At 40.6% G+C, this 121,896-nt stretch overlaps 2 protein-coding genes across 2 annotated transcripts; one reads left to right on the top strand and one right to left on the bottom strand.

The window, feature by feature from the left end:
• Positions 1-700: 700 nt before the first annotated feature.
• arid1ab (AT-rich interactive domain 1Ab) lies at positions 701-74,037 on the bottom strand. The gene is made up of 20 exons (XM_083899744.1): positions 73,032-74,037; positions 49,149-49,367; positions 43,036-43,779; positions 38,966-39,082; positions 29,217-29,457; positions 23,903-23,992; positions 23,352-23,522; positions 19,523-19,823; positions 15,098-15,243; positions 14,891-14,970; positions 14,597-14,806; positions 14,298-14,502; positions 8,382-8,514; positions 6,931-7,103; positions 6,712-6,841; positions 6,437-6,544; positions 5,219-5,315; positions 4,169-4,982; positions 3,940-4,070; positions 701-3,842 (listed from the first exon to the last, which is right to left on the bottom strand). The coding sequence occupies exons 1-20, from the start codon at positions 73,923-73,925 to the stop codon at positions 1,932-1,934; spliced, it is 6,915 nt and encodes a 2,304-aa protein (XP_083755870.1). The 5' UTR covers positions 73,926-74,037; the 3' UTR covers positions 701-1,931.
• Positions 74,038-110,295: 36,258 nt separating this feature from the next.
• tbxta (T-box transcription factor Ta) lies at positions 110,296-112,408 on the top strand (the record flags this gene model as incomplete). The annotated part of the gene is made up of 8 exons (XM_083899362.1): positions 110,296-110,480; positions 110,650-110,914; positions 111,086-111,220; positions 111,313-111,374; positions 111,463-111,524; positions 111,628-111,801; positions 111,889-112,012; positions 112,150-112,408. 8 exons carry the CDS (start codon positions 110,296-110,298, stop codon positions 112,406-112,408), a joined length of 1,266 nt encoding a protein of 421 aa, XP_083755488.1.
• Between the last annotated feature and the right edge of the window lie 9,488 nt (positions 112,409-121,896).

The following is a 121,896-nucleotide window of genomic DNA, read 5'->3' as shown; positions in this document are numbered from 1 at the left end:
CACTATCGCATTTTTCACCAACCAGACCTCCATGCCAAATTTCAAGAGTCAACATTGAGCCCAACGTGGGAGAAAAAAAAAAAAACTCAATAGGAACGATAGGTTCCCATTGCGCATTGAGCATTTCAAATCTTTCTTTTTTTAATGATTTGATTGCAGCTTTTATGAAAAAAGAAATTTAGAGAAATGGTGTGGTGTGGCAAGAAAACTGGATCTCCCCTGTTATTAATTTGAATGAGGCATTTGTTCACATTTCACCTGTAATATACAGTACATAGTGCATATAAACATCAGCAGTGGTCGAGGAACAAGGACAGCAATGCAACACTGGAATGAAATGTCATTCCATGCCATATGATGAAAACATATTTGTGCATTTGATATAAGCAGTATACAGAACAGAGCCATATATGTATGCAGCTTTATGCATGTCAATGTGTCTTTGTGAGCCAGATGAAAAATGTAGCACTGTATTTGCTGCAGCATTAAAAATGTATGATGGGAGTAATAAATCCACAGCAAATGTCTTACAAAGATTTAATGTACATTTATTTTTAACACGTGGACCATATAAAGATTTTATACTGAATAAATGATATTCATTAAGCCAAAACAAAAAAGGAAAATAAAAGGATGAATTTACATCAAGTTTTAGCTACATCTGAAATACAAATATGCAAAATTTGCATCACTGGGAAAACAAAATGTAACAAAATAAACAAAAAATAAGATGGTTTCTTCATCAAGTTCTAGTTTGTCATTTATAAAGAGCTCTGATGGAAACACAGACATGATTCAAGTTATATTCTCTACACCCCAACTGCAGGCAGAAACTTGAAGTTCTGTATGTTGGAGGGTGGAATTGGACAGCAGCTAAACAACCCTCCTCCTGGGGTGTGATAAAAGCAGAGGTACCAAAGGAATGGAGAGGGTGGGCGTCAAGTTATCACATGGTGCACTTGATGCAGGGAAACTTCTCAAAGATAAAACATGGTGAAGAGCAACATAAAATTTAAAAAGAGAAAGAAGTGTAATATACAACATCATATACACACTGCAGCTTTGAGAGTATCTAGAGTTGAGGACCAGTCCTAAAGAGGTGACTTTTTGATACAAGGGTCAAGTCATACAATCAAGGAACAAATAGAAGAGGTCGGGGTGTTGTCGGTTCACCATACTTTGGAGGGAAAGCTATTTTGTTTCTCGACATTAACTAAAACTGTTTTTAAAAACTACAGTTTGCTGCCAAGCCAGCACATCTCAGTGTGAAACAGTATTATTACAGTATGTTTACAATTTTCAAGGTGTACAGTACAGAAAAAAGTCCTACAATCTACTACCTAGGCCTCCCATGATAGATGTCTGTTCAAAGCCATTATTGTGGATCCTGTGGGGCTGAGTATGTACTGCATCCAAAGTTACATCAATTATACCACACCACAGCCTGATAGCCAATAGCCTCCAAACAAAAAACATTTTTTTTATGTTGTCTGTGGCCTCCTCTCCCTACATACCCCCAGAGGGAGAAAGAGACATACGAGTTCTCCTAAACTCACTGTAAATAGACAGCAGCTTTGGTTGCAGTGTATTCTTTTATCTGGAGATTTTTCTTGTCATTAAAAACAAGTCCTTTCCACACTGCAGCACACCCCTATCCCATTGCCTGGTTCCCAATCGTCTCTTCTTTGCCAATAGCTTTCCTTTTCAGGCATTTCAAATCCACAGCTACTTCATGATATTCCTTCTTGAAAGAAGCAGGAGGAGAAATACAGTGAAATCCTAGGTGATTTTGCATAAATTAAAAAAAGGACAGTCAGTTTTGGTCTTTTCGATCACACAATATATGTACATACACACATACTGTATGCACACTCACATAAGAAAGGGTGAAAAGAATCGAATGAAGCAGACCTGAAAGTTCCCCACAGCTGTCATGACTGGCCAATCATAAACAGTACATCACAGATCACTTGGGACACCAATGAGTTAATTAGTGGAGATACTGAGATGTCCAGTAGCCTTGACTCATACAATGTGAACTCTGAGTGGTTTTCCTCTACCTTTGCCAGTGCATGCAGGGCCCTGGCCGCCCGCCTCATCATGTCCACACTGGTGGGCTCAAATGGGGGTGTGCCTTGCAACTGTAGTAGGGAGCTCTGGCTTTGGTGATACTGTGTGGCAGCTAGGCTGTCCTCAAGAAAACCCAGTAGGTTACCTACGCTGCCTTTCTGCACTGCAATAGCTCGTGCTGCCAGGCTGTCACCCTGGGCAAGATTAGCCAACAAGACTACTGCCATTTCCCGACAGACAGTCACTTTGCGCTCACCGACCAGGCGCACTAACGAGCCATAGAGTTTCTCTAAACGACTGAATGGTGGCGTAGCAAGAATGAGATCAACATTGTTGTCCTGGATGCTGAGCTTGCTGAGGGTCTCAAGAACCAGCCTCTGGGGTGAAAGTGAGCCATGGGGCCCCAACGTAGGGAAGGGGTCCAAGGCCTCTGCTGAGGGGCAGACAGCCCAGTGCAGGAGGCCATCCAGCAGTGGCAGACATATGCTCTCTGGGTAGAGCGAAAGGTCCAGCTGGCCTGAAATATTTGCCAGAGTGACCAAACAGTTCTCCCTTAATACTTCAAGGCAGTCCCACCACCACTCTTCTCTCTCACAGCTCACACCTTCATCTACCTCCTCCTCCTTTTCGTAGGTGACAGGCGCTTGTTTGCGTTCAGGGTGTCTGTGGTGGAGGAGCACCAGGCGACCTAACAGCAACAGGAGGCCTGGGTGTTTTGACATCTCCAGGTCATTACCTGGGACAAAGGAAAGGCTGCGTACTATGTTAGAAATGCAGATGCTGCGTCCAGCTAACGAGTCCTGCCAGTCTGACAAAGTGCTTAGAGGCGTTTCATCCTTGCTGTGAGGTTCATCCTCTAGGATCTTGATATTGCAGCGGTTCTGGAGGTCGGGGTTGATACTCAACAGGTACTTGCCATTTTCCTTCTGCTCCTCTGCACCTCCGTGAACGACTTCCTCTGTGACAAATCCTGGGCGGGCAGATACATAATCAATAGTGGCAGTAACTGGTGCCCCAATGGGAAGTAGCAGAGTGGGTATTTCTACTGGAGTCGTCTGAGGTTCAGAAGTTGGGGTTGGCTGTGGCAGAAGTTTATCCTCCTCAATGAATTTGACTTTCTCAGGGATGTCTGTTGCCACTTGAACCACCTGGACCTTATTGCAGCTGTCAGTGGCAGTTGCTGATTCTTTGCACTTATTAAGAAGCTTCATCTGAGTCTTAAAGTGGGTTTGAATATGTTCGGTAGTGTCTCCCCCGCCAATACTCCAGTGTATCAAGCCACTGTCAAAGCTCTGCCGCTGTCTAAGATGAGCTGAGTACTTCACCAGGCAGAGATTCTTCTTCCAAATGACCTTGATGGGGAGTTTATCAAACTTGCTTGCCTGCTTGAGCTTTTCTGAGTGGAAGTTGGGGTTCGGGAAGGACCCTGAGGTAGAAGTAACTGGTTCCTTAACTGAAGACTTTCTGTCCTTCTCCTCTTTCTTGTATTCTAAAGTTTTGTCTTTCTGGAAGCTCTCCTCTTGTTTCATTATGAACAGTGAGGGGGTGTCAGGGCTGGCCTTTGAATCCTCTAGCTCCTCATCATCCTTGTTCTCTTCGTCTGTATCCTCACCATCTAGTATGGGAATTTCATCATCAGAGTCCTCCACAGCATTGGGGTTTATGAGTTTGAGCTGGCCAGTGTCCCCTACTTCATACTCTTTTAAGATGCCAAAGATCTCTATGTGACATCTTCTAAAGTACTCAACCACCAGCTCCAAGAATCCAGGCAACTGTCAAACCAAAAAGACCAGTTATCAAAATATAACTATGAACTAAATACACAATACATAACAGCAAACTTAACAGATGCAACATTGCTTTACTCACCTGGCATAAGTTAAAAGTAGAAATGCTGCTGTCATCATACAATAGGATGTTGATGGTATCCAAAGCCCATGTGCTTTCAGCTAGTAAGCCTGACTTAAGCGACATCATCACTTTCCAAGCCTCGGGAGTGCCTGTGAAAAGAAGCGAACAGGAGGCTTGTAAGCCAATATGATTTGGCATTCCTTGCCTTAGTGTACATTTTGATAAACGTTTTATAAATGTTTTGTACCAATGTCCTTCATGGCAAGCCGTCTTCGTGGCTTAAGATGAGGTTGAGAGGCCTCGATAGAGCCTGGAGGGAAGGTGACATCTCGCCTGATCATTGGTAGCTGCACATGAGCCTGTCCAATGTGAGAGGTATGTACTGAAGAACCACCTTTGGGCACCTTAATGCCTGGATGCATATAGGGTGACTTGCTGGGTGACGTTCTGTTTTCCATGGGACGGGGCATGGGTGCTGGACTCGACACCTGAGTAATGTGGTTCTGGGTAGTCTGGTAAGTGGATGGCAGGGGCCTGGTTATTGGAGGCCCAGCACCACTGGGACCAAATGGTGGCTGCCGGTTTGCAGGGCCAGGCCACTGGCCCTCATGGTTCATGCGTTGATCTGATGGCATCAACTCTTCTGAGCGGTTCATACAATGGTAACTGGGTCCCTGGCTTGGAACAGGAGGAACTTGTCGGTTAAAGTTAGGGTAGCTGATTTCATTGCGGCCCTGCCACATTGACCCTTGGGCACCTTCAGGACCAGAAGGCATGGGACTTGCCATCATCTGGGGAGGCAAAGGAGACTGGGAGTTGGGGCCTGCAGAAGATGTTCCTCTATCCCGATCAAAGGGGAAGGTAAACTGGTTATGTGGTCCTGGTGGTCTGCGGTCACCTCCAGGGTATGCATTATACTGGTTATACATATTCTGTTGGCCCTGGGGTCCTGAGGAGTGTGTTTCTGCTTGCTGCTGACCACTGTAGGGGACACTGTACACTTCCCCCTCATGGCGCTTGGGAGGTGGTCCATATGCTCCATCTACAGGTCGCTTGTAATTCTGTTCGCAGAAAACATTTAGCATTATACTTAGCAATGTATCATGGCCATACAATCACTTTTTGGGAAAAAATAATGCCTTCACTTTTTCATGTCATGAAATATGTATGTTTCAACAAAATGCCAGCATATACAGTATTTTGTTTTTTTGTTTTTTTTACATGTAAAAAAAAAATATAAACTGTGAAAATCAAGTTGATTTCTTCAATTAACAAACAATTAACAAAACATTCCGACCTGCTGTTGCTGTGGATACATTCCTTGCTGTTGATTTGAGTATGGACCACCAGGGGGACTTCCTTGGCCAGGGTACTGATTGATATAGGATTCATGCCTGAGAACAGTGACGAGAAAGTTCACACAACTCCCCTTCTTTGAAGGAAGTGCACAAACAGCTTTCCCATGAAATAGTGGTTTGTTGACGATGATCAGTGTAAATATCCTTGTAATTGGCACACAATTATTATACAAAGCTTGCCGTCTTGTTGAAACTAACAGCCACAAACTGAGCAGGAAAAAAGAGATGCTGGATGTCCTCTATTGTCCGTTGGGTTGTTGTATTGTTTAAAGGTACTGTTCTCAGTCTAAACGCAAGCCTGACCTGGACTTTACTGTTCCAAACCATACTGTAAATCACTTTCAACTTGGCCTGGTTGTTGATGCCAGCAGACTGGTCTCAATACTTCAGAAACTGCTGATCGACTAGGATTTCCATGCACAACCATCAATAGTAGTTACAGAGAATGACCAAAAATAAGTGAGCAGCAGTTCTCTGAGTATTAACGCCTTGTTGACACCAGTGGTCAGAGGAGAATTGCCAGACTGGTTCAAAAAGACAGAAAAACTGCAAAAACTCTCTACGCTAAGCATGTGTTACAAGCTATGTAGCTCATACAAGCTTGTGTGAGCTACATAGCTTGGCTACATGGCTATTAAGTTGGTTAAAGAAGCAGTGTCGGCTAATCTCATTGCGCCAGTCAACTAACAACCCAGTCTAACTTTCTGCTCTCTATGGTGCTAATTTCCCACTGTTTCTCTCTCTCATCCCTCTGCCGTTCGTGCTATCACTCTCCAGATCCACTTATAAAAATGAATATTATATGAAAACAATAAATGCTCAGAATTCCAGTGTGTTTCTTCAGTAGCTGTAGGTCCCAGTAACAATCATTTAAAAAACTTTATTGTCCATCACATAGTGAAAGAGCCCCCAAAGACATAAACAAATATTGAATGAATGAATGACTTTGTCTCATTGGTTTTTTTTTTCAAGATTAAATTTGAAATATTATTGATATGCCTTTGAAAGTTCTTATGGACGTTACCAACCTGTTATGTTCGTATACAGAAAATATTCAGTGGTCTCAAAAGGAACTTAAGAGATACATCAGGCTTGAAAATGTACACACCCCTGAGGGTCAGAGACCCTAACCCACCACAGTCTCCTAAAATGCTGACCTATGCTGTGGTGAAGGGCGGCTCGGTGAGTACATTGCTGTATCGGCTCCAGAAGGCTGCGGAGCTCCTGGTCCCATGCTGCTGTCAGTGCCCATTTCTGTCTCCTGTCTGTGAACCCAACAAACAGCTTATTTGTCCAAACTGTACAGACCTGATGGCAATAATATCAAGGACCTTGTAAGAAATAGTAATGTTTTATAGCTGATGGTAAGTGATGGTAAAATTATTATAATAATATTATTGCAACCCTTTCACAAATGATGGAGAGTATTTACCCTCTGTCATATCCATATGGGTACTGTTGCCTCTGTCCCATCTGCATATTGCCCAAGGGGCCTGTAGGGCCTTTGCTATACTGTTCTCCAACTCCACTGCTGGGACCTTGTGATACGAATTGCTCTCCAGCTTGAATAAAAAACAACAACAGAATATTGTTACTTTCAGCACCAACAGAAGTCAAAAGTACATAATCACTTGCTAGTGTGGGCACTTGCCTTTCCTTATGCCACCAAATGGGTCCTTGTTGGCCTCATAGGGACCCATCCTTCCCATCATCTCCGGCCCACCCATCCCAGACTGGTAGCCTTGAATGTTGGGAGCGACCGTGTTCCTTCTGGAAAATGCTGGGTCTCCATCAGCAAAAGGATCCTGCAAACTTACACTGCTCCTACGAGAGGAAAAGGGACTTGTTATTAAAAATATTATGTGGATGTTTTGTTCCTGTTTTGTACCAATTTTTGCTGAAGAAATCTTGTTAATATCTTGTTGTGTTTTAGGGTGAATTCCAATTCCTTGCTTAACCCTCAATCTTAACCCTCAATCTCAAAAATGTTCTCCCTCTAGTCCAAGTTCTGTCCCGATTCTCAGAAAAATTAAGTTGAGGCCAAGTTTAAGGGCTGTATCGCCCTCAATATTGAGATTTTCCGACACCACCCTTGGGAGCAAGGGCTACCCAGAATGCATTGCGTGTTTTCACATAAGAAAGATGGCGTCGAAAGCAGCGAAGCGAGTGCGATACAAATGAAGTATTTTCTTTGTTAATAGAGATATAAAAATGATCTTAGTTTAGGCCCATATTATGGATTACTGACGTCATTGTTGCGTAACATTTATTTTTATTTTACCATCTTTTGTCAATAGTCGGCCGGTGTGGTTTACTTTTCAATAAGTCGTGGTGTGTGGTAACTGTCAGCTGAATATTTGTATGAGTATCATCTTATAACTAACTGACAACTTAATAACTTGACTGAAATAAAATAATAAATAAATAATCATGACGTTAATGTGTTCTTCTTCTTCTTTTTTGGAGTTGACAGACTGGACGCAGCTTTCGCGTTATTCTGCCCCCTACAGTCTGAAGACGTATCTGCATTTAAGGGGTGTCCCATTTCTAAGTGACAAAATAACCCTCAACACTTGGTTTTGAGGGCCAGATAAGATAAGGGTTGAGATAGGAATTGGAATTGGCCCTTAGTTTTCGTCTTGCGTCACTTGAAACTGTAGTGCATAACATTTTAAATACAAACAATTGTCTGTTACAGCCAAACCATTGTCAAATTAGTTCAAGCAATGCTGAGTCTGGGTCATTACAACTCGGTGTATTTCAGGATAGCGATGTGACTGCACACTGGAAAATATTAGTTTTATTTCATGACATACAGAGACACACTGCACAAGTAATGCAAACAGCTGTTAACAGATTAGGGTATGACTAAAACAACAAAGCAGTGAATTCTACTGCTCATAAATCCTGGCTGATCTGTAGTCTGGGATGCACTGCTGCTATATACACACAAACACTACTCTCAGTCAGGTCTGATAGTGCTGCTTGACAGAGCCTGTTTATTGATGAATGATTATTTGCATTTAAAAATCTTTCATAGACAATTGCACTTCATATTTTGCATAGTTTTCAAATCCTTGTCCTGTTGTCTCTATTCCATACCTGACACCAGGCATTGGAGGCATTTGTGAGTGTGGTGTGGATGCTGGCGTGGGGGGCTTCAGGTCCCCCCCCTCTGCCATTGAACTACTGGTGGACTGAGGAGTTTGGGGCCCTTGCAGAGATCCAGAACCAGCTGCAAAACAACGATAAACACAGTGAGCTCCCACAAATAAATATAAAGTCTCCTGGTTTGTAAACTTAAATCATTAAAAGAGCACTCCCCTCCTTCACTCTAAAATTTCATAGCCATTGCTCTCACAAAATATGTATCCAATATTTTACTTATTCTCAAAAAGGATAAACCCTTAGAACAGTTCCTTGTAAAAAGAGGATTATAAGGTGCTGTCAAAGCTCCAGGCAAGGAGATCATGGCACTTTTCCACTACACAGTTCCAGCATGAACATCAACTCTACTGTTTTTGTTTGCCTTTACATTAGGAATAGTACCTGGTACTTTTTTTTAACAAATCCTGAAAATGTGCGTTAATCTCCAACGTCAAGGGCATTTCTAAAATCTCAGTATTTAACAGAAGAGTCTGGTGTACTTAACAACTGCACAGACAGCAATCACTAGCCGTATCACAGCACTTTCAGACGGAGTCTGTGCTCCGCTCATGCAGGAAGTACAGTATATATAATACAGAATTTGTTCAGTTAGATTTGTGTCAATATTTTCTTTTCATGGATCAAACAAAACTTATATTTTCAAACACCACTTTTCGCGAGGCAAGCAACACTTTTCAGAAGCAAAACAAATATTGATTTCATCATTCAAAAAAATATTATTTTATTGTTGGAAAACACATTTGTTCTTTGTGCTGCCTGAAGTGTTCTTTGCTCCTTTGCAGGCCTTAGGAAGCTGTCTGCTGATTGGCTACTGAGTTTTTGTCAGGCCGGGACTCGAAGCAGGACTCAGACGCAGAGAAGGTTCAGTTGATAAGAATCTTTCATTAATAACCAAAGTTCCTCTGATCAGAGTAACAAAGCAAAGCACTATGAAAATTAACTAAAAGTAAAAGCAACAACAACTCACTCCAAATGGAGAAATATAACGTGCGATCAGAGGCTATGAAAAGGTTGAATCAAAAATCACTCCTAGGGGAGGCAAATAAAACGGCTATGAAAAGATGAACAAAAAACGCTCCGACTGGAGGAAAACCTGGTAAAGTAGATAAACTACACAAAAAATCAAAACAGAAACAAAATGGCTGTGAACTTTAACTACAGCTAAGGCAAGAAACTAAGGTATCAAAAACTAAAAAACTAAAAATCACTCGACTCGAGGAACAAGGCTTACGTTGGGAAAAAGAACACTGAGGCTGTGACAGGACGTGGACGCAGGCTCGAGGAATCAGGTCAACAGGTGAAAACACTCTGGCACAGGACAAAGGAAACACAGACTATTTAAGCATGCAGGTAATTAGGAACAGTTGGTAATCAAGGCACCGGTGACACATGAAGGAAGGGCAAGTGCTCTGAAAGGAGAGGAGAGTGAGTCTTTCAAAATAAAACAGGAAATGACAGAACAAAAAAATCCCAAAACGAGACAACCCTCACCACGGTGTGACAGTTTTGAGTGACGGCTCAATTTACCACACGCTCAGAGTCGCAGATTTACGAGATTAAAAGTGTCAAATATAATATAAGAAAATAAAGTCGCAGATTTATGAGATAAGACATTTCAATTTTATTAATTAAATATATTGACTCACACGTGCGATTGCTCCCACTGTTTATGTGTTTTAAACATATGAACCGTATCTATATCAGTTCAGTCAGTGTGTGTCACTTGCTCCTGTATGCCTCACTCTCTGCGCTGGGCGAAGAAATAAAGTCAATGAAACAGTTAAACACTGTTGATTTCTTCCCATGGAGCTGACATTAAAACTACTTTGGTTTAGTAAATGACTGTCAGTCAGCTGGTGAAGGCAGGTTCTCCAGTCGCTGTCACGGCAAAGACCGTCTCTCACCCAGCGCAGCTAGTGAGGTAGCCATCAGCAGGTGACACACTACTGTATACATAAATATAGATACAGTTCATATGTTTAAAACACATCAACAGCGGTGTGAGTCCATATATTTAATAAAATGGGAATGACCTTTTAATCTCATAAATCGACTCCGAGCCTGTGACGACTTCCGGTCCATTGAGTTGTCACTCAAAACTCAATAGCCAATCAGCAGACAGCTTCCTAAAGCAAAGAACACTTCAGGGAGCGCAAAGAACAAATGTATTAAACAATAAAAGAATATATTTTTGAATGATTAAATCAATTTTTTTTGCTTCTGAAAAAGTGTTGTTTGATTCATGAAATATTGACACAAATCTAATTCTATATAAAATATTATAGATAAATGACTTCGTTTGAGACAGAAGGAATAAAAATAAGAAGAGCAAGATTTGAAGAAGATGATTGTCACCCAGTTTCTGACCCTGCCATCACCTAAGTGGACAGAGCGCCACCTGCTGTTGCTCCTCTCCTGCAAACACCGCACATCAGAACCCATCCTACGCCAACAAGGTAACGGTGGTCTTATCAAAGTTAATGTTACCCTGTTGAGTCGTTTTGTGTTGAATTTACATTGTATTCATGGTTTTTGCAAAAACAATTTTGCAACATTAGCATACTCCCATTTGCTACTGAGTGGACAATATCTTATTATGCTTTCTGTTATTGAATTGTAGGCACTTCTTTGGAATCAACCCTGAGACAGAACAAAGGTGATGTCCAATAAGCACGTGCAGTTTGAGAGCTTGTTCATGCTGAGGAATGTTGTGATGTTGTTGTTGGGTGTTTTTACGGTTAGTATTTTAGAAAACGTTGATGCATTTGTCAGTTCCTATTTGCTTCATACTGCAGCTGCATTGGCTTAAATAAAAGCTTAATGTTATAAGGCCGTCTCTTGTGAGTTGCTTCTATGCCATTTTCAGGGGTTTTAATTTTGTAAAATGTTTAAATTATTAGCTTCTAGCTATAATCACATTTAACAGTTGCTTATGGTTGCTTATGATTACAGTAGGAACACTAAAATAACAGTATTATACTGCAACGCTTACATTCTATACAGCACAGTAGTGTAATTGTTTGGTAATGCAACTGTTGCAGATTACAGTAGATACACTGTAGAATTACAGTAAACTACAGGTAAATGTAGCTGCCAGTAGTTTTTTGAGCAGCAGCAGCAGACACTCGCCACGAGGATACTGTATACGACCCACACATATTAACCGAAGCTAAGCGCTCTTATAGCCACCGGCCGACCCACATTTGGAACACATTTTCCCCACCCAGCGACACACCCGCTGAGGAAACGACTTTAGTTTTCGGTGACTCTAATTTACGGAATGTGAAGTTTTCGACTCCGGCGACCATAGTTTGTTGCATTCCTGGGGCCAGAGTGGGCGACATTGAATCTCATTTGAAGCTGCTGGCTAAAGCTAATCGTAGCTATCGTTATTCACGTCGGCAGCAACGACATCTGGCTTCGCCAGTCGGAGGTCACTAAAATGAATGTTGAGTCGGTGTGTACATATGCCAAGACGATGTGGGAGTTGACCTCACTGGTCTCCTCCTCTAAACTAACTACATGTCAGCTGGACCCTATACCAGCTAGACTCCTTAACCCATTGATGCCGGGAAAGCATTGCCGCATTTCTACCATTGACGCCGGGAGAACGGCTGTGTGTTTTATTCTACCATAGACGCCGGTAAAGCGGATCCGTCAATTTTCGGGGGTATAAGGGTTCCTCGCGACATTGTTTTGAAATTACTTTGGCGAACGTGGAGGACTTTGACAGTGGAGAGATTTCTGAAGGCAGTGATTTTGAGGAGTTTCTCGTCTTCGATGACGTCATCACTGATAACTTGATAACACACTGAACAAATCGACTGTGATTTATGGTTAAGACATAATTATGTTTGAAGACGACGAGGTCGGCGATAATGACGATAAATACCACTGTCATCGACGGAGTGTTTACAACCGCACACTGGGGGGCCACAGTGGATTTACCTGCAGATGCCACAGAGATGTAAGCATCATCACCGTCACATGTGAAGCAGACTGTTACAGACTCAAACCTCCCTTTTATTTCAAAGATTTTAGAAAAAGCTGTAGCCACCCAGTTGCACGATCACCTGTGTAGCAATAATTTATTTGAAAAGTTCCAGTCTGGGTTTAGAACCCACCATAGCAGACAGATTTCAGTTTGTTAGTGTAAACGAGGAATCCTCCATACTCACTAAGTTTAACTACGGAGTCCCTCAGGGTTCTGTGCTCGGACCTATTCTTTTTACCCTGTACATGCTGCAATTAGGCAACATTATCAGGAAACACAACATAGATTTTCATTGTTATGCAGACGACACCCAGCTATATGTATCTGTACGACCGGACGACCCAAACCCATCTATTAAACTCCAGGATTGTCTCATAGACATACAGACGTGGATGACTCGTAATTTTCTGATGCTTAACACAGAAAAAACTGAGGTCATGGTCCTCGGGCCAAAAGATATAAGAGCAGCACTTTCAAGTGGAGCTCTAAACCTAGGCAGTAACACTTTAGTCCCTTGCACTACAGTCAGGAACCTAGGAGTCCTGTTTGACCAGGATTTATCACTGGATGAACACATTAAGCATATATGTAGAACAGCCTTCTTCCACCTTCGCAACATCAAGACAATTAGAAATATTATATCAAGACAAGACTCTGAGAAACTAATCCACGCCTTTATAACCTCTAGGCTGGATTACTGTAACTCCTTACTGTCTGGATGTCCTAGTAAGTCCTTGAGAAGCCTTCAACTTGTCCAGAACGCAGCAGCACGGATACTGACTGGAACCAGACGACGTGATCATATAACTCCTGTCTTGGCTTCTCTTCACTGTCTCCCAGTGAAAAGTAGAATAGAATAGAATAGAACTCAGGTCTACTGGTTATTGCTAAAATAACTAGAAGTAGAATCAGTGGTAGAACATTTAGTTACCAGGCTCCTCTCCTGTGGAACCAACTTCCTCTTTCAGTCAGACAGTCTGACTCTGTCTCTGCCTTTAAGGTGAGACTGAAAACCTACCTCTTAAACATAGACTATAGTCGAAGCTAGATCAGGTATGTCCTGATTAGAATAGTCTATCTTATGCTGCCATAGGCTTAGACTGCTGGGGGAATTTCCCATCATGCACTTAGAATGAGCACACAGACTTTGCACGAGCCACACTTTCTCTACCCCGTCCTCGATTTTTCATCCCTCACCACTTACCCGATGTTCCCCCATGAGATGTAGCACATAAATCCACATGTAGCTCATCTCTAACTGATTTTAATCTCTTACAGTTCTGCTGACACCAGTGAACGACATGAGGTCAGGACAGGAAAGAAGACTCCGTCATCCTCAAGTCTCTGACCACAACAGTCTTCACTACAGGCTGTGATAAACCCAGTGATCCAGATGATTCTGGCATTTAAAGACTTTTTCACTTTTTATTCTTGTCATTGTGTATTGTATGTTTTGGGTAACATCTACTGCACGTCTGTCCGTCCAGGGAGTGGATCCCTCACCTGTGGTTCTCCCTAAGGTTTCTACCCTTTTTCCCTGTTATAAGGGTTTTTTCCCTGGTAGTTTTTCCTTACCCTGGTCGAAGGTCTAAGGACAGAGGATGTTACCAACCCTGTGAAGTCCTGTGAGACAAACTGTGTTTCGTAAACTGTGGGCTATACAAATAAAGATTGATTGATTGATTGATACTAATTTTTCTTACAGTGATACTGTACCATACCATTACTCTGGTACCCCAAGGGAAGGGTACCAACACACCATAAAAAACATATTAATGTAATGTAATTTGCTTGAGGTGTTTCTGAAATCAATAAATAAAAAAAGGGAAAGGTGGAGGAATGACACTGATGCTCACCTGGGCTGGGAGGCTGAACTTTTGTCTGGTTCTTTTTGCTGTCTGTGTTGAAAAACTCAGGGGGCGGGTCCTCACCTCGTTCAACCTTGCACTCAAAAGCATACAAACACTGAATGTATTGTTTCTTGAGTGAACTGGCCGCACTGCTTGATGTGCCTACATTCAGGTTGGTGGCCAGCTCCCTCCACTTCTTATTCTTATTAACCTGGTGGAATACAGACGAGGGAGGAGGCTCAGAAAGTCTTTTGAGAAAGCAAAAAGTGGCCTGTTCTGGAATATTCACTTGAGATCTATCATACCTGGGTGAGGCCACCAATCTCTTTCACAGACACATAGAGCCTAAAGAGATCGAGAGGCTTCCGTCCCACAGCGGGAAGGTTGGTCAAACCCATGGCCTTCTCTTCAGTGAAGGCCAAGTAGCGGTCCACCCACATCTTCCTCTCTGGCTCTGGGCCAAGCTCGTAGAGACGAGTTATCTTTTCGTTGGTGGTGGTGGAAGAGCTTGACTTCTGCACATCAGATGATGGAAAGAACTTCTGGATTGAAGGGGAACTCATTTTAAATGCAACAACATGTGAAGTGAAATCTTTTACCTTTTTAGATTCAGGCTTTGGAATCCCATCCAATTTGTTGTTCGTCTTCGGGGAAGGGTTTATTTTGTCCATTCCAAACTCTGAAATGGGAAAGTAATAAGAAGAGGGCATAGAAATTAAACATTACAGTTTATAGAACCATTTAATGGACAAACTACACAGGGAAGTGTAAAAATTATCAATGCTTTAAGTATAGCTTTTACTGACCAGTGGTGTTGTTGGCCATGTTGGCTCCCACTGGGTGCATCCCTGTGCCTCCCTGGTTCATCATACTGTGCACGCTATTCATGCCAGAGCCGTATGGAGAACCAGATCCCATAATACCCTGAGACATGTTCTGGTAACCAGGGGGCCTGGAGAAGATAGAATAATGTTTTTTTAGAGAATTTTTTTTACAGGGAACATTTTGAATAGGAGATACAAAGACATTTTGTTTTCTGAATCCATCATTTAATTTTATTCTCTTACAGTGAACTGTGCCTGACTTTTTGCCCAGCTATTATGTGTGATTTCGGATGAGTTGTTTACTTTCTAGCCGCCATGGTGGATCTCAAAATCTCAAAAATGTCAGTACAATTCACAAAATTTAGAAAAAAACGCCAACTTGTATCATAGGTTAAACGGTATTTATAAGTAAATGGGGTAAGATGAGCAACCTCACATAATGCTTACAAATACAACACTATAAAAGTGAGGCAAAGCTATTGATTTTGTTTGTGCTAACAGAGCAGCAGTGTCCTCAGTGTAGCCTCTTGTCTCCAATGCTGACATTCACATTGACACAGGGTAACACTCTGTAACACTATGGTTACATTAGCTATAGCTAATGGCTACTTAGCCTAAATTCTGTTGACATCAATTTAAATAACTTATTATTTTAGTGAAAAATTCCACAAAAATAGTCAAAGAAGCCAACCAATGGCTTCCCCCCATTACTGCTAAATCACAGGGCTGTTATTGACTTTACTGTATGACAACAGAGGAGTTCATTGGTAAACATAAATCCATGGCTTCTGATGGTGATGTAAGTAGTACACACTTCCTCGCAGCTCTTCACCATACACATTGAAACATTGTTCAGTCATATCTTTTAGTATGGTCACAAAATAATAAATTTTTATTATTAAAGCGGACCTAGACCTTTTATTGGTGTGTATCTTTATATGAGATACCCTGGAGGTTCTAAACAAACAGTTCAGCCACTGCTGAGAACACTGTTTTATTGTAATCTCAGGCTCAGTGAGATCTCTGAAAAAACCCGGACCAGTTACGTTAACATCGGTTCTCCTGAACAGCAGATCCTCCTGCTCTGGGCACAAGTCCTGGCACATCCGGTTGTGTACATTGAACCACAGAAGAAGAAGAACATCGGAGATTTCAGTCTGAAACAACGCGGCTGACGAGAGCTTCAGTGAGGAGAGATTTCTATTGGCTCGTTTGCGGCAACTAGGAGGTTTTTGACCATAAAACAAGTTAATGTATGTAAGTAGACCTCCATAACTAACATATATGTGCAACAGGACCACTCTAGGTCCGCTTTAAATGAATTTATCCACATCAATACAGTCCTAACTTTACCCATCCCTACAACAGACATGTTGATCAATTCATGATCAGACAACCAACATTCATACACACACTTCTGGTACAGCAGTCTTATGGCGCATTTCCACCAGTTGCCTTTCCACTAGCATAGTACCTGGTACTAATTTTAGTACCTGGTCTGGCAAGTTTCCAAGTGCTCTGAGTAGGTACTATGCAAGTGTGATGTCTAATGTCTTTTCAGGCTGACTTTAGTTACTTTTCACTGACAGTGGTTGGTAGTTCAGAACTGCCAAACAATCTCCAACCACAAGACAGTGAATGTCAGCGCAAGACAGAGATGGGACTAATGACATCATCGTCTTCCTAAATGTTCTGGGTGGCAGACTATTCAGCTCTTAAACTTCTGTCCTGTGGAACCAGCTCCTAAAACTTAAACTTAAAGCTTTCCTAAAGTTTATAGTTTGGGCAGGTTCAAGTGAACTCCAGGCCACAGGCCTACCTGCTGGGGGAGCAGCCATTATGCAGTGAAAAATCTCTCTCTCTCTCTTACCTCCTCTCTGTTTATCTGCCCATCTTTCTCTTCTCTATCTCTCTCCTTCTACCTCCCTCTCTCTCCTCTTCTCAGCACTCATGTCAATAACTTTGTTTTCTCTCCCTTGCCCTAGTTTGTGCTCTTCCTTTCTTTTTCTCCCTTTTCACTTAACCCCACGTTGCTCCTGAAGGCTGTGCCGTGTGTTTGAAAGATAGAAGTGATAGAAAATGTGCTGCACATAGATGTGCTGTATGAAGTGTGAGTGAATACAGCAGCTTTGAGTGGTCATCAAGACTAGAAAAGCGCCATTTACATAGCTACTCATTATGGCTAACATTAATATTATCCTCATCCACCCTTCATTTACGGCTTGTCCTTTTCCGAGGGTCACATGACACAGGTGGCATTGGGACAAGTCGCATGTCACACCCTGGACTCTCTTTGTAAAAGTTATATTTTGTTTGTAATCTGCTAAACTTGTTTTTGTACGTATCGCACCTAGAGCACGTCTGTCCATCCTGGAAGAGGGATCCTTACTCTGTGGCTCTTCCTGAGGTTTCTCCCATTGTTTCCCTGTGTTTTTCTTGAATGTAAGGGTCTACGGGAAAACACTGTACTGTGCCTGACGGCCTCAATAGCGAGATGCACAGCTGTCAAACCTACAATTAATGTTAATTATGCAATTAAATATAGGGCCTGCCATAAATGATACATCTTTACAAATTTCAATTACGATTATGGCCCCAAATAATTACAAAAACATAATAATTGAAGCAAATCGATAATTACAAAATGAGGGCTTTTATTCTGAAAATGACCTGTCTGGCTTGCATTCCAGCAAACAGTGTTGCCAACTTAGTGACATTTTCCACTATATTTAGAGAGTATTCAGACCCCTAGCAATCTTTTTCAAAAGCGCGACTACCCTCAAATCTAGTGACCTTTGCACACTGAACGAAAGTACAAATCATTCGGATGTGAATTATAATGGTCTATGACCAGTGTGAACATTGGTGAAAACTATTTTTAAGCTTGATTTACACACACCATCACACTGAAGCTTCATTACAACCCCCCTCCACAGGGTTTTCTAATTGATTTTTTTAGTTGTTAAATGTTTTGACTATACGTCACCAACACACCTTCTGATTGTTGTATGTATCTGACCCAAACTGGAGCCTGATTCTCGTTTTCCCAGATCACTGACATGTGCACTATGAATTTAAAAATACTGTCCATTGATTGACATTGATGAGTCTTCATCCTTCCTGTTGGTGTCTTGGACTTCAACACTGGGGATTTGAAACTCAACTTTGACTTTGACGAAAACAATACCTCGCTTAGGTCAAGGTTCCAGTTTACTAATAAGCAGATGCAGTCCATATCTGGACGAAGATGCCATCCTATCAGGACCATGGCCGTTCATTTTAATTGCCACAGCTTTTCTAACATACACACAAATCATATCAGTGAATCAGGCCACACTGGATGCATGAGCAGAGCATTTGCATTGCTATACTTCTCACCTTGATTTTGGGATAGCCACACTTCCCATCTGAGAAATGTTTTTCAAGTTCATCTTAATCGAGTGAGTGAGCCTTGCTGTTTTTTGTTCTTGAGAACAGAGCTGTATGTTTCAGACCAAAAATAGACAAAAGAGAAAATGATCTTTCACCATGCCATCTATATCTGTGTCATGTGCTACAAACAAAACACCTTCTTGTATAAGTAAAAAAAACTCTGCCATTTCAGTTCCCTGAATCCATTATTGCCTTTTGTCGAGGCTTTTATTGTGAAATATTTGCAGGACCAACAGATGGACAGTTTCATACTTGAAGAATTCTCACAGTTAGTTGATTACAAAGGAGTTTTAACCACATATTACGGTATAATAAAAACCTAACAGACATGCATGTGAGACACACACTCAACTTTTGTATTATTTTGATTTGATTTAAAATGTTTATATACGCATCTAAGTGTTTTTTTATATAAATTTTTACTTTGTAGGCTTCACATGAGAAAGTAAATTTATATATTGCATGTTTTTTTTTATTCAGAGATAAAATTAACAAAAAAATATTATTTATTTGTACTTAATTTTATGAATTTTTTGAAAATCAGTTTTTGATGAAACACCAACTGAGAAGTGTTAACCAACACTTGTTGGACATTATGAAATTGTGGACTTTGCTGGATGGGATTTTTTTTGTCAGTCCATATCAGGATTGGGATGGGATCTTTTTTTTTATCAGGATTTAAATTGACTACCCTTGGCATAGGTCATACTTTCTGTGTCTGCAGAGGTATGAATCAGTCTGCTCTGGAGCAGACTGTGGCTGCCAATGTGCGCCAAACAGCCACCGACCACCACCATCATTCATGCACTCATTGCATGTTTTTTTGAACTGTGAGGAAGCCGGAGAACATGCAACATGCAAACTCCTTACTCGTTTTAGTATGAATTTGTCTTCGTGGACACAGAATGTGGAAAGTATGACCCAGGCCTTAGGTCTCAATTAGACTAATGCAGACACAAGCTGGAAAACACCCACCTGTTGTGTATGGAATTAGTAGATCCATGGTGCATTGAGGAACCGCCATCCTTCCTGTTCAAACCTGGCGGGGGACACATCCCAGACCCCACATGAGGAGGCATGCTGCCCATGTTAGGGCCCACACCAGGGCCATAGGGTCGTGCACCCATCTGGCCTTGGCCTACTCTACTAGGTGGCATGTTTCCATAAGAAGCCCCAGTGCCCTGACCAGGCATTGGGTTCATGGTGCCACCCATATTGGGTCCATTGGGGTAGTTGGCATTGGGCATCCCGGTGAAACCAGGCTGCCTGGGATAACCTTGTAGGATCAGAAATGGACAGAAATTTAGACTTCGGTCTGCAGCCGACACTCTTCTTACAATATTTCATGTTGTATGTTTTTTTCTTCTTTGGTTTATTTGTTTGGATTGTATTTCACTCGAAACTTCTTCAAGACCACTGTCTACTCTATATAACCATAACAATGGATGGATGATAGCTTTTTACGGTTGTGGAAAATAGGAGCCAAGACAGAATGGACCTAGTTGGCTCTCCCCTCTGTATTACTATTCTGGTCATCAGTGATGCCATCCACATTAGAGCTAAACAATTTAGGGAAAATATGTAATGGATTTTTCTGGCAGAAATTCTGCCATGATTTGAATATCTTTTAAAATGAAGCTTCATTTCAAAACTTAAAAGGTGACGGAGCATTACCACATGAATTAATAAAAATAGACATTTGACACTTTTGCACAGCACTGTTTAAATTGACAAAAAATTATTTATATGTATATAAAAAAAAAAAATGTATTAGGGTTGTAACAGAACGCAATAATCTTCGGTACGGTAAGAAATGTCAAAAAACATTAAATATTTTTTGATTTATTAACAAGTTTAGAACTTGACAGACTCAACTGTAAACATAACTGGCTATTTACCCAAACGTTCCTGAGCAAAGTATATGTTTTTTCTTAAAAAAACAACAACAAAAAAACAGGTATATATTGCTGCACCTACTACAAACAAAACTTAAAGGTCAATGTGAAGGTTCTCAGATAAATAAAAAGTAAGTATAATATAAAAAATAAAGTGCTTTTAAGAGCTTTTGAAGATTTGAGGTAATAATGGGGCATTCTGAGGCTTTTTGAAGGACCATTAGGACTCATGGCAAGTAACTCAAAATGGGCAAGTTACTACAGATGCCCCACATTACAAAACTCTGTATTTCAGAAAACATGTACTTTAGGAAGCAGCTGGGGGAGAACACGAACAAAAAACGTATTTGTTGACAAGAGCAAAATAACTAGGGATGCACTAAAATGAAAATTGTTGGCTGAAACAGAAAATCAGAAAACACTTGGCCGAAACCGAAACTTCATGAAATTATGAATGATTATGCCAATTCTGTACCATTGTGTTTTTAATCTAATTTTGTTGTTATGGCTGGAACTGTGTGTGCTTACCTCACTTAGAAATGCGCTATAGAAATGTAATGACTAATAATAATAAAGTCAAGACATTGCAATTATAGTATTTTATATTATAGAGTGTGCCTCTCATCTGGTGCAGACAGAAGGGCTTTTTTTTCTGCACACTGCCCCTGGGCTGTTCACCGGTCCTGAGCGGTGTGCGCCTCAATCTCCAAGCGGGCTCTCCTTATCCAACGCAGCCTGGATCATTTCTCTATACGCAGTTTTACCAAATAATAATCTTTATGATGAGGATCGAGTTCAGTCACGATGAAGTGCAGGGGATCCGAGTAGATCTTCGTAAAGACTCTTAAGAGCAGAGCGCACTTTTCATTGTTTTCACTCCATGTTCTCAGTCTTTGTGTAGAAGACGCTTTAGTGCAGCAGTTAAGGGAATAACAGATGCAGATTTTTAGTTAACTGCTCAAAGGGGCTGAGAATAGAGAGAATGTTCTGGAGTGGGGAGTTAATAAACTGGCCGGCCAGTTTATTAACTCCCCACTCCAGAACATCTATCACTTGTTTCGGTGATAAACGTTTTTCGGCCGCCAACTTTTCGGTGCATCCCTAAATATAGCATCTTATTGGCAAGAACAATATAACCATAATAATGACGTGGGTTTCGGGGCAGTGTTTAGCTCAGTTGGTAGAGCACCTGACCTGCCCCATATGCTGAGGCTAAAGTCCTCGCTGCAGGCGACCCTGGTTCGAATCCTGCACCATTTCCTGCATGTCATTCCCCACCTCTCTGCCTCCCGTTTCCTGTCTCTCTCCACTATAATATCGATTAAAGGCAAAAAGGCCCAAAATATATATAAAAATTAAAAAGTTAAAATAATGACATGGGTTTCAATTGGCACCTGGACAAGGGAGCAATCGCCGATTACATGGGGGCGCAGCGCCCTTGTTCCCCGGTTTAGAAAGAACACTGCAGCCAATTTTTGTTCACATTCAGCGAAGTTACAGGGGAAAAACGGGGGAGGAAAAAATAGGCCGTCTTTAATATTTAAAGTAGTGCCTAAAAGTAGGGCGTCTAATTTCTTATTATTGTCAGTACAGGACGCCAGAACGCCCGGACGCCCTGCTGGCTAAAAGCCTGGTGCCGCATGTAGAAAATACTGTAAAGGTTTTCAACTTTACATTCAGTTAGTTTCGCAGTCCCAGCTTGTACTCATTCTGATTTTCTGTTTTTAAAGCACATCTTTGTCTCTAAGACAGCAAATGTGTCGCAAATATGTACTGTGTTTTATTTACATTTCACGATTAAATATGCGCTAGAACATGATTGGAACATGCCACTAGTTTGTTCAGAATCAGCAGTTTATCATAGATTACGGAACGAGATTTTCGCATTCTCATTGCAGCCTCCGCATTAAAACCACTTGAAGCTCTACTTCAACGGCACAGAATAGTCTTTAAACTGCGGTGAGCTCAACGGTGATTGGACAAATGCGACAAATGTCCTGTGTGGATTCCACTGAATGCTCCAGCTGTGCTGCACACGGATGGAGCTGTGAACAGAGCCCATCGGTGTTGGTGGATCAAGCGCACGCAGCAACAGTGGAACGGAGTCGTGCAGTGGAATCCCTTTTCGTCAGCTCTGATCGACAGTAGCATGGTTACCGCTCAACATTTCGAAAATATATGCGCTTGTTCTGAATTCGGCCTAAATGTTCTGTAATGAATGGTTCGACAAATACACATACGGTTTCACCCACGTATACTCAACATAAATATAAACACACAAACTTGAAATGGTGAACAAAAATAGAATTTCATGACATTTGCTCAGATTCTTGATGCATTTGTTGCCTTTATATTTTTGTTGAGTGTATATATGGTTATATATACACACATATATATCTATATACATATATAGATATATTTTTATATTTTTAATATATATATATATATACATCGAACTGTCCAGGGTGTACCCCGCCTATCGCCCAATGATATCTATAGATATAGATATACAGTATGTAAGATAGATATAGGTAGGATAGATAGGTATATTTAAATATATGGGTCTAGACAGAAAAGGGGGCCCGTAAAAACGTAACACAATGATCCATCATCTGATCATCGGTTCATCTACTGATTGGTCTAACTTGACTATGAGGTGTGAACTAAAAGCTTTGTATACACTTGTTACTAGTATATGTATGTATGTATAATTAAAGCTGACCAGTGTAACTTAATGGTCATGTGATGCATGTTTTCAGGTGTGGTAGAGGAGATGCAGATAAATTGTGTTACAGATCTGAGATGCTTATCTGGATGCATATCATCTTTGCTTGCAAACTGTTACTTCAAATGAAACCCTACTAGAATGGATGTAAAGCCTTTAAAAGCCTATGCCCCCAGGGCCTCACCTTGTGGGCCATACTGGCCGCCCTGAGGCCCAAAGTTTCCACTGGAGGTGTTTTGGGGATAGGGTCCCATCCCACCATGCATCTGGCCTCCAGAAGACTGACGTGGAGATAAAGCAGAACCAGGGTGGCCAGGGGACCCGTATGAAGGCATCTGAGGGTTACGCACGTACACTGTGGATTGTGAAAAACACCATTATCTGAATACATTAATAAAAATAAATAAAAAACTGCATCTGCTTCAAAAGAAGACTATATAACACTTTGTCCCTGTCTTGAAACCCTAGCTCTTTAGTTTCTCAATAACACACAGCAGTGCAGTGCAGTGTCAACTGTTACCCTCATCTGATCTGGCAAGTCAACTACAAACACATTCTAAATGTCAAGATTAGGAACAGAGGAAGTGTTTACAGGGAGGAAGAATGCATACACATTCAAACAATCACACCTAATTGCAGTTGCAGACGTGGCACTCAGTCTCTTACACAAAGGGCCACTGAGCACATGCACTGATTTGAATACTTGAACCTCTCAAGGCATTTCCTCACGCTCACCCCTGTCCTGGCCCAAAGCTGACTGGTTGATGGAAGAGAGCATGATGCTGTCCGACTGGGCACTGGGTGGCCGTGATGGAATCTGATTGCCTGCAGGATATAAGAAAAGAGGGAAATTGACTGCCAAGGTTTTCTATAGTCTTGGTTTAAAGACCATGTGAAGCACATTCAGCATTTATTGTTTTAGTGGCTGAGAACATTTTAACCAAATTAATTGTGTAAAGAATTATGGATTTAAGAAATAGTTTCTCTCCGGTCGTCTTCTCCAATGTTTTCATGTGTGTCTAAAAATATGGCGTCATGACGGACAGGAGCCATAGTTAGCTCAACTTCTCCACAAATACAGTGTCAACATAAAAACAGCGCCTTTAACTGTGGTCTTCCATTCACTTGTGAGTCACTGCATCTGCTCCGACACTACAGCCTTTGTTGTGCGAGCTAGCTGAGATATCTTTGTCCTGGAAAATGTAACGCTTTTTGTCTGCATACAGGCCTTTGACAAAGAACAATGGATTACAGCCACATGGCTTAGGTCCCAACAGCAACAAAACTCAAAAGTCACAGACCAATTTGTCTGCGCTCTCCGAGTGCTTCTCTTGTTTACTAATGTTTTTTACTTAGATTTTCACTTCATATCTGGATAATTACCTGAATTAGTGACAGTCGAAGCAGGAGTATGAGACTCCAGTCGGCGTTTCTTTTTTTTTTGCGAACAGGGAGAATCTGAATCGCTGTCAGAGCTGACGTCAGACGATCAGACTCAGCCTCATTCATGCTCTGAAGTAGCGCTAATGCCTCTCGGACATTCATTTTTCTTCTTGTAGTCATTATTAGTTGTTTTATTTATGCTAGTTTACAACCAAGCTAGCAGTAGTCGTGGTGACGTTTACAGTTGAACAGGATACTTGTTAAAAATGTACTAGTGTGTTCATCTGTTTGTGTGTTTACAGATATGTGTCTTTTCACATTTTCAAAAAGCGTAAAAACCACTGCCTACTACAAACGAAACACGCTTTCAACTTTCAAAATTGTAATTTTGTGATAACGCAATGAGTAACGGTTGTTGTGGTTGTTGTTTGTTTGCCTATACACACACTAATACTATACTAATACTGACCCTGGCTGTAAAGTCCAGCTGCTGGCTCTGCACTCCACTATCACAAGGATAGGACCCCCACACGCACGCAAGCAGCATTGTCATTCCTTTTCAGTTCACAAAATAATTTTGTGTTTAAACAGATTTATTTCTTTGCATAAGCAAAATGCTTCTTGCTAATGAGGAGTATCTCTCTCTCTCTTACCGCTGTCCATGGTGCTGAACCAAAGAAGCCCTTGAAGCACTTGAAAATGTTCGAGCTGTCAAATGGACTGCCAGCCGCTCAATTTTTTAAGAAAAAATTTGACGGGAAAAAAATAAATGTCATAGTTTTTTGGAAACTCGAGATCTCGACTTTGAAACATGAGAATTCAAAAATAACTGTACTTTTTTTAAATATATACTTTTTTGGGAATTCAAGATCTCGACTTTGAAGATCGAGATTTCACGTTAAAGTTTTTCAGTTGTTTTTTTGCATCTTTTTTTCGTCATATTTTTTTCTCCTGTCACTTCGGGGGCTCCGCTCTGTACAAATGAATTTTCAATCAATAAAATAATATACTTCTGAATGATTAAATCACTATTTTTTTTGCTTCTGGCAAAGTGTTGTTTGAGTCGTGAAATGTATTGTTTGAAAATATAAGTCTTGTTTGATTCCTGAAAAGTGATGTTTGAAAATATTGACAGAAATATAATTCCAAAGAGACAGATACCCTGGGAAGTACTTTGAGGCAAAACTCTGAACCTGAAAATATCTGAAGAAATGATGCTTTGGTAAATCATGGTCTTCACATAAAAATGTTAATGATGCAAAGCCATCATCGTTGAAGAGATCTTGAAAGTTGCAAATGCCTGGTCTGTTTGAGATGGTGCAAAAAGATGATTCGACATTATTGGAGAGAAGTTACATACATTACACATATTTGTCGTCTTAAAATGTTTTCTGAACTGGCACCAGCGCTTAATCAAATTATATAATCGCAGCACAGAAGACTTTTAGGCCTGTTAGAACTGTACAGGATCATTTTGACTTTTTATCTCATAATTATGGCTTTTTATCTCATAGTTTTTAACTTTTTAACTCATGATTATGACTTTTTATCTGATAACTATGACTTTTTATCTTCAGCGTTTCCCACAGGAATTGAGTAGACTGTGATGGGAGGGTCTCTGCACCACGGGGGTGGAGGTGTGTGTACATTTTCAAGCCCGATGTATCTCTTTAGTTCATCTTGAGACCACTGAATGTAATGTAACTTGCTGTATAAGAGCATAACATCCATAAGAACTTTCAAATGCATATCAGGAATATTTCACACTTAATCTTGAAAAAAAAAAAAACAATGACACAAAGTTATTCATTGATTCATTCAATGTCTTTTATGTCTGTGAGCTCTGTGATGGACAACAAAGTTTTTTGAATCTTGAATCATTAGATTAGGTGGTGGGGAAATTGTCAAACATTGGCAAAAAATGCTTAAGAATACTTTTGTTGATACTCTGTAAATAAAAAAGTAAAAAAGTGCATACAGTAAATAACCAAGTTATTTAAATAGCAGGGTTTTAATAATGATCTTTATGACGAGGATGGAGTACAGTCACGATGAAGTGCAGGTGATCCGAGTAGATCTGAGTAAAACGCCGGTGACAGACATCGTTTTCACTCCGTGGTCTTAATCTTTGTGAAAGAAGACACTTTAACGCTGTAATTAAGGAAATAACAGATGTATCAGATGAGCTGATCTCTTTAGTTAACTGCTCAAAGAGAGAGAGAAGATAGTTCTGTCGCAGGGAGTTCATAATCTGTGCTGTTTGCAGCCAAGTTTCACTTTTGCACAAAGAGACTTTCCAGCATTTAATAGGTGCTGTTCCACCGTGTCCTCACATCTTGTTGGAATCGTTTTATTGGTGTTCCAAAGTGATCTTGGACAGACTCTAAGTGGGTATAGACAGGACAGAAAATCTCAATATTTAACAGAGGAGTTTGAGATGTCTTTAGCAACTACTCAAAGTAGATCTACTGTCTACTGATCGCCATGTGCTTCACAAACCCTGCCGCTGTATTTCAGAGTTAGACGGAGTCTGTGCTCCGGTCATGGAGGAAGTACTGAACACATTTTTTTTTATTAACGGATTCTAGTTATTTGTATAATTTCTACTTTTTAATCTCATAATTATGACTTTTTATCTCATATTTTTTTTCATTTTGCAGAAATGGGCTTCCAAAGGTCGCAGACAGACATGATGTGATTTTTCCCCCTTGTCCTGCATGGGAGGGTGCATCAATAGCATGCAAATTATTCACAAGTTCCGTCCAGTGCGCAAAGACCCTTCAAAAGAGAGGGGTTTGAATACTCGCTAAATATACAAATTTGGCAACACTGTTGTACAGCCCTATTTCCAATTACTCTTAAACTTTTGGATGACGACCCAATCATGCCTCATCTGGTCCATTATTTCAGAGAATTTATTTAACAATAAAATAAAATAAAAAATAGAAAATAAATAGCAATATTTGTGAGCAGTTATACAGTAAGATATGCAGTACAAAAGTCTCAGGGCACAACCAGCTTTGTTGTTTTTTTGTTCATGTATGTCAAATTCTGTGATAATTGGCAATCGTATTGGAATGAGGTGACTGAAAGTTGCATTTATATATTAGCAAATTGTCTATAAGTCTAACTCATACAACATGTGTATGTAATGCTGAAACATGGAGTCATAGACCTTTTTTCAAAGCTGATATTTGTCGATGTGAAATAGTAGGACAAACCAAAGTTTAACTAACAGTAATTAGGATTCCACTCCAGGTTTAAGAGAGCCAGGGTTGTGCTATTGTTCAAGTATATGGGTAGGTCACGCTAAATACATGACACTTTGACCTGTAGAAGCTGGAGAAGAAAAAAAAATGTTGTTATTTTAAACGGCATACATGTTTCCTGTATTTTCCAGTGTTCAAATAAAGTGACTGAGAAATAATTACACTGTAGGTTTTAGTTTTTTTTTATAATTAAAATAAGCTTTCTGATTTTTCAGCTTATTAAATGTGAACATTTTCTGGTTTCTCTGCTCCAAGAAATCAAAACTGAAGGATTTTGGACTTTTGAGAACATCATCATTTCAATGTTTCATTCTATGAAGCAAACAAATAGTTGATTAATAGAGAAAATAATCGACCCTAACCCAGATTAATCGGTTATGAAACTAATTGTTAGTTACAGCGCTAACTTTCATTATAGCATTGCTCAAACAACAAATATAATTGCCTAAGACCTTTGCACAGTACTGTATTTTGAAACAAATTCACAGTGACATTCTTACTCAACACGTAAATCAGCAGAGCTTCATCCTTCTAAGTTTCTCACTTGCAGAGGTCGTAAATTGTGATGTACTATACTGTTTCTTTTTCTTTTTCTCATATAAGTTTATTATACTATGAACAAACAAGAATTATTTCTATAAGTGGAGGCGTCAAGCAAATCTTCCGAGTTTGTTCAACTCTCCCTGCACCCTCAGTCATCTTCACCTTTATCGCCCTCCGCTATTTACATTAGCGGAGGGCGATATATCAATTATACTTGATTTATTGCGGCATGGGCCACGTGAGATATATCATTTGTTAATATTGTGACCAATACGTACAACCTGTCACATGAACATAATTATTAAGCTGTTTGCATGCAGTTCTCTTTCTCACAGTGCTCTCATCATGCACACTGCTTGCTCCCCTGCCTAACTAGAAAACTCTTGGATGTGCATTCGTATTTGATTTACAGGAGGAGGGAGGAGAGTGTGGACAGAGCGGAAAAAAGTTAAGAGCTGAAAAAATAATTAATAGTCCGGAATTAGCAAACAGTTATGACTTTACCATTATGGTATTGAGAGCTACTGCACATTAGGAAGGTCTACCACGTCTTTATTTATTTAAATTTTTTTGAGAATATGGGTTAGGCTGTCTGGTTCAAAATAAATAGCTTTGCTCGATTTAATTTGATTGTGATTTTCCCATTTTTGCATGCAAATATTGAAAACAACCTAATTGTGTTGTGCATCCAAACTTTCTATTTAACATTTATACAGTGATGCAGAGGAGATTTCCAAATCTTGAGATATATAATTTGTATCGTGATACATCATAAAACTAAACTAAACACAAACAGGATATTTAACATTCTAATACAAGGTATAAAACTGTCAGTAGTTTAATTACTGCTTTACCTGACACAGCAATAGGAGACAGAGGGCCAGTGCGGGATGGGGTGACACTAGCAGGGGAGCCCACTGGTGATGGTGAGGGCCCACGTATGCCTGGTATGTGGGGTGAAGTGTGTGGCGAGAAAGGTGACTGTGCGGGGTTGCTTTGGTCGCCCTGACTACTGGACACCCCTGAAGTGCTGGCGCCTGGGCTTAGAGCCCCATCTGTACCGGTGGGCAGGTCATCAATAGAGCCTGATAGATCCTGAAAAAGAAAAATGTTTTTTTAACACAAACACAGTGAAGCGTGTGCACGCACACACACGCACACCCACACACAGAGGTTTGTACTAGAGATGCAGCATAAATTCGGCCACTGAAAAATTTTGTTTGAAATCAATGAATAATCATTGATTAATCGTGTTTTCAATTATTTAATTTATTAGTTCCACTATTCCCATTTTCTCAACTGCTCCTCTGAGTGTGTCTGTGCTGGCTCCGAGTCATCTGCTCTCCTAATGTTATGAGGAGAGCAGATGACTCCCCCCCCCCCATTGGTTATGAGAAACAGATAGTGGGAGGGGTGACCCAGCACACAGTGGCCCTGAGATAATGAAACATATGTGGCCCAACAGCGCAAACTGAGTAAACAAATGTTTTTTTCTTTTTTTTTTTTTAATGTTTTAATTAGGGATTTTCTGTTTTTTTATGCTTCGAATCACAGGACCATACCATAAACTTTGTATTTGAATTAGGGTTGTTTGGCCACTGTGAATCATTCCTAGTTAGGGTGTGGTGATATCACGTTCCAGTGCTTTTGTTGTTTTTTCGGCCAATCAGCTGCTCGACGGTCACGGAGAAAACACATGGCTACTTAATAAGTAGCCGAGGCAGTGAATGTTCCCCACTGTTGCTGTGGAGCTGTGTGTGTTCTTCGTTGAATGAGGATGGACAAGGAAAATCGCAGAAGAACTGAATTGTGGCTGTACTTCTTAACAAAGACAGAGGCTGACACAGATCTCATTTCTTCTATGTGAGTGGACTCATTGGTGTTAGCATTTAAGCTAACAAACTTTATGCTAACAAATGCTAGGACGCAATACCATCGTCGCAAAAACAACAAACAGATGAATTATTTAGCGGCCGAAAGAGAGCAGGACATGAGAATAACTGTAAACAGGCCCAAACATTTATGGGGCCTGAAGCTGAATTTGGTTTGTACCTCCATAAATTGCAAATATATTATAGCTGTCTTATTTACTCCAAACCAGTGTTGTTTTTCTTGCATTACGGGGGAGTAAAATCACATGGCCTATTTTTATTATTTGCACTTTCCTATTCAAGGTGAAACACTGTGGGTGGTGACACTGGACTTGAATTGAAAAAATATACAGTATATGATTAACACTATTCAAATATATGAATGTATCTATGATGATACAATATAAAAAAAGATAAAATATTTGTCCTCCCACACCCGATCACCGGGGGCCCCCCAAGCAGCTGCTTAGTTTGCTTGTGCCTCGGGCCGGTTCTGGCTCGCTAAGTGTTGTTTTAAAAAGCTGATGTGCTTGAATAATGTGTGAATGATACAGCTTTTTCCTCTTGACAATGCCATAGATTCTCTATGGGATTCTGGTCTGGTGAGTTTGCTGGCCAGTCAAGCACACCAACACCATGGTCATTTAACCAACTTTTGGTGCTTCTTGCAGTGTGGGCAGGTGCCAAATCCTGCTGGAAAATGAAATCAGCATCTTCAAAAAACTCATCAGCAGAAGGAAGCACGAAATTCTCTAAAATGTCTAAAAGGTCACTGCTGCATTCAACAGTGATGGCGTTGACAAGACAAATTTTTAATATTTCATTTAACCATTCATGTTATTTCACAAGTCATCATATATTAAAGCTCGACCTCAAAACAACAAACAACAAGCACATAGCTTTCCTTCAGCCAGACCTCAGCTTGTCACTGACCTAATTTTAAATTAATGTGGCTGGAGTAGCTGCAGCCATGTCATGTTAGGGTGATGCACACAGTGTAAGACAAGCAGATAGGCACATGTGATAATGTTTTCATGACCATAGCCATGCACACCAACAAGACAAAAGTAAGAGGGATTCAAAAGAGAAAATGATGACAGAGAATCCTAACAAAACCTTGATCTACAGTGTTACCGAAGAAGACTGAGAAGAAGACACCTGAAGCAGTACCATCCCCTGGAGAACACACAATGCAAGAACTTCACAGTCAAAGACCATGGATGTATTATATGAACTAGAGTAGAGTAGAGCGTAGAGAGTCTAGAGACAAGATAAGCATTTGGCTCCGTTCATTCCTATGAAGCTGCTCACCCAGCGCATATGCCAAAACAGTTTTTGACTTCTGCGTTTATTTCCAGGTTATGGGGCCCATAGAGCATCTGCAGTAGTGTCACTACCATAATGCCTCTCTGCTATGTGAACGAGCCGTCTGCGTTATCGACTTGCTCGGCACGTACATGAACAGTGAAAGGCATGATGGGAGTACGCTAATGAAGTGGTTTATGGTTTATTTAATTCACCGTGGCTATTGCATGTGTTGTTACAGGAATCATGTTGTCATCACACGGTCACAGCTCCACAGTCCACACCGTCATCAGTGTCACAATGACATCATCACACGGTCACAGCTCCACAGTCCACACCGTCATCACTGTCACGATGACATCGTCACACGGTCACAACTCCACATTCCACACTGTCATCAGTGTCACGATGACATCGTCACACGGTCACAGCTCCACAGTCCATACCGTCATCAGTGTCACAATGACATCATCATCACACGGTCACAGCTCCACAGTCCACACCGTCATCAGTGTCACAATGACATCATCATCACACGGTCACAGCTCCACAGTCCACACCGTCATCAGTGTCACAATGACATCATCATCACACGGTCACAGCTCCACAGTCCACACCGTCATCAGTGTCACAATGACATCATCATCACACGGTCACCACTCCACAGTCCACACCGTCATCCATGTCACAATGACATCATCACACGGTCACAGCTCCACAGTCCACACCGTCATCCATGTCACAATGACATCATCATCACACGGTCTCAGCTCCACAGTCCACACCGTCATCAGTGTCACAATGACATCATCACACGGTCACAGCTCCACATTCCACACCGTCATCAGTGTCACGATGACATCATCATCACACGGTCACAACTCCACAGTCCACACCGTCATCCATGTCACAATGACATCATCACACGGTCACAGCTCCACAGTCCACACCGTCATCAGTGTCACAATGACATCATCATCACACGGTCACAGCTCCACAGTCCACACCGTCATCAGTGTCACGATGACATCATCACACAGTCACAGCTCCACAGTCCACACCATCATCAGTGTCTCGATGTGCGGGACTGAACACAGTGATAAAGTGCAGCATGTCAGTCTCCTCTCCTCAATGAATCCACCCAACAGCTCATTAATACATCAATAATCAGTTTGAATGCTAATGAGTGATGAATAAATTACTAAAACCTGCTTTGTCATAATATTTTAATAAATGTAAACATAAATGTAAATTTGTCATAAAGTTTTCATGTCGTACCGTTCCCAGACAGTAGCGCCATTCCCATTAATAACATCTGTTCAATTTACTGATAGATTGTGGACATAAGGCTTCGTCCTTTTCCATTCATTATATATATTTGCATTAGCAAATGGCGTAAAAAGCCAGAAACTACACCGCTAGCATCCCTGGAGCCTGGCAGCAGCAGCAGGAGAACCAAAGAAGCCAAGGAGCATGCATTGCAGCTCTTTTCTTATACTATGGTTCACGTCATCGCCCCCCACTCAGTTTTCAGCTGCCCCCCCCCCCCCCCCCCCATTCTGTCCTGAGCTGGTGCCGGGACTGCCGCTCAGAAACCTTCAGAAACATTATGTGCTGTCTGTCAGTTTCAAATAGCCTACTCTGATTGACCCTCTTTGAAGATCGTTAGATTCTAATAGGAAGAATAGAAATTCCCCCCCTACAAATCTCACCGTATATATATATATGTATATACATACTTTTAAGCATTTTTTAAAATTGCAGTAATATCGAAAATTGCATTAGTTTGATCAAGATAAAAATAAATGAAGATGAAATATTCATATCTTCCCATGCCTATACCTGATCCTATATTCTCTATAATGCATAATGTGTGCATCTTTCACAACACCCTATGTGCACCTTTTTTTCCATTTTCAGTAAAAAGTCTAAAACTTTAGCTGAAACACATTCATATTCATACAGGACACATTTTGCGATATGGTTCGGTCAATATTGACTCAGGCTTGGACAGTTTACATGATAAAAATTCTACAATGATCACTAATGTTACACAAGTCTCAATTAAACCAATAACAAAACATTTATTAACAAATCAGTTAGAACAAACAATGTTGAATATTTAAATATATAACAATGGAAATGATGAATTTCAGATGTTGCACCGATCCTTGCCTGGTGTTGGCTCAGTAAAGTGCTGAGCCATACAGGATTGCCCTTATTTTCAGCCATTTCTTTAAAAAAAAAGAAACAAAAACAAATTCAGTATATTTGTATCTAGTGCTTACATCGTCAGTTTAATTTACAAATTAAACAGTTTATTTTCTTCTACATGAAAAACTTTTTTTTTAAGGCTGAATGTAAAAATCAGAAACACAAATAAAACAATAAAATTAATTGAAAAAATTATTCATGCTTCAAAGAATACATCGATTAAGAATCTATGAAAATATTTAGGAGGATCTCATCGAACAGATAATCAGACAACAGACAATGAGGGTGTGTGACCCTCATCTAGTGCAGACAGACGGGTCTTTTCTGCACACCGCCCCTGCGATGTTCTCTTCTCCTGCTCTGTGCACCGCTCCTTCGCTGGGCGCATCTCTGTCTCCAAGCGGGCTCTCTGTATCCAACGCACACTGGATCATTTCTCTACATGTAGTATTTACAGTATCTTTACAATAATGATCTTTATGACAAGGATCGAGTATGGTCTCGATGAAGTGCAGGGGATCTTAGTAAAACGTGGTGACAGACTGAAGAGCAGAGCGCACTTTTCATTGTTTAAACTCCGTGGTCTCAATCTTTGTGTCGAAGACGCTTAAGCGCTGTAATTAAGGGAATAACAGATGCATCAGATGAGCTGATGTCTTTAGTTAACTGCTCAAAGAGAGAGAATGTTCTCTGCTGTGAAGTGAATGCCGCAGGGAGTTCATAATCTGCTCTGTATGTTTGGGAAGAGAGGAGGACAAAAAAATACTGACCACCGCTGCAGTGACTATATTTTATGTAAAATTAGATGCTGTATAAATGTAGCGATATAGGTAATTGTTTTCATGTGCATACTGATACATGTGCCGTGCAGACGTGCAGTGGTGCCATCTCGGCAGCTGGAGATTTTTTTTTTTTCCAGTGGAAAACGATGATAGAGATGACGATGGAAAGCGGCTCGACCAGAGTTATATAAACCAAGATCGACGTGCTAATGGCAGAGGTAGTAGCAGATAGAAAGAGAATGAAACACACAGCTGATGGCTGCTCTCTTCCTCAATTGGGGGACACCGAGACAGACAGACTTTAAAGTGTAAGGCAATAATACAGCTAAGTTACAGTTACAAATACATTGAAAGTTGAAAACTTACTGTTCTCTCATGGAGAGTAGTTGTTGGCAGGCTGCTCTCTGCCAGGGAGGGAGGGGCAACGTATGCACTTCACATGCTCTCCAGCAGAAAAAAAAATGCACCCAGGAATCAGCCGATGCCGACACCACGGAGTGGTGGGGTGAAGTATTGTTTTTGGCAGTTCTGTATGTTCGTTTGTTTGTTTGCATTTGCCAGTATGATCAGCAGAGGGCGCCAGAGGGAGGCTTGTTGTGTGAATGGGGTAAAGTCTGTCATTTTTGATTGCCTTGTTTTAAAAGGTTTAAAATAATTGAACCTGCCTAAGTGGGGCCTAAGAAAAAAAAAATAGACTCCCCCCCCCCTCCTCTCAGAACTTTTTAAGAGGATAAGTTAAATCCTGCCCGGTTATGCCTGCTGGTGTCAGCTCGCCACATACACATCCAGATTGGGGGTGGGGGGTGGGAGCATGGACTTACTAGGGGTAAGCCAAGGTGTATCAACAAGAGGGGTGTCACAATCTCAATTGTGATTTGAATATTGATCGAAACAACTTCACAATCTCATCTTTGGAAAGCAAAGTTGGAACTGAGGATTTAACTGTGCCCCCAGTGTGGCATCCTGCAGGCGTGCCAGACACACTGGCAGAACTTGAACCCCCTCAAACTTCTCTGAAATAACTGGTGTGGAAATATTTCCACAAAAAAACACAGTTCGTAAGCTATGTTATGCGTGTGTATATCTGAATGCATCATAATGAATATGGACAGGTTGCATGAAAACAACTCAACAACAAATTCCTTCCTCATCCTAATTAAACTTGCGCTGTAAACGTGTTTGGAGCATCAGACATTCAATCTTATTCAGTGACGGAAGACCCAGAATGTATGCATTTAATTAGCGTACTGGAACTACACTACGAAATGCCAAGCAGGTCGTATTTCACTACAAAGGTGTTGCCTTCCATGCAAGATAATGTCCAGGAAAAGTTATTGGAGGTCTGAGCAGTGCAGATTTAGTGGTCTTAACAGATTGCTGGACCTTCAGAGCAACACAGAGATACAGTGGTATGCAAAAGTTTGGACACCCCTGTACATTTTCATGATGTTCCTTTATAAATCATTGGTTGTTTGGATAAGAGATTTCAGTAAAATATATCATATATGAGACAAACACAGTGATAATTGAGAAGTGAAATAAAGTTAATTGATTGATTACATTGATTGATTAATGATTTACAGAAAGTGTGCAAGAATTATTTAAACACAATTAGGCATAAATGTAGGCACCCTTGTCATTTTACTGATTTCAATACCGTTAGCACTAATTATTCGAACTCAAACATGGTTTGGTAACCTCAGTGACCCTTGACCCCCATACACAGGTGAATCCAATCATGAGAATATTTTAGGAGGTCAATTGTAAGTGTTTCTCCTCTTTGCATCTTCTCTGAAGAGTGGCAACATGGGAGCCTCAAAACAACTCTCAAATGACCTGAAAACAATGATTGTTCAACATCATGGTTTAGGGGAAGGATACAGAAAGCTATCTCAGAGATTTAAGCTCTCAGTTTCAACTGTGAGGAACATTGTGAGGAATGTGAAGACCACAGACACAGTTCTAGTTAAGGCCTGAAGTGGCAGAACAAGAAAAATCTCAGATAAGCAGAGGTGAAGGATGGTGAGAACAGTCACAGTCAACTCACAGACCAACTCCAAAGACCTACAACATCATCTTGCTGCAGATGGTGTCACTGTGCATCGTTCAACTATTCAGCGCACTTTACCCAAGGAGATGCTGTATGGAAGAGTAATGCAGAAAAAGCCTTTTTTCGCACCCGCTACAAACAGAGTCGCTTGACATATGATAAAGCAAATTTGGAATAAGGTGCTGTGGACTGATGAAACTAAAATAGAGTTATTTGTGCAAAACAAGGGGTGTTATGCATGGTGGAAAAAGAACACATCATTCCAAGAAAAACACTTGCTACCTACAGTAAAATTTGGTGATGTTCCACCATCATGCTGTGGGGCTGTGTGGCCAGTGCAGGGACTGGGAATCTTGTTAAAGTTGAGGTTGCATGGATTCCACTCAATATCAGCAGATTCTGGAGAACAATGTCCAGGAATCAGTGACAAAGTTGAAGTTGTGCCAGGGCTGGATCTTTCAACAAGACATCGACTCTAAACACTGCTCAAAATCTACTAAGTCATTCATGCAGAGGAACAAATACAACATTCTGGAATGACCATCTCAGTCCCCAGACCTGAATAATACTGAACATTTGTGGTGTGATTTAACCCATTAACCTCTTCTTCACGGTTGCCCCCGGTACCGGGGTTACCCTTACCCTAACCCAGCATCAGATGCAGCGACAAAAGCGTCATAAAACCATATCTAACTTTAACAAACACAGACATGCTGCATACCCACAGAAAGGTCAGAAACTCAGCTAAAAGCTCATATTAACCATTCTTATGTTCACGAAACACAGTTAAAACATCGACGGATCAAACCAGCAGGATTGGAAAAAAAAACGTTACAGCGCACTCATTGAAAAGCAGCACCGGAGCGTCAGCGTGATTATGTAAACAAAAAAAACACATGTCGGCCAGACAACTGAGAACAAACAGATTCCAGTGGTACCATTTTTATCAATCTATGACCAAGATTCACGGATTCAAGAGCAAAACAACAACTGACTTTCAAGAAATACAAGCAGAAATGTCATCTTACCTTTGCTGTTTATCAAAACAATTTATTTCCACCAGAACAAAACCACTTCTAATGAAGAACTACACTTTCCAGCATGCTTTGGGAACAAATCCCGGTCTGATGGATCATTACAGAGCGACATTAGATAGTTTTGATTAGATACATGCGTCACATGCATTTATGTCCTTTTGACTCGCTAATGAAGTGATTCACAAGCATTCGGAGACCGGGGTCTGATTCTACCGGTTTAGAGGTTTAAAACGAGCTGTCAATCACCCTAACTGACCATTAAGCCAGAGCTATGGCGCTGCGTAACTGAAGACGCTACAGAGCCACAGAGTTGTTATTACGCACTGCACAGGGAGCATCGATTTACAGCGAGTTCCATCCATCCATCCATCCATTTTCTTCCGCTTATCCGGGGCCGGGTCGCGGGGGCAGCAGTCTAAGAAGGGATGCCCAGACCTCCCTCTCGCAGGACACTTCATCCAGCTCCTCCGGGGGGACCCCAAGGCGTTCCCAGGCCAGCCGAGCGACGTAGTCACTTTAGCGTGTCCTGGGCCTTCCTCTGGGTCTCCTCCCGGCGGGACATGCCCGGAACTTGTCTGACCATAGCCCGACTTCTGGGGGCACTACAGAGCCCTGGGGCTAGGCACGGGTTGGGGCCCTATGCCACTATCGCATTTTTTGCCTACCCGACCTCCATGCCAAATTTCAAGAGTTTTTTTATGCATGTATGCACAAAATTGAGTGCAACGTCTGCGAAAAATGACCAACTGAACAGAAACAATAGGTTCCTCGCACTTGGTGCCAGGAGCTGTTTCACGCTTGGGCCCTAATTAAAAACATATAAGTTATCATGACACAAAACCAATGACACTAGACAAGTCTAAAAACAGAAGACCACTAAAGAGAAAAGAGAAAAAAGATTGTGAATCGACGTGTGACCTTAAAATTGAAAATCAAATCGAGTAGAGGATTTGGAGAATTGTGACACACCTAATCGGCACAGTACCAAAGGTTGCGCTATCGAAGCCAAGAGAATAAATTAGATAAGATTATGAGTTGGAAAAAAAAAAACACACAAAAAATGTTGTTACGGATCCAGCGTTGACAAGACCTAGCCACCCTGTTTTACTTCTGATTGGCTAATACCATGGCTCTGGCTAGCTTTATTGGTTGAGAGCAACATTCAATGCCTCAAAAATGATCAGATTAAATGGCCAAAACAAAACCCCAAAGAAAACACATGCCTTTTTTTTTTTTACATTGACGGGAATCTGTCAAAGCGATGGAGAACTTTGCACCCTGCACCCTGCACCCTGCTACAATAGGGGGAAGCCACATATTAAATAAAGATAACTGAGGACTCACTGGCAGACTGGATGGCCGAGCCTGTATGCTGTCCTCTTGACTGCTCTTGCTGGAAGCCATGGGCTGGTTGGAAGGAGGAGCAGAGGACTGTAAGCTAAAGGAATCCTGGGAAAGTTCCTGATCACAGGGACAAGAAACAAAACTCAATTATCTCCAGAGGCTACAGGTTAATGGCTCTCTGACATGTAAAGCAATATATGATGCACTGACAAAAACATAGGTCTCTGCAGGGCAGGATAAATATACACTAAATAAAATTAGGTTTTGTGTTTAATGGAATGTAATAAATTCAATATGTTCAGTTTGTGTCTGTGTTACAATGAGAAAGACATGGCAGAAGAATAACTAAGTTACAGCTCTTTGGCTCATCTCCAACATCGTCTTGATTTGATCTTGGTGTTCCACACCAAAAATTGAATTTGAGCTTAGTTCACTGCAGGTGTGATTTGTTTTCCAAGTTGTTGTTCCAAGAGCCCCTTTAAATAAAAATGTCATCTTTAATTATTCACACATCTGGCCTTAACCTTCCTTATATTGTGCACCAAACAGTGTGCAACAGAACAAAATGATGCTTCACTGGCTTAAAATGTGTGTAAAATAAATGGGTAGGTTCAAAAAGAAAAAATAAATAATTTACAAAAAAGATTAAAAGGTGCAGAGCAGACACATATATTGCACAGTAAAAAAAACATAATAATACATAAGCTGAATAAAAACTGTAATAAAAATCTATTCAAATGTATTATAAAAATAAATGAGAAAGGGATTGAAAGAGACACGATTATTTAAAATACCCAAAAGTAAAATTACATTTAAATTAAGAGAAAAATAAACCGATTAAATCAATCTGTTTTTAATTTTGAGTCTTATTTTACAAGTGTCAACACTCTGTTCTTCCCCCTGGCTGTTCAACAGATGCAGGCCATAGTGAAAGAATGATACCTCACTGTGGGTTTTGTGAAGGTTATTTAACATTGGTATTAGAGTTGTGCTCATAAGTTTAAATACCCTGACAGAATGAATATGAATGAAAACACAAACACTTTTCTTTCACTCATGGTTAGTGGTTGGCTAAAGCAATTTATTGTCAAACAACTGTGTTTACTCTTTTTAAATGATAATGACAACACAAACTACCCAAATGACCCTGATGAAAAGTTTAAATAGCCTGGTGATTTGGCCTGATAACTTGCACACAACTGGACACAAACAGGTTTGAATGGGTATTAAAGGTAACCATCTTCAGGAAAAGGATATAAGAAAATATCAAAGGATGAGAATGCCAATCAGCAGTGTTCAAACTCTAATTAAGAAGCGTAAAATGATCCCAGGTCAGGTAAACCAACTAAAATTTCAGCCACAACTGCCAGGAAAATTGTTCGGGATGCAAAGAAAAACCCACAAATAACATACAGGACTCTGAAAAATGTGGCTGATGCACAATAAGGAGGCACTTGCACAAAGATGTGCTGCATGCTCGAGTTGCCAGAGAGAAGAAAGCCATTATTAAGCTAATGCCACAAATTATCCCACTTGCAATACACCAAACAGCACAGAGACAAGCCTCAAACCTTCTGGCACAAAGTCATTTGGAGTGATGAGACCAAAATGGAACTTTTTGGCCACAACCATAAACACTACATTTGGAGAGGAGTCAACAAGGCACAGGACATTTGGTCAGAATCGATGGAAAGGTGAATGCAGTAAGTTATCGAAAAATACTGGAGGAACATTTGCACTCATCGGCCCGGAAGCTGCGCATGGGACATACTTGGACATTCCAACATGACAATGATCCAAAACACAAGGCCAAGTCGACCTGTCATTGGCTACAGCAAAATAAAGTCTAAATTCTGCGAGGGTATGTAGATTTACAAGCACAACTGTCTGTATAATCTCCTTCTGGTTCTTGTCAACACACATGCAGCAGTATGTTATATGATAACTGAATTTTCGGTAAGACCAAAGGAAAGAGCATCACAATAATCAGTTCTACAAGTTATAAAAGCATGATTCAAATTGATATGTTTAAGATGAATACACAACACTAGTAAATAAAGAAGAAGCATAATATCTCTCAGCAAAGCTGAATTGTAATCCAGATTTTCTTAGGAGAATACACTGCACAACAATCATCAGCTCTGTTTAAGTGAAACACCGACTTTCCCCCATGTCTCCAAGGAGCAGCTCGTCCACAATCCATGTGTGAACAACATGTTTTAAGTGTGAGACACAACCAATGATTAATGTGGTAAAAAAAAATCTGTATTTGTTATATATCTGGATAAATTCAGCTTCTTAAATAAGTGTTGTTTGTAAGTACTGCACTATGGTTTTAATTACTGTAATGACTAGGGGTGTCACGATTCTCCTAATCCTCAATTCGATTTTCAATTCTCTATCTTTTTTTTTTTTAGCGCAGATGGGTCTGCCATTTTAAGACTTGTCTACTCTACAGTCTAGGATAATTGCTTTTATGTCATGGTAACTCATTTCATATTTAAATTCCCATTTAGATGGTGTCATGAATAACAATGTTCATAATTTGTTTGCAATGTACCACAAGGCCTTATTGTCAAATTGAAATCATCTATTAACAACATAAATGTAACAATAACCAGTCAATTGGAAACCAACTATAAAAAGAAGAAAAGTCATAGAGTCATGTAGCTCTGTGTTGCCCTGAAGGTCCAGCAATCTATACTGACAATACAATATCATCATCATACATGGAAGGCAATACCTTTGTAGCAAGATGCAACCTGCTTACCAATGCTGAGCTTGGTTCCAGTACCCTAATTAAATGCTTAGGGTTACAAAACTACAAACACGCCTGCAGCACGACTTATCGTTTTAGCGCAAGTTGAATTTTGAGGAAGTGTCACTCCAATGAGGACGGAGGAGTTGTCTGGGATGTCGATGCAAAGAGCTTCGATTGTGGCTCTCTTTCATTTACATTATTAACCACTAATGAGAACATGGTGCACAGTGGAGGAGCGCCGGGCGCTGTGTGTTCAGTAACTAACTGGGTGTTTCTTGAGATGTTTAGCCTGGTGTCTCCATCTACTAGTGGTCATGTGACACCGAATCCTGATACTCAGCGCTCACTGATGCAGCGAGGACTTCTGCTGCAAACGTTCAAGGAACATGTGGAGTTTACCACAAATGACGATGCCATCACAAAAGATACACGACCAGTCAACAGTTTGGACACAGCTTGTCATTTTAATGGTTTTTCTTTATTTTCATGACAATTTACATTGAAGTTATTACAACTATGAATGAACACATGGAAAAGTAAACAAAAAAGTTTACTAACTGTATACGTTTCATATTTTAGATTCCTCAAAGTAGCCACCCTTTACTTTGATTACTGCTTTGCACACTCTTCTCTCAGTGAGCTTTATGAGGTAGTCACCTAAAAGGTTTTCCAACAGAATTCCCAGAGATGCTGAGCACTTGTTAGCCCTTTTGCCTTCACTCTGCGGTGTCCAAACTGGTAGTGTATATTACCGACCTCTAGCTAAATACGCATAAGATAGCTTACACACCATGGTTAATGTTCGTGTTGTCAACAAAAAACACAGGGAATACAAAAATATTTACCCACCAGTGATTTCAGAGAAGAGAGGGGGGGTTCAAGTTTGGTCAGCATCACAGTTGCTGTGGTTACCATTAGTTGGCAGCAGCTTCAGGTTAATGGGAGGAGATAACATGTAGTCGTGCTACAATGGCTACAACTTCAACAGTATTTTTTCCCCTCTGTCGCACATGCAGGATGTCACACTGGGGGTGTGGTTGAATCCTCGATTCCACCTTTGCTTTCGAAGGTTGAGATTGTGAAGTTGTTTCAATCAATATTCGATTTACAACTGAGATTGTGACACTCCTAGTAATGACATTATCAAGTACGGTGAGTGGCAAATTTCAGTTGTGTACTTGTGCTGTCTAAAAAGGTGGTATTGGTGCACATAAAGAGCATGCATGAGCTCTCTTGCTTGAGTTTCAGTTATGGAAACAGATACTTAAATGACATATAACATTCCAGATGAAGTGTGTGGTGTTGTTACCTGTGGAGGAGGTGGGAACCTCTGATAAGATGACTGTTGCTGTTGCTGTTGCTGTTGCTGCTGCTGTTGCTGCTGCTGCTGCTGTTGCTGCTGCTGCTGCTGCTGTTGCTGCTGCTGCTGCTGCTGCTGCTGCTGCTGCTGCTGCTGCTGCTGCTGCTGCTGCTGCTGTTGCTGCTGCTGCTGCTGCTGCTGCTGCTGCTGCTGCAGTGTCTGAGAATAAGGTGAAGGTTGACCCTGTTGGCTGTGTCCTGGAGGTTGCTGGGTTTGAGGTAGCGGACCTCCTATTTGAGGTTGTTGTGGGGATCCTTGCTGCTGCAGTGTGGTTTGCTGTGGTGGCGGCTGTCCTGGTCCAGCAGGGTGTGGGTATCCAGGTTGCCCCTGAGGGCCTTTCTGAGTTTGGGAGCCAGGACCTTGTTGCTGTGCCTGTGGCTGTGGCTGTGGCTGTTGGGGAGCGGCATATGGCTGACCTGGCTGAGCTTGTGAGGGTTGGCTATAGGTGGATTGGCCTGGAATAGGGCCATGGGGACCTTGTGATTGTTGGTAAGGGGATCCTGGCTGGCCATGTTGTCCAGGAGGCTGTGAAGGGTGGCCCTGGTGTGGGTAAGGTGATCCAGAGCTGCCCTGTGGTTGGCTAGGGTAAGGGGGCTGTTGCTGACCAGGATGAGGTGGGGGGTTGTGTTGACCATAGTAGCCCTGGCTCTGTTGGCTGTAACCAGCTGGACCCTGCTGTCCATATGTTGACATCTAGATATAAATGCAAGAAATATGTCAGGAAAAAAATAAGTCAACACATTTGAATTGTCTGTGAGATTCAACTGCTTTCTTCAGAAGAACTAATATTTTACATGTTTAATTTTCTGAGACCCTTCATTTATTATAAATATATAAAAAAATAACCCAACATTCAATGTCAACTCTTTGATTTTGGTACAAGCAAAGTTATCAGAGCACATTTGTGTCTTTCTTGGAATAAAAAAAAAAGATAGGAGAGGAGCATGTAACTTAATATAAACTGATCAGTCAGTGTTTCGGTGTTGCTGAGAGTATTCAGCAAACCCAAATAACCTGGGGGCCAATGGGCTGCTCACCTGGCCAGGAGCAGGTGAGACAAGTGGAAAAGAAGACCAACTGTTTGGGAAACGCCAACTGCTCAGTAGGGTTAAGGCCATATGAATTTTAAAATTATATCATGGTATTCATCATGATATAGCAATAAGCAGTGTGCGAAATACCCATTATAATGTATTTTAAAATACAAAATTACAAATAAAATCTTTTTCATTTTGTCTGGTTATAAAGGATAAGAAAGCATGCAAAGTGTAATATGTATGTAGATCACATATGTGCAGCTATTGGCCTGGCTCCTCAAGAAGGTCAAAATCTTTCAGGCTGAATTTCTCCCTAAAGCAGTTTGAGGAGTGCCTACATTCAAATGGCCACATCTTCTTCAGAAATGATCAGAATGTTTGACATTGTTGGAAAGCTTAGAAATCACACTTTCAGAATCTGTAAATAACTCCAAATGTCCCAAAGTAGACTTGTGAACGCTTTTGCCATGGCTGGACACATATGTAAAACTAAAATGACAAAAATCTTTAGGAAATAAACATGTTTTCCAATTACACTGCAACATGTTTAGAAGCCCCCTCAAATGTTGCCTTTGAGGCTTTCAGGGGGTCTCGAATGTTAATCGGTGGCAACAAAGATACATGATGATCCATCCATCCATTATCTGCCACTTTGTCCTCCACAGGAGAGTCGGGGTGGTGCTGTGCCTATCTCAGCTGACGTATGGCGATAGGCAGGGTACATTCTACAGGGATTTTTCTAAACCAAGGGTAACAAGGGCACTGTGGCATGTGGTCTCCAGAACTGCGATCATGCAAAGAGCTGTACGAACCAGGGCGACGCAATGAGAAGCCGCATTTCTTGCGTTGCGTGTCGCCAACGGCCAGCTCAACTGACGAATCGTGAAAATAAGTTATTGTTTTGCCATCAAAAGCCCTTTCTGGGTGTTGAGAACACACACACACACAAACACACATGAACATACTAAAAAGGTTTTTTGTCGGATGTAAAAATTGTTGATATAAAATACATGTGTAAATAAATTATTGTTTTACCATCAAAAGCCCTTTATGAGTGTTGTATTTGTTGTTTTATAGAAGGAAAACACTGTTCAGATGTTTGAGTCGTCACAAAAAAAAGTATTAGCCTCAAAGTCACTGATCTGCTTGAAATGTTTCTTTTCACAAAAAGCTTGTTTTCTCGTGAAATCAGCCTATTTTCTAATGCAGATTACTAAAGAACGGAAAAAAGTAGAAACAAACTTTTTTTTCCAGAAGACAGAAGAAGGTCTATTATTTTAGTTGTTTCACTGTTTCCATAGTCATAGAACACAATATTTTGTGGGTCTTGAAAGATGGGTCAAGATGCTCAAAAACAAAACAGTGGTTGATGTTGAAAAGATCACAGCTTTTCATAAAGATTAGATCTTTTCTGATCTCAACGGCAGACTGCGACACTTTCTCACTCTCAGTGACTATATCAAGTCAACACGAGGTGCCAAAGTGACAAAGATAATGACATATTTTCTAGGTAATTTGAAGCACAACTTTGCACAGAGATGTGAGGATTTTGGCATACAAAAAGAGACCCATTTAACTGCACACACTCTGTGTCCCCCAATGCCGGAGAGTTTGTCAGGTTACACAACATTGATGAAGGTCGACTGCAACTTGACATTATTGACATGCAAGCATCATCTGAACTTAGTAATGCTTTTAAGAAAGAGGGTTGCGCAGAGTTTTGGGTCAACTGTGTTAGTGCAGAGACATTCCCAATGATCAGAAAGTTAGCTTTATGTGTCCTAACAATGTTTGGCTCCACATACACCTGTGAATCCAGCTTCTCCCACATGAATGCCATCAAAACATCCAACCGTGCCTCACTGTTAGATGACCATCGGCAGAGCTGTTTACGCATAGCCCTCACATCATATCAGCCTGACTTTTCTGTCTTAGCTCAATCAAGGAAATGTAATTTCTCTCAGTACAGCTGTATGTATGTACCAGAATATGTTGCACTATGAGCCAACTGTAGCGGTACCTGTGTCTTGTTGGTACTGTAAGTTATATTTTTTGCACTAAGAGCCAACTGTGGCAATTGTACCCGTTTCTTGTTGGTACTGTAAGTTTTATTGTTTGTACTAATGTTATAAAATCATTTACAACATTTTGTATCTATTTGTATCCTTTTACTGTACATGTAACACGAAATAGTAGTACAGGGGTTGACCAGCCCACCGGCTAGACAGCCTGTGGGCAAGGTGGCCCTCCGGAAATTTTAGTTGAATAGCCCTAATTTAGACCGACCAATTTGTCTAATCTCCATATTGCATGATTTTGGACTGTGGGAGGAAGCTGGAGAACCCGGAGAAAACCCATGCACACACAGGGAGAACATTCAAACTCCATGCAGAAAGGCCCTTGTTCCAACCAAGGCTCGAACCCGGTTCTTCTTGCTGCAAAGACAAGAACGCTAGCTACTATGCCAACCGTGTGGCCATACATGATTATATTTCACAAAAATGGGATCGAGCCACACTTGATCCCAATCACAAAATGAATTGGCAGCTTTGCCTCATCTACGTCCAGTTTTCATTATAACTGTAAAGTTATTGGCAGGCTGCATGAAATCAACTGGGGGGTGCATGGTCTGCAGGCTGCAAGTTAAAGACCACTGGAATCCAGCCATGAAAATGAAAATAAAAAATAAATTTTGACTTAGAAGTTTAATATTAGGTTTTTTTTTCAGTCTGCTTGAATCTGTGTGCCAAAGGCTTTTTTTTAATTTCATTAGCACTGACCTTGTAAGGAAACAGTGATAAAAGAAGAGGGGGAAGCCACAAGCTCTTTTGGGGGGGGGGGGGGGGGGGGCTCAGCTGCTAACGATAATAGTAAAGAATTGCCATACATTAAAAAGTAGACTGTGTTGTATAAGTCCAACAAAGGGAGAGAAGTTTTTGTACAAGTTCATGGTCAGACACCAGGATTGTTAGATGGGTCGTAGGTTGTATCTCTGTGCTCATTCAATGCTGCACATGCTGGTGTTACTAGTGTGAGCAGCAGTGTTTTAGGATTTCAGGCCAAATTTGTCTGTGATGTGTCTTTAGTGCTAGTAGCACACTGCCACTTCCTTTTTCGCCACTTTCACACCAGAGATGTTTGGTCCACAGTTATAATAGTTGAGTTGAGATAGTAGATTTTTCATTGATTTTATTTTTATTTAAAAAATTGTTTGGTTTTATTAAATTTTGACAGCGGGTTTGCTAGTTTTAAATATTTAGTTAATGCTTTGTTTTATTTTTGTCGTCGTTTTGATCAATATTCGATTTACAATTGAGATCCTGACACTTGAGGTGGGCAATATATATTGTTTTTGTATTGTCATTTGTGATATAACAATGTGCAAGCTGACAATATTGAGTATGTGTAAATCACTTATGTGCGTGTTACATCGGCAAAAGCCGATTCTTCATTAGAAGTGGTTTTGTTCCTGTGGAAATAACTTGTTTTGATAAACAGCAAAGGTAAGATGACATTTCTGCTTGTATTTCTTGAAAGTCAGTCGTTGTTATGCTCTTATTTTGGGGCTGGATCCGTGAATCTTGGTCGCAGAGTGATAAAAATGGTACAGCTGGAATCTGTGGGTCTTCCACTGTCCAGTCGACACATGTTTTCTTTGGTTACATAATCACGCTGGCGCTCCGGTGCCGCTTTTCAATGTGTGCGCTGTATCACTCCTGCTGGTTTGATCCGTCTGTGTTTTAACTGTGTTTCGTGAACATAAAAATGGTTTATATGAGCTTTTAGCTGAGTTTCTGACCTTTCTGTGGGTATGCAGCATGTCTGTGTTTGTTAAAGTTAGATATGGTTTTATGACTCTTTTGTCGCTGCATCTGACGCTGCACCCGGTAACGGGGGCAACCATGAAGAAGAGGTTAAGAGAGAAGGATCATTTATACATATTTCTAATATCAAATCAAATACATTGAAGTGGCTCTGTGGTTTAGTGTGGATGGATTGGTCTGTTACTGAATGAGCTGATGATGTGCTAACGCTCAGCTAGTTGCTAAATCATCATCACAGTCAATACTTCATACACAAAACTGTGTCATTCACATTTAATTCAAGCACATCAGCACATGTTTGTTTTTTTAAGTAAGTCAACAAACAAACACACAGAGCTGCCATAAACAGTACTTCACTCCAACTCCGTGGGGTGAAGTAACAAAAAGAACAAAACACAGAATGATCTAAAACACTGGGTTTAGTTAACACAGGGAGAAGTCTCTGACGTTTTCGACATTTTGCCACCTCCCATTTTGACAAGGCATAATGAGACACAGAGTCTGTGCAGGACTCCCTTTGGTTGACCTGGTGCCTTTTGCTTTCATCGTCATCAGGCTTTGAGATTCAGCTTGCTTATTTAAGGTTAAACATATTTCACAACATAGTACCAACACAAAAATAAGTAAATTAACTAATGACCAAGGCCGCAGACCTCACTCTCTGCGCATACTGGTTTAAATGAACAACAAACAAATGCTGAGTGCTGATCAAAAGTTTTGTGCAAGTGATTTAAGGTCCTGACTCTTGTCCCAAATATGACAGGCTTCATTCAGTGATTGAAACAAATAAATTAATGAAACATTTATATGCAGAGCGTGCCCACTCACAAAGCAGACAGCCGCGCTGCGGTTTTCCAAGTTCTTCTGTGTCAGCATGTGACTAGTAGTTCGATTTCGGAAATGTCCATGTATATCCTATCCATATTCACCTTCACGTACCACCAGAGTGCTTTAAACCTCAAACCTCGCAGTCTCACCATGCATGTTTGGATGCACAACATTGAAAAGGGCGAAAATATAAACCGGTATTCGGTGTGAACCGGTATAACGCCCAGCACTACTTTGAAGAGAAAGGTTCATCTGTATCTGTGGTTTCTACTTCAGATGATGAAATAAGAAGACTACCCTCTCTTTTTTCCCTGACAGTCTGTTTAAATAAACAGCATAGTTTTGTATTTCTTTTAGATTCATGTTTACCAACCTGCTGTCCATACTGCATGCCACCCATAGAACCAGGTATTCTGCTCTGCAGCCCCATGGGATACCTCTGAGGCCCAGTGGGTCCATAGCCCTGGCTTGTGTAAGAGCCTCCCTGCTGGGTTCCAGGCCCAGTTGGAGGCCCTTGCTGTTGCGAGTATGAATTGGATCCTCCATATGGCTGGCTGCGCATCTTCCCCACCTGGTCCATTGGACTTGGAGGCTGGACAATATAAAGAAAGGTGCAGTGCATCAGTGAGTTGAAACAGCGATCGGATTGACTCTTATCAGAAGATTTGATATAAATCAGCTGATTATTAACTGATTAGTGCAAAGAGTAAACGGATCAGGCACTGTTATAACGTTACAGAAAACACATTAAATATGTGTGCTAAGGCCAATGAATCAAATCGTCATCGCTAATGTTAATGTTTACAGCTATTAATATGAGTAAGTAGTAAGTTAGCACTATGTTTACGCTAATGTTAGCCGCTAACTAGCCCATTAGCTTGCCGAGATGACGGTCCCTCTTCATCGTCGTTGTCAGCCACAACGTGCTTCCTTTTCAGCATCGCACTTTTGCTGCCATGAAAGGCAAGTTCTGTCTTGCAGATATTGCATTGCACACTTTTTCCTTCTTTTTAAAAAAAAAATGTTCCTACACTTTTGAGCTCCGTTGCTGTCGGGTCGCCATGACACCAGCGAGCCCGTCTGGTATAACTTCTCGTGACATCACGGCTGACCCAGATTATCACTACTGCGCATGTGTGTCAAGGACCGAGAGGCGGTCAGAGAGGCAGACGCTGCAGTGGAAGGGGCTGCAGCAGTTTTGAGAGAGAAAACAAAGTTTAAGAAAAAGAAAATAAAAAAACATGCGGCGACTACTAAATTAGTTGTCGATGATTTTAATAGTCGACGTAACCGTGACTAGTCAACTAATCGTGGCAGCCCTACATGCAATGCTGAAGTGGCACCATGGTACGCGAGGCGCAACTGAGATTAGGGCTGTCTTTCACAAAATAAGTTTGAACGAAAATATAATGACCTGAAAAATATTAGAATTGGTGTGTTAGTTAATTAGTTCCTGGTCACTAGTGTGCATGTGCTGTCAGTGCATCAAAGATTTAGTAAAAGAGAGATGTCTCACTCAGAGCTACTACAACTGTCTACTGCGAAACATTGTTTAGTGTAATGCATGCGTGTGAGTGAGTGGTGTGGGGGGGGGGGGGGGGGGTAATCAGAATGTATCTTCTGATTTCACTCGTTAAATCAGAAATTAAATGAAGATAAAACAGACAACTTCAACACAGTAGATGAAGGTTAAAAATTATTAAATTTTATTAAATTTCAAATGCTGAAAAGGTTGGCTGAGGTGATGGGGGATGGTCATAGTGTGTAAGCTAATCTGAAAAAGGTATCTGAAGGTAGACAGTTTAAACCGTGGGGGAGGTCTGCCCGAGTGGGGGGGGGGGGGTTTGGTGACGACGACAACATTAATTTTGAAATGTGAAATCAAATTCAAATTAGCTTTATTTATATAGCACCTTTTATACATATTAAAATGTAGCAAAAGTGCTTTACGTTTAAAAAATTATAACTATTTCAAACTGAATGTTTTTGAAATGGTTATAATAATTGAAAATAGGATCTTGCAGTATCACTTGGCCAAAACAACAAACACAACAACAAAATAAAAATACAAGTTAAATAACTAAACTTGTCTATACTGAATACAGCCAAATAAACCTCTTTAAATAAATTACCTGGGCATTACCCAAGCTAACGTTACGTCATGCTGTTCAAAATGTGTATCTGAAACGTAACAGGTTTCCTCTAAAAAAAAAAATGATAGAAATAATGTAAATGTAAATGTAAATGTAAATGTACTTTATTTATACAGCCCTTTACAACAATCCTTTCGGTGATCCAAAGTGCTTTACAAGAAATAAATAAATAAAGAGGAAACACATAAAAGTAATTAAAAACAATAAAAACAATAAAATAGTGCAAAATAAAATAAGATAGAATCAGATAAAAGATAAGAAGACAAAAGATAAAAAGTGTCACCATACTACTCGGTATTAAAAGCCATCCTAAATAAATAGGTTTTTAGCCTTGATTTGAAGAGGCCCAGGTCAGAGATAAGACGCATCTCAACAGGGAGTTTATTCCAGAGCCTGGGAGCAGCAACAGCAAAGGCTCGATCACCCCAGTGTTTATATTTTGACCTGGGCACTTCCAGCAACATTTGGTTGTTTGACCTCAGAGCTCTACCCGGATCACGAACAGTTAAAAGCTCAGATAAATAAGATGGGGCAAGATCATGAAGAGCTTTAAAGGCAAACATTAAAAGTTTAAAATCGATTCTAAAAGAGACTGGAAGCCAATGGAGAGAGTGTAGAACAGGGGTGATGTGCTCTCTTCTATTAGTGTTGGTTAAAAGACGGGCAGCAGCGTTTTGAACAAGTTGAAGGCGACTGAGAGAAGTCTGGGAAATGCCAATATACAGTGCATTGCAGTAGTCTAATCTGGAACTGATTAGCGCATGTATGGCTTTCTCAAGGTCGTGACGGCTTAAAAACGCTTTAACTTTGGCCAGCAGACGCAACTGGAAAAAACTAGTCCTGACAACGTTACTAATTTGTTTATCAAACCTCAGATGACTGTCAAAGGTCACTCCCAGATTCCTGATGTTCGGACTGAGTTTTGAGGACAAGGAGCCAAAGCCATCCATCACAGTATCCCCGAACACAATACATTCCGTTTTCTCGTTGTTTAAATTAAGAAAGTTTTGGGCCAACCACTGCTTAATGTCAGCAAGACAGCTAGACAAGGAGGATTGTGCGCTGTTGCTGTTAGGCTTCACTGGCAGGTAGATTTGTAGATCATCTGCATAGCAATGAAAAGATAGGTTGTGCCTGGCTATAATTGACCCAAGTGGCAACATATATAATGAAAAGAGTATGGGGCCAAGAATAGAACCTTGTGGGACTCCACAGGAGAGAGGAGCACTGGAAGAAGACAGATCACCAACCATAACAGAGAAGGTCCTGCAGGACAGGTACGATGTGAACCACCTTAGTGCAGTGCCATGGATGCCAACGTAATTATTTAAACGTGACAGGAGGACTGAGTGGTCCACCGTGTCAAAGGCTGCTGTGAGATCAAGTAGCACTAAGACAACAGGGCTCTTGGCATCCACAGACAGCGCAATATCATTGTGCACTTTTAACAGTGCAGACTCAGTACTGTGACGAGACCTAAAACCAGATTGAAATTTCTCCAGAATAGCGTTGTCTTCCAAAAAGGACTGTAATTGTATAAAAACAACTTTTTCTAAAACCTTGGAGAGAAAGGGCAAATGGGAAACAGGTCTAAAATTAGATAAAACTGAGGGGTCAAGATTAGGCTTTTTAAGAAGAGGCCTGACCACAGCATGTTTAAAAGCAACTGGGACAGTTCCTAATCTAAGGCAGGAGTTGATAAAAATCAGTAGACTGGGCCCCACAGTGTTAAAAGCCATTTGCAGTACTTTGGCAGGGACAATATCCAATGGGCAATTCGTAGGTTTCAAAAATTTCACTACGTTACCGAGAGAGGAGAGAGAAACCACTTCAAACTGGTCTAACACTGTGTGTATCCTGTATTAACCAATCAAGTGGTATTGAGAGTGAGTAAAGGACAGAGGCAGTTCATATTGCAGAGGTGAAAGTAGACAGACTGGGTGATGTGGTTTATGTGAGCTGTGAAGGACAGGTTGCCATGGAGGATGATACCCAGACTGTTGACCCGGGGGACGGGAGAACAGTGGAGTTGTCAATTATTGACCTCCGCCAGGAGGTGTATGTTTTCGCTGGAGTTTGTTTGTTTGTCTGCCTGTCTGTCTGTTAGTGACCAACATAACTCGAAAAGTCACAAACTTGTCACATGCTCTATTTTGAGCACAGATCTCATTGATGGGGCCATCATGTAATGATTTTGTTAAGCCACCAGAGGGGGGCATTGGGTTTCAAAGGGTATATAGGGAGGTCATCATTATCCTCAGGTCTGTGTGGAGGAGGTAGGCATAGTAGGGGGAGTTGCTGACATATATTAATTGAAATATTTTTCTGTAAGTTTGCAAATCTGGTGTCTGATTCCATGCATTAATCACTGTGGATTACAATCTAACAACAAAACATTTGCTCACATTTAGTTTTACAAGTGTATTTGTATTCGTGACAGAGTAGAATAAGTAGAATATGTTTAGTATAGTAGGTGTTTGAATGATCAATAATCATTAATATTGGCAGTATCAGAGGGCCCCAAAATTGAATTTTGCTTAGGGCCCCATGGAGGCTTGGGCCGGCCCTCGCCACAAAATAATGTGACAAAAACAGTGTTGTTTTTGACATCTTAGATTTAGTCTTAGTCTTTTGGACTAAAATGCTTATTAGTTTTAGTCCAGTTTTAGTCGACGAAAACTCAAAAAGGTTTTAGTCTAGTTTTAGTCCAAAAAAGAAAAAAGAAATATAGTATATATTATTTAGGTCAATACGTATTGGAGATTGTTGGTGGGCAGTGTCACACATAAGTTGTGAAAATAGCAGCAGATCTATATACATTGCAACACATCGCCCCTGCTGACACTCTTCTCCCTCTCCTGCATTGTGCGCCGCTGTAAGCGGACTCAACGCACAATGGATAATTTCTCTATGCGCAGTTATATCTCCACATCCATATATGACACATAAATAATGATTTTCATGACGAGGATCGAATAGTCGCGATGAAATACGGGGATCCGAGTAGATCTTAGTAAAACATGTGGACAGATTCTCAAGAGCGCACTTTTCATTGTTATAACAAAATAACTGCAAAAATGTTATTCTGCCACCGCTGTGCCTGAGAAAGATGAGGCAGGTGCGCGTACGTCATCCGCTGGAGACACCGGCACACTGGCGCAATTAGCGACAGTAATGAATCATTACATGGAGTAAGTCAGTGAGCTCCGTCTGCTTATTCTGTAACTGGATGATGACGTGGGACACCGACACATTTATAGATTGTTGAAATGATCTGTAAGTTAAGCTCACATGGATAAGTCATGTCTTAAAGGGACACTGTGTAGTATTTATGGGTTTATATGACCCAAAATCCACTTTTGTATATATATTATGTGCTCCTGCATTGTCTAGTCGCTGCATAATATTCTTTGTTTCAATGTATTTCTGCGCACCACCCCCTTCGCTGTTCTCTTCTCCCTCTCCTGCACCGTTCGTCGCTCCTTCGCTCTGCGTCTCCGAGCGGTCTCTTTGTGTCCAAGGCAGACTGGATAATTTCTCCACGTGTTTTATCCTCACATAAAAATAATGATCTTTATGACGAGGATGGAGTACAGTCCCGATAAAGTGCAGGTGATCCGAGTAGATCTTAGTAAAATGTGGTGACAGAATCTGAAGAGCAGAGCACACTTTTCATTTTTTTTACTCAGTGGTCTCAATATATATGTAGACAACGCTTTAGCGCTGCAATTAAGATGCATCAGATGAGCTGATGTCTTTAGTTAACTGCTCAAAGAGAGAGAATGTTCTCTGGTGTGAAGTGAATGTCACGGGGAGTTCATAATCAGGAACAAGTCGGCAAAGCGCAAAACGAGAAAAAACAGGAAAAAGTTATTTTTTTTCAAAATTAAGGATTTCCGTTTTTTTCAAAATTACACAAGTTGAAGTTTTGAAGAAGCCACTACCTGCTTCAAATCACAGTACTGTTGGTCTTAAAACCATAAACTTTGTGTTTGAATTAAGGTTGTTTTATCGCTGTGAATCAATCCTAGTTTGGGTGTGGTGATCTCACATTCCAGAGCCTTTGTTGCTTTTTCAGCCAATCAGCTGACGATCACGGAGAATACACATGGCTAATTAATATGCACGCACACACAGAGAGAGAGAGGGAGGGGAGGGTGAGAGATAGAGTGCCTGGGCTGCGCGTATGTGTGCAGTGTGTGTGTGTGTGTGTGTGTGTGTGTGTGTGTGTGTGTGTGTAGGTGTGTGTGTGTGTGTGTGTGTGTGTGTGTGTGTGTGTGTGTGTGTGTGTGTGTGTGTGTGTGTGTGTGTGTGTGTGTGTGTGTGTGCGCGTGTGTGCAGTGCGAAATTAAAGCGTGATTGTCATCAAAGCAGTCATTATCAAAGCTTTGTTGAACAAAGGAAGGCAAGGAGAACAGGACAATATCTGAACTGTGGCTGAACGTCTTCACAAGGACAGAGAAAGCACAGAGACTGCTGGTGTGTGGACTGTTAGCATTTTAAGCTAGCGATCTTTATGCTAACGTGTTAGCAGACTTCATCGTCACAAAAACAACAAACAGATGGATTATTCAGCGGCTGAAAGAGAGCAGGACACACACAGTAGTTGTCTGAGATGATGACGTGACGCCAGCACCGCGCTATAGTTTTGTGTGAGTTTTTATATACGTAATGTTAGTGTTCAGTCACATACAGAGACGTTTTTTCTTGTTATTGTTTCACTTGCTCCAGCACAAACATGTGCTGAAGTGCTTGAATCATGTGTGAATGACACAGCTTTGTGTGTGAAGTATTGACTGTGATGCTAATGATTTGAGTTGTGAGTTAGGACATTATTAGCTCATTCAGTAACAGACCACACTACACCACAGAGCCACTTCAATGTATTTCATTAGTGTCTGATTTGAAATTAGAAATATGTGTCTGTCTCTGATCCTTCTCTCTTAAGTATATATAGTATATTTTGTTTTCATGTAACAACAAAAACAGATGATGGAAATACAGTGGTATGTGTGGTGTTGGGCCCAGCATGACTGTGAGGCCTCACTGTCCTCTTTGGGAAAACCTGAATGCAGATGAGACTTAAAATGGCGGTCTGAAAGACCCCAGGAGCCACATGGGAAGAACAAAGAGAAGGAATCTTTTCCTCCAAGGCGTCCAGCTGTGATGCACTCATCCCCCACAACCCACTGCGGCAGATGACGTCCACGGCAGTCAGCCGTTCACCCATTGGTGGACACCACAGGATGCCCTGCCCCCGAGGCAAAGTTAACAAAACTATGCGAACTCCCAGAGTTCGGTCTCTTCACCATATTTTCCTAGCGAGAGCGGATGTATGTGTTTAAGAAGAGGAAAACATCAAAGAACTCCATTCTCACTGGCCAAGCTGTGAAGGTTCTTTCTTCGTCCACTCCTACCCCATTTTTGGTTTTTCCCTTTTTGTTTTTCTTTTTATTCAACGAGACGCCCGCGCCCGTTCTCTGATACCGGTATACTGACCGAAGAACAGATCGAACCACGGATTGAACCACGCGTAACACAGCTCTAGAGGCGCCTGTCATCTCTCCCATTCCGGCAGAACCAGCAGACGCACGGAGCAGAATCGCGCAACGCGATCCACGGACCCCTTCCTTACTCGTTGTAAGGCAACTCATAGTAAGCGATTGTGTCTGGGCAAAATAGCTATTCAGAGCTTATTTTAAACACGGGAGTGCACCCCGGAGTTTCATTGTGTTCTTATTGTTGATGTAATTTTATTTTCTTTCATTGCTACCGTGTGTGTCTCACACACGGCTGTAACTTGTGTAGAATAATACCTGTGAGCTAAGCTAACGGACCGTTTAGCGGAACCGGCGCCATCCACCCAGCTGATCAATTGTATTTGTTCTTCGTGCCTCTCGCCCTGCGCGCAGCGCCAGCGGCGATCATAATAGAAGCTTAATTTGACCGATAAGAAGACAGGCTCACGAGATAAACTCTCGCTAACCTGTGTGGTCGAATAAGGTTTCTATTTCTCCTCACGTGTCTTGTACTGTGACTCGTCCCCGTGTATCGCGACCCTGTGTCCTCAACACAGCCCGCGATCACTCATTGAGAGGAAACTTCCGTGATCTGTAAGAACTACAGTTTAAGTCGGACAAGCCGAATAAACTGTGTGATTACAGAAGTTTCTGATCAGACTCGTTCCTTTGTCTATTTCACTCCTGCCGCCATTTCTCTTTAAATTTTCCACGTCACTGCTGACTTCACTTCCTCCGTCAACTCTCCTCTTTTACTCGCTTCCGCTGGTGAAAGACGGAAGAGCGGAGTGAAGAAATCAGAGCACGAGCGCCATCTCGCGTCGCCTCACGGTAACAGCGAGTGACGCCATTTTAACATGACGTAACTTTTGGTAACCCGGAAGTGAGAGGCGCGTCGCCGTGACAACCGTCACATCAGAGACCCCTCCTTCTTTTACCTTTTGGCTTTGTTTGTTGCGTCCTGTTTTACTTTGGCTTTGTTTTGTTCACTTCCTGTTACCTGCTGCCAAAGTGACACGCCCCCCCCCCCCCTTTCACACAAACACACACACACACTAACACACATTCCTGCACTCAGATCCATACCCCTTTTTATTTTAGTTTACTTTCTTTCTTTTATATTGAAACGTTTTTACCAGCAGTTATTTTGGATTAAGGGATTGATGTTTGTTGCTGTTATTGATTAATTTTAATGCTTTAATAAATGTTGAACCTTTACTTTAAAAGTACCGTTTCTGTCTTTTGTGCTTGCTTGTTTGTAACAAAGGGTAATTGAAAGAAGCCAGTGTACGATCTCACACCTTCTTTGTTATTTATTAATTAATATTAATATACTTATTATTAATTAGTTATAACTGATAGTCAAGAGACACTTGAAGGTTGTAAAGTGACAGTTTCTCTGTCATTCTCCTCATGCTAAGAGGAGTGGTGCCCCGTTTTTATGAAATTAATAACAAAATTAATTATTAAAAATAATTAATCATTTGTATTAATATTTTCCCACCAATTACTAAGTTGAATCACAACAGTGGTATGGTAGTGGCACCCCTGTAAATGTTCATGATTTTCCTTTATAAATCATACATTTTGTTTGAATAATTATTGCACACTTTCTGTAAATCATATAAACTTTATTTCACATCTCAATTATCACTGTGTTTGTCTCCTATATGATATATTTAACTGAAATTTATTTTTCAAACAACCAATGATTTATAAAGGAAAATCATGAACATTTACAGGGTTTTGCATACCACTGTATGACTACACAAATGATAACAGAATAGCAGGTTGCGGAGCTGAACTTCCTGGTTAACTCCTGGTCAATCATGCTCGCCTGCTCGCTGGTTGTAAATTGTGGAATGGATTTCCTGAACGGAGTCAATGCCTCAACATTGACGTTCATTGTTCAATTCACACAATCTGAACTAATTCATGTTCAAGTTTTTTTATGCACAACTAGGGATGCACCGATTAATCGGCCAGTGACCAGAACCGGACGATTTTCATGTGATCGGCCGCAACTGGCAACCGGCCGGTCAGAGAGAAATATTCCAATTTTAATAAGTCGGTCAAATGCACCGGCATCGCGCAGCATCAGCAACACATGTGCACGCGGCTACACGCACATGTAGTAGAGTGTAGGGCTGGGCGGTATACCGGTTCACACTGAATACCGTTTTTTTTTTCGTTATGATATGAATTTTTAATATACCGCCAAACCCGCGGCGCTGCCGTCTGCTTTGCGAGTGGGCGCGCTCTGCATGTAAACGTTTCATTAATGTTTATATATTTGTTATATCACTGAACGAAGCCTGTCATATTTGGGACAAGAGTCAGGACCTTAAATCACTTGCAGCATTTGTTTGTTTGTCATTTAAACCTGTATGAGCAGAGATCGCGAGGCACGGGCGGGAGTGAGATCTGAGCTCTTGGTCATTGGTTAATTTACTTATTTGTATGTAGGTACTATGTTGTGAAATATGTTTAAACTTAAAAATCGTTTTTGTATTTTTAGTTGGATATTGGATGTGAACTGATTGTATTTCTATGTTAAAATGTTCTATTAAAGAAAGACCACTAGCTCCTTTTGCTCGGATTAGCTTTTTATGGCAACAACACATTAAACCACAGGACTTGAAGAACTGCACTTCATTCACTGCACTGCAGGGTGATACACCGCCTTTCTTATTATTGTGCAGCTCTCACAATAAGAGGAATAACTCATAATATGCTGAATGACAGAAATATTCGCCTGGGGCTCGCTAATGTAAACACACAGCACACATTACTTGTTGCTTCATTGCTTCACCTACGCACCTCTCTGACATCACACTTACACTAACGCCTCATTAAGATTAAGATTAGGATTCCCTTATTCCCTCATACCTCCTAACGTAACGGTACGGTTTCAATATCTTAATATAAAACTGCTCAGACTAGCAAAGGCAATATTACATTGTAAAAATAATTAAAAGCACAGATATAATCACATCACAAACTTTATTTCAACAATAGTGCACTATCAGATCAAATGAAACAGCAAACATAAAACCAAGTGGCGCTGTGGAGCGAGTGTCTGTAGAATATCCAACTTCAAACCAACTTCACTGCGCTGCATAACAGATGCTTGCACACCGTGGTTTGTTTGTTGACATTCATTTTCTCATTCTCATCGTAGTCTACGCTGAATCCTAAATGATCTCACACAGCGGACTTAAATGAAGGCGGTGCTACTTCAAACGTACTTTTTTCACTTCAACATTTGCATGTGTAGCGCTGAGTGCGCGCATCACTGAGTGCGCGTCGCTCCGCTCCTGAGGATCTAATCACACAGCGTTGTGTATTTTAATTCCTTTTTTACGGGCTGAATCGCACCGAAATACCGTCGTTTGCCGTTGAATATTGAACCAAACTAGGGCTGTAATCAACCAAAGAAACTCTTGGTCGACTAAAGCCCTAACATTTCGACTAAAAATCAACTAATGGAGGGTGCTTTACGAGTGCAGGTCTTTTCAAATTAAAAGAGGCTCTTAATTTGAAAAGACCCGCAGCTGGAGTTCAACAGAGTCCGACGGCTCTGACAGTGTTTTGTATTATGTGCATCTGCGCAATACCACAGCCCGTGATATCTGAAAATAACTAGTAATATCAGCCCAATAACTGTTGAAGAATGTTTAGATTGTTTGGCTCAGTGCATGTCCTCGTGCAGAGCGAGACTGAACATAGGAGCTCAGCTTCGCACACAAACTCACGATTCGATTCGTATCACGATTTTTGACCCACGATTCGATACATTCCATGATTTTTTTTTTATTTAAAAAACATTTTATTTAAACAACATTTACTTATATAACAACTTAATGTAACATTTAATAACAAATATTTTGGAACACTGTGAACAGATTTGAACATAAATAACCAAATATTTCTCTCTTTGCTGTAAATGATCGATCAGACTGGGATTTGTTCCCAAAGCATGCTGGGAAGTGTAGTTCTTCATGAGAAGTAGTTTTGTTCAAGTGGAAATAACTTGATAAACTTTGATAAACAGCAAAGGAAAGACAACTTTTTCAGCTTGTATTTCTTGAAAGTCAGTTGTTGTTTTGCTCTTATTTTGGGGCTGGATCCGTGAATCTTGTTCGTAGGGCTGGGAGATTATGGCAAAAATAATAATCACGATTATTTTGATTGATATTGAAATCACGATTAATAAACACGATTATTCAGTGATTTCAAAACTTGAGTATTTATTGAACCAACAAAACTCAAATTTAAATATAACTTAAAAGAACAGTCAGAAATAAATTAGTTACATAATAAAAATAAGTAAAATAATAATAGTAAATTAAAATAATGATAGCAATAAAAACAATACATCACTAATAACACAGGACCAAATCAAAACAAAATGCTCTTCTTTTTCCAAAAACAAAACAATGCTATACTCCCTCAGCACATCCTTTGCTTCTTCAACACAACATTTATCATACAAGGCTGGCAGAGCAACTGCTGAAATGTTTACGTGACAGCAACACGTGACGCTTGTCCAAAGTCTTAACATGCATCTTGAATCCTGGGTTGCTTACGGTACTGATGCCTACATGTCCTTTGCTACCATATTCTTTTAATTAACGTCACGGCCTCCACTATCACTTGATGTCTGTGGGATGTGGTGGGATATCATGGGACACATTATAAAGAGTGTCCTTAATAGAGGAATGTGTTGCGGTGGCGCTGGCTGACGAGCTTTATCGCGTGGTCATAGACCACTTCATGGCTGAACTTTAAGGGATTGAAATGAAGTTGGTAGTGTTGCCTTCAGGAGCAGACATGACAGCGCGAGAAACTTTGCAAACAAAGCCAAAATGTTTCCAGATAACTCATATTTTCCTACCTTTGCTACCTTTCTGCCATGTTTTTAATCGCTCGCTCCTCATATTATTGATACACTCAAGTCACACACCTGCTGCAGCTGTACTTAACACTGGTGCATTCAAGGTGTTTTTATAGCATAGGAATTTACATACACGGCGCGCCGCGTGGCGCATTAATCGATTTTCTTCGATTATAATGTTTTTATGATCGTGAGAAGCTAGAATCAAAATCACGATTAAAATTCGATTAATCGCCCAGCCCTAGGTACCGTTAGAATCTGTGAATTCTCCGCTGTTTACATAATCACGCTGACGCTCCGGTGAACATGTGCTGTAACGTTTTTTTTAGCTGAGTTTCTGACCTTTCTGTGGGTATGCAGCATGTCTGTGTTTATTAAAGTTAGACGTGGCTTTACGACGCTTTTGCCGCTGCGTCTGACACTGTCCCCGGTAGCGGGGACATCAGTAAAAAAGATTAATGCGATTAAAAAACATAAAGCGTTAATGATGACTGTAATTAATTAGTCACAATTAACGCGATAATTTGACACCCCTAATAAATATAAGTTTGGTAGCACTAACAGCTCATATCATGTGGCTGACTGGAAAAATAACTGGGAGTTAGAATTCTGTTTTCTCACGCCACGAGACAGGTTCGTGGCTCCGAGTATCCAGATCGCGATTTCGATTCGCATATCGTTACAGCCCTAATGTTCATACTCAAAATGGACGGAGCAACCTTAGCTTACCATTTTTAAATGATATGTCATGTTTGTAGTAGAGCTGTGAAAATCAAACTGTTGCTTGGAAAGTTTGCATTCCACTTTTTTTTACTGTCATCTACTTTTGAAAAATACTGCCACACTGCTGATGTCTTTGACATGGATGTGACAGTAGGACTGACTGTAGCCTTAAAAGAAAAGCTCAAAATTCACATCTAATTAATAGCAACGCTAATATTTCCGCCCGCTCGCCCGCGCTTTTGGCATATACTGATTTTGATGAACAACAAACAAATGCTGAGTGCTGATCAATAGTTTTGTGCAAGCAATTTAAGGTCCTGACTCTTGTCCCTAATATGACAGGCTTCATTCAGTGATTGAAACAAATATATCAACACTAATGAAATGTTTACATGCAGTGCGCGCCCATCGCAAAGCTGTTTTGTGTATCTTATTTTGAAGGCAGGTTTAAGCGTTACCATAGCGACCCGAGAGCGTTAGGGGGCCAGTCCATGAAAATATTTTCTGTAGGGCTGCAACGAGTAATCGTGTAAACTCACGATTCGATTTATATCACGATTTTTGACCCGCGGTTATATAACAACTTAATGTTTTATTTAATATTTAATAACAAATATTTTGGAACACTGAACAGATTTGAACATAAATAAATAAATAACCAAAGATTTCTCTCTTTTCTGTAACACAATAATACTGTTGAAAAATACAAAGTAAATTTGGGATTTGACCTCAAAGCATGCTGGGAAGTGTAGTTCTTCATGAGAAGCAGTTTTGTTCCGGTGGAAATAACTTGTTTTAATAAACAGCAAAGGTAAGACAACATTTCTGCTTGTATTTCTTGAAAGTCAGTTGTTGTTTTGCTCTTATTTTGGGGCTGGATCCGTGAATCTTGTTCGTAGAGTGATAAAAAATGGTACGGTTAGAATCTGTGAATTCTCCGCTGTTTACATAATCACACTGACGCTCATGTGCACTGTAGCGTTTTTTTTTCGACTCCCACGGGTTTGATCCATCGGTGTTTAACTGTGTTTGGTGAACCTAAGAATGGTTTATATGAGATTTTAGTTGAGTTTCTGACCTTCTGTGGGTATGCAGCATGTCTGTGTTTGTAGCGGGGGGCAACCGTGAAAAGGAGATTAACACGATTAAAAAACATAACGCGGTAATGATGACTGTAATTAATTAATCACAATTAACGCAATAATTTGACACCCCTAATTAAAAATAATAGTAATTTGAAAAGTTTGGTAGCACTATCAGCTCATATCATGTGGCTGACTGGAAAAATAACTGGGAGTTAGAAAGGGTGTTTCGCGATTCTGTTTTCTCAGGCCGCGAGACAGGTTCGTGGCTCTGAGTATCGCGATTTCGATACGCATATCGTTACAGCAGTACACCCGCTCTCAGAAGCGCAGCTCCCCCCTCTGGAACGGTGGATGCCCTGCTACTCATTGTCAAAACATTGTTTCAACAATGTTCAAAAATAGCTTCTTCACGACTCCCCGCCGCATCCCTTTTATGACATTGACCCAGAGTCAGACCCAGAGTCAGAAGACACTGTCGCTCGTGAAACACCTCCACAACGGACGTTATTCTTCTTCTGTGGTTCAATGTACGCAACCGAATGTGCCCGGACTAGTGCTCGGAGTAGGACGATCTGCTATTCAGGAGAACCGGTGTTTACGTAACCGGACCGGGTTTTTTCAGAGATCTCACTGAGCCCGAGATTACAATAAAACACAGCATTCTCAGCCATGGCTGAACTGTTTGTTTAGAACCTTCAGGGCTTCTTAAACAAGGTAAGGACGCAGATACACACTAAAAAACAGCGTTTATTGGAACTTCCGGTCTAGGTCCGTTTTAAAACTATTGATGTTAGAGAGAAAAAACATTATTCAAAAGACTTCAAACATGAAATAATGCCCAAGTATTTGATTTTGAATTTTGATTTTGAATTTATCATTAAAATAACATTTTTAATAGTTTTCTAGAATTCTGCTCACTTGCTCGGACAGATGCATCATCTCATATATTAGGGGTTTGAGAAGTCAAAACATACATGTATGTATATATCAGTGCTGTCAGTTAAACACGGTAATTAACGCGTTAACGCGAACCCATTTTCACGGTGTCAAATTTTTTTAATGGCGCGATTAACGCTCTTTTAGGTTTTTTTCACATGCTGTTGCCTCAACGAATAATTGAGGAATAGAATAACTACAACCCCACAGCGGATCTAGATAGACCGGAAACAAAACAACAAACACGCTGCGCGACCCGGTCAAAGAGTAGTCTGTGGGGTTGTTTTTCTGTTTTGAGTGGATGGCGAGCGCTGTGCACTTCTCCGCTAGCTCCTTCAGCTCGGATTAGCTGGTTACGGCAACAACACATTAAACCACTGGAATTCGTCTGCGTTGAAGAACTGCTCTTTATTCACAGAACTGATACACAGCCTCTGTTATTATTGTGTGGCTCTCACAAGAGGAAGAACTCAAAATATGCAGAGTGACAGAGATATTCACCTGCGGCTCGCTAATGTAAACACAGGGAACATATTACTTCCTGCTTCACTGATGTCTCGTACCTCCAACAACACACACACAAGTTACACACACCAGTTTAAGTCTGTAACATAGATTAGTTTGTGTCTGACAGCATGGTTCAGTCTGTAGAATAAGATGTGTAATAATAATTCATCTAAAATTATATTTTGGCTTGAACAAATATTATATTATAAATAGTGTCTTGAAATTGCAGTAAGCTGTATTGCAAGTTAGATACATTTCGATTAATTGTTCAGCCCTACACTACAGTATAAGCCAAAATATGCAAATAACATTTACACAAAACAAGCCAATCCACTTTTCTATGTTGATAAGAGTATTAAAATGAGGAAAAATAACGGTACAAAAAGAAATCAAGGGACATTTAGAATAGATAAAAATGTGAGATTAATTGCGATTAATCGCGAGTCAACTATGACATTAATGCGATTAAATATTTTAATCGTTTGACAGCACTAGTGTACACATTAGAGCTGAAACGATTAATCGATGAAGCGATTATTAATCGATTATTAAATTAATCGCTAACTATTTTGATAATCGATAATCGGTTTGAAGCTTTTTTCATGATTAAAACAAGATTTCTGATTGTTTCAGCTTCTTAAATGTGAATATTTTCTTGGTTTCTTTTCTCCACATAAACAAAGAAATCATTAAAACTGAAGACTTCCGAGAACATTGTCATTTCCAGGATTGACGAACACAGATATATGTGTATACATATATATATATATATACATATATATATATATAACGTATATATATATATATATATATATACATATATATATATATATACACATATATATATATATACATATATATATATATATACATATACACATATACATATATATATATATACATATATATATATATATATACATATACACACACAGGGTTACCTCCAGGATTTTTTTAAACCATGGGGGGGGGGGGCTGACGACGATGACGACAAGAATTTTGAAATGTGAAATTATGACTATTTCAAACTGAATGTTTTCTCAATACATTATTTACTATCAGTGTTTGGAATAACGCCGTTTAAAATAACGGCGTCAGGTAACGACGTTATTTTTTTAGTAACGGGGTAATCTAACTTATTACTTTTCTCGTCGTTACAACACCGTTAACGTTACTGGACGTTAAATGCGATGCGTTACTATGCACTGCATGCATTGAATAAACTATAATTCGAACGCACCCCTGGCTCATCGCTTGTGAGGAGGTGGGCAAAGTCATGTTTCATGGTAGCCAATCAGAGCCAGTGTTTTTACACGCGTTGACACACGCGCCACACACACGCACACACACACAGCTTAAGATTTGACGGCACAGGGATGGCGAGTCAGGAGCAACCCGATGAAAAGTATTTTGGGGAAGCTGGTCTTCACCCAAAGAGAAACAGGCTGAGAGACAAGAGGTTTGAAATGCTGCTGCTCCTTAGATACAATCAGTGGTTTTAGGGCTACATGGGTTAGTCGGATACACGACGGACACATGAATAGATGAGTGTTTTAGAAGAAGTGTTTGCATGGGTAGATGCATATCTAGGAGTCAAAGTTCAATCTTTAAAAGCACTCCATCATGTTAAACTATTTACTTTTTTTTAATGAAGATAAAGAAATACAGCAGCCTATGTCTTCCAGACTATTTATCTCAGGTTGTTAGAGTTTGATTTATTTATTATTTGCTACAGTTACTGCAAACACACTATATGTTATTGAACTGTTTACTTTTGAAGAAAATACTTGAAGTACAGAATATCTACCAGACCAGTTGTAGGAGATTGGGGTTTTGATTTTTTTAATTGTATGAGACTACAGAGCTAAACACACTTTACTGTTGTTTAAAAGTGTACCTTTGTTGTGCCCAAAATACTTGGAAGTATAGGTTGTTTACTTGACCAGTTGTCTCAGGTTTGATTTAATTTGCTAGAGTTGAATGCACTTTATATGGTGTAACTGTTTAAAGTTATGTGCAAACATCTGTCTGTTCTACTATTTCAAAAACTGCTCAAAAAATATCTAATTCTTTGACATATCGCAACTTTTGTTAAACAGTAACGCAAATAGTTAATTTAGCTGGTAACGAATTACTTTTATTATAGAGTAATTCAGTTACTAATTCAGTTACTTTTTGGAACAAGTAGTGAGTAACTATAACGAATTACTTTTTAAAAGTAACGTTCCCAACACTGTTTACTATAGACAGATATAAGTGAAATAACTAAACTAGTCTATACTGAATACAGTCAAATAAACATCTTTAAATAAACAATTACCTGGACATTACCTAAGCTAAAGTTATGTTGTACTGTTCAAAGCGTGTAAAGCGTGAAAACGTTTACTGCATGTAAACGTTTTCATTCAATCACTGAATGAAGCCTGTCATATTTGGGAGAAGAGCAACCTTACATTGCTTGCACAAAACTCTTGATCAGCACTCAGCATTTGTTTGTTGTGTATTTAAACCAGTATGTGCAGAGAGCGTGAAGCCGTATGGCACAGGGCGGGAGGCGCGGAGAGAGAGAGCGATTGAGGTCTGCTGTCTTGGCCTGTGTTCATTTACTTATTTTTGTGTTGGTAATATGTTGTGAACAAAACTGTATCAAAAATAACATATCTTAGGTACATATCTTACACCCTTTTAAATGAACGAGACTCAAGTTTGAAGAGGCACCGTCTTCGTTTAAAGCCCAATTTATACTTCTGCTTAAAGTGCTCTGCGTCGACGCAGAACCTGTTGTAGAGTCTCTGCGTCGACGGCAAGAGCTGCGATTGGTCCTCAGGACAGGCCGAGCGAAGCTGCTCTGTGCCGGCTCTCAGTGAGCACCGGGTGTCCTGACAGAGGCGGAGCTGATCCCCGCCGACTTCGAACTGTCGAACTATAAATACGTCATATCTTAACACACACAGCACATGTTTAGACTCTAAATGGCCAATTTCTCGCCTCAAATTATCTTAAAACTGCGTTCCGGGACACAGAAAAGTGAGAAACGGCCACTGTTTCAACAACAGTCTTTCTCCCTCGGACGCCATTGCTCACTGTAGCCAAAAGCACAACCTTGCGCAGCGACCCGTACTGATCGGGTGGGAAATTGAAGCGCCTATCTGTCACCACGACGCAGAAGTATAAAGGCTCGAGTGGTCTACGTGGTTACGCAGACGGATAACGCATTACGCAGTCGGAGAAGTATAATGTGGCCTTAAGTCCGTTAAGTGTGGGATTATTTTGGATTCAGCGCAAACTATGATGAGAATGGGAAAAGGACTGTAGGTTATGCACCGCATAGGTTATGCACCGCATTGAAGTTAGTTTTAAGTTGGATATCGACAGACATGATTCACTCCGGGTAAACATATTCCACGCATCACAACGCTGAAGTTGGCTCCGCATTCACCTACAGTGCGACTAGACCTGTGTTGAAAAAAAATAGATTCTCTGATTCTAAATCGATTGTCGTATTAATTCCTAAAGAACGATTTGTACGTCCGGAGATCGATTTAAAAAATAAAATAAAAACATTTTCCCCTGGTGAACTTTCACCCCACTTGGCGTCGGACAGCGGTGAAGTTAGCCGCTGCTGAAAAGTTTGCAAAGCTCCAGCTTTGAAACGACTGGAGGTAAATAACTCCACACACACAGAAAACTCTAACAGGAGGCAGAAGACGAGATCAAAAGGTACAGGGCGAGGAAGCCTGCAGAATCCTCATTTGGCTCTCATGGCAAAGCGATGTCTCTGTGTCCCTTTTGATTGATTCCTATTTACATACAGTAATGACCGTTAGGTTACTTTGAAACCAGTAATCTCTATTTACAGAATGTCTTTGTTTTTCATATAAATAATTAGAATAAAAGTGCATTTGTATGCAACAGCAACACTTTTTGGGTGAATTCTTAATGTCATATTTTTAATAATGCTCCAGGTTAGTGTCCCAATAGCAGTCCATTGTTGCCCTGGATCTGTTCGGTAATTCTGGCCCACAGCATGTTTGTATCAACATTCTGAGGGGGATCGGTCCTTACAGCCATCATTAACTACCAAAACTTCATTAATTTACTGTTGAATGTCAATATAATACTAGTATTAATATGTTGCATAACTATTCAGTCATGCATTTCAAGTAACAGCTCCAAAAAATGGTTTTAATAACATTAACCCAAATCAATATCGGATCGAATCGAATTGTATGTGGGGGGTCAAAATCAACATATTAAATTTACTTAAATGAGTATAAAAAAATAAATGTTTACTTTAACCTGTGTGATATAAATTTAATTAATTAATTAATTAATTATTATTATAAATAATGTCTGTAAATGTATGTATATCATACATTGTATGTTTTTTTGTGTTATTCCAGTAAGTTTAGATTTTTAATCATTTAATATTACTTTTGATTAGGGCTGCAACAACGAATCGATAAAATCGGTAAAAATCGATTTCTAAAAGCGTTGGCAACGAATTTAATTATCGATTCGTTGAGTCGCGCGATTAATACGTCACTCCTAGGCGCGGAACTGTTACAGATGCCGACTGTTTCATGCCGGTTGATGCACGCCCACAGCGAGCCTTGTGTGCGCGTGAATAGTCGAGCGGATAAGCAGTGCGGGAAAGTTTTAGAGTGAGCGACAACTATATATTTGACTTGAAACATGGCGGAGACTGAGAAAACCGTTCGGCCAAAATCTTCTAATATGTGGGAACACTTTACCATTCATGAACCTAAAAAGTGTGTTAGCTGCAATCTTTGCAAGAGCGAAATGGCGTGACACGGGAGAACCACGGTGATTAACCAGCACCTAAAAAGAAAACATGTAGGAGTCCTACGTGACGAGGAAGGGAGTAAGGAAGTAAGGACATGTAACATTAGTCTCTCATGTTTCTCCTTTAGTGGGTTAATTTATAAATTATTCAGCTTTACAAACATGAACAGTTTATTAAACTAACAAAAGCATTAGTGTGTGTCTTTTTTTCTTCTATTTTTAAAGCACTTACAGCTGTAAGTTATTAAAAAACGAGTTTACATACAACTATGATGTAATAATGTAATGAGTTAGTTTCAAGTGTACATTTTCTGTAGTAAGCAGGTGAGATTCAAGTGAGGTAGAACATTATGTCGTCAGACAGGGTCAAAATCAACATATTAAATATACTTAAATTAGTATAAAAATACATGTGTACTTTAACATGTGAGTATAAATTAATTAATTAATTAATATTATAAAAAATGTGACTCGTCTGTTAATGTATGTATATCATACATTGTATGTTTTTTTGTGTTATTCCAGTAAGTTTTGATTTTTTGTTTATCATTTAATATTACTTTTTGATAGCTCAGAGACGTTGGAGCAATAACCAGTTGTTTTTACACTTTAGTCTGCACTGTGAATTTGAAATGTTCCGTTTTTGAATAAAGATGTGGCAATTACAAATGTTTCCTTTTTTTAACCGATTCATCGAATAATCGAAAAAATAATCGACCGATTAATCGATTATTAAAATAATCGTTAGTTGCAGCCCTAGTTTTAATTATTTTTACAATGCAATATTGCCTTTGCTAGTCTGAGTAGTTTTATATTAAGATATCGAAACCGTACGGATACCGTGGCCCAAAAACCGTGATGTATACCAAACCGTGGGAAAAATGTACCGTTGCATCCCTAATGTATATATATATATATATGTATATATATATACATATAGAGAGAGAGAGAGAGAGAGAGAGAGAGAGAGGTGGAAAAAGTTCATTTATTTCAGTAATTCAACTCAAATAGTGAACGTTGTGTATTATATAAACACAGACTGAAGTAGTTCTTTGGTTCTTTTAATTGTGATGATTTTGTCTCACATTTAACAAGAACCCAGATTTCAGTATCTCCAAAAAATTTGAATATGGTGAAAAAGTTCCCCATTGTAACTTTATGGTATCACATTCCAATCAGCTAATCAGAGCCTTCAAAATGGTCTCTCAGTCTGGTTCAAAAGGCTTCACAATCATGGAGAAGACTGCTGATCTGACAGTTGTTCAGAAGACAGTCATTGACACACTTCACAAGGAGGGGAAGCCACAGAAATTCATCGCCAAAGAAGCTGGCTGTTCACAGAGTGCTCTATCCAAGCATGTTCACAGAAAGTCGAGTGGAAGAAAAAGATGCATAACCAACCGAGAGAACCGCAGCCTGTGATGGTTTGGGGTGCAATGTTGTCTGTTGGTGTTGGTCCACTGTGTTTTTTGAAAACCAATGTCACTGCACCTGTTTACCAGGACATTTTAGAGCACTTCATGCTTCCTTCTGCTGACGAGCTTTTTGAAGATGCCGATCACCTCCATGTTTCACCAAATTGAGGCAGTAATTAAAGCAAAAGGAGCCCCAACCAAGTATTGAGTAGATATAAATGAACATACCTTCCAGAAGGTCAACGGTTGTTTTTTGAAAAAAAATGGTCTTATGGTTCGTTATAATTTTTAGAGATACTGAATTTTACTTTCTTGTTAAATGTGAGCCAAAATCATCACAATTAAAAGAACCAAAGACTTAAACTACTTCAGTTTGTGTATTGAATTTATGTAATACAGGGTTTCACTATTTGAGTTGAATTACAGAAATAAATTAACTTTTCCACAAACGTTTCCACTTTTCTTATTTATTGAGACGCACCTGTATGTGTATATATATATATATATATATATATATATATATATATATATATATACACATATATATATATATATATATATATACATATATATATATACCTTGTTTCCACTGAGTGGAACAGCTCGGGGTGGTACGGTACGTATTTTTTGCGTTTCTATTAGGAATAATACCAAAATAACCAGTGCGTGTGTGTTAGACGGATCTCACTCGCGTGGCAGAATTGTGCATTCTCGTTACGTATTTAGGTTTATGACACGGGGTCTGTAGACTCATGTAAACATGCAGGAAAAAACCGTGACACTTGGCTGACACCTTGGTTGCTTGTAAACACAACTGCAAAAGCCCAACTTTCCCACACGTCTATGAGAAGCTCAGATTCAAAAGTCGCCTTAATTCCCTATCTGGAAAACAAGGCTGTACAGCAGCAAATACATGACCACACCTCACTGCTGTACCAGAGTCAGTCAACTAAAATGAGCAGTACACAGAGCATACCTTAGCAACACATAAACGTCAGGTGTGCAGATGTCAACAGCTAAAAATATGACAGATGTGACTCAGCACCAATGAGTATGACACACACAAATAATAATGGTCAACATGAGTACAGTCTTCATGCAAATTACAGCAATGGGAAGTGACTAAATGTGTTCACTAAATGCTTTCAATAATACAACAAATGAATAGAATATATGTGTGGCTCTGTTCGTGTAGAGCAGAAAAAGAAAACATATACAACATATAATACAAATGTAAACATGTGCTCAAAGCAAACAATAGCAGAAATCGATGTGGGTCTATATTGCCTTCACATGGTGGAGGAACACGAGTGGGCGGAGGAGTTGTTTTTCTGCAGCCTTCTATTAGATGCAATTATAAATGGCCAGAGGCAGAGGATCAGGAGCCAATCAGATTTGGGCTTCATGTCAACCTAAGACCAACTGTCTCGTGGCTCTGACAGCATCATTTTACCTCCATAATTCAAATGCCAAAGCAAAGGCAAGCAGCACTTCGCCTGCTCCGACCTGCGGAGCCATTTGAGGCAAGAAGAGACTCAGAGAGTGGGCTGGGCTGAGCATACACAAGCAGAACCGAGTCTCCGTCACCGAAACACTCCATCTGGATTAAATGAATCGCGTTAACGATCGTACTGATATCACACTCGGCGGGTGTAATTATTGTGGGACACGTCTTTCCATCACGGAGGCTGTTTATCTGACGGAGAGCTCCTCTTGTGTCCCATTTATAGAATGATGCAAACCTCCTGTTTGATGCCCTGACAGCCGCTAACACAACAGTGTGCACTGCGTGGACCTTACACGTTCAATATGTGAATGGTTGTTCGTGCTGGATCCTACAATGTGGCAGCACTGCGAACAATTATCTCGTGATTTCCCCCTCTGCACTGTCACACACACACACACACACACACACACACACACACACACACCCAGTAAACACACACTTTCTCCCGACAAACGACCTGCTCCACCTGGTCTCACACACACACAACAACAGCCACGACTCACAAAGTTTGGACTAAGACAGCGTGACGCTTGTGTCTCTGTCTCAACACTATTGCAGGGGGTTATGATGGGAAAAGGCAGCCATTTTAAAACTCTTGCTACATACACAATGGCTGGTCTAACGCAACATTAAACTCCAGAGCGTTTTCTGAGCCGACAGGTGACTTAAATTCAGACTAAGTGTGTCAGTGCAGTTTGTGAAGTTTACCTGGTTTCTGTTCGGGGGCTGCCCGGTGTTTCCCGGGCTCATTGGAGGCGGGTGATGGGTCCTTTGTTGCCAACCCGGATGGACCCCACCATACTGACTGTTGCCCGTGTCTCCTGGTCCCTTATTAACCCCTTCCTGGTTGTTGTAATCTCCTTGTGGGTAGTTCGGATAGCTCCTGGTGGAACTGGGAGATGTCAAAAGCTGATTCAAAGTTGGTGTAGACGTAGACTGTTGGTTTACCATGTTATACCTCTGATTATTAAACGAGGCAGCCATAGCTGTGGTTCCGCCTGCCGGCTGTTGCTTGACTGGCTGCCCCCCAGCCGCCGGAGGCTGGTTGTGACGCGGGGAATTCATGGCCCCGTATCCTTGGCTCTGATAAGTTCTGTTTTGGAACGGGCCGTAGTTGTTGTAATGGTTAGGGTAGCCGTGCTCGTGTGAATTCGGGGGGTAAGGCTCCATCATGCCAGTCCCCGATGCAGCTGCCATGCCAGCGCTTTGTTGTCCGCCATGTTGATGAAAAGGAGCCCGGGTGTAGTGCTGGTTGTAACCGTAGGGAGGTGGAGGAAAGGGGCCCGAGTGGTGGTGTCCTATTCCGGGATGGTTATTTCCTTCGGGCCCGCCCGTATCGTTCTGATTACTGGTATTATTTACCCGGGGTAAATTCCCATTTCCGTTCTTCATGTCAGAATCCCCTCCTCCTCCCCCTGCATTTCCAGATTCGGTCCCGTCCTGCAGCTCTCTCGGACCAGGAGATGTGTCTGGCCCTGGTTCCTTATGTTCATGCTCTTTCACTCCCGGCACCGACTCCTCATGTGTGTCCCGATCCGGCTTCTTGAGTTCGGATGATGGGTTAGTATTGAGAGAGGCGACGCTGGCGACCTGAGCGGCCATGATATCCCTCTCTCGCCACTCTTCCTCTCGCTCTCTCAGCGCGGCGACTCGCTCACAAACTCCGAACAACCATTGAATATGTGCACGATTATATTTATAACAACATACCCGCTATCCCGGTTCATTTTCCCCTCTGCTCTCCGCTTGGAACGCTATCCGATAATCCACTGGTACTCCGTTTATAGCGCGGGGGAAAGAGGGCACATTTTGTGGAGGAAAAATATGAATATAGAACGAGGGAATGAATGTGAGAAACACAAGTGTGTGAGCGCTGGAGGGAGGAGGGGGCTTCGGTTAGAGGAACACATCAACGACACCAGCACGAGGCTCCGTGTGCGAGACACAGCCATCATCCTCCAGTGCTGTCGCGAGGAAACGAAAACCCGGCACACACAGAGTTAAACTGGACCTGGACTCTGATGGTCTGGAATCATAGGGTTGAGCACTTGTTGTGAGCGACTGATGCCCTTTCTAACTGCACTTAAAATGTCTGACAAATTCAGAGCATTTAGGTAAAAACGTATGCTAATCACGGTAAATCAATGACACTTTATTAAACTTTAGTAAAGTGCCACATTTGGATGAATTGAGAAACACAGTTCTGTGCTGATGTAACACTGCCTCTATGTTAAAGGTGCAGTGTGTGACATGTAGAAACATTTAGTGGTGAAGTTGCATGTTGCAGCATCCATCACCTTGTGTGGGCCAAGTGGTGGCTTCAATAGAGCTGACCCAGCTCCTAAGTGGTGGCTTCAATAGAGCTGACCCAGCTCCTAATATATATATATATATATATATATATATATATTTAACTACCCCAAAAAAACAACATTTAATCAGGTGATAAAAAAATTATAAAGCTTGTGTACATTTTTTATCTATATAAGGAACATTTCACAGAATTTTTACACGCTTTATCTAAATATAACAGTATTTCTTAAAGGTGAAGTAAGTAGTTTATAGTGCCATCTAGAGGAGAGGCTGAAATTTACAACAAAGACCTGCTCCTCTGCTCACCCCCTCCCTTCCCTGAGCGCTACGGTATCCTCAGCTGGTCAAATGTCGTCCTCGTCGTCTTTCTCCGTGTCAGCAGATGAGGTTCGTGAGGAGAGGGAGAGGGCGGAGCTACCGCGGCCGTAGCAGACGAAGCGGAGAGAGAGGAGGCGGGACTTCAGCTACAAGTAAAGAGACGCTTGATTTGTTCTCTCGCGTTTGTCTTTACAGGCTCCAGTAGAAACATGGCGTCTCGCTGCTAACAGTGGCTATGCAACCGCGGCCCGTGACCATGTTATTTCACATGACTTTTTGAAACACTACGAAAATGAAACAAAAACTATTATACAGCGACTAGACAATGCAGGAGCACATAATATGTATAAAAAAGTGGATTTTGGGTTATATAAACCCATAAATACTAATTGTGTCCCTTTAAGCATTAACTAATATTGTTCATTATCCAAAGTGAGCACACATCACTACCATGTGACACATTAAATGTAAGAGAAAATATCCATGAACTACAGTATCATTTAAAAGGGCTTCTATGTGATGGTAGCTCAGTGGTAGAGCAGGTCGTCTTGCCGATGTGTCCTTGGGCAAGACACCGAACTCCACATTACTCCTGATGACTGTGTCGGCAGCGTGTTAATGGGTATGAAAGATGAGTAATAGAAAATGTGCTGTGTGAGTGAATGGGTGATTACCATAATTATATTATACCCTGTGCTCTATAGATTTACACAATCATGTACATCATGTATTCAGTAGATTAAATAAGTGAAACTTTCATTCAGTTTTCTGTTTTTGCTTATAAACTCTATATTATTGTTTATATACTGCATACTGGTATTTCCTTTATTCAGTCTGCATATTGTGACAGATATTTGTAATATTCATTTATGAAAATTAACAGTGATGGGGGTTGCACTTAGCCAGTGACAGACCAGGAGGTGTAGACACAAAAAATAAACCCTGATGGAGATAAAAACAGTATATAAAGTGTTGTGTGTTCACACAGACAAGGACGAGGGGACATTTGGAGAAAGCATGAGGCCGCATTAAGGCCACATACCCCTTCTCTGACTGCGTAATGTGTTATCCAACTGCGTAACCACGGAGACCCCGCGAGCGTTCATAGTTCTCCTTCATGGCGCTGGAATTTCCCTCCCGATCAGTAGGGGTCGCTATGCAAGGTTGTTGTGCTTCTGGCTACAGTGAGCAATGGCGTCCGAGAGAGAAAGACTGTTGTTGTTGCAGCTGAATAACATTAAAATAGTCGCCGTTTGTCACTTTTCTGTGTCCCGGAACGCAGCTTTAGGACATTTGAGGCGAGAAAGTGGCCATTTAGAGTCTAAACATGTGGTTTGTGTATTAAGATATGACGTATTTATAGTATGGCAGCTGTGGACCCTTAGTGTGCACAGTGGCCGGCACAGAGCAGCTTCAGCTTCGCTCGGCCTGTCCTGAGGACCAATCGCAGTTCTTGCCGTCTCCGTTGTCCCTTGACCGAGTGACGGACACTTAAAAAATATTTTATACAGCCGGAGATGACGGAGAGGCTCTCCGACAGGCTCTCTGGGGACGTAGAGGGGTCTCCGTAACCTACGTAGAGCACTTTACGCAGGAGTATAAATTGGGCTTTAAGTCGCCCAAAATGCATCTCAACCAACCTCTCCCCCACCCCCTCCTTCGTGTTCTCTACCTGCCTCACGCTCTCCGCAGCAGCTTGCACACTGTTGCCTTCGTGTTGTGTGGGAAATTTCGGTCTCATTTAGTGAAAATTGGGATTCAAGATCATTATTGGAGAATGTGAAAACTGTCCCATAGACACACAGACAAACAAATTGTTGTCGGGTGAAAGGCAAGGCATGTATAAAATAATAATTCTAGCAGTATAGTACACACGTGTGTGTGTGTGTGTGAATGATAACTCGACACAGGACACTTATGTTCAGATGTCAGATAAGTGCATGTGTATAGTTTGTTGTTTAAAGAACATTGCTGTGTGGTTTGCAGTAAAATGAATATTTTTCGATCAAATTAACTTCCATGACATGTATATGTCGTACATACTTTTGCAATGGGACAAAGTTCATTTCCATTAAGATAGCTCTTTGAATGCTGCAAAGCTGTGTATTTACGAGTCTCGGGTGGAGCACATGAACGCAGCATCGCTGCTTGGAAAGGCAGCAGAGCTTTGCTATGTGAATGTGGGGGATGGGAGGCAGCAGGCTCCCTGCATTGCTCACCCCTGTCTCTACAATGCAGAGTCTTCTGCTCCTATTGCCTACTGTGTGCGTGGAGGAATATACTGTCTTGGACTTGGAAGTTTTACACCAACAGAAAATATTCACATTTATTTTTAAAGCTGCAAAGGCTGCATTTGTTTGTTGAATAAATGAGAGTATGCTATGCTGCTGTGTGTGTGTGTGTGTGTGTGTGTGTGTGTGTGTGTGTGTGTGTGTGTGTGTGTGTGTGTGTGTGTGTGTGTGTGTGTGTGTGTGTGTGTGTGTGTGTGTGTGTGTGTGTGAGAGAGAGAGAGAGGGAGACCAAAGCCTGTTCCCAATGAGACAGAACCTATTTTCTGAGGATCTGGTAAAGTCTAGAGCTAGGATTTGGTTAGGCATTAACTTCAAATTATTTAGGTTAAGGGTAAGACTTTTTTTGTCCAAATGAATGGAGGTCACTGCAGTGTCCTAAGAATAATAGCTGCTCAAACATATGTATGTGTGTGTGGAGGCAAAAAAGGGGAGTAGGGGTGTCAACCTTCACCATCTTTTTTTGCATAAACATGTGTATTGTCAAGAAGGTGGTCTCTGTTTTATATCTTTTTGTTTATATATATTCACACAAAATCACCCCAATTTGCTTTCCACGCTGTCTTTATGGTCTTATTTTAGAAGTGGCTCAGATTGTGCTGTTTTTTCAGCACTCACCTTGAGAATTATGGCGTGTTTCCATGGGCTCGCCTCAGCTCACCTCAGCATGGTTAAGATGCCTTTCCAATAGCATTTTGCTTGAGTAGGTACTAGGGATGCAATTGTACAGTTTTCCCACGGTTCGGTATGCATCACAGCTTTGGTGAAAAAAGATGACTCCCTCATGTTTTTGTGGTCCGCCTCAGTCTAAGTACAGGAGATAAAACATGCAGTGTTGACTTCCGAACTCATTGTGACATCACAATTATACATTCCAGGAATTGTTGTCTTGTGGATTCGCTTTGTCCCTAAAAAATGCGAGCGTGCAGGCAAGGGCAATAATATCCGGAAGAGCGGAAGTACGCAAAGTGTTGCAGTGCAGCACAGAGTTCTACACAAACATGTGGTATGTATGAGTTTGGGCACCCCTTTAAATTTTCATGATTTTCCTTTATAAATCATTGGTTGTTTGGATAAGAAATTTCAGTTAAATCATATAGGAGAAAAACCCACTTTTTAGCTTATCCACAGCTATTTTCTCTCTCTGACCCGGGTGCTAACAGCCTAGCCTAGCATACCTACTAGCAATGGCTTCTCTCTCTCTCTCTCCTACTCTCCTGCTCTCTCTCACTCCCCTGCTCTGTCATGTACCCACTGTTCAATTCGATGTTCAATTATTCCTCAGCCTCATTTAGCGATAATGGTATGTGTATTAAATGGAGGCGAGGATTAGCCAGCTCGAAGTGCGGCTCCGCACTGTTGACGCTCATCAGGGGAAGCGGAGACTAGCGGACTACACGATTGAGTTTCGGACATTAGGAGCGGAGAGTGATTGGAACGAATCCTCTCTGTCTGCCTTTTACCACAGACTTTCGGATGACATTAAAGACGAGCCGGCGGCGCGGGACCCTCCAGCAGGATTAGACGCTCTCATCACCACAGCTATTTGCATTGACGGCCGTCTACAGGAGAGGAGGCGGGAGAGAGCGACGTCGGGTCCTCCTCTGGGTTTTCCAGGTCCTCCGGCGTCACCTCCTGATTACCGGGTCCCCACCACATCTCCCAGTTCCTGCGACGCAGCAGAACCCATGCAGCTGGGCAGAACCAGGCTGTCGGTGGCAGAACGACAGAGAACTGTTGCATGTACTGTGGAGAAGGGGGTCATTATGTATCCTCCTGCCCGTTAAAAGACAAGGCTCATCAGGGATCAAGAGGGCGCTGGTGAGCTGTACGATGAACATTGAATGGCCCTCTCACCCGCTACTTCAGGCTCAGCTCACCTGCAATGGCCAATCTCATAGCGTGACTGGTTACATCAACTCCGGAGCTTGACTCCAATCTTCTGGATCGGGGCCTCGCCAGTTAGCTTGGTGTTCACCGAGAGCCATCAAAGCTACAGGACGGACGCCTCCTCTGCACGGTTACTCATCGCACGGCTCCTCTTCATCTGGGCATATCAGGTAACCACACTGAACTGATTACTTTCCACCTGAAAGATGCTCCACATCAGCCGATCGTACTGGGTTCCCGTGGTAACCCACAAATAGACTGGATAACTGGCTCTATTCTACAATGGAGCGAACCTTGTCATGCCGTATGTTTAAAATCCGCCCTGCTACCAACCTGTAACATTTCTGCCTCTGACCAGTTCGTAGACTTGTCTGGCATTCCGCCTAAATACCTAGACTTCAAAGAAGTGTTTAATATAATGTTCGGCGGAGGACCAAAAGGTGCTTCCTTGTGCTTTCTTTTTCCATAAGTTGTCACCAGCTGAGAAGAACTACGACATCAGGAATCGGGAGCTTCTGCCTGTTAAACGAAGAATGGAGGCACTGGCTGGAGGGAGCTAAACAGGATGAACCACAAGAACCTAAAGTACATCTGATCAGCGAAACAACTAAACTCCAGACAAGCTAGGTGGGCACAATTTTTTTAACTCTTATCGCCCAGGTTCAAAGAACGTCAATCCCGATGCCCTCTCATGCCAGTTCCAGTCCGACCACAACCCTCCTCAATCTGAAGATATCGTTCCACCCAATATGGTCACCGGTTTGCCTCCCTCAGAGGGTAACATGACCATCCTCACCATTGTGGATAGGTTTTCCAAAACAGCCCAGTTCTTCCCGTTGCCTAAATTACCATCAGCTAAAGGAACCGCAGAACTCATGTTGTACTATGTTTTCGTCTGCACGGCCTCCCCTGTGACATCATCTCAGACAGGGGACTGCAATTTATTTCTCATTTCTGGACAGAGTTTTGTCAGCTGTTGGGGGGCCACTGTCAGTTTATCTTCCGGTTATAATCCACAATCGAATGGACAGACAGAGAGAATGAACCAGGAGATGGAAACCACTCTATGCTGCATCGCGTCCCAGAATCCATCTACCTGGTAAAAAGAGAAAGCCCCCCCCGGCTCATCAAGGGGGGCCCTGCCTACACTGTACACTGCGCCATCAAGTCACGTCGTCAGGGAAAAGGAATCCAATACCTCATCGACTGGGAGGGTTATGGGCCTGAGGAGTGTTCTTGGGTTCCATCTCGCCACATCTTAGTTCCACTGAGACCATCCTGACCAGCCTAGTGGGACGTCAGGATCGGTCCCTAGAGAGGGTGGGGGGTGGTTCTGTCACAGTTTACACTAATTCATAACATTTATCATTGTCTGTTTTATCATGATCAATAACTTTCCTGTCATTTCAGAAACCTGTCAGTCATTCCACCAGTCATTCCACCTGTCACTCCCAGTCACCTGATCTGCTCCTCCCCGTCACACCCCTGTCTCCCATCTGCTAATCACTCTGCCCCCTTTATATACCATATACCCATTTCCACTTGTCCTCTGCCAAATTGTCTAGCATCAAACCTAGTTATCCATCGTTGAACTCTGCCTTCGTATTAAACACTGCCTGTTACATCTCAGCTACTCTGTCTCGTGTGTCATGCTTTTGGGTTCTCGCCTGCCATTTTCTGTGTGCCTGACATTCATATTCATGTAGATGTAGCCAATGACAGACTTGGCTCATCCTTTAAAGCTCTGCTTGACTCCCAGCTATACTTATCTGTATGGCCTGATGACGCAAACCCCTCAATTGAACTCCAGGATTGTCTTAAAGACAGGACGGAAACAAGGACTCCGTCATCTTCAAGTCTCTGACCACAACAGCCTTCGCTCCAGGCTGCGACGAACCCAGTGATCCAGATGGTTCCTGGCATTTAAAGACTTTTTCTCTTTATTTTTTGTAATTGTGGGTAACAACCTGTGGGACAACCTGTGTTTTGTAAACTGTGGGCTATGTAAATAAAATTTGATTGATTGATTGATTTAAATACTTTTTTCAATGAGCGGAGTTGCCCACTGGTGGTTATTCATTATATTGGTACCTTCTGATTTACTTCACAGAGGAAACTTATGGGCTGAAATATGTGCCACCAGAAACTGAACTTGAATCATCATTTGAATTTGAATTGCTAAACTTGAATAATTGCATTAAAAAACTGAATTTGAATCACATAATTTGAATTTCCATCCATCCATCCATCTTCTATCGCTTATCCGGGGCCGGGTCGCAGGGGCAGCAGTCTGAGAAGGGACGCCCAGACCTCCCTCTCACAGGACACTTCCTCCAGCTCTTCCGGGGGGACCCCAAGGCGTTCCCAGGCCAGCCGAGTGACATAGTCACTCCAGCGTGTCCTGGGTCTTCCTCTGGGTCTCCTCCCGGCAGGACATGCCCGGAACACCTCCCGAGGGAGGCGTCCAGGGGGCATCCGATACAGATGCCCGAGCCATGTGCTACTGGTTAGCAGATTTTATTTCATTGCTAAGTTAACGTTAGCCTACATTTACGTTACCTTAGCTGAAGCAGCCGGATAGATCGGAGTTTGTCAGCCTCTCATCTGCTAACCAGTAGCACCTAAACAAGTCCAGTCAAGTAAACAAACTAAGTGAAACTTACCGGTAGGATAGAGCTACAGCCAGTGGTTAATGAAGCCGTTTGTAGCAGCTCTTGTAGTTTGAAATCAAGACGCATTATTAACACATTATTAATTAATTCATCTGTTAACCTTTCCTGCTTTATCTCCTGATGGCACACACATGACGCTTTTGCTGAAGAGAATTCGGCTTCATTAGCTGATTGCACAGTAACATTCAACACGCTCCGCATCTGCTCCGGTCGCTGTCTCAACTATTCATTCACCAGCACACATGTAAACAAAAACACAACTTCCGCTCATGGGCTAGCACGCTCGTGCTCCGCGCCTCGGCTGTGCGCACGCACACACTCGCCGTGTCCCAAAGCTGTCTGGGTTACACATTAGAGTTAAGGCACATCCCACAACACATCTCTTCAATTGGAACAGCAGCGTAACTTCAATGTTGGCCCGCGACCATGTTATTTTACATGACTTTTTGAAACACTACGAAAATGAAACAAAAACTATTATACAGTGACTAGACAATGCAGGAGCATATAATATGTATAAAAAAGTGGATTTTGGGTCAGATAAACCCATAAATACTACACAGTGTCCCTTTAATCCACAAACCACATTTTTGAATTCCAAATCACAAATTTCTCGCCTCAAATGATCTTAAAACCACGTTCTGGGACACAGAAAAATATTTATTTCAGGTTTGTTTTCTCTGCTGCTGTGTTCTGGTGAAATCCAAAGCGATTATCCTGTATCTGCGCTCGATTGTTCTTCCTTCATCCTTGAACTACCTGGATGTCTGTCACAGTAATTTGAATCTGAATTGTGAGAACTGAATCTGAATTTTGAGAACTGAATTCAAAGAGATATGGAGTGTTGAATTTGAAAAATTCAATTTCAAATTATACTATTCAGATTCAGTTTTTCAGTGCAATAATTCAAATTAAACAATACAAATTCAAATTATGTGATTCAAATTCAGTTTTTTAATGCAATTATTCAAGTTTAGCAATTCAAATTCAAATATAAATGATTCAAATTCAGTTTCTGGTGGCACATATTTCAGCCCATAGAAACTGTCCATTTTTTACATATATATTCTATGGGTATAAACCCATGTGCACAATAACAGCCCATACCTGACAGTAATGTATACCTTTAGAATTTATGGCCGTTAAGAGTCCATCATTAATGCACACTTGCACCTAACATCAGTAGCAATCCAACACTGAGGTTACCCTGACCACACACGTGCTAAAATAACATGGTCACGGACAGACGTGCAGTAGATGTTACCCAAAACATACAATACACAATGACAAGAATAAAAAGTGAAAAAGTCTTTAAATACCAGGATCATCTGGATCACTGGGTTAGTCACAGACTGTAGTGAAGACTGTTGTGGTCAAAGACTTGAAGATGACGGAGTCCTCTTTCCTGTCCTGACCTCATGTCGTTCACTGGTGTCAGCAGAACTGTAAGAGATTAAAATCAGTTAGAGATGAGCTACATGTAGATTTATGTGCTACATCTCATGGGGGAACATCGGGTAAGTGGTGAGGGATGAAAAATCGAGGACGGGGTAGAGAAAGTGTGGCTTGTGCAAAGTCTGTGTGCTCATTCTAAGTGCATGATGGGAAATTCCCCCAGCAGTCTAAGCCTATGGCAGCATAAGATAGACTATTCTAATCAGGACATACCTGATCTAGCTTCGACTATAGTCTATGTTAAAGAGGTAGGTTTTCAGTCTCACCTTAAAGGCAGAGACAGAGTCAGACTGTCTGACTGAAAGAGGAAGTTGGTTCCACAGGAGAGGAGCCTGGTAGCTAAATGTTCTACCACTGATTCTACTTCTAGTTATTTTAGGAATAACCAGTAGACCTGAGTTTAAGGAGCGCAGCGGTCTATTCGGTTGATATAAAGTGATTAAGTCACAAATTTAAGAAGGTGCCTGATTATTCAGGGCCTTGTATGTGAGTAGAAGTATTTTAAAATCGATTCTACTTTTCACTGGGAGCCAGTGAAGAGAAGCCAGGACAGGAGTTATATGATCACGTCGTCTGGTTCCAGTCAGTATCTGTGCTGCTGCGTTCTGGACAAGTTGAAGGCTTCTCAGGGACTTACTAGGACATCCAGACAGTAAGGAGTTACAGTAATCCAGCCTAGAGGTTATAAAGGCGTGGATTAGTTTCTCAGAGTCTTGATATAATATTTCTAATTGTCTTGATGTTATGAAGGTGGAAGAAGGTTGTTCTACATATTTGCTTAATGTGTTCATCCAGTGATAAATCCTGGTCAAACAGGACTCCTAGGTTCCTTAATGTAGTGCAAGGGACTGGAGTGTTACTGCCTAGGTTTAGAGCTCCAAGTGCTGCTCTTATATCTTTTGGCCCGAGGACCATGACCTCAGTTTTTTCTGTGTTAAGCATCAGAAAGTTCCGAGTCATCCACGTCTGTATGTCTATGAGACAATCCTGGAGTTTAATAGATGGGTTTGGGTCGTCCGGTCGTGCAGATACATATAGCTGGGTGTCGTCTGCATAACAATGAAAATCTATGTTGTGTTTCCTGATAATGTTGCCTAATGGCAGCATGTACAGGGTAAAAAGAATAGGTCCGAGCACAGAACCCTGAGGGACTCCGTAGTTAACCTTAGTGAATATGGAGGATTCCTCGTTTACACTAACAAACGTAAATCTGTCCGATAAATAGGACTTGAACCAGACACGTGCCGATCCTTTAATCCTGACATCTTGTTCTAGTCTATGTAGCAGGATCTCATGATCTATCGTATCAAATGCTGCACTGAGATCCATTAATCATTTTTTAGATGAATCTTTCAGCCTGATTTTATCAAATGATCAAACCAATCCTACCTTCTTGTCCCATGACAAGCTTTACATTTGAAGTAGACAGGACACAGTCAGGTTACACTGGAGCATTTTTATTATCATGTCTGTTCCCTATTACATAGGGTGTTGGTGATGGTTGGCTCGGGGGCATTTATTGAAGATCTCAGGATTCATGTACTGTACTGAATTCTAACCACTCAATTTTCTCATAATCGGTCAAAGAAAAGGGAACGAAGGACTCCCACTCTTGATAAAGCCAGGCAAGGTTCAGAGTACTTACAGTTATGGTGTCCACCCGGCAAGGACAGTGAAGCAGGGATACAATGAAGAGGGAGAGGTTGAGGAATCCTCTTTGTAGTAAAAGAACTCACCACCGCAAGTGCACAGAGAACTGTACAATTGTGGGTGAATAACACAGAACATCAAGCCAGTAATAATCAAAATAAGGATAAAAAATAAATCTGTCTGGTTGACCCTTGGCTAACTTGGCTGTCATTGACATTTCTTTTCCGATCCTCTCCTGTCAGCAAACCAGTCATAAGTCCCTTTGGCACCCTTGGTCCAAGCTCACATCCACCACTCCACTACAAAATAGTACCTAGTCAAAATGGACGGAGTCCATATACTCCCGATACTGATTTCGATACTTGTGTTGTGGGTCTCGACCGATACCAATACCAATGTTATAATTTTTATTATTTTCTTTAAAAAAAAGAAAATACTACACCTGACTGTTATATGATTATCATTGTGCTGATGCAGCTCACCGGTCATGTATGATGGATGAAATACACCAGACTCCTCTGTTAAATATTGAGACTTTAGACAGTTCCCTGGTAATTGTTGGAGATTAACCCACATTTTGAGGATTGTTAAGTCTTTTTAACTGACCTACAGGCATTGTTCGGCTTTATTCTCGACTTGGAACCTCATCGGAGCAGGTACTAAAAAAAGTACTGGTACTATTGCTCATGGAAACGCCAAAAGAATGTACCTGGACCTACATTCTTCTACTTTTGTGAACACGTCTGACCCAGATAATTTCCTGCTGCATTTTTTAATGTGGGTGGCAAACTAGAGAAAATGTCCGGACACAATTATTTCAACATTATCCAGGTTTAATGTCTAAAAATGACGATGGTGAGCTGGAGAAGACCCTGATAACAGCTGTGGAAATGTCCACCCAAACACTGTCAAACTACCTCAAACGAGCCACAGACTCCTATTCTCTTTCCATCTGGCCTGAGAAGTCCTGAGGTCTAAAATTAAGCGCTATAGAAACAGCATCCTTCCTGCTGCAAATGCTGTTTTAAATAAAACCTTTTTTATTTTAGTTGCACTTTTTCTTTACCTTATTTATTTATCTCATCTTATTGATTTGGTGACTGACTTTTTTAATTCGGTTTTAATCTTCGAGAGTCTGTGTGTAACAGACTCTCGAAGCCTTTGTCCTTTTTACCATATAACAAATCTTCTTACTAATGTGAATAAAGTTACCTGAACAGGCAACACAACTGACCGACTACATTCAGCAAATGATATTTGTGATTCACCTCAAAAGGCAATTATTATTCACCTGCACACATTATGAAGAAATCTACTGTAGGCTGGGACTGCGGAGGCTACTGTGCTTTGGGAGGTGATCCCGACAACACATGCTGCTTGTTGAGCACAATAACTGCAGAGTGATACGTGCTTTCACCTGAGAGTCTCCAAACACCACAAAAAGTCAGCAGATTAACCCTATAACGCTAAACATACTGTATCATATGTGATACATGAGTTATTGAGCCCTCCACACGAGAAGTGTGACAATTTTTTTCCCTGAAAAACCTGATATAGAGAGATGTTCTGAGTGCATCTTTGTCTGAACAACTGTTTTCAAGCCTACCATTACTCAAAATAGAAAGGTTGTGAACCTCAAAATTAGTAAAAATAACTGAAATGTTATGTCTTCCAGACTTCCAAACTGCCAGTTCCATTGCTGCATTGTTTTTCTTGGATTTGTTTGTGTATTTTTTGTTCAAGAAAAAGAGCATTGTGCTGTATCAAATATGATATAAATTAAAACTCCTATGCGGAAATTGATATTTGAAAATGTTTTTGTTTGTTTGTTCAGAAGGACCAATGAAGGCTCCAGTTTCAAAGAATTGGAATTTTCTGTCAGTTACTTAATGTTTTGGGCTTTACAGGATTAAGTGACAAAGTCACCACGTTGGCAACGGGGTCGTACTGATGTTCCCCGTCTTTTTCCAAAAAAGGTCCTATGTTCCCCACTTTGTATGTGACAGGGGAACATAGGACCCTTTTTTAAAAGAAAGGTCCTTTATTCCCCGTTTTTCTTTAACGGGTCGAATCGCAGACGGCGCAGTGATAGTTTGGCTGACCGGTGTGCAGTGCACATGTCACCAAACCTCACAGGCAGGTTTCCACAGTTCCAGACACATTTAACTGCAATTCAAAATCACAACAGCCACTATTTATTGTAACTATCTGAATGAGTACATAGATTTGTCTATATCGATTGTCCCGTCGCATCTGATGTCAGATCAAAGGCTGTGGGCAATGGATACTCGGCCTGACTTAAAGGGACACTATGTAGTATTTATGGGTTTATATAACCCAAAATCCACTTTTTTATACATATTATGTGCTCCTGCATTGTCTAGTCGCTGTATAATAGTTTTTGTTTCATTTTCGTAGTGTTTCAAAAAGTCATGTAAAATAACATGACCGCGGGCCACGGTTGCATAGCCACTGTTAGCAGAGAGACGCCATGTTTCTACCGGAGCCTGTAAGGACAAACGCGAGAGAACAAATCAAGCGTCTCTTTACTTGTAGCTGAAGTCCCGCCTCCTCTCTCTCCGCTTCGTCTGCTACGGCCGTGGTAGCTCTGCCCTCTCCCTCACCTCACGAACCTCATCTGCTGACACGGAGAAAGACGACAAGGACGACATTTGACCAGCTGAGGATACCGTAGCGCTCAGGGAAGGGAGGGGGTGAGCAGAGCAGCAGGTCTTTGTTGTAAATGTCAGCCTCTCCTCTAGATGGCACTATAAACTACTTACTTCACCTTTAACACAGATGAACCCAGGGACGGACTGGGACTAAAAAGCAGCCGCCGCTGCCGTTACATTGTGATGATCCGCTTTATTTATTTACTTACTTATTAATTTGCGTGGACCCTATAATCTCTCTCTCAGCCACAAACAGCCTCAGCATCAGATAGGGAGTAGATATTCAGCATCATTCGGATCATTTGTTTATCATTGTTTATCATTCTTCATTAGGTTAATGTTTAGTTAATTTGGTGATGACAAAAAGTGTTGAGGACATGTCACACATCTATTGAATAATCACTTGGCACACTTTCTTTCAAATACATTATTTATTTATAACCTATGTGTAATCTTGACAGAAACAGCAGCGCGCTCACCTGCAGCTCTCAGTGAGCTGCAGGTGAGTCAGGAGGAGAGCAGCACTTTTTATTTTACTTTTTTTACGGCAACATCCATTGTCCATAGTTTTTTTTATTTCTATAGTTTGATATGTCATTTAATGATGGAGCTGTCCATCATACCGACGCAGGATTGGAGGATTGAAGGATTGCTGACACACGCTCACTTCGGCACTTTACATGAACAGCACAGTTATTTGTCACATGCGGGTATACTGCTTAGATCCAATTGCACAAGAAAGAAGGCACGGTGAAAGTTTAAGAGTCTTTATTTATTCTCTTGAGGAGCCAGGCAAAAAATCTAAATCACTTCTCAACGAGAAGGAAACCACAAAACAAAAATAGCACGTGTGCTTACTATACTTTAAGAAAAGCCTACTAGGGCAAAAACAAAATCACTTGAAGAGACGGAAAAACAAAATCACTTCTTCTAGAGAAGACAAAACAAAAACAAAGCTTAACTTAGACTAACTATACTAGGAATGATACAAACTTGGAGTAATTCAGACAAGAGCACTGACATAATCTCCGGTAGCAAAAAAGACGCACTGGCAACTGACAAGGGAACTGGGAACACTATATAGGGGCGAGGGAATCAAGGGCAGGTGTGAGTGATTGACTAAGGATCACCAGATGAAGCTCATGAGGGAATTAGGGAAGATGTGTCAAGCTGGATGAAGTGTCAGTATAACAGGAAACCCTGAACATTTACCAAAATAAAAGGGGAAGTGAAAATCAAAACCCAACACCAAAAGTGACATGAATTAAACATAAACTAAACACAAAGAACTGACTTGTACAAAGAAAACACTAACTGACTTGACGCCTCGTGACAAAACTCCCCATTCAAAAGCAAATCCGATATAGACCCGCGAGATGTTTTAGCTAATTACAGACCTATAAATAATCTTCCCTTTGTTTCTAAAATATTAGAAAAGGCAGTTGCCAATCAATTAGGTGATTAGGTATTTGCGCATTAATGGCCTGTTTGAAGATTTTCAGTCAGGCTTTATATTACATCCTATCACAGAAACAGCACTAGTTAAAGTTAGTAACGACCTTCTCTTGGCCTCAGATAAAGGTCTCGTCTCTTTACTTGTCCTGTTAGATCTTAGTGCTGCATTTGACACCATTGATCATGCCATTCTTTTGCAGACTAGAGCAGACCCTTTGGATCACAGGTGCTGCCCTCTGCTGGTTTAAATCATACTTATGTGATAGATTCCAATTTTTTCATGATAATGATAATGACTCATTACAAAAAAAAGATAATTGTGGAGTTAGTCAACACACACAGTGAGGTGAAGTACATGCTAACCCAGAGCAGTGCTAACAGTGGCTATGCAAACGCGGTCCGTGACCATGTTATTTAACATGACTTTTTGAAACACTACGAAAATGAAACAAAAACTATTATACAGCGACTAGACAATGCAGGAGCACATAATATGTATAAAAAAGTGGATTTTGGGTTATATAAACCCATAAATACTACATATTGTACCTTTAAGCAGCAGTTTATATTTACTAAATGAAACCTATAATCTACAGTTGGATAACAAAAAATGCAGGATACGCATCTTAATCACTTAATTTGCAAAGAAATGTATAATTTTATTTTGGATGAATGATTCCCCTCCATGTTTCAAGATTTTCCTTGACCAACTGTCCTCACTGACAGAAAAACTTTTTTTTCCCAGTATTTTTATTTTCACAACAAAAAAAATGTCAGGTGGCACAACCAAATATGTATAAAAATATGGGTTCCTATATAAATATATATATAATATAATTCCTAACATTTATTTTAAAATTAATTATTTGGCAGCTATCCCTTAAGGGGTTTACATTAGATAAACATTATTATGTTTTTATCATTGTGGTTTTTTTTTATTGGTTTTTTTTTTACAATCATTTAATATTTTTTCTCTCTGTAGGTCAGGTTTTAAGCATCCTTAACATACAATTTTACATTTAAAGACAGGAAAATAATCACACAAATTCATATAGTCAGTATAATAACTACACACATTACATTTATAATCCATTTGGTCACTTTAACTTATCATTTATTGGTTTAAATTGGTTGCACCACCTGACAACATTAGTTATGACGTGAAATATGCTGAAAAAATGCATTTCATTTCAAATAGTAACATGTGTTTTAGACTAAACTCAAATTAAACAGCTTCTGTTTGGATGCAAGCATTATTTTCTACCCTTGTCATGAAGTTCACACAGAACACTTTACAAAAAAAAAAAAGAGTTTTATGATAAAAAAAAATATGATTTTTTCTAGTTTTACATTGTTTGGACCACCTGACATGGGAAGTGCACCAACCTATATATAAGTTGAAAGTAGTTATTTTTATCAGTATTTGACAGAGATCTACAAACCTTATAGCTTAGTCCCAAGGTTCTCTGGGGTTCCTCTGGCTGATGCAACATTCAGTTTACAGCTAATGTCTCTTGACTTCAAAATAAAGTCCAATCTTTATGGTTGCACCACCCTGATATTTAGGAAATGTAAATTTCTGGACAAAACATTATTCAAAGACTTCAAACATAAAATAATGCCAGAGTATTTTATTTTGAATTTGTGTTTTCTTAGTCTGCTCACTTGCTCGGACAGCTGATATCTTAGGGGTTTGGGAAGCCAAAACATAAATTAATATAATTATTTGAATTGACTGAAAATTAAAGAATAAAGTGATAGATGTCATGAAAAGAGTAATGTTTTTTTTGTTTGTTTTTTTAAATAATGGACTTGTAAAATATGCATGTCATGTCATTGACCCGTATATCAATGAACTTCAAGAGTTGTGTACATCCTTTTATTATTTTTTTGTTTACATATATCGATATCAGTAAATATCGGTATCGGCCAAAACAGCTACATTACCACAGAACCACAAATCAGCGGTAAAAGGAAGTCAGCTGGCACATTTCAACACAACATCTGCTGCTACCACCACAGCTGTGACTGTATGTGTAAGTATACGCACATGTATATTATTTGCAGTTAAAAAGCATTAAATTAGATTTGCTGGACCTGCAGGAACACTGGGGAGCCCTGTGTCTCTTCAGATGAAGAGGAATTAAACCGAGCCATAATTTCCAGTATGGAGATTCAGATGTGAGTAGCACACACTTCGTATGTGAGCTTGAGAGATCAGGATAACTCTTGAGAATGATGTGATCTCATAATTGATATGATAATTGATATTATCACATCCTCTTTTGGATTAAATGGTTGCTTACAACATCACAAAATACAAGTTGTTATATTCCTTCTCATGTGCAGAGTAATTACGACAAGCGACCAGCAGGTGTCGCCCCATGAGAACCTCCTGATCAATAGGTTTGGTGAAACTAATTTTCTCAAACTTAAAAAAACCAAAGACGACAAAAAACAAAAACATACATATGAAAACAAAAGTTGTTTATATTTACTGATTGATAGTCTGTACTGTATTTCTGAAGCCTGACTGAGATAATCGTTGGATCTTCAGAGTCCACATCATAAATAAACTAGGCCAAGGGGTATATCCAAGAACTTGTCCAATCCTCAACTTTCCAATAAACCCAAAGTATACGCACTCACACCTGCCACTAACTGTTTTAATTAATTATTAATAAATTCAACAAAATAACTGTTAAATATTTTGATATAATGCTGACTACACTTTATACATGTTCAAAGTATCCATATAAACTCCATATTGAACACAGAATACCTGAACTCATAAATTTCTCTCTAGTTTTTAATAAAACTAGTTAACCTATTATACCTTGTTAAATATTATGAATATTAAAATGCTAACCACACCTGCCATATCTTCAAAGTGTCCAAATGTCATGAAAAAGCAAACACTATGTTTATTACATTTCATGAAAAAGCTACAATATGTTCAAACTTTCCATTCAATGCATTAATAAAGAAATGGAGGCTTAACTATTTTTATATGATAATTAATAAATGTATATTATAATGTAATAAATATTATAAATAAGTGCTAAATAAACCCATGATATCCTCAATGTGTCCAAATGAGCTCAATAATAAAGAAAAAATGCCTTAACTATTTTTTCTGTGTTCACTAATAAGTTAACTAGTTAACTTATTATGTAACTATTACCAATCATAGCCAAAGTAATAATGATTGTACTTGTAGATAGTTGTTACATGAATCATTGTACAACATTTGAAGGCAATATCTCCATCAGTCTGGAAGATAAAGCTGAAAATGTGTTTTTAGCATAATAAATTAATTAATTTGCTAATTAATAATAAAGCTACAAAGATAGGGATAATTCTCAGGTGGTATGTGATGCCCATGCAAAATTTGAAGCCAATACCTGCAATACTTTGGAAGATACAGGCGAAAATATGGTTTTTATATCATTAATTCATTAATTAATTAATGAATGAATGAATGAATGAATTAATTAATTAATAATGGTAGACAGCTCAAAATCAATAGGGATCATCTACAGGGGGTATGTGACCCATAAAAAAAATAAGAACATTTAATCTCAAACGCCTTTCCAGTTATCGCGTTAACGGCTAAAATCTGCCGACGTGTGAGACCGATTCCATAATATCCGCATTTCTCGAGGATATAATGATGAAATATTACTGTTATAATGTGAAAATCAGGCACTGAGATCAGAACTAAAAAGGTAGACACATTTCTATATTTTCACTTGATGTCTTTTGATTGTTGTTAGAATCCAAAGCTATTGAACACATTACCTATAGACATCAGGGCAGACAGTTTTCTTAATGTATGTTTTTACATTGCATTTATATAGTTAGAGCTGAAATTCTATCACACTTACACACTGCTGTGCCTTTATTGAAATTCTTACTTTATTTATGCATTCTGTTTTTAACCTTAGTTTTACTTTATTATAAAATTATATATTAAAGAAATGTGACAGTAGAAAAATGAAGTGATGCTGGCTTACTAACAATAAAGATCTTTTTGTTCAAGCTTGTATCAGCAGAGTCTTTAACTTCACCATCATCACCTCTTGTTAAGGCCTGAATAAACAACAGTGGGAAAAAAGTAGTGTTTTGTGGCCACGAATCAGAGTTTTTTTCCATGTCTGGATAGATTGTTGTGGGATGTTTACATCCCACAACAATCTATCAATAAAGCATGCAGCCTTAGGCAGCCTTTAAGGTAGAAACTGATCATGATATGAGAAAAGTATCTCAATGTAATGAGAAATGAGCATCTCATTGCTAAAAAGAATTACATTGGTTTACTTTTAATGGACTTTCAATGGTGACACATGAAATCTGACAGTTTTACAGCACACTTTTGTCGCTGAGCTTTTGCAAGTCATTCTTCTCCCTGCATCTATAGCACTTTGTAAATGTGGTGCACACACCAAAGCCTCCAACCTTGATTCTCAAGGAAATGCATGTGGAGACACTGCAGCTAAATCTGCAGCTCAGCAACCACTTTCTTCTCCGTTTCAATTCCTGCCACTCATTCAGCTCTTCTGTTTTTCTCCACACCAAAGGAGCTCTGCCTATGTTATGCTTTAACGCAGGGGTGTCAAACTCATTTTGGTCCGGGGGACGCATCCAGCTTAATCCGACCTCAAGGGGGCCAGACCAGTAAACTCATCGCAAAATGACATCGAAGTCATAATAAGTCCACTTTTTTTTCTTTGTATTAATTACTGCAAATAAGAACCTAACCTTACCCTGACCCGCCCAAAAGCGTCCGTGTGCCCATCTAACGTTCCGTTTAACGGCGTCATTCTTTTCCGGGCACGGAAATGAATAATGCCGAAGACACGCCAACAGTTCATATAACTATGTTGGACCGCCTACTCTTCCAGTCGGATAATGTTACAAGGATGCGTTCAAGTACCGATTCCGGGTACCGTTTGATTTTATGCAGATACTCGGTAGTACCGACCCAGTCCGGCCCGGGGACTGGAGCCACTGGCGGGCCGTATGTTTGACACCCCTGCTTTAGCGGTTGCACCTTCCCCAATGATGACAGCAACCCCTGCCTTCCCAAACACTTCATCCCTCACGATGCAAAATGGATGCAAAGGTTGGACCATGTGTCAAAAGGGGGAATGTTAAGTATGATAAACACACATTGGTTCATTTGCATCCCCAGCACGTCCCAATCATAGGCCCTGTCCTAAGCACTATCCGAACACACTGTCTTGTCACACTGTACTAATTTGTCTTCCTCTTTTGCCAGAATTTGAGACGCAGTATCTGTTGCCCTCCCAAAACCAGCGAAAGGTGGTAGCTACAACCTCCAGGTGACTTCATGGTCGTCAAGGACTTCAGGAGAAGGAATTGTTTAGTGAAACGGTGGCAAAGGCCATTGCAGGTGCTGCTGACAACACACACTATTGTTAAAGCTCACATAGAGTGGTCCTGTTGCACATATATGTTAGTTATGGAGGTCTACTTACATACATTAACTTGTTTTTATGGTCAAAAACCTCCTAGTTGCTGTAAACGAGCCGATAGAAATCCTCTTTTCTGACAGTGTTTTTCAGCCGCGATGTTTCAAAGTGAACTTTCACCCCCAGAAGACAGAGTCTGGTGATTGGTCAGTACTATCCAGCACATCCGTTCTCAGAAGCACAGCGCCCCCCTCTGGAACGGCGGATGCACTGCTCCTCATTATCAAAACATTGTTTTAACAGTGTTTAAAAATAGCTTCTTCACGACTCCCCGCCGCAGTTCCTTTGACGACCTTTGACCCAGAGTCAGACCCAGAGTCAGAAGACACTGTCGCTCGTGAAACACCTCCACAACGGACGTTATTCTTCTTCTGTGGTTCAATGTATGCAACTGGATGTGCCCGGACTAGTGCCCGGAGGAGGACGATCGGTTGTTCAGGAGAACTGCTGTTTACGTAACTATTACGGGATTTTCAGTGATCTCGTTGAGCCCCGAGATTACAATAAATCACAGTGTTCTCAGCAGTGGCTGAAATGTTTGTTTAGAACCGTCAGGCTTCATAAACAAGGTAATGACGCAGATACACACTAAAAAACAGCGATAATAGGAACTTCCGGTCTAGTTCCGCTTTAAACTAGCAGAATGAGCGACCCGAACAGCCCACACACACAAAACACTGGAGCCCAGGCTGCGTTGACCCAACACGACCACTAGGTGTCAGCAAAACGCCATTTGAAGTCACACAGGTGAACACACGCCTGTTTTTGCATAAGACTGCACAATTCACTGACCGCCCTGTGTAGCTGAAGATTGTTGACAAATGCTCTCTTAAATGTCACACTTTGTCACACTTGTCCCACAAGTGGACTGGCTGCTGTCTGGAATTGATTATAATGTCAAATTAAAGTGAAAAATACGAAATATGTTTGGCTATTTTTATTCCTTGTAGTAATATATTTCCTATACTTGCTATTAACTTTTTTATTTTAGCCACATTATTATTTGTATTGTTTTTATTATTATTATTATTATTATTATTATTATTATTATTACTATATTAATATTATATATTATATTAATCTTTTTTTGACAAATGTGGCCCACAAAACACCAGCTATTATATACCTCTGGACTAGAACATTGAACATTTTCTAATAAACCACAGAGGAAAACAAAAACATATCATTTACAGACTGTCAGACCATAAGAGGAGTTGTTGCAAACCCCAACAACTCCAATACAATGATGATTATTCAGAAGTACAAACAATTTGAACATGACCTTAAGAATATTGTTAAAAAAATGTCCACTCTTCTGTGAACTGTTGAACTATAATGCTAACCTTTTGTTGAACTTATAAGTCATGAGTAATACGTTAATAAGTTCATGACTTTAATTTTAGTTTTGATTTAAAGCAGAACTCGACAGGAAGTTCCAATTAACGCTGTTTTTAGTGTGTATCTGCATCATTACCTTGTTTATGAAGCCCTGAAGGTTCGAAACAAACAGTTCAGTCACTGCTGAGAACGCTGTGTTTTATTGTAATCTCAGGCTCAGCGAGATCTCTGAAAATCCCGTAATAGTTACGTAAACAGTGGTTCTCCTGAACAGCAGATCCTCCTGCTCCGGGCACTAGTCCGGGCACATCCGGTTACAAACATTGAACCGCAGAAGAAGAATAACGTCCGTTGTGGAGGTGTTTCACGAGCAACAGTGTCTTCTGACTCTGGGTCTGACTCTGGGTCAAAGGTCGTCAAAGGGACTGAGGCGGGGAGTCGTGAAGAAGCTATTTTTAAACACTGTTAAAACAATGTTTTGCTAATGAGGAGCAGTGCATCCACCGTTCCAGAGGGGGGAGCTGCGCTTCTGAGAGCGGGTGTGCTGAATATGTCACTTCTGGATACTGGCCAATCACAACACAGTCTGTCTTCTCATGTGAGATTTATGTCAGAAATAGCGCGACTGACAAGTTTTTCAAAAAGGACAGATTTCTATCGGCTTGTTTACAGCAACTAGGAGGTTTTTGAGCATAAAAACAAGTTAATGTATGTAAGTAGACCTCCATAACTAACATATATGTGCAACAGGACCACTCTATGTGACCAGACGTCTGACAGAAAGTACAAAATACAAGGCAAAAGGCAACATATTTATAATTTAGATGCCTGTTTCATTAGGAAACATTGCTCCATACAAACAAAACCTTTGACCTTCTCATTAATCTATCTGTTGGGGAAAGCAAATTCCCTTATAGCACATCTGCCAAGTCACAAGGCAAGGCAGCTGAGATCGATGTGCATGGATGATCGATGGCTCCAGCATAATCATCTAGTACTTGACTTAAAAAATAAACTGTTTCTCAATCAAAGGAAACAAAGAGAACTTACCTTTGAAGTCATTTATAAAACCATCAAATACAGGAGGTCGGCATGTGAGACGACATTTGGACAATCAACATTCTCCATTAAGGAAAACATTGCTAACTGAAATCAAATGAATATCTGATCTAAAACTGTTTGACTAAGTGCTGTTTTTTTTATACACACTAATTATTTTAGGTTTATTTGACTGATAAAGAGTGCTTTGCTGTGCTATGTCGTGTAGTTTTAGTATGTTTTGTCATATGTCATTGTAGTGATTATGTTTTATATTTATCATTTGGTAATTGTTACGTATATGCATTTTATTGTTTTTTTGTAAAAAAAAAAAAAAAAACTACACGGTGCACAAACTGTATTTAGAGTACATGCTCAACGCCTTCTCCAGTTTTGGTTTATTTCTCTAGCAGCATTACAGCATCACATACAGGCCTGGCACATGTACTACAATGTTTAGACCAGGGCTCTAAACTCAAATGACCTGGGGGCCAATGTGCATTGTGGTCAAGAGGGGGCCGGGTTAGAGAACAAAAAGTGGGGGAAAAAAACAACAGTTCACAATATTACAACATGATATTACACGCATACTTAATAATACTATTTATGATGCAAAATCAATGTATTCATATCAAAAACAGACATTTATTTTAAATGACATAAATAATAATGTGGACAACTGTTATTAAAATTCGTACCAGGAGCCGTTTTGGCCACTGCCATTCGTAGCTTGGGTCCTAACAAGAGTATTTATATATGTAATAGAATGTTGTTTATGATACATTTAATAATGGGATCATTATGACCAAATGTCTTACTATTACTGTTATAAAAACATTGTTATATTCTATCACCTGGCAGCTGTGTCTCAGCTACACACTGTGTTTAAAAGACGGTGAGGTCGTGGGCCATGAACAACTGGTCAAACTTCAAGTTATTTAGTGGATTTATTATACTGTAAATGGTGGCTGTATTTTGCCTTCATGTGATGCTAAAAGGTGTTTACATGTTAGATGTGTGTCTCAGCTGCAGTAGTGTGTCTATGTCAAAGTAGATGTGTTGACAGTCATTGGTGGTTGACTTGTAGGAATAATTACTGTGCAATATATCATTGAGGGAACCCAATACCTTTAGAGTCACCTGGAATAAAACAATCCCCAAAGCAAATAAAGAGGAGGCCTGTTGTGGAGCTGAGAGCAACTCCCAGCCTCCATGGCTCCTCCTGCAACAAAGGAGCAGACGGTGATTCTGACCTGGTTCTTTTGTCAAAGGTCAACATGGGGGCCATGATTAAAACAGCTCAAATCACCTAGGGGGTCAAGCTGCCCCCACCTTCCCTTGACAGCAGCACCACTTGCACTCCCTCAGTGCCTGGGTTTGATTCTTGCATCCACGCAATCAAATGCACTTTTTGAATCCATATAAAACCTACACAAATCACTGTAAACTCTGATAAGAATAGCTTTTCAGAGGCGATCGCTTTTGTTGTGTTGTATCAGCAGGATGCTGGTGTCACTACCAGGTGTGCGTGTGAACTGACATGTTTGTTTGCATGTTTCCCTGCTGATCCTGATAGGATTAGTGACACACACAGAGGCTGTGGATCGTTCTCTCTGCATAGATTCTGTTGGTGTGGCTGTGTTTGTCACCTTGGAAGTTCAAAGTGAGTCAGGGTGACAGTGATGGGGCAGAGTGTGAAGAGGTCACAGTGTTTCCTCTGTTCCCAACTGTTGATTCCATCTTCTTTTGATAAAGATAGGATCTTTAGTCATTACATGTTTGGTCATGTGATCATAGCCTACAACACACAACTTTTATAATACACACACACACATCTATCAATTTCACCTGACACATATACAAGTTCTTATTGTCTGAAACATTTGTGATCACCTCTTTATCTCACAGTGAGAATTACTATTTCCAAATAACATAATATTTGCATATTGGTGGATGTAATATATTGGACTTGGCATTAGGCTGAGGTCGGGGTTAGGCTTTGCATGTTTGAGGGGAAGGGAACTATCAAGCTTGAGGTCACAGGTCATGAGAAAGCAGAATAGTTTGAGACTAAAGAGATCAGTCAGTGAATCCAAACAGGTTGTAAAGAAGAAGCAGCTTCATTTACAACTGATCTACAACTGTTTTCCAACCTATTTTTGTCACAACTTGTTCATTTGGTTTACTTGTTTTACTAATTGTTTATCTTTTTGGAAATACAAAAACTAGGGCATACTTTAAGTTTGTTAGTAAAGAACACATTCGAGTCAAAATGGAAAGTTGAGGCAGCAGCAATGTTTAGAACAACTGCCATTCTTCAAAATATTGCATTCAGTGCGAATGCAAATTAAATTTCAAGTTTAACTCAACTTAAAGTTGATGAGTTTCCCTCTTAGTTACTTTTAACAACGTGTCCTATTTGCCTTTCATTTGAAATGTGTCAGCACTTTCTGCTCTTTTGCACATAATTTGAGCTTTGTGTGCACACTTACTGAGATTTAATCAGTTTCCATCTTATTTAAAAAGAGACAGTTAATAGTCCATTGACCGAGCAAACATTTCCTCCATCTGAGGTCAGGTCAAAGGTCAGGAGAACAGAATGACCTCTGAGACCTTGTGACCTTGAGAACTTGTGGTTCTCTGAATACAAGTGGACAATGTTGGTTCTAAGGATGAGCTGGTACGGTCTTTAGCTTGTGGACACATGGCCACATTCTTCATCTGTTCGGTCTCTGGTGTCCACATCACGGTCATCCCTCCTCCTCTTGTTCTGCAAAGATCTCCAGCAGCAGACTACAGGCATCAGAGACATTACGTTTACACTTCTGTTCAATGTGGTCACAGTGCGTCTCTGACTACCTCACAAACTGTTTTGGCAGATCATCTTCAATGCATCTCAGGTGTATTTACTGATGAGCAGAAAACACATCTGTGCCGACGTGTCGCTGGGCGAGACACTTAACCCCACGTTGCTCCTGACGACTGTGAGTGGGTATGAAAAACGAGTGACAGAGATGTGCTGCACATAGATGTGCTGTATGGAAGTGTAGAGTACAGCAGCTGTGAGTGGTCATCGAGACTAGAGAAGCACTATATAAATACTAACTGTAGCAGGTTGTTTTCCATTACATGTGCTTTACATGCATACAGGTGAAATGTGAATATATTCTATATGTCTATATGTCAGGTACTGATGCAGAGCTCCTTGTTTGGATGATGTGGTTGTGTTTTTGGTCACAGGAAGTAAAGAAAATACAGCAATGTGTGATTTGTTTTAAAATGACACTTTTAGTATTTGACATTATTTGCAATCATTATCATGTTCATTTGGACAGTACTATACTATACTCAGAAATCATTTGACCATCTTTTTTGCTATATTTATTTTTTATTTTATTGAACTCTTATTATCTATAACTGCAATATTTATCTTTATTGTTGTACATTTATATTATTAATTGCTTTTGCATGCATCGCTCTCAAAATCTTAAATGTAATTTAATTGACTCGGATATGAGGGATATTTACATTATATTATAAAATATTGGCCTTTTCCTTTATTTATTTATATTTATGTATTAAAAATACAGGAAGACAGTCTCCCCAAGGCAATGTACTTAAATAATGTGTCTGCTCTTAATGTGAAGTGTAAATAGTGTAAAGTGTGAATGAAATCCAATGAAATAAATTGTAAAACAAAATTAAAGCTTACATAGACTGAGTCAGAGGGCAAATAGATAGAGGGGGGTAAAGAATGAAGAGACACTCCAAGATGAAGGGGAAGCTAAAGAAAAGGGGCAATTACTGTTCCTTTCTTATGGAAATTATAATGAAGTGGGACATGGGGCTCAGGACAATAGAGGGCCACAGGCAGGTTGAGTGTCACCATGTAAACTGCTTCCTGTTAGGGAGCCATTTAGTCCTCACTTTTACTGACTAACAAGCCATCTCCATGCAAACTACAAAGAGGCTTCCCCATCAAAGCTGCCGGCTGCTGCTGTCTGTGGAGTCCAGATAGGCTTTTCCCAGGCCTGCTCACACACCTGCAGGGTGCAGTTTGAAATGGTGTTTCCCTCAAGAGAATGGATGATGCTCTCCACACGCACACTGATGAAGAAATGCCCTTGGAGTTAATTCAGTGACTCCAGCTGTTAATGGCAGTTTTCAGCAGGGGTTTGCTACATACTTGATGATGATGATGACCATTGTTTTTGTTGTGTCAATAAACAAACAAACATATATGGAATGATCAGATGACTTTCCTTGGTGGTTCCTGTCTGGTTCCTGTTGTAAACAAGTGTAGTAGTTAGAGCCATGAAATGTGTGCTGTGAATCAAAGAGTCTTTTTTGAAAACAACTTCTAAAGTGTAAGACTGAGTTGGACTAAAGTGGACAGAAGGGGGCAGTGTACTGGTCTGTAGAGACAGTGCATTGAAGGTGGGAGGCCTGTGTGTTGTGTGAGGGTCTGCATCTATTGTCTTTTAATGAGGGCCTTTGATGTGGCCCCACTGATTGTACACCTGGGTCACATTCACACTGACTGTGTGCTGGTGTTGTGGGGGACTCGTCATATTCCAGGTAACATTTTGCAGTCTGGTGTGGGAAGACAGTAAAACCAGCTCAGTCCTTTTTGTTTACCCCACAGTTTATGACGCAGACCCTAAAATGGAAACTTTTCAGACAAACTGTTTGTGCTGAAGCCATTTGAGTTTGACTATGAAGTTACTTTTTAATCAGAGCAACAACGTTTTTGGCGGAGACGACACATGGACACCAGCATGTGCATATACTTGATTAATCATGCTTTTGTTAATGTTGTTAATGGTCAGAGAACAGCAGCTGAGGAGAAAGGGGTGTGATTATAAACAAGACTGTGAACATTAAATTAAACTTCTTTTTTTAATCTGGGGTAAATATTGTATTTTATATGTATATATATATAATTTTAATATCTTTAACAGCTCTTGTTCAATATTGTATTTTATATATATATATATATATACATATATATACATATATATATATATATATATATATACATATAATTTTAATATCTTTAATAGCTCATGTTCAAATCACTAGACTTGTACAAAGACAATAGAAAAAGTTGTGAGATTATTTTAATTCATCAGATTTGTTTCCTGTGTTCTAGTTAAAGTTTTTTGTGGATGTGGTCCTGATTTAAAAAAGAAAAAGAAAAAAAAAAGCATCTGTTGTCACAGTAATGCTGTTGTATTGACAGGTAGAATCCAAATGTACTTAAATCAAAGGAATAAACGTGCAGCTTTAAATACCCACATCACCTGTAATACATAGAAATGACCCTTTGGTCCAAAATCAATAGTTGTGAAAATGTATTTTTATATTTAAAAAATGTTATTATCATCTCCATTGCATATAACAATGCAAATGTCTGACAAAGATATGTTTTTCAAATACTATTTTGCCAAACTGAATTGTTGCACATTTGAAACAAACAATTATTTGTAATTATTTTATTTTTCCAAATGTGTGCTATTTCCTCAAATCTAAATCTTTTCCATACACACTGTGTCTAATATATGGTAAACACAGCAAACTCTATACATGCTAATATCAGTCCTCCTTGTTGTTGAGGTGATAGCTCATTGGTTATGCATTGTGTGAACATGTCATGTGCTTTTACAGAAAGGAAGTGGCGACAGTGGAAGTGGGTGATAAGCTATGAAGTCACACATCCTCTCACTCTGGCTCAATGATGTTCCTGGCTGCACCGATCATTAATCCTCTGTCTTTAACACTTAGTCAGTTTGTCAGAGAGTGGCCTTGCTTCTTTTGATCTGTCCCCCGAATCCCAACAACACACTCCCCCCACCACCAAGTCAGCCCTCCCACTGAAATAAGAGGAACATCTCACCCAGCCTGATTCAAGGAGAAAGAGAGACATAGGTAAAGACTGATTTGAGATGATAAAAAGAAGAAGAAGAAAGTGTGGTTTATGAGCTCATGGTGATCCAACACGGCATCTCGTTTCAGCTAAAGTTGACCCCTCTTCACGTCAGAGGGAGACGAGCATAAGTGTGATCTCACTTCACAGGTTCTACTGTCAGTGTGTGTGTGTGTGTGTGTGTGTGTGTGTGTGCATGTGCACACAGCTGGAGGCTGCAGTGAGCAGATTTAACTGTGTTTTCTCACACACTGGTGTCTGCTGAACGCAGCTGTTTATATTGACATTACACCACACTGATCACAGAGGAAAGGAAAAGGAGAAACGGGTAAAAACAAATCTGTAAGGAAGAAAGTGAGTGTAAAATAAAACTCACAGAAATTATTATTATTAATTATTATTATATTGCATAGAAATAAAACCTTTCTGACAAACAGAAGGCAGGAACAGACAGGACAAAGAAGTACAAGAAACTAAATATATTATTGACATAAATGAAGACACATGATCACATTTAAATGATTATATGACTGTAATTACACGACATAATCATATTACAAAATACAAATGCACATATCTGTTATTTTAAAATAAATGGCTGCATATTAATTCGTCACTGTTAACGACACATAGATCAACAGATGATATTATTGATGAGTCTGTGGAGTGACAAGCTTCAGCCTCCTGTTATTAGCATGCTAAAAGTCTCCCAAAGTCTCCTGTAGGTGGGGGTCAAGGAAGGGATCATTCCTTAACCCACTCATTCTTTTTATCCCCTTCAAAGGAACAGGTGATTAAAAAAGGAAAGTTTAGATTTCCTGAACTTGAAGTGGAAACACAAACGTGTCAGACTGAGCTTGGGCTCAATCCACATCAGTGAAGGGCTGAGCCTCAGTATGGGGGGTTTCTTCAGTCTTTACTGGTCACAGCTTTTCACTTTCCCTCTGACTTTACATGCACACAATACAGCAAGGTTACTTTTGACCATATTTAATTAAAGATCAGAGGCACAACGCAATTAATCACAATCAACAAATCAATGATTTGATTTGATTTTTACATGGTGAAAACTTTCAGTTTTAGTAACTACCGGCCCATTTCCAAACTCCCTTTTGTTTCAAAGGTGTTAGAAATGGTTGTTACCAACCAGTCACTGCATTGAACAGACATAGCATTTTTGATCATCAATCTCATTCCACTGAAACAGCTCTTCTCAGGCTTTCAAATGACATCTTGAAGACCTCTGACTCTAATAGATGCACAATCCTGGTTCTGCTCGACTTGACTGCAGCGTTTGTAGCATCCTTGTGGACAGACTGAGAGACTGGGTAGGAATCTCAGGGATGGACTTACATCGGTTTAAATCCTATATATCCCACAGATTGTTCTCTGTAGTTGTTGGCCCTGATAAGTCAGAGTCAGACTTTCTTATTTTCACTGTACATGCGTCGTCTCAGGGAAATCATCTCTCAATGTGATCTCATACCATCATACCATATTACCTTCAGTAATATGTTTCCTTTAACCCTGACAGGACAGAACTGAGAACTGTTCTGCAGGACTGTTTGACAGCAATCAAGGACTGGATGACCAGTAGTTGTTTGCAATTAAACTAAGCAACAACTGTTTCAATTGAACTGGTTTTAAGCTGTCACCTGCTCAGGGCCCCTTTCTGCTAATGTGAGCACCAGCTCTAGAAACCTTGGCGTTATGTTTGAATATTTCCAAACTCAGAACAATTGTGTCTCACTCAGAATTGGAGATGATCATTCATGACTTCATCTCCTCATGCCGAGATTATTGTAATTCCCTCTTCACCTGCCTCAGCTTCTGCTGGAAGCCTGTGTTCCACATAGCAGATTAAAAACCAGAGGTGATAGAGCAAAATGGTGGAACTCTCTTCCATTCGAGTTAAGAGCTGCTTCCTCTGCCGACATTTTTAAACAACAGCTAAAAAACAACAGTTTGTATCGTATTACTGTATTTCTTTAAATGTTCTGCTGCTTTTTTTTATTGTTTTTATTTTGTATATGAATTGTATGATTTTTGTCTGGTGAAGCACTTTGTGAGTTTCTCTAAAATTGTACTCACTTACTTATACAGGAACTCACATTAAGTTGCTCCGCATGGTAGGGCTGAGCGATTTATCATTTTAAGACAGAAATCGCGATTTCAGAAAACTCGATCCTGTGATCGTCAAAGTCGTGGTTTTGTCACAGTGCTCCTGACTGACCCACAGCCAGGCCTTTAGCCAGCAGGGCGTCTGGGCGTGCTGGAGACATACTGTACTGAAAATAAGAAGAAATTACACGCCCTACTTTAAGGCAGGACGCCATATTTTTTTCCACCCGTTTCTAAATTAGCCGCAGGGTTTTTTATAAACCGTAGAACAAGGGCACTGCACCCCCATGTAATCGACAAGCCCCAAATCACACACAATAAACCAATAAACATGTTATATTTAGGGATGTACCCAAAATTTGGTGGCTGAAAGACTTTTATCACTGAAACAAAACCACCGAAGCGATGTTGTGGTGACACACGCAAAAACAGCGGCCAGCACGTGCCTGTTTATACCTATAGCTAAGATGTGAGTACACGGTGGAACAGCACTTATTAAATGCTGGAAAGTCTCTTTGCACAAAAGCGAAACTTGGCTGCAAACAGCGTAGGTTATGAACTCCCCGCAACATTCACGTCACACTCATACACAACACTAAGATCTACTCGGATCCCCTGCACTTCATGGCGACTGTACTCCATCCTCCTCATAAATATCATTATTTGGATGTTGGGATAAAGCCAGAGAAATGATCCAGGCTGCATTGGATACGGAGCGATGGAGGAGCGCAGAGCAGGGGCGGTGCGCAGTCTGTATGCACCAGATGAGGGGCACCTCTATAATATTATATACTATAATTGCAATGCCTTGACTTTAGTGAGGTAAGTACACACAGTCCCAGCCATAACAATATTAGATACAGAATTGTTTATCATAATAATAATAATAATGTATTTCCTGATTTTCGGTTTCGGACAACAATTTTCACTTCCGTGCATCCATAGTTATATTGTATATGTGCTCTCACAGAAAATTGTAAAATCTGCCAGAAAAATTGCAATTCAAAAGTTTCCTAAAACTGTTCATCCCTCAGCATGGTGTGATAGATGTATGATGAGTAGGTGAATAATAAAGCTGAATGGTCATCAAGATACAAACAAGCTGTTATCATTTATATTTGTTCTGCTCTGACCTGCCTGCTCAACTGATAACTAGTGTTTCAGTGGATGCAGTGTGTACCAGTATCACAATTAAGCAAAATAAAACTATAACAATGACTATAACACAGACCATGACCCAGAGATTCCACTTTAACACCCTTCACAGTTCTTATACATTCCAAAGCTCACCACTAGGGTGCATTGAACTCTAATATCAGTTGTGTGCACAGGTAGTTTCTTTTGTTTTTTGTCCATATTAGTATCTGTTTTTGTACATTTAGTAATGTGAGTCTTTAAAATGGTAGCTGTGCAAGTTTATGTGTGTGTGTGTGTGTTTTCTTCCCAGGCCTGACTCATCCACCTCTGTGTTTACTTATTTAGGCCAACGAAGTCCTCTGGAAAATATGCATCGTTATAACTGTCCCTTTGTGAAGCACCAGACCTCTGTAATATTTCTCACCTAGGTGTGTGTGTGCTGATGCCAGAATGAGGCATCAGCATTACTTAACCCTCAGCTCACCGGGCAGTGGTGTGTGTGTGTGTGTGTGTGTGTGTGTGTGTGTGTGTGCGTGTGTTCCTGCATTTGTGTGAGGAGGAAAGCTGGGAGAAACCTAAAGTGGTTTTCAAGCAAACTTCATATTTTCACAGCAGACATTCGCTCACTGTGTGGGATGAAGAGGCTCCTCCTTCGCCTCACCTGTCAATCAAATGTGAGCATATATGCATTTGTTTTGTACTTGAATAATTCTAATACTCTTGCCGAGTCAACATGTTTAGCCAGAGCCATGTTACACTGGGAATGTTCAAGAGAAGAGAAGATATTCCTATATTCGTACAACAGTGGGGAATTAATGGTAAAGGGAATAAATAAAATGAATGTATATTCAATATATATTAAAAAATATGGACTTTTAGAATAAAAATCAAATTTAATATGCAGTATGAACATTGAATACCAGAATGTATAGATACATTATTTTGATGCAACACAACAAAAGCACACAGTTATGTCTATAGACCATAATATGCCAATATTGGATGCAAACTTCAGTGTTGGTAGATACTCCAACACTAATGAACTCAAATGTCTTGTTTATTTTACATGCCGTTCTTTTCTCATGTCCATGGTTTCCATATTCACGAAAAGCACCTAGAATATTGTAAGAATCAGATATATTTAGTCTGTCAGGCTCTGTAATATTTTGCTCAATCTACGTGGATTTAGTGCTCAGTGAACTCTTGGCTCTAGTACGGTTCATTTATCAGGAGCTTTTCTTACCAACATAGCTTTATGAGCAGATTCATGTGACATCCAGAGCTCTATGCAGTTACTTTGTTTTGGTCTTCTAGTCAGTGTTCTGTAATAATAATAATAATTAGATAGATTTTGTAGCATTGGTGCAAATTCGCCAAAAACGCCTCCGTTTTCACGTTCAATCCAAAATGGCCGCCTTCTTGTAGGATTCACAGGACACTTGTCATCGACTTTTATTTACAGCTCAACCTGATTAACTTGTGTACCAAGTTTCGTTCATGTACGTTAAACCCAACGGGAGATGACCTACTAGCACTTTTTTCACGTTTTTAGCTCCTCCCACTTCCAATATTCGACACTTTTTCCCCGAACGACTTTAACACGCAATCGTTCACCAGGTCTGATGTGGTTGCAGAAATCTGTGAGTTTTGGGGCATGGGAAAGGCCTCAAAAATGCGATTTAGTCCGCGGAATAATAATAATAATAATAATAATAATAATAAATAATTCCTTCTTTTGCACAGTCGTGCTCGAACCCTAATAATAATTGAATTGAATTGAATGACTTTATTCCTAATAATAATATAATACCTAATAATACTAATAATATTTAAAAAACACTCCCACACAAAACCACAAGGGGAAAAGGAAGGAGCTGCTCATTGCTATGAAATGTAAAGGTGTGACAGAGCCCCTTTACATTTATGGCCTTTGTAGACCTGGAGGAAGTGGTGTAGTAAAGTGGAATTGAGCTCATGCCAAGTACACCAAAGACAGTGGAATCAGAGAAGACAGGAAGGAGACAATACTTGTTTTGTTTTGTGTCACCATCGACACACGTTACAGCCACTTTTTTAAAAAACAACAACATTTATCTACTTCAGGACATTCTCAGTGACAGAACTGTCATGCATTCAGCATAACAGCATATATATTCAGCATAACATGTGATGTTATTAGGAGAGCCTGAACAAAGCATTACCCCTAACCTTAACAATAACATAATAATAAGTTCATGTCTAACTGTATAATCTTAACTTATCCACGATACAAATATTAGTCCTAAACTTAACCTGTTCCTCAGAAATGAGGTTCTGCCTCATTAGGACCAGGTTTTAGTCTTCATGAGGACTACTACTTTAAAAAAAAAAATTTAATTGCAATTTTTGCATGATTTTAAATTGTTAAATGTTTTAAATTGTTGATTTTAAATTGTTTTAATTTCATATATATATGAATTTATTGTGTTTAAATTTCAAATGATTTTAAATTGTTTTAAATTGTTTTAATTTCTACAATTGATTTTTTAATTTATTGTGTTTTAATCTCAAATGTATTTCCTGCCTGTAAAGCACGATGAATTGCCTTGTGTAAGAATGGCGCTGTACAAATAAACTTGCCTTGCCTTACTGGTCCTGACAAGGTCAGTGTTTATGGCAGAAAAGTAAATAACAAACACGTTAGTTGCATGGTTCATAATATTAACTCATACAAAACATTCCAAATATATCTTTTATTTTCAAATCTATATTTATACCTGTTGTCTTCACTGGTGTAAACAGATTTAAACAGAATCAGTATTAAAGACACATGTATAATGGCAGCAGAGGTAGACTTAGGTCTTAGGTCTCTCACAATGTCATTAAATAAATACATAAACAAAGGAAGAAATATTTTCTATGTGATGTGTTTTATTGTTTTGTTTTATGATTGTAAGCTAATCAATTAAAATATTAACAGTATTGTGCAAAGAAAACAACTATAAACAAATAAAGAATGCATTATAAATGTTACCAAACAACAGCCCCTGATCATGTAAAATGGGATATTTTTTTACAATCACAAAATATAGACATTTTATTTCTTTTCTATTTCTTTTCTTATGTAAATACGACACATTGATGATGGACCACATTCTTAGATCGGTGTATTCAAGTAACATTTTGTATAAACAGAATGTAAGTCTTAGTTGAACTACATACATAAATCTGCAACACTGCATCGTACAGAATGTGCCAAAAGAATTGTTTCTAAATATTGTGAAATCAGTGCGTAGTGTTATATATAATATATATATATTGTTAGGCACCAAATGTTGCCATAACTGGGTTTGGGCTGATCCTTTTCTTACAAACATAGGAGCTCAAAGCTCATGGGCCACAGTGGCTCCACCTGGCCACATCTTCCACATCTTGGATCTACATTTGCATATATCTGAGCCAGGCTGCTCCAGGAAATGTGAAGCCTGTGAAACGTGTAGCTCGGTGTTTAGTAAACGTATTATTTCATCTATAGATTTCTACAGCTGAGTGTCCGTGTGGCAATATGTAGCCCCAGATGGAGACTGCAGGCCCATTATGCAAATGTGGAACTCACTTGTGGGCTGTCCACACTTTGGCACAACAAGAACTTAGTCGAGTCTGCCCTAATGGCCCATACTTAGTAAACACAAGCCCTCTGCCATGTGTATTACAGACAACAAAAGATTAGCACTATTTGCAAATATACAACTGAGTTCAAAGGCCACAGTTCTCTTCCCTGGCTTCCCTTCTTTTGTTTCAACACACAGCTTTGAATGTGTGAGTGCATCGAGTGCTGCAGATTGCAAACAGCCTTTTTTTTATATTAAATTATTTAAAACAATCTCAAACTTAAAACGGACATAGTTTTCTGCAGCAAAAAGTGAAAGAGTTGAATTTAAATTCAAAAAACAAAACAAAAAAACAACTGTTGAATGTTGGTGAGGGTCAGTGTGTCTGGAGACTTTGAGTTCGGTCATAGAGGCAAGGTGTGTGTGTGTGTGTGTGTCTGTCTGTGCGTGCGTGCGCAAGCCACGCCCAATATCTCCATGAGGTCCCTAGATACCCTTAAATGATGAGGCATCGGGCTCCTTTAACAGATACCACCCTCGACCCTGTCCTGTCTCTGGAGTCGTGGACATCAAGTGAGCGCTGAACATCGGTCTTTCTAACTCTACTTGGAAATATGACTTCTTCCAACCACGACCAGCGCCTAGAGCATCTCCTCAGCGCCGTGGAGAGCGAGTTCCAGAAGGGCAGTGAGAAGGGCGACCCTTCAGAGAGGGACATTAAACTGACGCTGGATGACGCAGACTTGTGGAACAAGTTTAAAGAGTTAACCAACGAGATGATTGTCACCAAAACTGGAAGGTAAGTGCAGCAAAGCGCCCTGAGCGCATGACCCGCACCTTTTACGCACTGGACACATTCATACCATCACTGTGAAAAGGCTGCTCCTGAGGCCTAAAAGCCCTCGAGACGCTCACAGTCAGACTGTTAATACAAAAATGATCTCAAATGACAGTCTCTTCTTTTCCAGGAGGATGTTCCCGGTGCTGAGGGCCAGCGTCTCCGGCCTGGATCCAAATGCCATGTACTCGGTGCTGCTGGATTTTGTAGCCGCGGACAACAACCGGTGGAAGTACGTAAACGGGGAGTGGGTCCCCGGCGGCAAACCGGAACCGCAGAGCCCCAGTTGCGTCTACATCCATCCGGACTCGCCGAATTTCGGAGCGCACTGGATGAAAGCGCCCGTTTCCTTCAGCAAAGTCAAGCTCTCGAATAAACTGAACGGGGGCGGACAGGTGACTTATTCTTCTTTATTTTCTTTGTATTTTGCCACATCAGGCACCTCCTGTTAGTTACCTTAAAAATATATAATATACATTCTTTGCGTTTGGTTCTTAAAGGCCATTAATTATGTAATAATGCGCTTTATTTGTCTTCATTAATGTTGTTTTTCTGTTCCCACAAAGATCATGCTGAATTCTCTGCACAAATATGAGCCGAGGATACACATTGTGAAGGTCGGCGGGATCCAAAAGATGATCAGCAGCCAATCTTTCCCCGAAACGCAGTTCATCGCTGTCACTGCTTACCAGAATGAAGAAGTGAGTTCTGTCCATAGATGTGTCAACAACAAGTGCTGGTTTATCTTCTAAAAAGACTGAAATGCTAACAAGGCGCCGCGTTCTGTCCACAGATCACTGCTCTGAAGATAAAGCACAATCCGTTTGCTAAGGCTTTCCTGGATGCTAAAGAACGGTAGTTAAAATGAAGTTAAATCTCAATTTAGCAGCAATGTTGTTTGGTTGATGTTATATCTACTGATGTTATTGTTTTTGTTTTGTAGGAGTGACCACAAAGACGTCCCTGATCACAGTGCAGACAGTCAACAGTCTGGCTATTCTCAGCGTGAGTGTCACTTATTTCTACATCTATAGGAAAAAAGAAGATCATATTTTTACCTAATGTTTTGCATGTGCACATATACTAATTTAGTCTTTTAATTCTACAGTTGGAGGCTGGTTCCTCCCAGGCCAGAGTCCCATCTGCCCCAGCAGCAGCCCTCCTCAGTTCAGTGGCACAGCAGCTCACTCCTCTGGCTCCTACTGCGAACGCTACTCTGGTCTCAGGAGCCACAGAAGTGCTCCATACCCCAGCCCTTACCCTCACCGCACCTCCAGCACCAGTAAGACGTGCTTTCACATACGACACATATCAAATCATTTACATGATGGTGCTAAAACGTGTAATTTGGTCTGTGCTCCTTTGTTAGATAACTACCTGGACAACACCTCAGGTTCTCTGTCCGCTGGTGACAGCTGGTCTGCTCTTCAGATTCCAAACTCCACAGGCATGGGTACTCTGTCCCACACCACCAACTCCACATCTAACTCCAGGTCAGCTTCTCTGCTCTATGCAGGTTAAACAGTGCTCATCATTGATTGTCGGTGATCGTGGCAAAACTTTGGCTGAGTTGATTTATTGGGTTGCTGCAAACTGTTTGATCAATCAATTTTTTCAATTCCATCCACAGTCAGTACCCCAGTTTATGGTCGATGGCTAGCACCACCCTAACTCCTTCTGGCTCTGCCTCTGGCTCCATACCAGGAGGTTTGACCTCCCAGTTCCTGAGGGGCTCCTCCTACACAGGCCTGGCCTCCTCACTGCCCGTCTCCTCACCTTCTTCCATGTACGACCCCAGCTTGAGTGAAGTTGGGGTGGGGGAGGCCCAGTTTGAGAGCTCCATTGCCAGGCTCACTGCGTCCTGGGCACCTGTAGCTCAGAGTTACTGAGCGGCTGAGAAGTGGTCTCTGAAGGCTCAGTGGTCATCTCTAAAGGTTTTGGGAAAGACATGGAACATTTACAAGACCTACTGGGACATGTTCTGGCTCCTGATTGTGGAAAAGCACCGATTATTCATTCCAGAGCCACTATTTATGAAAGTGCGACGTGAGGCTTTAGTGTAAGTTGATGTGCAGAGACAATCATCTCCTTGTTGGACAATATACCGATTCAATATTAAGCCTTATTTTCTCTCAGTATTTCCCAACATGCTTATTACACATTTATTGCTTAAGCCTCTACATAATACCCACAAATTGACAACATAGTTTTTATAAATATATGTGGAAAACTGTTCCTCTAACATAAATATGTATATGTGTGTATAAAGAATAAATTAACGCCCAGTGTATTTCTATTTAACTGTGTATTTTTCTTCCAGTTGAAATACAAATCTGAGATTGGACTGAGAGTCACAAGTGTCTTCTGTATCCTGGCCCTGCACAAACACATGTACATAATCTATGTATTTGTATTTGAATTTGAACTGTGAGTTTTATTTATGTCATTTAATAATAAATTAAATATGTTTGTTTTCTCAAACTATTTTTTTCTTTTGGTGGGAATTTGATTTCTGTCCAAGAATTTTAACTGCAGTTATGTGTTGTTTCTCTGCAAAATAATGTGACAGATACTGTATAATATTTCAATCACCTCTAAAATCAATGGACAAACGAGGGTTGTATGCAATTAATTCATGAGAAAACCTGAAAAGTGAAGCAACCGACGTAAGCTGTGAGTCTGTCCTCGTGCAAAATGAGTTCACTGAGCATCCAAACCTCCTGTAATATAAGCTTGGTGTTAATAACATTGTTCACACAGCTACTCCACATGGAAAAGGTTTGTAATCATATATGCATCATATATGCATCATTATGGTTTGACACATGGACCAACTTCAGATGTGCGAGTCAAAGGTACTGAATAAAGGCCCAGATTATTATAATATTACTGTTTATTCATAAAACCACACATATATGGTTCCATTTCATGACAAGAGAACCTAATAATAATGAAACGATAATACAAATAATACAACAAAAATGTTTTTAGAAAAAGCCCTGGTGTGGCTTCAATGTGTGATTTTATTATTACAGTGACAGTTGACAGTTGTATATTTAATTTAAAATTATATTTTTTTTAAAATAGGAAATCACTATTAATACACAATTGAATGAAAGGCCCACATGACACACAAAACAAGAGTAACATCAGTTATATTATAATTACAGGGTTGGAATTAAAATAGTCATATATATACTGGTCTATGATTATCTTCAAACAAACCACCTGAAGAATCCAGCTGAATTAAGGAAGGGAACAACTCTTTGGTTGATTCAACTCTTTCCTCTGTTCATACTTGAGGTTCTTGGCCGTCATGATTTCAGTGGTGTGATGTGCGTGTCAGGCCCACAGAGGTTGACACTGCCTGAAAAGTGATGGAGTGGTCCTCACTGAGGTGCAAATGAAGGCTGGAGGGTCACAAGGCCGTAGGTAAATAGTAATGAAGCAAAAATGTGAAGTGCAGCTGGGAGGGCCAAGCAGAGCCAAGGTCCTTATAAAAACCAGCATCTCCACATGTCTTTGCTCTGTTGTCTCGCATTATATACTGGAGCTTTTGTTGTGTTTGTATTTTGAGATATGAGAGGAAACGTCTGTATAGTGAAAAAGTTATTGTTGAAGCAACAAGTACAAAACACATCTGTGATACAGAGACATTATAGTCTACATGTGTATGTGTTGAGGTGAGCATGAGGCTGTGTAAGCTTGAGTTATTGAGTTATTGTTTCAGATAAGATGCCAAAGTGACTCCCAGTTGAGTGTTCATTTAAGGTTGTGTGCGAGCAGCTTTCAGCTTTTAAAAGATATGTTCCCACACTGTCTATTTTATTTTTTATATAAAATGATATAAAAACTACTGGAACAAGAACAATATTTAGCATTATATAAAATGGCGCTTTTAAACCAAACCAATATAGTTTTTCACAGTAAAATACAAGCTTTGAATTTGCATTTATTCAACATAGGTTATTTGTTGCGATAACAAAACAGTGCTAATTAAAAAGTTATGTAAGCATAAATGATACAGTTTATGTAAATGAACACACGTTGGTGTAGTGGTTGGCACTCTTGCCTGTGCAGCAAGAAGACCTGGGTTCGTGACCTGGCTGGTGACAGAACCTGCACAAATGCTGACTTCCTCTTTAAAGGGTGACGTACAGCACGTGGCCCTGGTCACATACCCAGTGCAACAAGCTCCTTCTGCATCCATATGTTCCACTGTGTCTGACAGGAGACACTGGACATGACAGAGCTGTAAAACACATCATAAAACACTATAACATACAGTGTACACAACAAGAAAATAAGATATAAATATAAATGTAGGCTACGGATAAAACAGTGTCACCAGAATTCAGACCTTCATCATGGAAGGTGTCGTCCTTGTTTTCAAGAAGGGAGACATACAGTAAAGTGTGATACAGACATTAGAAAATGATTCTATTGTCTCTGAGAACATTTAGGAAAATAAAGCGTGCCATTGCTGCTGAGGTAAGACAGTCATTTTAAACATCTTCAAAGATCCTGAGGGTTATTGAACAAAAAAGTCAAGTGGTCGAACCAAAAAAAAGTTTTATTGTCTGATGAGAAAAATGTAGCCTTGACGGTCCTGATGGCTTCCAACGTTACTGGCATGAAAAGGAGATCCCACCAGATGTTTTCTACTCAGCACAGTGGAGGTGACGCCATCATGATCTGGTTTTTTTTTCCCTTCAATGGACTCATTGTTTTTTGTCTCACTCCCATTTCTTCTTTTTGCATTTTGAAGCACGACTTAGAACCTTCTTAAGATCCAACAATGCAAAATGTAAATTCTTGCCATTTTGGTCTGGTCTTTAAATCAGGAGTGTATATAATATATAATACTGAGATTTGTACAAAGTAAAATACTACCAACTTTTTATTAATGACCTACATTACCGCGTTACACCAACGGCTAATGCAATACAGTAATTGCATTACTTTTGTTAACACATTCCTCCCAACACTGTTGGTTAATATGTCATTTAATAACATTTCCAGAATTCTACTGTCTTTCTCAGGGACTGGACAACTGTTCAGATTCATTTAGTTACCTGTATTTTGATTAGTACAAGTAATGGCATTTATGATGCACTCTACCTCGGTACTAAATGTAGCACTGATCTGTGGTCACATGATCAGTGTGCTAGTCATGTTAAATAAAATGTACATTAATGTAACTGCTTTGGATTCTGTTGTTATTGTAAACATAAATATTCTCCATATGCCAGTTGTAAAGAATCTTTGTATAATTAACAGTATTCATTATCTAAAAATGTTTTCATAACCAACTAAGGGCCTGATTTACACGCTATTTTGCGTGTGATAGGAGGAGAAAATGTAAATATGTTATTTTAGCACACGCAAAGTTATTTATCAAACCTGAAACTGACTGCGATGTTTAATTTTGCGTCTTTATTTAGCACGTTTGAAAGGCAGGTCTTAACTGGCACGGCAGTGCACACATGGCTGCTGTTACTCACATATCCTCTGAGAAATCCATAAACAAAAATACTTTTTGTAAATCAGGAAATTACTCTTTTCCAGAGCATGTTCAACCAAGCGTTCACAGATGACGCACATTCATTTCTTATTTGGTATATATGATATACATTAAATATAGATATCCATAGGATAAATGTGTGTTTGTACTGGTATGGGCTTACCTTGGTCTGCAGTTTGTGGTTCAAGTAGGGGTCGTACCCCGTTCCTCGGTTAAGACCGGAGGAACGGGGAACCCAGCTTCACCTTAACGGGTCCAGCTCTAACCTGGTCTACGCGCCTGTAGTCTTGCGGTCGCAATCTTAGTAGTTCACCCGCAAAACGTAATCCAGTAACAGGCGCAGTCTTTATGCTCGCGCACGCAATTTAGCGCTTTCTATTTGGAGTCATCAACCAATCATTGAAGTCAGTAGAGCCTGAGCTGCCGAGCAACCCCGGGTTGCCAGTTACGTCTGAGCTACAATGGCGGAGGCAACGAAACCGAAGAGATCTCGGTATGAATCGCAGAAATCTCGAGATAAAGTTCGAGGCAAAGCGAGGGTTTGTGTAGGAGCTGCATTCAAACGGTGGAGAGTGTTGCGGAGAGGAATTTGAAAACGGATGCTGGGACTGTTTGTCTGGCACGGAGCAACACCGCTGCAGCCACCGCGCTGCACCAACACAATCCACACACCGGTGTAGACACAGCATGAACAGCTGTTTTCATTTGTTTTCCGTATTGCTGACAATAAACAAACTATTTACACAAACAACACCCTCTCTCCGTCCTTCCCAAACGAACTGTCTGGACCCAGCCTACTGCAAGTGACCAGAACCAAGTTAATGCCCAGGTCAATCAATCAATCAAGTTTTATTTGTATAGCACTTTACAATAACCAGACAGTACCCAAAGTGCTTTACATAAAATCAATAATATAATACATAAAAACAATACGTAAAACCAATACATAAAAACAGAACGTGCTGCAGGGTGTTAGAGGCCTTCTAAATGTGCATACAATTAAAAACAGGTAAAATAAGTACACCTGAGAGAAGGACTACCCTAGTCAGAGTTAAAAGCCAATCTAAAAAAGTGTGTCTTCAGCTTCGATTTAAAAAGGCTGAGGTCAGTAGTGGTGTGAATCTCAGAGGGCAGTCTGTTCCACAGCCTGGGAGCTGCGACAGCAAAAGAGCGATCGCCCCACTATTCACGCCTGGACCTCGGGACCTCTAACAGGAGCTGGTCCAGAAGAACGGAGGGATCTGCCATGATCGCGAACTGTTAAAATCTCTGACAGGTAGGAGGGAGTCTGGCCGTTAATGGTGTAAAAACAAACAATAAGAGTTTAAAATCAATTCTAAAACAAACTTGAAGTCAGTGGAGTGACGACAGCACGGGGGTAATGTGTTCACGCCTGGAAGTGCCTGTTAAAAATCGGGCCGCAGCGTTCTGCACAAGTTGGGGACGCGAGATTAAAGACTGGCTAAGGCCAACATAAAGTCTATTACAATGGTCCAGTCTTGAACTAATAAAAGCATGTATAGCCTTCTCGAGGTCCTGCCGACTCAAAAAAGGCTTCACTTTGGCCAGGAGGCGCAGCTGAAAAAAGCTTGCGCTGACAATAGACCCAATCTGTCTGTCGAATGTTACCCCAAGATTCTTGACATATGGTTTAAAAAAGGGCGCGTGAGTGCCAGAGTACGTAATTAAAACATTTGAAATAGAAGGCGCGCCGAACAAAATACATTCAGTTTTGCTGTCGTTCAAGTGCAAAAAGTTCAGAGCCAGCCACTGTTTTACATCGGTGATACAGTCCAGTAACTGAGTAACAACAGTGTTCTCGTTCGGTCTGAGACAACTTGTGTTTTTGTATAATTGATCCCAGCGGTAACATATACAGAGAAAAACAGAATAGGGCCAAGAACAGAACCCTGTGACACCCCGCAATAGAGGGATGCCTGTGAGGAGCAGATGTCGCCAATCATGACGGAAAAGCTCCTGTTTGCCAGGTACGACCTAAACCACTGGAGAACGGTGCCACGGATGCCTACGTACTGCTCTAGGCGAGATACAATGATTGCATGGTTGACTGTATCTAACCCCGCTGTGAGGTCCAGCAGCACCAGCACAGCGGGGTTCCCAGCATCCACAGACAAGGCAATGTCGTTATGCACCTTTAGCAGTGCTGACTTCGGGATCTGAAACCGGACTGGAATTTGTCGAGAACAGAGATTATCTCTAAAAAATGATTGAATTGAATTGAAATTTTGTAATTGAATAAAAACAAGTTTTTCTAAAACCTTAGAAAGAAAAGGCAAGTGGGAGACAGGCCTAAAATTGGACAGCACAGAGGGATCAAGCCTAACCACAGCGTGTTTGAAGGCAGCTGGGACAGACCCTGAGCTAAGACAGGTGTTTATAAAAACCAGCAAACTTGATCCAACAGAACTTGGTGCTTTTTTGCCGAAAAGGGGCAACAGAATCCAGGATTGCAGAGCATGTAGAATGGAAAGTGGAGAGTAAGGTGTCTAAACAAAGGGGAGGAACTAGTCCACTGTCAGCATACAGCTGAGAGTCCCTAAAGGCGACAGCAAACTCTCTGGCCGTTGATGGAGTAAAGATACGGCGTCTGCGGCTGCGGAAACAGGTTTGTTGGGAGGTGGGGGGACAGCGAAATCAAAAGTAGTAGTAGCAGTGAAGGCACTGATGTCACCTGGTTTCAACCACGTCTCTGTCAACAGGAAGAAATCCAGATCACTGTGTTGTGAAAAAGTCATTCAAAATAAATGTCTTATTAGTGAGAGATCTGGTGTTTAACAGTGACATATGGACTGTGCATTGATCAGACGGGTGAGAGAAGCGGCTGAGCGGGCGGAGATTCCCCGGTTTGCAGCCCCGCTGAGAGCTGCGCCCCGGTGTCCCGGAGAACTGGCCGGAGCCATCGATATCTGTACTCCGTGGAACTCCGCAGATCGTAGCCGCTGTAGTCTGTGAGGGATCCAGTTGGCAAGCGACGGGAATCGTCGGCCAAATAAGTTTTCACTTTAATAGTTTTCACTTTCGCTTTCCGCGTCTTCTGCGGAGACTCCTGCGAGGTAAGCAACAGGGGAGACACGTAGATGTGGCGGTATGGACGCCAAGAGAGGCGGCGGCGTCTTTGAGTGACCATCAGAACCACAGATCGCTAACTTTTCCAAAGAGTCACAGATACTAAGAAGTGTCAGGCGATCATACACCTGCAGCGGTGACACAATCCGTGTAACAAACAGCAAGGACAAGAAAAACAGTAACACACTCAGCAGAGGGAGACGGCCAGCCAAACACAGGGGGCGCCATCTTGTCCCGTGTAAAATGGTCACCACGCTTCCTGCCTCTTGAGAGCTACGGACATCTCTGCTTCACCGGAGAGCTACGGATTGCTACCGCTTCACTCAGCACCTGGAACTTCTCCCTGTCCTCTCTACAACCAGTGAGTCCGAACACTGACTCTTGCCCTGAGCTCTAGCCCTTCCTGGCACAGCTGCATCAGACTTCTTCCCAAGCCCCCACAGCATGGCAGCGCTTGGAAGTAGGGATCATGGCAGGATGCACCATCTCCTCTCTGGCCTTCAGCATGGTAATAGAGGTCATCATCCGTGCCTCCCGATTGGGTGGTAGGAGGTCAGCAGCTCAAAGCGGGTCTTCGTCTCCCTCCCAGAACATACATGACTGACATGACCACACTCACAACAACCATGCTATGCTGGGAAAGCTCCAGGAGAACCCTGAGTTGGCCCGAATGAAGATAAAGCCAAGCAAATCTAGGAGCATATCAATTGTCAAGGGCAAACTGTCAGAGCAGTGTTTTTACATCGGGGAGGTTTGCCCAGTGGAAGTCGGCTGCAGAGGCTTCGTGGGACAAACAACGACTAGGCTGCTTAAGGAATTTGAGGCCAAGCAATCAAAGCCCTATCAAATGCAGCTGAACAGGCAAGCTGATGGCTCCAAAATAAGTGGCGCAGAAGGGCTGAGGTGTTGCAGATGAGCCCTCTGTCCCATAAACAGTACCATCACTCCTACCTGGAAACCCCTTGAATGCCTGCTCCAACCCACTTCACACCTTAGGAGTGCAAATCACCAAACTTCCTTTCGGGAACATTATTAGAAAGCACAGCATACACTTTCATTGTTATGCAGATGACACACAGCTTTATTTAATCAGTGAGGCCGGAAGAAATAAATCAGGTTTTTCAACTCTAGAGACTCTCAGAGACATTAAGTCCTGGATGACCTGGCCTAATAAGATAAGATAAGATAAGATAGCTTTATTTTATACAGGGTTCCAGCAGCTCAATATACAGAAATAAATACAAAATATTATACAAACTGTACAAAGAAAGAAACAATTATAAAATATACATATATATGTATATATACACTATATACTATATACATAATACTATGTACAATACAGACACGCACGCACGCACACACACACACACACGCAACACCAACATATACCCCCCCCCCCCCAAATTAAAATGGAGTATGGCTGAGCACTTAGACCAAGTGAGGAAACACCTACCTATGGGAGCCATCCCCACCGAGAGTCGTCCAAGGCCACGACTAAAGGGGGCGCCGCAGAGACCATCCCGCCCCAGACAGCCTGGGGCCCATACCACGGCCATAAGGCCCTGGGCTGGGACTCCCTAACTATCCAGGCCCGGACAGCCCCAGGACGGGACCCCCACAGGCAGGCCAGACAGAACCCCCAGAGTGGAGGGCCCCCATGTGGAGAACAAGGGAGCTGGAAATTAAGAGACAATAAATAAAATTATTACTAAAAGAAATGAAAAGACCCCCTAAAACAACATAAATGAATGTTAAACCCGTAAAAGCAGCATTAAAAATAAATACACGAATGAATGAATGAATGAATAAATAAATAAATAAATAAATAAGTAAATAATAAGTCTGAATCCTCATATAGATTGTTTGTTGGAACTATGGAGGACTTCTTAAAATCAGTATTAATTAAATTAGCAATTGTGGAGAAGAGAATGAGAAAGACAATGTTCTTTGAGATTCATTGGGTGTGAAAACAATAGAAATGTACCTCAAATATACATACAGTATACTGTATATGTACAGTGCACACACACACATATATATATATATTTAGAATGTTGTGACTGAACGTTGGTCTTATATATTAGCAAGATGTCAATGAGATTCATTTTAATGTGTATGCAGTGATCAAGTATCATGAATAAACCTGCTGTAATAGAACCTTTTGACAGCAGATAGTTTAGCTGTATCACATTGTCCAGATTTTTACCGGCTGCTTCTTACAGCTCACTAAACTTCCCTCTGGGACGTGCGACCAGAACAAGTACGGCGGACAACTCCAGTGTCTTTAAGAGGTTTTACTCTACACACAACTTAATACACTACTTAAAGCTGACATAGACAGGAAGTTCCAATTAACGCTGTTTTTTAGTGTGTATCTGTGTCATTACCTTGTTTACGAAGCCCTGAAGGTTCTAAACAAACAGTTCAGTCACTGCTGAGAACGCTGTGTTTTATTGTAATCTTGGGCTCAGTGAGATCTCTGAAAAAACCCGGTCCGGATACGTAAACAGTGGTTCTCCTGAACAGCAGATCCTCCTGCTCCGGGCACTAGTCCGGGCACATCCGGTTGCGTACATTATCCGCAGAAGAAGAATAACGTCCGTTGTGGAGGTGTTTCACGAGCGACAGTGTCTTCTGACTCTGGGTCTGACTCTGGGTCAAAGGTCGTCAAAGGGACTGAGGCGGGGAGTCGTGAAGAAGCTATTTTTAAACACTGTTAAAACAATGTTTTGATAATGATTAGCAGTGCATCCACCGTTCCAG

This window comes from Microchirus variegatus (assembly GCF_963457635.1).
Source record: "Microchirus variegatus genome assembly, chromosome: 13".
In the NCBI taxonomy this organism is placed as follows: domain Eukaryota; kingdom Metazoa; phylum Chordata; class Actinopteri; order Pleuronectiformes; family Soleidae; genus Microchirus; species Microchirus variegatus.
This window is presented reverse-complemented; position numbering and strand designations above follow the sequence as displayed.

Coding starts and splice junctions, on each gene's coding strand:
- arid1ab (XM_083899744.1), bottom strand. CDS start 73,925: ATGGCCGCTCAGGTCGCCAGCGTCGCCTCTCTCAATACTAACCCATCA. Junction 49,368..73,031: donor AGCCCCCGAACAGAAACCAG/GTAAACTTCACA, acceptor TATATTGTCCAG/CCTCCAAGTCCAATGGACCA. Junction 7,104..8,381: donor CCTCCAATGCCTGGTGTCAG/GTATGGAATAGA, acceptor TTCCTCTCGTAG/GAGCAGTGTAAGTTTGCAGG.